We start from the raw sequence: 139,165 nt of genomic DNA, 5'->3' as shown, positions 1-139,165 counted from the left end.
GATCTAGGTTGAGAATGTCCCCAAGAGGAGCTTATAAAGATTATCATGTTAAACCCTGCAGGTGGACTTAGTCCGACATGATGATAAGGTTGAGTGGTACTACTCTTGGACTAAGATATTAATTAAATGAGTTGTCAGTAACTCACTTAATTAGTGGGCATTCGACATCTTAAACACAGAGAGACTAACACACTCATAATAAGAAGGAGCCCAAAATGTAATTTGGGATTGGTGCGGTAGTTCAATAATAGTTCTTTAGTGGAATGAATTATTATTGATGAAATTAAGTTATGTGTTCGGGGCGAACACGGGAAGCTTAATTTCATCGGGAGACCAAAACCAATTCCTCCTCTCGGTCCCTATCGTAGCCTCTTGTATATAGAGATTTATACCCACCACATACCCACCTTCTTACCCATCCAATGGGGCCGACCAAGCTAGCTTGGAACCCAAGCTAGGGCCGGCCAAGACCAAGTGGATGAGCCAAGTTGGTGGCCGGCCAAAGCTTGGGTCCCAAGCTTAGGTGGCCGGCCACTAGAATATTAAAAAGGATTTTTATTAAAATTATTTCTTATGTGGATATCATGGTCTTAAAAAAGAGTTTAAAATTTAAAACTTTCCTTTTATAGCTTTCTACAAAAGATTAAGAGAAGAGATTAATCTCTTTCCTTATTTGTAGATTAAAAGGATGGTTTTAATTTTTGGTAAAAACTTTCCTTATTTGTAAATCATCCACATGTTTAAAAGAGAGTTTAAAAATTGAAATCTTTCCTTATTTGTTGATTAAAAGGTGGATTTTAAATTTTAAGAAAACTTTCCTTTTTAACCATGTTCATGATTTAAAAGAGAGTTTAAAAATTAAATATTCTCTTTTATAAGTTTCTACAAAATATTAAGAAAAGATTTGATATCTTTCCTTATTTGTATATTAAAAGAGATTTTAATTTTTAGAGATAATTTTATTTTTATCCACATGTTTAAAAGAAAGATTTTAATTTATAAAATTTCTTTTTTACTAACCATGAAGGGATTAAAATTATTGGAGAAATTTTTATAAATTTCTAGAGACAAATTAGGAAGTTTTAATTAATTAAAACTCTCCTTGTTTATAGCTTGTGGTGGCCAACCATATGAATTGAGAAAATAAAATTGATTTTTAATTAATTAAATTTTCCTTTTCATGGAAAAAGAATTAAGGAAGTTTTTATTAAAATTTTTTTATTTGCCAAGACCAAGGATTATAAAAGAGGGGGTAGAGGTGCCTTCATGGGTGAACGACTCTATTCTATTTTCTCCCTCTTTTCTTCCTTGGTGTGACCGACCCTTCTCATTTTCTCTCTTCCTCTTGTGTGGCTGAAATCCTTTATCTCTTGGAGCTTGGAGGAGGTGGCCGGATCTAGCTTGAGGAAAAAGGAGAGAAAGCTTACATCCCTTGGAGCTTGGTTGGTGAAAAAGGTTCTTCATCCTTTAGAAGATATGCTTGGCCGAAACTTGAAGGAAGGTAGAAGAAGGTGCCTTGGTGGTTCTCATCTCGGAAGATCATTGCCCACACAATGTCTGAGGTTAGAAGAGGAATACGGTAGAAGACCTAGAGGTTTTTGTTTGTAAATTAAAGAAAAGGTACACTAGTATTTAATTTTCGCATCATACTAGTTTTATTTCTTTGTAAAAATACCAAATACAAGAGGCATGCGATTCTAGTATTTCGAATTAGTTTTCGATGTTGTGTTCTTTTGTTTTCTTTTCGAACTTGTGCTTCGATTGTTCTTTTTGGTTAACCTAGAGTTATTTAAGGAAATTAAATATTAGCTTTCCTTAAAAGGATTTGTCTAGGCGGTGGTGGTTGCTCCCATATCCAAGAAAGCCATGTGTCTCGCCATGCAGTCCTGGAAGCCAATTTTGGAAATTAATATTTAATGGAATTAATAACCTATGTGATTTGGATCAAACGTGTTAAGTTCCGCAGGAGATCCAAGTCTAAACCTAAAAGAACAAATAAGTTAAACTTAGGATCAAACGTGTAAAGTTCCGTAGGTGATCCAAGTTTAATTTAAAAGAACACATGGTAGCTAGGAAAAGGTTCAGACCTTTGTACAAAATTTTTATACAGTGGAACCGTTAAGCTTTCCGAGTAGCAACCAACACCCCCCTCACTTGGAAGGTGGTTGAATGGTCGATGCAGCGGTAGAGCTCGGCTGAGCGGAGGTCGCAAGATCAGGCAAAAGTTTCTGCAACTCAGCGGATGTTGTGGACTCCAAAGGAACTAATATGGGCACCAATGAAGGGCGCCTGGGAGGTAGCTCTTTAGTGTTAGCGGCAGTGTCACTCCCTGCTACCCGATGTTGGATTGAAAGTACTAGAGGGGAGGGGGGGGTGAATAGCGCTCGTGGCTAATTCGTTACGATTTAAAACTTTATCAAAGAAACGCAGCGGAATAAACTAAAAGATAGACACAGAAAGACATAGACTATTTATTTGGTTCGGAGCATGTGGCGACTCCTACTCCAAGGCTCACGCTCATTGAGCGTTTACGTTGGGCAACAACTATAAATTCGTTAAGTGTTTACAAAATGAAGTATAATAATCAAAAGAACAACTAAATATACCAACGACAATAGAAAATTGCAGATTCAGAGCTCCGGGTCGTCGGCGTCAAGTTACGGCTTCGTCGAAACATCTCGTTAGCAGCTCGTTGCTCAGGGATTGCTTAGAAGGTGATATTTTTGATGCTGCCTTGAGACTACCTTTTATTGGGCATTGAGGGCGTCTCCAATGCCCCATGGAGGCGCCTCGGACCCAAAAAATTATCCCGAGTTGACCGTTGTGATAAGATCTCGTCGCTGCCTCTTATCCGCCTGAGGGCGCCTCCAATGCCCCATGGAGGCGCCTCCAAGAAACAGTCCAAGGCGCCTCTAATGCCTATGGAGGCACCTCCAGCTTCTCTTCACAGCTAGCTTCTGTCTTGTACTCGAGGCGCCTCCAAGCTCCATGGAGGGCACTTCGGGTACTGTTCTTCTAAAGTAAATTTTGTGTTTTAGTCCTTGCAAGATGTGTTAGTCCCAAAATATCCTGCAGCACAAAGTTAGTACATAGTAAATATAATAAATGAAATGTTTGATAGCCTTCGGGTTGTTTGGTTCTAACTTCGGATTTCCTACCGGAAATCCTAGGTCAAACCGATGCTTACTGTTCCCTCTTCCGGAGAACGTGTCCTCACCTACTCCACTCAGGAGAGTTTTACCTTTTGCCAGTTCGGTCTTCCAGATCGACCAGACTTTTGCTCGGCGCTCGAGTCTTCCGGTCTTCATGCTGGACGTCCGGTCCACGACCCGTTCAGTCTTCTACTCGGTTCGCGACACCAGGATTTCAACCCAGGGTTACCGCCCCCTAGGATTTTTGCCCGAAGACCTCGACCCGTCAAGGTTTTCCGCATAGGGTTACCACCCCCTATGACCTAGGGTTACCGCCCCCTAGGATTTTCCACTTGCCTAACCGCAGCTAGGACTTTTGCCTAAGTACACTTAGGACTTTTTTTGCAATGCTCATTCAACATATTAGTAAACAAAATACCTTAACTTTGAACCCTTTGACATAATCAAAATATAGGTTCGATCGTCGGATGCTTCTCACACCAACACCCGACTCGTTTCTTCATCGCCGGTTGGCCCTTCAGAGGTTCCGACTGGCAAGAGCCCATGACTTTCTAGTTCAATAGCTCCCTTGGCTTCGACCTCCTCATAAGCTAACTTTGTGGATTCGCTAAGCAGAGCCTTCAACATTACTTTAGCTGCAAAAAAGAAGAAAAAAGTCAGTTAGATCCAAAAACAATAGAAAGAAAAGTTGCTTACCAAAAGGGCTGGGCAGCCGTGCACGAATGGGACTTAGCCTGGACATGTACAAAACATCCTCTATCAGCAGCCTATGGATGTGATATTTCAGGTTGGTCAATTGCACAACGGCTTGAAGGTAGGTCGACTTCCACCTATATTTGCCGAGCTCGGGAGGGTTAGACAACTCTATTTGCCAGTTGGTCGAGAAGGAGGCTCGATCGGGAGGTCGAAGGTAGAAGTAATGGGACTTCCCGCCTTTGTTGGAGGAGGACATTTTATCGTAGTACACAGCACCCACTCGGGCTTGGAAAAGAAAGACACCTGGCTCAGATAGCTTTGGGTAATAAAAGTAACAAAAAACGTGGGTTAAGAGGGATTTTGTACAATTGGAAAAGTACTACAACTCCGTACAGTAACCTAAAAGAATTTGGTACTAGTTGTTGCAGAGAAATATGAAAATATCTACAAACCTCAGAGAAAAATGGATGTATCAGAAAGTGAAGGCCAACCTAAAGGTGGTCCTAAAAAAAGTAAGAAAACCATTAGGAGGCGAGTGGCAACGAGTGTATGCAGAGGGGATGGTGAGCTGATGATCAAAGGGAATGTGGTATGTAAGTCTCATTTGATCCACTTCGTCACCATTGAAATCAGACGAAGTGGAAGTATACCACAAACCGAGGACAATAGGAGGAGGAGTAGGTGAAGGAGTCATGAGGAGGAGAAGATGAAGATCAAAAATAGAGAGAAGAAGGATGAAACTTACTAGAATGCGAATCGCCGGTGGCAGTGAACAGAGAACGAAAAAGAAGAAGAAAGTGTAAAGGAGGAAGACGAAGGCTGAAACAAAGACAAAACAGTGTAAAGAAAAACAAAGGCTCTAAAAACCTTATCGTCGGCTATTCAGAGTCGTCCGATCAAAGATTTAGAAAAACAAGACTTGATATTGTTGGTGCAACCTTAGGTCAAGGTTGACCTGGTTGACCAGACTCGAGTTGACTTGACTCGAGTTGTGTTTTGATGTTTGACGAGTTATGTTTGACAATGTTTGACGTGAACAGAAAAGTTGTATCTTGATGTTTTACAAGGATACAAGCTTGGGAGATTGTGGGTGCAACCCGTGGTCAAGGTTGACCTGGTTGACCCGAGGTGAGTTGACCTGACTCGGAAAAGTCCAAGCAGGGAGCTTGGCATGGGAAAAGTCCAAGCAGGGAGCTTGGCATGGGAAAAGTCTAAGCAGGGAGTTTGGCATGGTGAAAAGTCCAAGCAGGGAGCTTGGCACGGGAAAAGTCCAAGTATGGAGACTTGGCACGGAGAAGTCCAAGTATGGGAACTTGGCAAGTGGAAGTCGGAGAGGGCTCGGTAGCTCGTTCTCCGGACTAGGTCAGAGAGGGCTCGGTAGCTCGTTCTCTGGACCGGATGTGGAAAGTCCTGGTGAGTGAAGCCAGGCAGTGGGAAAGTCCTGGTGAGTGAAGCCAGGCAGTTGTGAAAACCCTAGTGAGTGAAGCTAGGTGAAAGTCCTGGTGAGTGAAGCCAGGCAGTGGGAAAGTCCTGGTGAGTGAAGCCAGGCAGTGGGAAAGTCCTGGTGAGTGAAGCCAGACAGTTGGAAATCCTGGTGAGTGAAGCCAGGTGAAAACCCTAGTGAGTGAAGCTAGGTGAAAGTCATGGTGAGTGAAGCCGGGCAAGGGAAAATCCAGATGGATCAAGGGTGATCAGACATCTGGTGTTGTGAAGGTCAAGTAGGTCAAGGGAGTGACCGGATACTTGGCACGAAGAGAAAAGTCCAAGTGGGTCAAAGGGATTGACCGGACACTTGGTGGGGAGTCTTAGCAGGTCAAGGGAGTGACCGGATGCTAAGCATGATGTACCAATAGGTCAAGGTTGACCGGATATTGGTTTGGACTTGGTTTGGGCAAAAACCAAGACCTGGATCGATCCGGAGACCGATCAGAAAGCGATCGGTGTGCCTCAGTGAGCTTCTGATCGGTCTGGGGACCGATCAGAGAAGCCTGATCGGTCCCCGCGACCGATCAGGGTACAGAAGAGTTGGGCACTTCTGATCGGTCTGGGGACCGATCAGCATAGAGCCTGATCGGTCCCCACGACCGATCAGATCAGCCCCAGACCGATCAGGGTGATGCCTGATCGGTCTGGCCCTAGCCGTTGAGAGACAACGGCTAGATTCTTCTGCTGTCTTTGGCCTCTGTTCTTCTCGCAGGTGGATGCAGGCTATAAAAGGGCTGAGGGCTTCTACAGTGGACGCTCTCTTATTCTTCTTCTTCTCCGAAGCTTCTGCTTCTTCTTGTTCCTGCCTCTTCTTCTTGCTGCTGCAAGTTCTTCTGCGAGCTTTGCTGAGCTCTCGTCTAAGCTTCGCGTGAGCTTCCTTTCGGCTGGGTTCCTGCTGTTGTAGGCGTCGCTTGAAGCTGCTGCTTCATCCAGTCGAAGAGAAGGCAAGTAAGCGAAGGTTTTACAGTTGTATTGTATTTTGCTTCTTGCTGTACTTGTACTCCTTCTTGCTGTTGTAAGTTTTTGTGGCGAGGTTTCTCCACCCATAAGGAGTTTATATTAGCCGGTTTTCCGGGGACTCATCCACCGACGGATTGATAGGCTTCGTCCACCTTACGGACATGCCAAGGAGTATGAGTATCATCTCCGAACCTCGTTACATCTTCGTGTTGAGGTTTGCTTCTCCTTTTTCATTTCTATTATTTTTATTTCCGCTGCGCTAACCTTGATTTGTAGAAAGAAACGCGAATTTGGGGGCGGCTATTCACACCCCCCCTCTCTAGCCGCGACCATCGATCCTAACAAGTGGTATCAGAGCGAGGTCGCTCTTCGTTGGATCAACACCCGGGGGAGCACGAGCTAGAGAATGGAGTTATTTGGAGAAGACGTCACAATTCCACCTTTCTACGATCGCGATGACTTCACGTTTTGGAAGGTAAGAATGAAGTACTTTCTTATGACTAACCTAGTTCATTGGAGTTGTGTGCAGGTAGGGTTTACTCATCCGGTGGATAAAGACGGAGAAACCCTAGAGAAGAAAAAGTGGACGAAGGAGCAAATCCACCAATCCAAAATCAACGATGAGGTAACGAAAATTCTTGAATTTTCATTACCTAATGACATTTTGTGTAAGGTAGGTGGATATAACAATGCCAAGGAGTTGTGGAACAACTTGGCCAAGTTCCATGAGGGAAGCCTCACTTCAAGTCATGAAGAGGAGTCAAGTGAGCTAAGTAGCTCACTTCATGGAGGCATGGAATTAGAAGTTGAGGGTCACTCAACATCTAAGGAAGAAAAGGAGGAAAGTTCTTCTTCAAGATCGGAGCAAGAAAAAGAAGCTTCTACCTCCGGAAGGGATGAAGGAGAGAGCTCATCCTCAACCCTAGGTAACTCAAGCCATTTAATTTCAAATAAATTACACATAATGTGCTTTGAGTGTAAGGAATTTGGGCATTACAAGAGTAAGTGTCCAAAGAGGGTTAGGAAGACTCCACCGGCGCCAAAGGTCAAGGAAGCCGGAGTCCCGACACGCAAAGGCAAGGAGCACGTGGTGTGCTTCCAATGCAAGCGAAAGGGACACTATAGGAGTCAATGTCCGAGGGGGAGACAACCTCACAAGGACAAGAGACCGAGCACGTCAATAGGGGGAGCTAAGGCAAACCCTAAGGTAACATTTAAGTCTCATTCTTGCAATAAGACACATGCTAGTAATTTTATTGCAATTGTCAATAATGATAAGCATGATAATCTTAGAAACCGATACATGTGCTTAGGTGCAAAACATGTTAGCCTAGACAAGGACAATTCTAGAAATGCTAACCCTAGAATTACCTCATCTAAGGCTAAGGAGAACCTAGGTAGAAATCCCAAAACAACTAGACATATGCCTAAGAATACCTCAAAGAAAAATGACAAATTAAAACTTGAGGTATTAGAAAAGGAAAATCAAGTCTTGAGGTCAAGACTTGACACCTTAGAAAAGACCCTCAAGAATTTGGAGAAGTCAACTCTAGGGTCTAAGGGTCAAAAGCAAAAGCCCAAGGACATGAGAGGTTTGAGTCACAAACCTAAGTCTCAAGTGGTCAAGCCCACTTACCATAATGTTCCATTCGATTATGGAACAAGACCTAGGGCTAGGAAGACCATCACCAAGGTCACAAGGGGAGTCACCCCTAGAGTTGATCTTGATGAGTCCCAAATGACCAAGGCTTTAAAGCCTAGAAGGGTCATTAGGAGGGTTGCTAGGGAAGTCATCCCTAGTGAATATTTAGTGAACCCAATGAGCTCCAATAGGTATTGGGTTCCTAGGAGCGTGATTTCATCACGCTAGATTAGTTAGGGTGTGCCAACCTTACTTGAATAGGTAGTTAACCTAATCATGGCAAAAGGTGGCACTTTAGGATTTTTCAAGGTATAATCAAGCCTTGAAAATGAAATTAAGAATTATTCCTAAGGTGATTAGAATGTGCCAATCAAATTTGAGGAGTTGTCTAGAGTCAATCTAATTGTCACATAGTGATCTAAAAATCTTTGGTATAAGATGCTAGGTCTATTACACTTAGGAATATAGAATTTATGGCAAAATGATCGAAATTATCAAAAATGGCAACTAAGGCTAGAATTAGGTATTTTCTATACCTTTACATGTTATTTTGTCATATATTGTTTGCCATATGCCATGTCATGACATCATATTTATTTTATGATCATTTAAAATGTCATGATAATGCTTAGGTTAGTTTAAATGTCATGCTTTATTTAAGTTTCACACTTTATGCCATGACATTGACACATGTTTCATTTATGATATCATTATATGTCATGTCATCATCTCTTCTCTTGCATTTAGGATCAATTAAATTGACTTAAGGATAAACCACACAATTTGATATGGAGATCAAGTTGTTGTTTTAGAAAATGCATGAGAAGTTAGCCTAAGATGACCTAAACCCATATCTCACATCAAAATTGACTTGAATGTGTTTGATACACCTTAGATGTGTGTGAGATATTAGGATGATGAGTTAGGATCAAGGTGCATGGTTCTTGTACCTAGATGAACCTAATTCTAAATGGGGATCATAGGGAAAGCTTATGTACAAGTCATGTACATTTAGCCCAGAGATTGTGGTCTTAAATTAAATGGTTTAAAATCATTTCAAAATTGATTTGAAAAACCTTGATGAAGCTTTTCTAGTGATAGCATTCATCATTGAGCAAAGTGATACAAAGATGAGTTAACTTTGAGCTATTTCAAAGACTTTTGAACTTTGTATCAAGATTTGAAAATGGAACTTATTCTCATAGAAAACTATTTTTCCATGATAGTATATATTATGAGGAGTGTATCCTCAAAATTTTACAATTTTTAGAATTTTCTGTGATTTTCTAGAGGTTTCTGAATTTCGGGAGAAGAAATCAGAAATCAGAGTTGTGGACCGATCAGAGGGGATTCTGATCGATCCAGGGGTGCCTGGATCGGTCACCGTGACCGATCCAGGGAATCCCTGATCGGTCTGGTGACCGATCAGGGCGTGCCAAGTTGTTGAATTTCAACTGTTGACTGAAATTTCAGCTACGGAAGTTGGTGGTTTAGAGTTATAAAGGTTTGAAACTCACCAAGACATTGTTGGTGCAATGGTCAAGGGGGAGTTGACCTTTAGGGGGAGTTTTTACTCCTAAAGACTTGAGTGATATGGGATTATCACTAAGTTAATTGTTGGACCTTAGTATCAAGGGGGAAATTAAGAGTTTCAATGAAAGGTATGAGACTTTCATTAGGAAGAAACTCTTGACTTTGATTCACTCTTTTTGATGTGTGTCAAAAAGGGGGAGAGTAGAAAGGAGAATGGAGAATGTCTAGAGAATGTTCAGGGAAGAACATTGGAAAACCTAAGTTAGGTTATCGGGTTAACCTAACTTGATTATGGGTTTGATTATGGGTTTTGCCAAACATCAAAAAGGGGGAGATTGTTGGTGCAACCTTAGGTCAAGGTTGACCTGGTTGACCAGACTCGAGTTGACTTGACTCGAGTTGTGTTTTGATGTTTGACGAGTTATGTTTGACAATGTTTGACGTGAACAGAAAAGTTGTATCTTGATGTTTTACAAGGATACAAGCTTGGGAGATTGTGGGTGCAACCCGTGGTCAAGGTTGACCTGGTTGACCTGAGGTGAGTTGACCTGACTCGGAAAAGTCCAAGCAGGGAGCTTGGCACGGGAAAAGTCCAAGCAGGGAGCTTGGCATGGGAAAAGTCTAAGCAGGGAGTTTGGCATGGTGAAAAGTCCAAGCAGGGAGCTTGGCACGGGAAAAGTCCAAGTATGGAGACTTAGCACGGAGAAGTCCAAGTATGGGAACTTGGCAAGTGGAAGTCGGAGAGGGCTCGGTAGCTCGTTCTCCGGACTAGGTCAGAGAGGGCTCGGTAGCTCGTTCTCTGGACCGGATGTGGAAAGTCCTGGTGAGTGAAGCCAGGCAGACGGATAAGTCCTGGTGAGTGAAGCCAGGCAGTGGGAAAGTCCTGGTGAGTGAAGCCAGGCAGTTGTGAAAACCCTAGTGAGTGAAGCTAGGTGAAAGTCCTGGTGAGTGAAGCCAGGCAGTGGGAAAGTCCTGGTGAGTGAAGCCAGGCAGTTGGAAAGTCCTGGTGAGTGAAGCCGGGCAGATTGGAAATCCTGGTGAGTGAAGCCAGGTGAAAACCCTAGTGAGTGAAGCTAGGTGAAAGTCCTGGTGAGTGAAGCCGGGCAAGGGAAAATCCAGATGGATCAAGGGTGATCGGACATCTGGTGTTGAGAAGGTCAAGTAGGTCAAGGGAGTGACCGGATACTTGACACGAAGAGAAAAGTCCAAGTGGGTCAAAGGGATTGACCGGACACTTGGTGGGGAGTCTTAGCAGGTCAAGGGAGTGACCGGATGCTAAGCATGATGTACCAAGAGGTCAAGGTTGACCGGATATTAATTTGGACTTGGTTTGGGCAAAAACCAAGACATGGATCGGTCTGGAAACCGATCGAGTAATACTGTGGCTTCTTGATCGGTTTGGGGACCGATCGAAAGTCCTGATCGGTCCCGCGACCGATCAGTGTCTGATACTTCAGACTTCTGATATCTGAAACTCGATCAAGAGTCCTAATTGTTCCCACGACGTCCAGGATCCTAGAAGCCCATCGATGATGGATCGGTCTGGCCCTAGCCGTTGAGAGACAACGGCTAGATTCTTCTGCTGTCTTTGGCCTCTGTTCTTCTCGCAGGTGGATGCAGGCTATAAAAGGGCTGAGGGCTTCTACAGTGGACTCTCTCTCTTATTCTTCTTCTTCTCCGAAGCTTCTGCTTCTTCTTGTTCCTGCCTCTTCTTCTTGCTGCTACAAGTTCTTCTGCGAGCTTTGCTGAGCTCTCGTCTAAGCTTCGCGTGAGCTTCCTTTCGGCTGGGTTCCTGCTGTTGTAGGCGTCGCTTGAAGCTGCTGCTTCATCCAGTCGAAGAGAAAGGCAAGTAAGCGAAGATTTTACAGTTGTATTGTATTTTGCTTCTTGCTGTACTTGTACTCCTTCTTGCTGTTGTAAGTTTTTGTGGCGAGGTTTCTCCACCCATAAGGAGTTTATATTAGCCGGTTTTCCGGGGACTCATCCACCGACGGATTGATAGGCTTCGTCCACCTTACGGACACGCCGAGGAGTAGGAGTATCATCTCCGAACCTCGTTACATCTTCGTGTTGAGGTTTTCTTCTCCTTTTTCGTTTCTATTATTTTTATTTCCGCTGCGCTAACCTTGATTTGTAGAAAGAAACGCGAATTTGGGGGCGGCTATTCACACCCCCCCCTCTCTAGCCGCGACCATCGATCCTAACAGATATGACCGTTAAATTTGAAAAGGTAGTTGTCACATCAAATCCTAACAGTCGTCTGTCACGCTTGTCACATCGAACATTTGGCGGCGTGAGAGTATGACATGTGGCGGTCAATCACTGGATGCATTTATGAGGAATGGAGGTGATTAGCAGGCGCATGATGAAAAAGCATGCTTGACATGCTTTGCATTAATGGCAAAGAATTTGATCAATTTTCGAGAAATTAAGACAGCCATGATAAGAAAAGTACTATGCAAAATCGGAGGTCGCTCGGGAAAAATAAGCATAGGGCGATAGCAGCTAAGTACCGTGGGCTTGCGATCCGAACGACTGCTTACTACGAAGCCCTCAGTTAGAGATGAAAGTTGCAAATAATACTAAGGGTCCAGCCAGTCGGACTTGCAGTCTCCTTTGACTAGACTTGGAGGGGAGACTTGTGATACAACGATATAGGTGACCCCCTAAAATCGGGTCAAAATGGGGAAGACTGACTGACGTAGCGGTCAAAGTCAAGAAGAGGTCAAAGATACCAACAATAGTAGGGGCATGTCCAAACGGGCCACATGACCGGTCGGACATGAGTGTCCAGCCGGGCCTCACGCTTGGTTGGACTTTGTGTCTCAACCCGATTCAGGCAGGCTAACCTCGTTACGGAGCATTGAGTAACCCGACCGACGACTTCAGACGATCGGACACTCTATTCCTTTACGGCCAAGGAAGGGACCGAGTGAAGATCGGGTCATCAGCGACGACCCATAGGGCCGAGTCGGCGATTTCTCTAAGTGATGGCCGATCGGCCTAACACAGTCTCATGTTCCCCTCATATCTTACTCTTTTGAAAGTTTGTGCTATAAGAGACAGATATACTTCAGATAAATCGTACTTTAGAAGCTTCTAACCGGACAAATCACAAAAATTTGTATGCTTATTTAAGGAAAGATGTCAGAAATAGTTTATGACATGTCATTTCTTAGGAATGCTTTGGGAAGCGTGTAAATATTTTAAGATACATGCATAAATACAGCAGTGACACTATAAAAGGGGGACTCCATTCACTAGTGAAGGTAGACGATACTCTATAATTTTATATGCTCATTTATTGTTGTTTGCTTTTACTATTTCCTCTCTAAAAATTGGTCATTGACTTAAATATCGGAGGATCAATATATAGCACTAACGCTCTATGTAGAACAGCGCGAAATTTTCATTGGTCAATAGTAGAACCATGTCTCTAATTCACCATCTTTTTATTTATATAGCAGGTCTGAATCTGCATTTTTAGCATGCTAATTTTGCCTTATTAATGCCTTCTAAATGTTGTGAAATATAATGTCCCTAATTCACCATCTTTTTATTTATTTATAGCATGTCTGAATCTGCATTTTTAGCATGCTTTTGCCTTATTAATGCCTTCTAAATGTTGTAAAATATAAGTGTCAGCTATTCTGAGTTCTTGAACCGGCTATTATTAGCAACTTGAGACCTTCTCAACTATTGGAAGCAATGTCTTTATACTGTTGGATTCTCATTTTGATGATTTCACAGATCATCCGAGTTGGTATGTGGTGGGATGCTTACCACATGAGGTCGTGGGATCGAAATTCAAGATAGTCGGAGCGTAAATTCTTGGTCCTTGTATAATTCACCTCACCTGTCACATACTCACTCAGGATATTATGATTTATCTCCCTCATAATGATCTTGAGTCGGATATCATGAAAACGCTGGAGACGAGCGATTGCCACATGGATTCTCATTTTGATGCGTCCCTAAAGCATTTTATACATATATGCAAACCTCAAACCAGCGCACAACCTGCCACGTTTCTTTAGAAAACCAAGCATTTGACTAATCTGGCCGACACTGACATCAAGGCCAGCCGCCCACCTCGATCTTGTTGATTTGAACTCTACACCCTTTTGGACTGCGTCCGCGTCGGAAGCTAAAAAGGTACATTCGACGCTAACACGGACTGCACCACACGGTTAAAGTTCACCCCGGTTGGCAAAAAGCAGCGCATTTGTTTAGCATTTATTAAAGAAAATTCCAACTCTAGGTCGGTGTTGGTATGGTCCGTGCAGTAAAGCAGAAAAATCCGGAGGGATTCAAATGGGCGGTTGCTGGGGCCTACACAAATCGTTCTCCAAACATGCTCGGAGCCCACTCCCACTGCCATACATATTTGAATGCAAGCTCGAAATCGTGACTAGGTTAAAATACCACGCAGTAATTTGAAGGAGGGAGCGAATATTCGCAGTGACGTAGCTTGCCGTATTTCCACCCCATCCGAATACGTATTTCTGAATAATGAATTGCCGTCTCTACAAATGAAATGGAAGGTGCGGATTTGATCGACAGGGCTACTGCTTTTTAAGAGGGTAGGCGAAGGTCGGCGACGACGCAGCTGGATCGGTCCGCACGACTGCTTTCCCATCTCGTCCTTTCGTCTTTGCAGTCGATCCTCGACTCTGCCTCGATCTCCTCCGATCTCCGCCGGTACGCCTGCAAACTTTCTCCAAGTTAACTTCTCCGATCGGATCGGGACCCCTTTTTTATTTTTGTTTATTTATCAATTTATTTTTAGAATGAAACGATTCAGAGTTGAGAAAGCCGGGACTCCTTTTATTACCCGATCTTATCAGATGCAGTCCATTAGAATTGCTTTTTAGTTTTATTTTTTAAACTAATCATGGCCAGTTTAAGTTATATCTTGTTTTTTTTTCCGTTTAAGGGTTCTGGTTTGAACATCTTTGGTTTTGAGCTTTCCAGGGATTGACTCCTATTTGTCTTTTTTTTTACTATGTTGATGTATTGGCTATTACATCTTTAATTCAAGTTCGATTCGCCATTCGGGTAATGCTTTCTTTGTTGGATAACAGAAGTTCAGAAGTCGTTTATCTTAGAGGAGGGGAATAGAAGTTGTTCTTTTACCTTGTTTTTACTCTAATTATCTGGATGAAGTAGTAGCTTCTGGCTTTAACTGATTGAGCTGAGTATGTTGTCACTCTGACGGAGGGTTTTCACACAACAGACTTGCAAAGCAGGAGATTGTTATGACATATACATTATTTTCTAATCAAACACACTTCTTGGAAATATTGCTCATTTTGATTGCCTTGATCCATGCACCTTAACAAGATCTATGACCTCGAGATCACAAAGCTCGGGAAGGCTGAAATAGATAGTGAATACCTGATGAAGTGTGTTTCTTATACATTTTGGTATGCTCATCATGATCCATGGGTAATTTTCATCAGGTTGCATCTTGCAGCTGAAGAACTGGTGCCTAATTTTCACTAGGTTACAATTTTCTTGAATTCATTCTTGACTTACTAAAGAATGAAAATAGGATTAGAAAATGAACTCCACTTCAAGCAATTTTAGTGTAAGATCCAACTTGATCTCTCATTTCCTCAGAATTATATATATATAACTTAGATATTATTCATCATAGAGTCATCATCTGGTGATTTTGTCAAATTATTCTTGTCATTACACTGTCTCGATGCTATAATATTTACCCTTCCCATTGGAGCTAACCTTTTCCAAATTGATAGGGATGGATCAAGATGGTTATTCTGTTCAACTTATTGATGGAGATGGTGCTTTCAATTTTACCGGCATTGAACATTTCACAAAGATAACAAAAATGGGTGATTGTGGATTGTCCTATGCAGTGGTCTCTATAATGGGTCCACAGAGTAGCGGTATGCATAGAGTTACTTCAAATTGATTTTAAGATTCTTTATTTTTTATGTTTTTCTTATATTACTTAGTATTTGCCTTTCGGAAATATCAGAGCTATAGCATTTTTTTTTAAAAAAAAATCATGGTGATTTATAATCATTTTATTTCTTTTGTTAGTCAATTTGTCTATGAAATTTATATGTAACAACGTGGACTAGCTAACATCGAAAGTTTCCAATGCATTTTTTGGGGAAAAAATTATAATACTTTGATAAAAGCATTCATATTTGATCGAGCTTGGAACTTTTTCCCTTTGTGTACATTGGCTTTCGTTTGAAAGTTGTGCTGAGCATTTACTTTCTTCTTAATGTGGCACCAACTTTATAGGAAAGAGTACTCTTTTAAACCATTTATTTGGTACCGACTTTAGAGAGATGGATGCTTTCAAAGGAAGGCAAGTTATAAATAGTGAATTTTATATATTCATCTCTATTTCTATAACCATATTTAATTTAATTCTGTTTACCTATGTGGACATTCATTTTCTTCAGGTCACAGACTACCAAAGGTATTTGGTTGGCAAAGTGTGCCAAGATTGAACCATTTACTGTTGTTATGGATTTGGAAGGTACCGACGGGAGAGAGAGAGGAGAGGTATGCATTTGACTAATTGACTTTACTGATTTGAGTTTTGTTGTTATGACTTTCAGAGGCACATCTTTATAACCATGGTTTGGTTGGATTTGAATTTTACACTTGAGAAAATTCTGAAAATAGTGGTTTAGGTCAATTCTGTTTAGCAATAACAGTGACAATATAAATTAGCACAAAGTAATAGCTAGAGGAACTCGGAACAATTCTTGGTGAATTTTATTCTCTTGATTCTGGTTCTAAAACATCTTTCAATTAGCTTGTTTTGCTGGCCAAGCATTATTATTATATTATTTTAAATTGTAAACACCTACTTTTACTTCTCTAATTAGTTGTACTTTTTTGGTTTAAATCAAAGATTTCTATCTTTGATGAGTGAATGAACACCTTGTACACATATTTGTATTTATGGTGATTGGTGAGAATACTAAATGGCAACATGTTCTCTGTTCAACTTCTATTTATTTATTTATTTATTTTTTTTGGTGGTGTAATTTCATCTGCTACATTCACGAATAAAACAGTCAAGGTAAACTCAACAGTTGTTTGTGACTTTCACCCAGTTCTTTTAGTTTTGTCTATTCTAATTCCATATTTGTTGTTTCTTTATTTCCTTGGATTATTTTGAGACTTTCAGCCTTGTTTAAGCACTTTTCTTTTGCAGGATGATACTACTTTCGAGAAGCAGAGTGCCCTTTTTGCTTTAGCAGTTTCGGATATAGTGCTTATAAACATGTGAGTCTGATGCTGAACATGTAGAATACTTGATACTATTCATTTTAATTCTCAGTGTATTTAAAATGAATGACTGATCACCCTTCTATTGAATCCTCCTATAACATAGGTGGTGTCATGATATTGGTAGAGAACAAGCTGCAAACAAGCCTCTCTTAAAGACAGTGTTTCAGGTATCGTTGTATTCTTCAGTTATTTGAATCGTCAATATAACTTTGCAGAATACCATTGATGTGTACTTAATTTTAGCAAGTTACTATTTTTACTTTCTCTTTTGTGTATGTCAGGTCATGATGCGATTATTTAGTCCACGAAAAACAACATTGTTATTCGTCATACGAGACAAAACTAAGGTGGTTAATTGCTTCAATCTTCCATTGCTTTAATCATTCATGAATTTTGGCTGACATCAATTGTTTTTTATGAGCAGACACCCCTTGAAAATTTGGAGCCTGTTCTGAGAGAGGATATTCAAAAAGTACACATTACTTATCACTTTGTCAGTCTGTCTATGTTGTAATATTCTGCATCTATTGCATTAATATGTGATTTGCAGATATGGGACAATGTACCCAAACCAGAAGCTCATAAAGACACTCCACTAAGTGAATTTTTCAATGTAAGAGGTAGATTTATTTTACTATGATAAAATTGCATTTGTAACTAAATTTGACATCTTTACAGGTAGAAGTTGTGGCTCTTTCAAGCTACGAAGAGAAGGAAGAGCTATTCAAGGAGCAGGTTTGTCATAACATAATTGAATTGTCCACATCAACATGTATTTTACCTAAATGTGTATTTATGCACGATTATAATTGAAATAGTTTATTGCTATGAAATCTATCAAGTGTTTGAAAAAAAAAAGTCATCTTAATTCATACAGCTCTTCAGTTTTAAGTCAATTTTGAAGAGACAGCAGTGTCATGATATGAGGATAACATGAAAGATATTGTGATGTCATTTTTTAGAGACCTTTAAAAATTGATGGACGAAATTGTATTGCATATTCGAGCCAAGTCAAGACAGTTATGCAAGGGTGTGACTTTTTCATATCATGAAACATGCCATTTTCTCTATTGTTGCAAACCAATATTGTGATTGGCTACCCATTTTTTGTTTATCTCGCCTTATTTTGTATGAGCATCTGTATACATGTCCATTCTTTCTGTAGTCTGATATTAGGTCAAATGACATTTACATGCTATAGTTGGCCTTGTGATGTTAAGGGTTTTCTCGTATTTTTGTGTTAAAATTTGTTGAAATGTACAAGGTTGCAACTTTAAGGCAACGGTTCTATCATTCTATTGCACCTGGTGGGCTTGCTGGGGATCGACGAGGTGTTGTTCCAGCTTCAGGATTTTCATTTAGTGCTCAACAGATATGGAAGGTTATCAAGGACAATAAAGACCTTGACCTTCCAGCACACAAGGTAATTATTTGGTTTCTATAGCTTTTTACTTGTTTGATGGTCTATCTGTTTTATTTTTGATGAATTGTAGGTTATGGTGGCTACTGTACGCTGTGAAGAAATTGCTAATGAAAAATTTGCTTGCTTTAGCACTGATGAGGTGATCTTTGGCTGATGTTCCATTTGTCTATTTTTTTAGAGACATTTGTGAGAACTAATTGGTTCATGATTTCTGGATTCTAGGATTGGCTTCAACTTGAGGAGGTTGTGCAACATAGCATAGTCCCAGGGTTTGGGAAGAAGGTTTCTGCCATTCTTGACAAGTGCTTAACTGGGTAAGTGTTTTTTTATTGCCCTGCCATTCATCTACAAGGATGGAACACCAATGAATTTATAATATGATGCTTCAACATGATTTTATTTTTTTGTTGTTGAGTGAATTATACATATCCTAATCTATTGTGTCTGTAAGTTTTTTTGTTTTGGCATAAACTTGTAAACTTGATAAGTTGTATTCTACAATTTAGTCTCAACTACTTATAATCTGATACTCTCACTTACCTTATATATATATTTTTTTTCAAAGGACACACTATTTCAAGTGATTTTTTAATTGTAATGAAGTAATACATTGCATACAAAAAATCTTAAGAAATTTCATGTGCAAATTTGATGTGAGTGGAGGTGAAGTATTTTCAAAGGACACATTATTTCAAATAATTTTTTTTTATTCTACTAAAGTAATACATTGCCTACAAAAATCTTAGGAAATTTCATGTGCAAATTTGATGGGATTGGAAATGAACTATTGGTAATTTACTTACTGCTTATTTTGGATGTTAGTGGGAGATGAAGTGTTAGTGGGAGAGATTATCACTGCCATTACTTAACTTGAATGTAACAAATCGTAAGATAAAATTGTTACAAATTATTAAATGCCACCACAAATGGTTGAGATAAAGTTGGTAGGATATATTAATTAATCCTTTCATTTCAATGATTATGTCATTTCCTCCATAAGGACATTAGTTTATCTTGGTTGAGTCAGACACCTCCTGTGAGCATCTAGTGTCCTTAGATTGTTAGCTTTAAATGATCATAGTAGTGTGCATCTTCACTACCTTATTCGTCACTACAAGCTAGCTTGCAATTGTTTTATAGTATCTACTTTGTAATTTGTACTACCAGGAGTGTGTACTAAATAACACAACATATCATTTGTCTCAATCATCTCCATAATTATATTCTTTCTTTCCACTGGCTTAGTCCTGTAGCGTTTACTGGCTATTGGTAAAGCTCAGTAGTGATTGGTTCTAGCCAGAGCTAGAGGAGAGGAGGAATAGAAATGGTTAAAGAAGAAAAGATATATATACCTGTGTGCTACAACCGTGGAGTTGTAGTTTCTACTTCCCTCTCTTTTTACAAATATTTGACCAGTTTTCTGTCTCTCAGTACCTATGGTTCCCTTTTTTTTTTATCGCTTCTCCTTTCTCTTTATTTTTCAGGTCTCTTTTACTGATCATACCTTCAGCTCTCCACTCTCTTCCACACTTTCTGATATCTCACCTTCTATACCCTCAAGATTTCAAGCAGTACTTACACTGAATTGAAAAATAACAATGAGAGGACTAGCAAGGTTGGTGATTCTGATTCAATTTCGTTTACTTAAATTATCTATTCTTTTTCCTCTCTGCTTCCTCTGATCTATTATCACCCCCGTCAGTCATTTTGCAACACTATCATTTTTATTTGATAGCTTAAGAAGACTGGGCTGTTAAGGACTGCAAACCTGCCATGGCAAAACCATTTTTCAGGAAATACTAGATGATGCAGACTTTAATTTAGAAAATTTGATGTGTATTTGTTCATACACTTTCATGGAATTATGCATGAACTCACGATGTTTGTGTCTGTACATATAACATCTTCAATAAAATGAAAGTTATTTCACGATCTTTGCTTGAGGTTTTTATACTGTGTTGGTATGCAAGGATTGAGGTTGAAGACTATATTAATTTTAAGTCATTGCACCGAAATTTACATTTGAATCTAAAAGAATGCAATTAGTTGTACAATCTAGCTATTTATTATTTGTGATGATTACCAATACTACCATTTTAAGGATGCTTGTGTTGGTTGAAAAAAGTGCATTTTATACTATGTTTCATATGCCATTTCAAAGTTTTTCACTCTATTTTTATTTCTCTTTAGTGATGTTTTTCCTTGCTATTGAATTTGATTAATTTCTCTCACAGGTACGACACAGAAGTTTTTTTCTTTGACGAAGCGGTTAGGACTTCAAAGAGACAACAGCTGGAATCAAAGCTTTTACATGTATTTTTTCTTTTCCCTTTTTCCCTTTTTCAATACAAATCCATTATCTTGTTCGTTGATGAACCTCAATTATAAAGGTCTTCTTGTCTGGGTTAGTTTAAATTTCAATTTCTTGACACCTTGCCATCTTGCTGACAACATTTTCCTACCTATGTTCATCCGGGGTTCCCTTCAAATTACTTATGCACCATTAGAACACCTTTCATCTTGATCTTACTACTAATTCTGTTAATTTTCCTCATTATATGGTTATTATTGTTGAATTACATAAACCCTTATTTGACACTACTTGACTAAAAGCACTCTCTTGGCTGATAATTTGATGGCTGATTGTTTAAATACATCTTTTGTGTTACTTGTGTAGATGATATTTGTCAGCTTAATTGATGGAAAATACAGGATTTTTCTAGTGGAATTTTCTGTGTGCTTTTTAAGAATTGCGTCTGTGGGCATAGTATGCTTAGTCATTACTTCTTATGAAAGTAAGAACTACTGTGCTTCCAGACAATATAAATTAACTATCTATGCTAATTAAGCTTGAGGAGAATAAAGAACTGAAATTTCACTGAAACATATGCAATCATAATATGTATTATTTTGTATTTCTCGTTGATGCATTTTACTTTTCAGTTGGTAAATCCTTCTTATCAAACCATGTTGGGCCATATACGTTCAAAAAATTTAGAAGATTTCAAAGGCTCATTGGATAAGGCCCTTGAAAGTGGAGAAGGATTTGCCAGTGCTGCACTTGATTGCACTAAATCTTTTATGAAAAAGTTTGACAAAGATTGTGAAGGTATAGTTTTCGGATTCAGATTTATATAATTATATATAACTACAGAAGTATCCTATCGTAAGTATGTTTTCAGATGAGTTGATGATCTGTCATTTGTTTGGGGTTTTGTAGATGCAACTATTGAGCAAGTTGATTGGGATACTTCCAAGATCCGGGATAAGCTTCGACGTGATATTGATGCTCATCTAGCTTCAGTTCGGTCTGCAAAAATTTCCCAGCTTAATGCACTGTATGAGGTATGTTAAGGTTTTGTGTTTCTTTACTTTGTGTAGAGGGTTCTGGTGCTATTGTAAATTCTACTTATTTTAAACCAAAACAGATTCAAAGTTGGATGGCTATAGGTTGATGATTTCATTTTATATGATCACAGGGCCAACTTAATAAAGCCCTTGCAGAACCTGTAGAAGCTCTTCTTGATGCAGCTGCTGATGATACCTGGTCCTCAATAAAAAATCTTCTTCAGCGAGAGACTGAATCAGCAACCTCTGGATTTGCTTCTGCCCTTGCAACATTTGATCTTGACCAGGCAACTATGGATAAAATGATTGAGAGACTTAAACAATATGGAAGGTCAGTGGTTGAATCTAAGGCAAGAGAAGAGGCCGGAAGAGTTCTGATTCGTATGAAGGATAGGTAGTGCATTTTGAAAGTTTAACTTCTGTCAGATTCTGTCACGGATTTTGAAAGACGTCAGATAATTGAGTATATTCTTAATTTTGTATTCAGATTCTCTACATTGTTCAGTCGTGATGAAGACTCTATGCCAAGAATTTGGACAGGAAAAGAAGACATAAAAGCAATCACAAAAGCTGCTCGCTCTGCAGTATGATGGACCATTTTGTCTTATTTTCTTTAACATTTTTATTTACTGATCTAATACTCCTTTTCCCCTCCAATTCCATTTTAATGTTTTTTAATTAACTGAAATTTCTTGTGTATTTTTTCAGTCTCTAAAATTGCTGTCTGTAATGGCTGCTACTCGCCTGGATGATGAATCTGATAAAATCGCAGAAACTCTTTCACTTGCTTTGATGGATACTTCAAACAGTGCTGTGAAAAATAGAAGCATTCAAACCACAGATCTGTTAGCTTCAAGTTCGTGGCAAGAGGTTATTAATGCTCTTCTCACTTGTACTTGGTTTGAGCACTGACATACAGAGTTAGCCAATCTAGCATTTTGTAGCTGTCATTTTTAGAATCTAATGTCTTATAGAAGATTGATTCATGTATCTGCCCAAGTCATTGCTTAGCTCATTGAAAGCTTGATCATTGTTTTAAGTCATAAGTCATAGTCATCGAAAACATTCACTTAAGCATGCTACTCTCTAAATGCCTATGACTGGTTTGTACATTCCACTACCCAAGTTGTAGCTGTAACTTGCTCCTAGCATTATGTTTAAAGTGCAATATTTAACCCGCCTTCGATTCTTATTGCGGTGTGGTTTGTTTATAGATGCACAGAGCTATAATAACAATGGTGTTTGTAAGGACTATTATTGGCATCATTTTTCTTGCAACAATGTTCTTCATTTGACCTTGATAGCCATATTTAAGTTTGCTGAGGTTTATGCATCACTATGTCTGGTGTCTGTATTGCATTCAAATTTTAGCACACATATTATTAATAAGGCATTGTTCATATATTATTTAACTTATTCTTTGATCAGGTTCCAGCTGCAACAACTTTGATTACTCCCGTCCAGTGCCAAAATTTGTGGAGGCAATTCAAGGCAGAAACAGAATACACTGTCACTCAGGCCATTTCTGCTCAGGCAAGACTAACTGGTTATCTTGTACAAATTTTATGTTTGTTTTCTCCAGCACTGAAATTATTGATAACTTATGGTTTTATATATATATATATGCTGCCTAAGCAGGAGATAGGAGATTTTTGAATTTCTGGGTAGCTTAGATGACTATGATATTATTAAAAGTTCAACGACTTCCAAGCATGAATTGTACTTAATTCTTGTTCAAAATATATGTTTAACATCTTGATACTAAAATTCACAGCAATAGCCTTCGTTTACAACATAATGAATGCAATTTACTAGTTCTTTTATGCACAGAGTTGGGTTGTGGCACAATAAAACCAGCAATGTCCAAGAACTCATGACACGTTTTTTTTTTGTGCTGATTTCAGGAAGCCAATAAGCGTAACAACAGTGTTTTACCTCCTCCATGGGCAATTGCTGCTATGTTAGTCTTGGGATTTAATGAATTTATGACTCTTCTTAGGTGATTAATTTACTTGGATGAATTTTAGTATTACATTCCCCAACTCCTTATAAACTCTTGCACACTACATTGCAGAAATCCTTTGTACCTTGGTGTCATTTTTGTTGTCTTTTTAGTTGGCAAAGCCATTTGGGTTCAGCTCGATATACCCGGTGAATTTCGCAATGGCGCTGTGAGTGTGAAGTCTTTCAGAGTTCAAGTTATGTTCATTTTTGGTGAAGCCGATGTGTATATTGAGTCTTGACAATGTTTTTTATCTGGCAGCTTCCGGGGCTTCTCTCCTTATCCACAAAGTTTCTCCCAACAGTGATGAACATCCTTAAGAAATTAGCAGACGAGGGTCAAAGAGCTGCAGCTCCACCAGGTCAGAGGAAACAGGAAGATGATGAGTCTAAAGCATATAGGAATGGAGTACCCAGCAATGGAACCTCAGATACATCCTCTAGTGTAACCTCATCATCCGATCGAGGGCTTGAATACACAAGTCCGCTAACACAATGATGAGAAAGTAGTAGTGATGATAATACGTCTTTGATTGTTTGTTTGTCTTCGTAGCTGAAGGTTCAAGACCCTCTTATTTAGTGAAGATGCTCCATTGTTGATTGTGGTCTGAACCTATGAATTCAGTTAATATGAAGCAGATGTTGGTGCGTGTAACACAGCTTCATAAGAGAATGGAAGCGAGATTGATGCCCATTTGGTTTTTGTTATTGGCTTTGTGGCATTTGAGATGTATACATAGATACTTTTACTCTTGTTATTGGCTATTGATTACGTGTGTTACAGTTTAAGGTTATTGTTTGTTTTTTTCTCAATAAGTTTCAATAACTAAGAAGACTTACCGTAGGAGAAGATTTCTTGATCAAGGAAATTGTGAATTTGAAAAAAAAACTACTAAATATAGGCGAGCTATGATCGACAGAGTCAATTGGGAGCAGGAATAATAATTTTCTAGAAATGGAAAGATTCTTAGAAAGCAGAAGATATGAAGAAATATTTTTTATCCGATTAAATAATTAGATATGTATATTCAGGTATGGCGGTAGGTTTAGTATAATTTTATTTATATCTGAATATCTTATTATGTATATATAATTTTAGTTTGTACACTCTTATCTACTCTTATCTTGGCGCTCCTGATATATCCGGGGGCTGGATGCCCATCTGAGTCGGGAGAGGAGATCTTGGATCCTTTTTTTTAATGATCCAGAGGATATTTCTTTCTTATGTATTCGTGAAAATATATGATCTTCATTTGTAAAATAGGTGATGATCATGTATCCCTATCAATACATGCAAAAGGAGCATTCTCTGAACAGTAAAAACGGTAAATTTGATCTGTTAAATTGGGGGTACTCAAATAAATATCTTGATGCCGGGACATGTGAAAGATGTCTGCCCTGAGTCGGAGCACCCGGATAGATATCTTGATACCTGGACATATGAGATGTGTCTATAAGTATAAAGGATAAGGGTGTACAGAATATTAATATATCTAAGAAATTTTTTTCCAAAAACCAGATGTTTAATCTGTTTTATTAAATATAATATTCGATGCCAAGCCAAATCGGACTAATTGTGCGAATCTTTCCTAACTTTATTGCGAAGAGAATTGGGCTTGTTGAGACCGGTGAGCCCAACCCGTAGCAGCCCACGTTCATGAATATATCAAAATCGATGACCAATTGGGAACCAAGGTTAGCAAATCGATCCGGAAGGAGACGAGAGGAGCCGCGGCGCCGCGAAGGGAGGCGTGTGGGTGGTGATCGCGCAAATGGATCATCAGTTCGGCGGTGGGAGCTGGATGATGATCCCGACTCAGAATCCGCTAAGTCATGATTTCCACGCACTCCAGCCCCAATTTTCGTCGCAGCAACAACCGCCGCCGCCACCGCTCCAGCAGCAGCAGCACCCGTCGTTGGCCTCTCACTTCCATCTTCTACCTGTAAGCCTCTCACTTCCTCGTTAGAACTTGGGCCGAACCGGAGACGTTCCAGAGCTTGTGGTCCGAGCTAGGAGTTCAGTAAATATAAAGTAGTTGTTAGTGTGTCATGCTGCAGCTTGACAATTGGGAACGAGATCAAATGTTCATTTGGTTTTAGTTATAGAATTTGGCTGCGTAGATGTACTGACAGAGAATTTGCTTGTTCTTTTGTACGTTGAGTCTTTTTTGCTTATTTATTCACTTAGCTGTCGATCATACGAGTGCTATAGCTCAAGGTTTTTTTTTTCCCCTCCCTAATGAGGTTTCAATGGCCGAAAAAACTTTTATCATTGAGAAAATTTCTGGATCATGGAAATACGTGAATTTGCCCCGTTTGGCCATGTATAATTTGTTATGGCAAGTCATTTCTAAGTTTTTTGTAAAAAATTCTTTTGCAGTTAGTAGAACGGTTATCAGAAGCAATTGATATTGGAAACCGTGATCAACACTACGAGTCATTGGTTAGTTTTCTCTCTTTGACCTAGCAATTTCAGTAAGATGTTTTTTCATCTCGTCTATTCTCTAAAGATGAGTTAACGAGGATGTTTACCAGTCTTCTGCAGCTATCACAGCCACTTCATATTTCCTTTATTTCCAGGTTACTGAACTGAATACACAATTTAAAAAGTGTCAGCAACTCTTAGACTCTATTTCAGAAAACATCAGTTCAAAATCTATGGTGAGCAAATACAATCTTCTACAAAATTTTTGGTACATATTCTAGGCTAAATCAAAGTGATTTTATTGGTAGAACAATTGCTGTTGGAGTGTCTTGATTATAGTCTAAAGTTGTTGATAATATTTGAACAATATGGGCATTGTTATTGGCTTCCTAGAAGTAAGGGGACTTTAGCTAATGTTAAATTGTTGCATTATCTTTACATGACCACACGGATCATGAGTTATTGATTTATGTAGCATTGGTGATAAAAATATCATAATAATTTTATACAAAATCATTGATGGATATAGGGGTGCTGAGTTGGCTAGAGGGTGGCAGATTTATTGCAATGGGATAGGGATTAATTCCTGACGGGCGCATGCCCTTGGGAAAAAATTCCTCCCACCTAGGGATAGGCAATGGGGCGGGGCAGGAGCGGGTTTGCCCTCCCCATCCCTGCCCTCGAAATATATCCCTGCCCCTGAACCCGTCCCATCTAATCGGGGAATCCCCATCTCCGTCCTCGCGGAGATTAAATCCCTATCCCTGCTTCAAATGCCCATTGACCTCGACGGGTCGGGGATGGGGATTCCCCGATTAAAAATCATAAGCTTTTCCTATATTGGGGTAGGTTCGGTGATAGGGATAGCATTCCCATACCCACCCCCGAACCCGAACCCATATCCAAAATGTCTCCCTAAACCTGCCCCCATCTTGGGTTTTTCCCATGGGGCCCCAAACCCGTGGGAAAAATTGTCATCCTTACTCCCACCCTCTAGCCACTTGGCGGTCGCTATAAGCTGACCCTGTGATTTACCTCCCTTTACATAGCCTTGGAACGGATTGTGAGGGATGCCTGGGGTGAACGTAATCACCATTGATGGATATACTGTAATCATCCTGTAATAATCTGTGGCATAACTTGTTTAATCTCCCTACCCAATTGTAGTTGTGAAACCTATGTAGTTTGATTGTTGAGATACCTTTTTTCCAATGAAAGGCAAATCTTGTAACTATACATTAATATTGGATATAATGGAGAAGCATATGAGCATATATTTTCATCTAAGCTAAAGGTGCAAATATGGATTTTTCTGTGGATAATTTCATTTAATCTGCTCCGAAATTGATAAGAATCTTGGGAATTTCCCATCTGTTTAGCATTTTGCTGAACACATTGGCCAGGCACATAAGAGGCGACTAAAAAGACTATTTCAGGAGTAGTGGCCCTTTTCACTCTAGCATTACCATACACATTATATGCTGCCAAGTGTCAACTTATTTCATCTTCCTTTCTTGCTAATTATGATTTGTGCTACCTCTAATTGCAATGTGTGTCCACTTGAATGGATTTGTTGACAATTCCTATAATGTTCATGATTACATGACCTTGGCCCCTCGGATGGGTCTAGTGGCTAGCGCAGGAGGTGTTGTCACAATGAGGTCTGGGGTTCGAATCTCGGCAAAGCTGAGGTAAATACCTCCTTTATGTGCTACTATTCCAAAGGCTAGTAGCCGACCGTGATTTACCTCCTCCGTGTTGGCCTTGGGACGGGTTGGCGGGGGCGCTGGGGGCGAGCGTATTCGCCTTTTGCCACAATGATTAACATGACCTTAGGTTCTTGGCTCCTAATTGCCAAATCATTGATGTCAGAATTCCTAGACAATTAGTCAGTGAATTCCCTGTACTCAGGAGTAACCGAAGAAAAACTAAGAATCAATAATAGATAGAATTTGATCTAATTGCCTATCTTGTGTTCCAACTTTCAAGTGGTAAAGAGAAACATCTTATACACTGTAAAAACAAATACATGCTTGAAATAGAATTTGTTATTATTTGGAACTTTCAAGTTCTTATATTCACCAATCTTGTAAAGCAGCTGTATCAATATATTCTGGGGGATCACATTTATTGCTCGCTAGTAATCTTTACTATTGCCCTATTGGTTGTAAGGCATAATTCTGGTCGAAGACCTAACCTTACCTAGCTAAGGCTAAGCAGGCTCAGCAAGATGCAGGCAGGGTGTTCATGTTAAATTGCTTCAAAGGCATGTCAAATGATGTGTCCTTTCATAGGGACCTCTATATCCTTGACAGGTCCTATTAGTCCATGTTTTTTTTTCTCTATAATCAAACTCTTCCTATTAAATTGCTTCAAATGATGTTTTTGTGCAAACATGAATTTTTACATCATTGATCATAGAATAAAAAAAAGAAAGTTCCTTTATTCTTTCCATGTCTGTACTTCTATAAGCTAACATGATTCCTTGTTTTGACTGATCTAATTGTGCATATGGAACTGCTCGTTTTGCTTTGATCTATACTTTTGGTTCGTTACTTTTAATCTCTTTTTTTTGTTTTTTTTTGCATCCAAGACTGTTGAAGGACAAAACCAAAAGTTGGAAGAAACTAATCGACAACTTAGTCAAAGGAGGTCTGAAGTTTCTTTCAAGTCATCAAATATTTCTAATCTCATTTAACTTACAAATCCTGGCTGTTGCTTGCTTTTTATCAGGGATCTGATTATGAAGTATAGAAGTCATGTGGAAGATCTGGTTAAGCCCGAGAATAGTAGATGACAGCACTTCCATCTTTTGATGGCTGACCTAGACATGCCAATTTGTGTAAGCTAACATATTTTGAAAAAGCTGCCTAATGCCATTCTTGGCAATGTGGTTACTAAGATTTTGTAGACCATTACAATCTCTTCATCATTTGAGACCAAAAGGCTTACATTACAGAACAGAGATGTGCTATCATATTCTTAGTGTTTGCTTACAGAACAGAGATGTGCTATGATATTCAGTGATTAATTCTAAGACTGAAGTCTCTGATCAGTAATTTGCACAATTTCAATTTGTTTCTGTCCTATATTTGTATTTCTTGTTGTACATGTCTGATTAACATGAAGCAATATGCCGTAAATTAAATATTTAAAAAGTATTTTGTATTAAATTTTCTTCCTAAACAACCCTCTTATCAGAGTAACAGATTGCTCAAATAAGATAAAAAGAGATAATTTAGATATAAAATTTAGAATAAAACAGTTTTAATTTATAATAACAAAAACCTTTTAATTTTTAGTATTTCTGCTGACTTCTATGATAGTACTGGAGTGGACTCGGACAGAAGTCCACTACAGTGCTTTTAAATGGGCTGTAAGGCCCACGATAGATGGTCGTTGGACATGCTCTACTTAATATAAAACCCAAACCCTCGAACTGAACGCGAGGCTGCCGTGCTCTGCTGTTCCGTTGCTTCTCACTTCGCTTACGCCATGTATCGGGCAGCCGCCGCCGTCGCTTCCTCTGCGCTCAGGTCCGCTCTCGTACTTCGCCTTCTTCCTGCTCCTGCTTTCGCAACCTTTCCTGATTTTTTTTCACTTTTGGGCGTCGACTAGGCGATCCTCGTCGTGGAAACAGGTACGTTTCGACCGGTTGCATTTATGACCCGACGTATTCTTCCTTCCATCGTTGTTGAATTCCTTTTGGTGGCTGTAATACTGGGATGAAATGGAATGCTTAAAAAGATTGGGAATGGTGGTGGAATTGTTTTCGCACGGAGCTACGCTGCAAAAGACATAAACTTTGGAGTAGGAGCTCGGGCTGCAATGCTACAAGGAGTCAGCGAACTCGCTGAGGCTGTTAAGGTTACCATGGGCCCCAAGGTACCATTTCGTTGTGTACGGTTGCACTTCTCCGATATAAGTTTTTATTTATTACGACTTGGCAATTACTAATAATTGGAAATTGGTTTGGTCCATGGACATAAATACACGAATGTTAATTTGAGCATATATGAATGTTAAGTCTTATAAGACTAATAAGTAATAAGGGGTCAATTGGCTAAAAAGGTAGGGATCATTAATCCTCAATTTGTGGATTATGAATGAAGACCGGAATGAGGGTTGTACTTAGTTAGTAATCAAATTTTGAGCTCAGTTAGATCGATTATCATATTTTGCAACCGAACTACCAGGGAGGATAATATCCATGGATGTGTTGCAGCACCAAACAGATGAGGAACGTGTTATGCGGGCACTGAACAGGTGACATAGAGGGATACACCTCATGCACACTGAAGGGGCAGCGCTGAGAGCATGTGCCTAACACGCACCAAACAGGCAACATTAGGTGAGTGTACCTTGGTCACTGGAACTTGAGTAGATGCCTCGCTGCTTGAACTTGGTACATTTGGTGGATGTCGTAAGCATTTGAGTATGACAATGTTGACTTAAATAGAAATGGTTCAGCTCTTGCCTCAACTGTATCATTTAGTTGAGAGGGTGTGTCAGTATCATGAATGACTTAAAGAGCGATGACATTAAGTCAGGGACAAGTATGCCTGAAAGAGTGTGTTGACAAACCTGAATGGGTGCATTGACTAATCCAAAAGGGTGCATTGACCAATTAGTCGTGACCTATGCCGTCATACTGATGACTCCATCAAACTGATCCACCGGCTAGTCGACAATTTCGTTGTCAATCTAGGGATTACAGGATAAAGGGAAAGTTTGTTGAGGTTGATATAGTTCTTGTTCTTTTCATAGAATTCATAATTTTCAGTTTCATAACAAGAGTATAGCAATTCCTTCTTAAGTATGTTCTGATTGCTTGCATGTCTCCTTCACTGTGTTTAAATTTATGGTTTGTGAGGTGGATTGGGTATTAGTTATGTCGAAGACATATAGCCTATGAATTATTAAATAGTAAATCAAATTGGGATGGATGCTTGTTTGCTACATCTTTCTAGTTTCGAATATAGCATAACTTCACCTAACAATCATTCCACTAGCCTGTAAAGCTAATGCAAGTAGCAATGTATTATGTGGTATTCAGATCAGCTTGTCTTGTGCAGGGTCGGACTGTGATTATTGAGAAAAATCGAGGAGATGTGAAAGTTACAAAAGATGGGGTAACCGTTGCCAAAAGTATTGAATTTAAGGAGAGATTTAAAAATGTTGGTGCAGATCTTGTGAAGCAAGTTGCTAAGGCCACTAACTCTGCTGCAGGAGATGGTAATGTTGGATATATATATTTCTAAGATTCTGCATTTTAATCTTATTCTCTTTTTGTTGTTAATCCTCTATTTGTCTTCATTATTGCCCAATTAACCATGGGCAATCATTTGAAGTTGATTCTAAGTGATGAGAAATATTATCTTTTGAAGTGGATACACAAATGTTGGCATCTCTTTTCATGGAATATATTCTCAAAATTATGCTTAAAATGAAGAATATAACTAGGATCTGACTCAACCATTTGGGAAACTTTCAAGAAAAACAACCTTTAAAGTTTATTCTAGCTGTGTAACTTTGACAAACTTCAATGATTTCATTGACATTTCTCTTCATATTAGACTACTTTGTTCATTTGCAGGAGCTTTTAATGTGGTGAACATGATGTTATCACTTGTTGTCATATCTGATACATTGTTTTTCAATATATGCATTAGCTTGTGGACTAAACCCGTCCAAGTTTTGAGGCTATTTCTTTGTATTCAGCTATGAAGTGATTTGTACTTTATAATGAATAATGTTCATGGTTTAGCTTCTAAAGCATGCACTGAGATGGGAATATAACAAACAGCATTAAATTCCAAGTTTGACTGCCAACAGGTACAACTTGTGCGACTGTTCTAACTCAAGCAATACTAGTTGAAGGTTGCAAATCAGTGGCAGCAGGGGTTAATGTCATGGACTTGCGTCGTGGCATTAATATAGCAGTTGATGCTGTTATTTCTCATTTGAGAAAACAAGCCTGGATGATTAGTAGTTCAGAAGAAATTACTCAGGTGAATAGCTTTCTCATGATAGATTCTTTGCTGTCATATTGATTATTTTACATTCTCATAAATGATAGTTCATATTTTTTTTAATGAATTATCTTGTTTTAGGCTGCCTAATGAATTTTGTTTGCCTACTGTTTAACTATAATATTACTACCAAGATAAATATCCATGAAGTACATTCTTAAAAGTTTTCTCTAGTATCATCAGTTTCACTTCTTAGATTGCATACTGCTATTTGATGCTTCATGTTTTTCAATTATCTTTTGACATCCACATGCCTATTGTTTTTGCTAGTCTAATTTAACGCACGTAATAGGTTGCTACCATTTCTGCAAATAGTGAACGAGAAATTGGTGAATTGATTGCTAGAGCGATGGACAAAGTTGGAAAAGATGGAGTCATCACTGTCTCTGTGAGTACCTGTTAAATTGAAACATAAACATACTTCACAGTTTAAACTTAATCAAAATGCTCAGAACTTCTGGTGTTTCTTGCTGCAAGGTTGGAAATACATTAGAAAATGAGATGGAGGTGGTGGAAGGAATGAAACTTGGAAGGGGTTACATATCACCATATTTCATTACGGATGTAATGACCCAAAAATGTGTGAGTGCTTTGAGATCCTTCATTTCTGCTAAGATATATTTCTATTGTGGTAAAACATGACCAGTACAACTCCATTCAAGAATTTGCATAAATGAAGTGCTTGCCTTGAATCTTCAAGTAAGATACTCTTAATGGAGAAAGAATTTTGGCAAACTTAACAATATGATTACATTTCTCAGATTGACTAGTCTACCTATGTGATTCAGAAATCTGATGTTGTCAGTCTTAAATATACTTTTTTTTAGACACATGTTTGGTATCATTTCACAGAGCAAATGTACTCCACTGCCAATATTACTGTCAACTTTTGATTTCTGTAATATCATTTTGGAAGTGAATTGGTTGTGAGTTAGTAAATTAGAAGTTGCATTACTTGTTCTTTACTAATTTTCGCATGAAGATAATGTTTCCAGGAGCTAGAAAATTCACTGATTCTTATTCACGATAAGAAGATTTCAGACATGAATTCTCTTTTACCAGTATTGGAGATTGCTTTGAAGGTAATATTACTATGATTCCCCTTATTAATTTGTCAAATGATTGCATAAGAAAAATCCTAGCTAAGCAAACTAAGATGCTTGCTTTTATGTGTATTTTAGACAAAAAGATCACTTCTAATTGTTAGTGAGGATGTTGTAGATGATGCTCTAGCTATGCTGTTGCTGAATAAGCGCCGAGCTGGTCTTAAGGTAATAATAATTCAAATCAACCAAAATAAACATGCACACCACACTTTACTCTCTTGTCCAACAGTTCTTACATCCTTTTTTTTTGTTGGCAATACATTCTGTGTTACACTACTTGACCTTGTGTTGCAAGTTGGAATTATTTTATTATTATTCGAAGCTTCTCTATTATAAACTATTTGTCTCCTAAATTTTAGGTTTGTGCTATTAAGGCCCCTGGTTTTGGTGAAAATAGACGTGCCAATTTGGAGGATCTTGCCATACTTACAGGAGGGGAGGTTACATGTTTCTCTTGGTTTCCAAATTACATGATCACTATAATAGATTCCTAGTTTTTCAAAAAAAAAAAAATTCTGTACACTGGTGCTGAGCGCATTGCCTTATTTTAGTATCTAAACTTGCAGGTAATTACAGAGGATCGTGGTCTGAACCTTAGCAAAGTCAAACTAGAAAAACTTGGTACAGCTAAAAAGGTTTGTAATGATTTGTGTGAAATACTGTCTACAGATAAAACTAATTTTTTAACTCTTTTAGGTAACTATCTCTCTTGATGATACTATTATTCTACATGGTGGAGGTGACAAAAAACTGATTGAAGAAAGATGTGCAACGGTAATGATTTTTTTTCTTCTAATATTGTAAAACTGATAAAGATTATCTGGCCATCATTTTGGATTCCTTATCCAGTCACATCTCAAGTAGGCTGGTGTAGGTTACATTTTCTTATTGCATTAGTTTCACTAGAATAATTGCTTGATTTCTTTATGCCCACTAACTAAACTTTTTCATGTAACCAAAATATTCTCTTGTAACCTACAAGTGTAGCTTAGGATTAGTTGTGACTGAATATTTAAGACTGTTCTTGTACATTTCTACAGCTTAGAACAGCAATCGAGAAAAGTGAAGCTTTGTTTGATAAGGAAAAAGCACAAGAACGTTTGTCGAAGCTCTCTGGAGGAGTAGCCATTCTTAAGGTCTGTTTGATGAAATTTATAGTAGTTTTGTTCCATTTTTGAACACCGCTTCATGCTCATCAATTTGTAGATTGGTGGAGCAAGCGAGGCTGAAGTTGGTGAGAAAAAGGACAGGGTTAAAGATGCTCTAAACGCTGCAAGGGCAGCTGTGGAAGAGGGAGTTTTACCAGGTAACATTGCCCTTGTGGGAAAACATGCCCTTGTTATGATGGTCTTACCTGATTTGTGTCCATAGGTGGTGGGGTTGCTCTCTTGTATGCTGCAAAGGAGCTTGATAAGATTCAAACATCCAATGATGACGAGAAAATTGGAGTTCAGATCATTAAAAATGCTCTAAAGGTCCTTAACCGTATGATTTGTGTGCCTCACTGTAGTGTAACCCATGACATATTTCACTATCTGGGCTTGGTTGTTTGTAGGCACCTACTTTGACTATTGCTGAAAATGCTGGTGTTGATGGTGCATTAATTGTTGGCAAATTGCTTGAACAACAGAATCTGAATTTAGGATATAATGCTGCTACAGGTTTGTGTTATAGTACCTTTTAGCTCTGTTATTAGGTAAATACTTAATACTACCTAGAATCATTGGCGATAATATGAGACATTTTTTTAATCAAAATTTGCTTTTAAAAGTATCTATTTATTTTCTTCTATAACTTAGAAATGTGATAAAGAAACCTTGTACATCTATTACTCTATCCATCTTTTGCTATTTTCAAATTCTTTAGGTTTCGATCTTCAAATTGGTATATTGTCTGGTTAAATGCTGCACTGAGGTAGACACCAAATTTTCATGGTATCTCGTATCAATAGACTGATTGGTCTACGCTCCAATTGATTTCTCTATTTTTCAGACACCAAAATTGTTGCATATATGGTGTTGCTTTCATCCTTGTCTGTATTACTGGTTGGAAGGATGTTTTTATACCTTCGGCCCTGGATTGCCTGTTTAGTTCTAATCCTAGATATCAAAATGGAATTTGTAAATATTCATTTCATTATCCTGTCATTCTGAGATTCATTTGTTGATGGTTTTGAGGTTACAAACGTACCTGTAAAGCTTCTTGCATTAATTACTAATTACCATCAAGAAAGTATACCCCTATAGCCTATAGAAGTTTGGAAAAGGTTGTAAAACTGAATGCGTCCATCCCAAGTGACCTTTATTATCAGCTAATGTTCCTTATCTGTGTGTTCTGTTCTTAAAAATTATAGTAAGATGTTTGTCTTGCTTGCTGCTGCAGGTGAATACGTTGACATGGTAGAGGCTGGAATCGTTGATCCCCTAAAGGTCATTAGAACTGCATTAGTTGACGCTGCCAGGTAAAAAGAATCCATTTGTATACCGATGTGCTGATCATCAAGCAGTGTCTTGAAACGTACCTGACTGGCAACTTTGATGGCAGTGTCTCCGTCTTGTTGACAACAACTGAAGCAGCAGTTGTTGAGCTTCCTGATGGGAGAAGTGGTCGACCAGTCAGCCGAATTCCAAGGATGGATGACATGGATTTGTGAAAGAAAGGAGTTTCATCCAAACACAGGTACATGGCCTAAAAGAACAAGGGGGGAAAACAATGGGCCACTTGTGAACTAATGGAAGAGTTCGATACGTTAGAGTAGACAGTTGCTTGTATGTTGTATGGGGTTCTGTAACCATTCGTGTTGTATTGCGCTAGTGGTTGCTTGCGCCTTTGTTTTTTTCCTCTCTTTTCGGCTGAGCATTTTGTGATATTCAAGGATGAACCTTTGAGCCGGTGACAATAAAATCCAAGAAAATAAAGACATTGGGGGTGCTCTAATGGATCGTTTTAGTAATCAATGTCATAGTGTTGGCATCATTTGGTTTTCTCAATCTCTATACAATAGATTGAGAGATTGAGGTGATGAATCGGAATGAGAATGAGAATGAGTATGAACATGGATATCATTTTTAAAAATAATATTTGATTAGAAATGAATTTAAAAAAAATTATCCTTAAAGGAAAATAACAGAAATTAGATGTGAAAAAAAGTTAGATGTGAGAGAAAAATGAGAGGGAAAAAGATAGAGAATGGGTGATGAAAAAGAATGAGGAGAGAGAAATTGTGATGGGAGAAATTAAAGAGAAAGAAAGTGTGATGGAAGAAATTAAGGAGAGAGAGTGTGATGGGAGAGATTAAGGAGAGAGAGTGATGAGAAAGAATGAAGACAGGGAAAATATGTGGCAAAAGGCGAATACGCTCGCTCTCAGCACCTCCGTCAGTTGGCTCAGGATCAACACGGAAGAGGTACATAACGGTGACCAAGTGGTAGGTGGGGTGAGTTTACACAAATTGCAAGGATTATGCTCTACCAGTCGCAAGATTCGACTCTAAGACCTCATTTGATAATTAACCTATCACTTACCAACTTAGTTATGCCTGTGGGGGCAAAGATAGAGAAAATATGATGAAAGAAAATGAGGAAAGAGAGTGTGAGGGGAGAGATTGAAAAAAGAGAAAGTACGATGAGAGAGTAAGTGTAATAAAAGAAAGTGAGGAGTGTGATTGGTGAGATTGAGAAGAGAGAAAGAATAATAAGAGAGTAAGTGTGATAAGAAAAAGTGAGTGTGATGGGAGAGATTGAGGAGAAAGCAAGTATAATGAGAGAGGATGAGGAGAGAGAAAGTGTGATGAAAGAGAATGAAGAAAAAGAGTGTGATAAAAGAAAATGAGGAGAGAGTACGTATGATATGAGAGAATACATGATGAGAGAGAAAAGGATAGAGAAAGTATGATGATAGAATGACGAGAGAGTGTGATAAAAGAGAATACGTGATGAGAGAGAAAAGGATAGAAAAAGTGTGATGAGAAAGAATGAGAAGAGATAAAATATAATGAGAGAATAAGGAGAGTTAAAATATGATGAGAGAAAAAGTGTGATAATAGAATGAGTTAAATGAAAGTATAATGAAAAAAAATAAAAACAGAGAAAGTGATATAAAAAAATTAAATAAATATATTAAAGATATTTTTATCTAAAATAATTTAGATGATATTTAAAATTTTAGTTGTGTTCAAGATATATTTAAATTTTTAGATGTGTTCAAGATATATTTAGATGATATTTAAATTTTTTGATGTGTTCAAGATAGATGGTGGACTTCATCAATATCCAAGTTCATTCCAAATTATTAATTCTCCTTTCTATCAATCAAACATATTTGAGAATGAACCAATTTCCCATTCCTATATCAGCGTACCAGACGCCACTAGAGTAATTAATAAGGTATCACCTGAATTTGTATAACTATCAATATCTTTACACACTGTACACTTTTATAAAACATAGAAACATTGATAAAAGACATAAGGGATGGAAATTTTTTCCTTGCTCTTATGTACATAAATGAATATGCCCATGCGTGGTCAATTTAGTCAGTGCATTTTTTTCCTTTTACTTCTCAATGGTTCATAAGGTCTGTGACAAATCAGATTCACCACAGAATGCATCTGGTTCAAATGACCTCGCTGATTCATCATTGTATGCCCCAGGTATAGCCCGTGCTTGTCCCCCAGAATCTCCAGGTGCAGACGCTGGGTGGTACTCGAGGTTAACAAAAATCAGGGCGCACACAAATAAAGAGACTGCCAGACCAACCAAAGTAAGCTTGACTCTGCTTAATACAGGTTTCACCTGCAGATGAGCGAAAATCAGAATACCACATGGAACTGAGGAAATTGAGACATTGAATACAAGAAGCAATCACTAGATTCTGCTCGAAATAAAAAGAATAGATCATCGCAAATATATGGACTCTATTTGTAAGTTTTTTCTTACAGAAAATGAACCCAGAAGACGATCGCGAGCTAGAACTTCAGGCGTCTTCACCCATATCTAGCAATCATGTACAAACATATTGCATGAGTTAAGAGCCTTAAATGAAGAAATAATAGGAGTATCCATCTAAAAATAAAAATAAACCACAAAGAAAAACACCTTTGTCAAAGTGGTAGAAATTTGACAAAAGTCATCCGTATCAAAAATTCAGGGAGCGCAGGCCAACATAATAGACTGTTAGCAAGTCAGTGATTCTTGAGGAACAGACAATGTAAATGGACCAGCAAGTGTCGCTGCATTTAATATTTTGAACAGCTAAATAGGCATTATTCTCACATTCAATATTTTGTATAGTAAGCCTACTTGCAGTAACACTGCAAAGTAAGAGTCAAGGAATGATCATCTTAGATTAAGCTCTTCTTGAGACGATAGTTCCCAAAAATTCACATTATTTAGCTACTTAATTGGACTGAAATATAAATCCTCATGAGTCAATAATGCTGGTGATTATGTTACTATCCTTTGCAGACATTTTTCTACTCAAACTTCCAATTTTAATTAATTGTAAATAATATTTTAGTTGCATGGATTTGACACCCAACTGAGTCTAAATAAAACCATATTTAGCTAAAGTGAGATATGAGTAGAATATTCCATACATCAATCCTTTTCTGCATTACATTTAGGATTGAATTCACACATAGGCTGTTGCACAAGTGAATAACTTAAGTGTGCAGTCAGTATACCTAAATCTTTGAACGCTTCCACTTGTTTTGTCTGTCATTTTATTCACTTGAAAATTATCATGAATTCCAGAGAATCGTGTTGTATTTGAATCTTATACAGTACCTTCTTTGAAGAACATTTGCATGACATAAAACAGATAGATCTCATTCACCCCTACATTTTGATCCTAGTCTGTCATAGCCAATACCACCACAAATGATTATGAACTAATTTGTCTAAACTTAATCAGAAATTATTAGCTCGAAGATGGTAGAGTAATAACAATTGAAGGATCAAAGTGCAACTGAAGAAAAGTTTGAGATTTAGCAAGAATGGACCTCGTCAACAACTAAAATTCATACGCAAGTGGAATCGAATAGCTTAATCTATAGTTTAGCAATAATAGAAGGCTCATAGTTTCTAAACGGTGTCAAGTTTTTCCTATATGATTCACCCATACAATAAAAAAAAAAAATCAAATTCAAGAGAGAATACCACGAACAACGAGAAAGAATGCAAGCAGAGAATATTATACCTGCCCATCGTACCATCCTGTCTCCTCATCTGTGACGCCCACAGAAAAAGTCCAATCAAATCGAGCAAATAAGCAAAGGGAAACTTAAAGGTACGAGTTTTCTCACACTCGACGGTTGCGCTGAGCAAGCGGTTACCAACGTACGCCCATCCGAGGTACATCCGGAGGACGGCGAGCGTGACGGCGAGAAGCCCAGCTGAGGCGGCCCCGAGGGCGCATCGAGGATCGGACAGGCTGCGGGTACCGAAGGCGGAGACGGGTAGGCCGACGAGGAGAGCGAATAGGCCTCCGGTGACGGCGAGGCGGGAGGAGTAGAGGCGGAGATCGGCGGCGGCCCAGGAGAAGGGGAAGGATGTGGAGAGGGCCTGGTACTCGTTCACCGGCAGCTGATCGAACGGAACGGGGCAGTCCGTCTCCGGTGGGGTTCCATTGCGGAACGAGGAGGAGGAGGAGGCGGAGATCGGCGGCGGCCGCCTCCTTCCCATCGGCTGCTGCTTGTTGTAGTTCGTGGCAGTCCTTGTGAGGCTAGGGATTCGGAAGGAAAGAAGCTTGTTCCGGCGCGCATCGAGGGGAAAGACGAAGAAGGAGGACGCTGCCATGGCCATGACTGGAGCAAGGAGGATTGATTGCCTTGGCTCGGAACTCGGAGACTCGCTACGGGCCTTCGAATCTTCGATCGAGTGTCCGTCTTGCCTTCCACTATCCGCCAGCCGTTTCGTTTCCAAGTTGCATTAGATAATCATAATTCAAAAAATAATAATAAGAAAAGTAAAGAGGTCTTTGTCCACAAGCCATCGGCTTCAAAAAGTCCATTTTGCCCTTCAGAATTTATCGGATCGGAACAAAACAGTTCGCGGGAACACAAACTTATTTCGTAATCACGCACGCAACTCAAAGAGTCGGAATGCACATAATAATAAACAACTTTTCAAGAACAATTATAGTATACACAATGCTTGTAGGTGTGTGCCATAAAAGAACTTACGCCTACTTGAAAAGGTTAATGTTTTTCTTCATGGAGGCAGCGAATTTAAAGGAGTACAAGCTAAAAAGGTTCCTGCAAGCCAACAGATGCACTAAAAGGTTTGTAAAATCGAGAGTTCTAACTAATATAATTAGATGAAATCATAATGCTAATAATAAGATAATAGATCCAAGGGACATCTAGTGGTATCCTGCCCTGTAATCAAAGGAAGTACTTCGAGCATGTTAAAAGATATAACTAGTAGAAGAATCCACATAAGGTCAGTAGCACTTGTCACACTCTTATCGAACACTCAGAAGGTGATTGCAGTAATATAATTGATACTATATGAACTTGATAAGATAAAGGTGTAAATGTTGAACTCTTGGTGGAAGTCGACAATCAAGAGGAACTTTCTTCTCTAGGATCCAATTTAATACCTGAACAGATGCAGCCCTCCCTGTTGTTTCAGTATAACAATGGTTGGCACCTTCCATGATATATGACTTGTGGCTGGAAATTAGCGTTGCAATTTTATAGGCTTCTTCCACATGAATAATTTCACTGGCGAACCAAGAACTGTGAAGAACCTGAAATAAGCAACATAGACTCTAAAATCTGCCTGATAAAAAAATTCCAGCGTACTATAGAAATCTTATTTTTTAATTAAGGTGAAAACCATTTAAGGTAATTGGACTGTCCAGGGATAAAACTTGATGCCTTTTACTTTCAGGCTTTTATGGGAATTTAAAACAGCTATAATTATCTGATACAATGTTCTAGCGTAGATAGCATATCTGAGTTTGTCATATCCAGCACTATTGATTGATATCCATGATTACCCGAAGTAGTATATAAAAGGGAAAAGGGCAGCTCCTCTTGAAAAAAAAAAAGGGTATGAGTGAAGATTTGCCAGTCTGTGTTAATCTTAGCAGCCAAATATTGTTTATATATGAGAGATAATTGTCATCAGACTTTGTCCATGGCATTTATATGAGAGGACATTCTGATTACATTACCAATTGAACCTAAATTGATTAAAGGCTTATGCAGAGCAAGGAAGTTGTATGCTCCATTGGGCACTTGAACCTAAACCTCTAGGTGAGATGCCTAAGCAAAACCCTCATCCAGAGGGCATTTAGGTGCCTGCCTTAGCCACCTCTTAATAGTACCAGTAGCGAACATAGGGTGCCCTAAATCCAAGTGCTCTGAGATAAACTAATGGCATAGAAGGGTATTTTCTAGGTGCTGACTGTTCTAAGTTCCCATATAAGTAGGATTAGCCTAGCCCATGACGTTGCAAATTAATGTATGATAGATTAAAAACATGGTTAATTTCATAATAAGTGATAATTACCACCACAATTAACCAGTGGTAGTACACTAATTATTCCATCTAAAATGTCATATAATCTCCTAAAAGATGATATCATAATAGACCATTTATGGAGCCAATAAAAATAAAAAGGATTACTTGTAAAAACTCGTTTAATTACGAAATGCAAAGCAAAAAAGTAGCAACCTCCACTCATTAGTAGAGAGGCATCTGCATGCATATCTATATGTTTTAGTCTGTACGTTAGACTTTGATTAAAAGTAACATGTTCATATAGGGATAGGATCATAGGAGGATCATGTGTTCTTTTAACAAATGGGATTGATTTTCTGTTTAATTTTAGTTTCATTTCCTTTTAACTTACATCTAAGAATCACCTTCAGGTTGCTTCCTTGAATTAGTAAGACAAACATGAACTTTCCATGTGCATAAATTAACAGAAACAGAAGCCCTACAAGAACATAAAAATTGATACAAAAACCAATTTCAGATTATTCAGTAAAAAATATTGAACAAGTCAAATATCATCATGGACAACTAGGAGGCAGGAAGATGAAGTTGTCTCAAACTATACAAGAATGATTATAATAAAGTTTGAAGTAGACTTAATGATGGCATGCCAAAGAGCATCAACCTTTACCATCCCACATTAGCACTTCTTTCATGATCTTTAGCATGTAAATCTTTAGTTCCTTTCAAGTGGATTTTGTACTCGAAGGTTCACCTTCACATTGGCTGGAAATATCAAGGACACCATCATATGTGACTCACAGAATATATAGAAGTGGTTAAACACATGAGAATCAGGGTAAGACAGAAAAATAAAATTTTCATGGATTAAGATGAAACCTGAAACCTTACAGAAAGGCGGACACAAGCCCATAGAAATCAGCTGTAGCAGCCCAGTAACCACGCGACGAGTTGGTTTATTGCTTTTTTTTAAGTCTGTTAATTGATCTTCTCTCTCCTCCGGCCATTGACGGAAGCCGGGAAGGGAAGAGGCAGTGGACGCCGAGTGTAAAGAGATGGTGGTGAGCGCATTGATTGATTGATTCCCGGTGCAGCGAGGTCAGAGCCCTCGCAACACTTGGCTGTCCTTCCTCACAAGAGTCCACCACTCACGAACCTGTTCCCCAACCCCCACCTCCGCTTTCTTTCTTTTCCCCTTCTCTCCCTCCTCCTCTTTCTCCTCCCCGCCGCCGCATTAACTTCCTCCTCACCCACCTCGCTCCCCCTCTCGTTTTCTCTGCCCCTCTGCCGCTTCTCCCTTCCCAATTTCCCCCACAAGATTCGCCACAGATTGCTCAATTACTTGGCACGCCTTCTACCTTCCATGGATGGGGCGAGCAAGCTACGACTGGCGCCCGTTTCCGCCAGCGGATCCTCCTCCTGCGGTCTCTCCAACGACGTCGACGGCGGCACCGACGCCGCTGCAGAGCACCGCGCCACCCGGAGAAGGAAGATGGTAGCCAAGCAACGCGGCCGGAGATCCCGCCGTCGCCCCGCGTCCGAAACCAACCCTGCCTCCGTAAGCACTCCCATCCCCCCGACTCCGCCCTGCTTTCTCTCCCATCGAATTCCAACCTCAGTCCAAATCTATACACGAGGTTTGATGGGCTTCAAGACTTGTTGGGCCGGGCCTTTATAGACCACCACATCCACCACCATTGCCACCACGATCAACTCCATTCTTCCTCGCCTGATCGTTCTGTACTTCGGTGGCATTTTACAATATTTTTGCGATTTTTTTTTTCTCAACTACTTAAGCATTAGCAATATTTTTAACTATAACAGGGATCTGTGCTGGATTTGAATGTGCCAGCCCTTGATCCTGACGTACGTCACATCTCTCTCTCTCTGTCTCCTCCTCCATATATACAACCCGCAAATGTTTGAGAAATTTTCTTCATCTTAATCCTCCTCAGCAAGCCGTGGCTGGTTTGAGGTTTCTTCTGCAAAAGGAGCTCAGGAACAGTGACGTCAGCCAACTAGGAAGAATTGTTCTTCCCAAGGTCATCATATCTAATTTGAATCTCTTTTCCCTAATTTTTCATCTCTGTTTTGGCAAAACATTCTCATTTGCGCATATGAAATTCGCAGAAAGAAGCAGAGGCCTACCTTCCAAATCTGACCTGCAGGGAAGGCATCGCTATAAACATGGACGACTTGGAGAACCTTCACGTTTGGACATTCAAATACAGGTTTCATTAACACAACTTCCAAGACAACTCGCAAATTTTTAATCTCTGCGTGTTGCTTTAGCTTGCCATTCATATCATTATCAGGTTTTGGCCTAATAACAGGAGCAGAATGTACATACTGGAGAACACAGGTGATGACGTCGAGTTTCTGTATGCCTACAGTCCTATATCATAATCTAACTCTTTTTTCTTGTTTGTTTGTTTGGATTTTGAATGTTTTAAGGCGATTATGTTAAGGAACATCGACTCCAGCTTGGAGATTTCGTCATGATATACAAAGACGATAGCAAGGACCGTTATGTATGAACAGCGGTGCATTTATGATACATTTGTTCTTTGCTTCTCGTATGGATTACGTACTTAGATTGATTCTAACACATATCGGGCATTGATTAATTAATTATAAGGTGATTCGGGCGAAGAAGCAGGCTGAGAGAGAGGCTCGTGTTGGCCCGGTGGACGAGGGGATTTTTGACTCCATATTGCCCGATATTGTGGTGGGCAGAGCAAGATACTCGGATCTCTTCTTGCCGTTGGCGGAAGGGATGAACGGCATGGCGTATGGATGCGGCCTGAGCTACGCCTTCGAGGAGGACTTCCCCACCGCGTTGCTCGATGATGGAACCGGAAGCAGCAGCGCGAGTGGGTCGGCCTTCGACTGGGAATCCGTCATTTGATCGATCACCACGCCTGTCGATCGCCTGATGATCTCCTCTATCTTCTGTGCTTGCACTGCTGGTTGCTGTTAATTACGTACTACGTTCAGCTAGAATAATGAAACAGCTAGCTAGCTAGCAACGAACAAAGCGCTTGCATGCAGGAAGTTCCGGAGTAATATTACTAGCTAGCTGGGTTAGTCACTACCATCATTCTGTGATGAATAAGTCTCCACGCATACGTTGTGGAATGTTGTCATTTCAATCAAGGATTATATCATTGTTTTCTTTTGTTATAATTAATTAACCTGTTTATTTTTTTTAGTGGGATATCTAAGTTTTTTGGCTTGACTAATCGTGTAGTGGAAGTTTAGTTTTACGTAAGTTTCCACCGACTATCATAAGTAAGTTAGAAAAATACACATAGAGATCCTGCCCGGGGCAATTAATAACCCGTTGAAGATTGATTAATGTTTGTTTTGGGGTGCTTTAATCAAGATTCCTGCACCTACTTAGTAACGACCTTGGAATTATATTTGATCCTGTCCAAATCAGGAGTCAAGGGACGCTGGGCACGTGGCGCTTCCTGCGGAATCCTCGAATGCTCCGGTGAACCTGCAACAAAACCGAGCCGGGAGGGGTGTCCCGGCGACGGTCCTCCGACGCTCAAGTCAGGCAAGGGATAACAAAAAGGTGGTTCTCCAATTAAGATTTTTTCATACCTCCGGTGAAGAAATGGAGGCCTTATATATAGACCTCTGGAGGAGACCTGAATGCTCCGGTCAAATCAACCACATGCCTTTGACCATGCTCAAGTATGGGTTTATCAGAAGGACCATGCCCGAATATGGATCTGTCAGGGAAACGTCCTGAGACCATACTGCTACTGCGCCCACCTTCCCATGATGTGACGGTAAGATCCTCCATCTCGCGATTTTGTGTACGGCCTAATCATCAGACATGCTCCTGCTAATATCCCAGATCCTGGGCCGAGCGCATGAGCCGCTCGGCCACCTTTTACCCTCGCCCATGTTTCTGCCGAGCGGACTTCCGCTCGGCCCGAGCGTACTCCCGCTCGGCCCTTCGATCTCCCTGCCTTGGCGTCGGAAACCCAAGCCCCTGAATGGGTTAACTCTAGCTCCGCTCGGACATACCCAGATGCTCGGCTCGCTTAATCAGCCTACCCTTGGTCTACTGCCGGATCAATATTCAATTTAATTTAATATATGATCCTCTAGAATATGAGTCAGATAGATCGTTGGGTGAGATGAATAGAATGTTGATCGATTCGCAACGTCCCAGAGGGGGGGTATGCTGAGATGACTTATGTGTTGACCAAGTCTTCAAAAATCCTCTGGTCAACGCTACCTGCAGTCAGCGACCGGGTTGACCCGGCCCCCGGTACCCCGATACTCGCGGCAGATCCAATGAATATATGAGTACAAGACTAAGTCATAAAATAATGAAATATGCATAGAATATGAACGGAGAATGTACCCTGGCCCAGGGGGTGCCCTCGGATGGGACGCTGCTCGAGTGGTCGGGACCTGGAAGAGTAGTCGAACGGGAGTCGGATGTGGAGCCGGGTCTGGAGGCACGGAACCGAACGCGGTCTGGATCCGGAAGACAAGCTGTAAGTTGGGAAATAATAGCAACGCGCAGGCCGAGAAGCAAGATCGGCACGTAGGCCGGGAAGCACGATCGGCACGCAGGCCGGGAAGCACGATCGGCACGTAGGCCGGAAGCAAGATCGGCACACAGGCCAGGAAGCAAGATCGGCACACAGGCCAGGAAGCAAGATCGGCACACAGGCCGGGACACGAGATTGGCACGCAGGCCGCAATAATATACCGGCGCACAAGTTGGGACATGACACACAAATCAGATCAATACCAAGGTCGGTACATAACACACACACACAAATTGACGTGAAGGCCAGAGCACAACGAAAAAGGGAACGCCAACAGATCAGCCACCATAGGGCCTACGCCTATGGTGGACAAACCTGTGCTTGGGAACAGCGGCAAGAGGGGAGGTTCCGGCGAAGCCGATAGCGAGAGTGTGGGTTCCGGCTGTCTATGCAAGGGGAGGTGGTGCCTCCTTGGCTGGCTCCGGCGATAGTAGGAGGAGGAAGAGAAGAGACTGTGGCAATTCTCCGGCGAGAGGAGGAGTGGAACGGCCTGCTGGAAGGAGAAAGGGAAGGAGCAGCTGGCGACCGGCATCCTCGTCGGCAAGAGCTGTGGAAAGGCAGAAGACAGCCTTCTCCTTGGCGGCGGCAGCCCAAAACCCACAAAACCAGCCCCCCTTTGAGCTTGACATGGTCTACCCGCGGAAGAAAAAATAGAGAGAGAGAGAGGAGAGGAGGCGTTGGCCGGAAGAGGAAGAAGAAGAAGAAGAGGATGGTCGGAGGCCGGCGTCGCGCCGACGAGTAGCGTCGGAGGAAGAAGATGCCCTCCCCCCTTTTTTCCTTGGCGGCGGACCGAAAGCACGGAGAAGGACCCCCGTGAACAGTACCCTCCCCCTCCTTTAATTCCCTACACAGTGAAAAGACCCTCTTGCCCCTCTCCTTTACTCAAACTCCCTCTATGCCCCTCATCCATATCCGTATCACAAGCCTCCCCCTCAAGTCTAGTCGAAGGAGGCGCAAGTCCGACTGACTAGATCTATCCAAATAAAACACAGAATCACTACTGAATACAGAGTCGTATCGCGGGTCTGTCACATAACGTCGAACGAGTAGCTGTGGACGACGGGTACCTGGCAGAGCGACGAAAAGAATAAGCGCCGACCGAGCGACAAAAGACATATCGAGCGAGTGTCAAAAGAGCGATCTAGCGAATGTCGAGCGATATCGAGCACACGGTCAAGAAATGCTGAGTAAAACGATTGAGCGACAATAAATCAAATACCGGGCAACCAAAAAAGTGTCAACCAAGTGATAATAAATCACGCCTGAGCAATAGAGAAAATGATAGACGAGCAGAGCCATGAGCGTGACCAAAAACAATACTGACCTAGCGACAATAAATCGCGACCCGGACGAGTAAATTCCTAAGCGCGACCGGGAGAGCGTCGACTGAGCGGCAGTAAATCGTGACCGACCAATAGAGAGAATGATGGGTAAGCAGAACTATGAGCGCAACCAAGGAAATATTGACCGAGTGTCAATAGATCACGACCGGGCAATAGAGAGAGTGTCGGGCGAGCAGAGCCGTGAGCACAATCGAGGAAATATCGGCCGAGTGTCAATAGATCGCGATCGAGAAATAAAGAGAATGATGGGCGCTCAAAGCTGCGAGCACGACCTAGAAAGAAATTCCGGCCGAGCGACCATAAATTGTGACCGGGCAATAGAGAGACGAATCAATGAGTGAAGCCGTGAGCACGACCGGGAAAGTGTCGACCGAGCTATAGTAAATCGCGACCGGGCAATCAAAAAATAGGCAACCGAGATAATGTCAAGCCAGTAGACGAACGGATAAGTAGAACCGAATGCGCGCTTGAGAAAGTGCCGACCGAGTGACAGTAAATCGCGACCTGGCAATAAAGAGTGTGGCCGCGCGAGTGTCGATCGAGTGACAGTAAATCACGACCTGGCAACAAAGAGAATGATGAACGAGCGAAGCCATGATTGTGACCAAACGAGTGCCAACCGAGCGACAGTAAATCGAGACCTGGCAATAAAGAGTGTGATGGACGAGCAAAGCCCTAATCGTGATCGAGCGAGGGTCGACCGAGCGACAGTAAATCATGATCGACCAATAGAGAGAAGGATGGACGAGCGAAGCTGTGAGCGCGATTGAGAAAAATGTCGACCGAGCGATCATAAAATCGCTACCGGGCAATTAAAAAATGTCGACCAGATAAAAGGACAATCGTCGAGCTGAACCAAGAGGTCGATGACGAATGGTCGCAAAACTCATGAGCAACGCGAAAGCGGATGCCGTGAACGACGCGAGCATGGAGCCAACGAGATCGAAGGTAAACGGGAACAAAGCCCTTGAACTGAGCAGGCGCAAGGCTCATGAATCGAGTAGCGAGTGAGATGAGTGCCGACCGAGCAACAGCGGTGAGTGAAAACGCGAACTAAGAGTGTCGGGCAGAGCGGCAAGTGAAGCAAGTGTGATGAGTGCCGGGCAGAGCGGCAAGTGAAGTGAGTGTGATGAGTGTCGGGCAGAGCGGCAAGTGAGTCAGTGCCGACCAAACAACAGTGGTGAGCGAAAACGCAAACTAAGAGTGCCGAGCAAAGCGACAAATAAAGCAAGTGTGATGAGTGTCGGTCAGAGCGACGAGTGAGGAGTGAGTGGGTTGAGTGCCAGGTAGAGCTGCGGGTAAGTGATGAGCACCGACCTGGAAGGTCGTTGGGCGTGAGAGCATACTCACTTATAACTCGCACTGGGGCGAGAGTCTAGGACCCGACATGCCGGTCGTTGGGCGTGAGAGCATGCTCACTTATAACTCGCACTAAAGCGAGAGTCTGGAGGCGTGTGAGCATGCTCACTTATAACTCGCACTGGGGCGAGAGTCTGGGACCCGACCGGGAAGGTTGTTGGGCGTGAGAGCAGTGCTTACTTATAACTCGCACTGGGGCGAGAGTCTGGGACCCGACCAGGAAGGTCGTTGGGCGTGAGAGCATGCTCACTTATAACTCGCACTGGGGCGAGAGTCTGGAATCCCGACCGGGAGGTGATCCGAAGGCCTGACCAGTACTTGATCTAGAGACCTGACCAAGAATTGATCTGGATGTCTGACCAGGAATTGATCTGGAGACCTGATCAGGAATTGCTCTGGAAGTCTGACCAAGAATTGATCTGGAGACTTGACCAGAAAACAATCTAAAGACCTGACAAAAGAAGCAATCTGGAAGTCTGACCAGGCATTGAGCTGGAGGTCTGACCAGGCATTGATCTGGAGGTCTGACCAGGAATTGATCTAGAAGCTCGACTGAGAGATCGTTAGCGAGACTCCGATCTGAAACCGGTGGTGACACTCTGGTCTGAGACCAGTGGCGATAGCTCGACCCCAAATGGAGGAGGATAAGCCTTGAAGTCCATAAAAGCGGAACTCGTAGTAATATGAGGGAATAAAGCATTTATCATACCTGATTGCGAAGTGGTGTCAACCGACTGAGGATCTGTCTCGGTCCCTCAACTCCCAAATACCCATGGAGCAAGGGGAGAAGATAAAGAACGTGAAGCCGATATAAGGGAGCAGAGCCCATAGCCATAGAAGGAAGCAGAGCACCGTGGTTGAAGGGAGCAACACCTGTAGATGTAAGAGGCTGCACAACAAGTGAAGGATGCAAAGCATATAATAATAATAGAGTGAAGCGCCTATAGCAACAAGAGAATGCTGAGCCCCATGGTGAAGGGTACAAAGCCTGTAGCAATAAGAGGATGCAGAGCCTCATAGTGAAGGGTGCAGAGCTTGTAGCAGTAAGAGGATGCAGAGCCTCATGGTGAAGGGTGCAGAGCTTATAACACACCTGATCGGGGAGTTGGAACCCTGGTCCTTGATCGGAGAGTAAGACCCCTAGCCTGTAATCAAAGAGCGAGACCCCTAGATCCTGATCGGGAAGTGGTACTGCGAGTCAATGATCGAGGAGCTGTGTCCCTAGTGTATAAGTGGGGAGCTGTGTCCCAAGTGTATGTGCGGGGAGTTGAGCCCCTAGTGTCCGATCAAAAATCGCAGGCCCTAGTCTTTGATCAAGGAACTAGGATTTTACTCTCTTATCAGGGAGCTATATCAGTTCCTATAATCGTAAAAAGGGAGCAGAGCTTGTAGCGTACCTGATCGGGAAGTCATGCCAACCGCCTAAGGGTTTGTCTCGGTCCCTTAACTCCCGAATACCCGTGGAGTCAGGGAAAAAACTAACCTATCAGCCAGTTGAAGCTTCACTCGATCCCTCGACTCCCAAATACCGGTGGAGTGAGGATAGAAAATAATATGTGAGTCGAGATCCTCCGGGATTGTGATAATAGCAGAGAACCTCCCGACGTCGTCCATCTTCATGTTCCAGAATAGGTGAAGGATGTTCCCACAGATGGCGCCAAATTGATCATGTCCGGAATCTGAGTCAGATAAACCGCCGGGTGAGGTGGATGGAATGTTGACCGAGTTGCCGCGTCCCATAGGGGGGTATGCTGAGATGACTTCTGTGTTGACCAAGTCTTCAAAAATCCTCTGGTCAACGCTACCTGCAGCCAGCGACCGGGTTGACCCGGCCCCGATACCCCGATACTCGCTGCAGATCCAACGAATATATGAGTATAATACTAAGCCATAAAATAATGAAATATGCATAGAATATGAACGGAGAATGTACCCTGGCCCAGGGGGGCGCCCTCGGATGGGATGCTGCTCGAGTGGTCGGGACCTGGAAGAGTAGCCGAACGGGAGTCGGATGTGGAGCCGGGTCTGAAGGCACGGAACCAAACGCGATTTGGATCCGGAAGACAGCTGTAAGTCGAGAAATAATAGCAACGCGCAGGCCGGGACACGAGATCGGCACGCAGGCCGGGAAGCACGATCGGCACGCAGACCGAGAAGCACGATCGACACGCAGACCGAGAAGCACGATCGGCACGTAGGCCGAGAAGCACGATCGGCACGCAGGACGGGAAGCATGATCGGCACGCAGGCCGGGACACGAGATCATCACGCAGGCCGGGACACGAGATCATCACGCAGGCCGCAATAATATACCGGCGCACAAGTTGGGACACGACACACAAATCAGATCAATGTCAAGGTCGGTACATAACACACACACACAAATTGACGTGAAGGCCAGAGCACAACAAAAAAGGGAACGCCAACAGATCAGCCACCATAGGGCCTACGCCTATGGTGGACGAACCTGTGCTTGGGATCAGCGGCAGGAGGGGAGGTTCCGGCGAAGCCGGTAGCAAGAGTGTGGGTTCCGGCTGTCTATGCAAGGGGAGGTGGTGCCTCCTTGGCTGGCTCCTGCGATAGTAGGAGGAGGAAGAGAAGAGACTGTGGCAAGCAGCTCCGGCGAGAGGAGGAGGAGTGGAATGGCCTGCTGGAAGTAGAAAGGGAAGGAGCAGCCGGCGACCGGCATCCTCGTTGGTGAGAGCTGTGGAAAGGCAGAAGACAACCTTCTCCTTGGCGGCGGCAGCCCAAAACCCACAAACTAGCCCCCTTTTGAGCTTAGGCCAACGGAAGAAAAAATAGAGAGAGAGAGGAGAGGAGACGTTGGCCGGAAGAGGAAGAAGAAGAGGATGGCCAAAGGTCGGCGTCGCGCCGGCGAGTACCGTCGGAGGAAGAAGATGCCCTCCCCCCTTTTTTCCTTGGCCGCGGACCGAAAGCACAGAGAAGGACCCCCGTGAACAGTACCCTCCCCCTCCTTTAATGCCCTACACAGTGAAAAGACCCTATTGCCCCTCTCCTTTCCTCAAACTCCCTCTATGCCCCTCATCCATATCCGTATCAGTATATTTAAAAGAAAAAACTATATAGATTAATAAAAATGTGCATATAATATACCATGCCCTTTTTAATTGTGACACAAATTGGATGGAGGTCCTTTCCACAGGAGCTTACTGAGGATTAGGGAGGATAGTTACCTTGTTAGTATAAATTGTAAAGCCTTCTATTATGTTGCATTTGAAAATTATGAATGTATTGGATCACAAACACATAATATACTTTGATTATATTTTTTATTCCACAGATAGATTTTATGTTATCATAAACTACAATTCTATGAACTATAAAATTTATCATATTATAATTTTATATATAATTTTTATAATCCACAAGGACCATGATAGGGTGATGAAAAGGGGGCTCTATCGAAAATAGGTCAAAGTAAGAAAGAATGATTAATATGAAAGTCAAAATAAAAAAGATATGGTCCATAAATCAGGCGAAGACGATCGAGCGGAGTAGCAAAGCTAGATGAACGACATGCCTTGTCCGAGCGGGCAGTTAAGGCAGGATGGCATGGCTAGTCTCTAAAAACCCACGTCGAAACAATAGAGACAACAGTAAATTCCCCAGACCATCAGCTCGACCGACCAGACGGCACGTCCGATCGGATGAAAACCAACCCTCCAGCAATAAGAACAGTCAAGTGAAAGGAGATTGATTTGTTCAACATGGTCAATCGGGAATAGTCATTCCAAGCGGGGGTTGATAGGTCAATAGTGGGTCCTACCTACATATCCCCTCATACTCTTTTAGATGTTTGTATCACTGATAACAGAACATGTCCAACAGGTGAATCGTACTTTAGAAGTTTTCAGCTTATCACATCAGAGATTTACATGTTCGCTTAAGGAGGAGTATCAGAGATATTTTTTGACTTGTCTTTTTTATAGCACTTTGGAAAACGTGCATACGCTTTGTGATATGTACGCAGACACTACAGTGATACTATAAAAGGGAGTTATCATCTACAGGTGGAGGTATGCATAACTTCGTTATTTCACATGCTCTTTGCTACAGTATTCTTATTATTCTTCATCTGAAACTGACTTCAGCGTCGGATGATCAACTCGAGGAACCCTTTCCCGGCCTGGCACTAACGCCTTTTGTGGAACCGCCACATCTGCGACCCCCCTAGAGTCGGTCCTACGGATATGGAGGGAAGTAAATGCAGGTACACAGTTGAAAGTGCATGGCAGAGATATTAACCCCAGACCGTGACTCCCCGAGGATCGAACCCTGGACCTCTCAACCACAAGACCATCCACCCCCAATTTTGCTACGCCCTGGGGACTGACACTAACGTCTTTTGTGTTGAAGAGTCACGTGGAGTCTTCGTCCCATCAACCTTCTAGCCACATCCTCAGCTTATCATCTTCTCCGCTTGCCGATAAGAATAAATCACATATAAAATATAAAATTATATTAATTGATGTATGAAACATTAATACTGAGAAGATTAGCATAACCATTTTTTTTAACAAAGTCGTTTGTATTATAGTGGTGAGTATTCACCTACCAGATGAGGTCATAAGTTCAAATCAAAGAAAGTTATTTTGTCTCTTGGGACGTATATGATAAAATTGAAATGATACAGAAACCCCTTGTGCAAAGATGATGCCCATAACTTTGAGAAATGGTCCATTTTTTTTTATTTTGGTTGGCGCAGATTGTATCTATATGAATGTTTAGCTTAAGTAAATTTTGAATGCAAAATATTTAATTGGATATTCCACTTTCTTCGTATAAAAGATCACTATGCTAACTAAGACAAAATGTCTCTTGATTTTTCTACTTTGTTGGTGTTGGTTCAAGGCTGATGACAATGAAGAATAAATGTTGATGATAATGGAGATTGAATACTGAAGATAATGGAGATTAAATGAGTTTTAATGGTCTAGAGTTAATGGTATCCTTTCATTTGTCTTGTTGTCTTTTCATTTCTTTTTGTTTTGTCTATTTAAGGTTCGTGATGTAATGGTTTCTAAAAATCTATCTATCGAAAATTCAGAAAAAAAAAAACATTTGCTCAAAGATTGTTCGAGTGTTCTTAAGTTTTGGTTCGTTTCGTCCTGCAGAAGGTTGCGCTACAGAAGCTAGCGTCTGCAGAAGGTTATGTTGTTCTCTGTCTTGCTTCAGATATTGATGCAGGTTTAATTGTTTCCACAAAGTGAAATCTACAAGTGGTATCAGAGCACTTAGTGATCTTTCGGGAGCTGTGGAAGTCTTGTGAAGTTTTTGGAAGGTTGTTTCTATCCTACAGAAGGAGATGGAAGCAAGCGGAAGCGATTTTTCTTCTACGACACCTCTTGTGTTTGATGGGGAGAACTATCAAGTGTGGGCGGTGAAGATGAGCACTTTCATGGAGGGTAGTGACTTGTGGGAAGCAGTGAAGGATGATTATGAAGTGACCCCACTCCCCGACAATCCTACAATCAATCAAATACGGTTTCACAAGGAAAGTATCACAAGGAAGGCGAAGGCGAAGTCGTGCCTTTATGCTGCAGTGTCACCTTTTATATTCAACAGGATCATGAAATTTCCAACCGCGAAGGATATTTGGAATTTTCTAAAGATTGAGTACGAAGGTGATGAGAAGATAAGAGGTATGAAGGCTTTGAATTTGATGCGGGAGTTCGAGAGACAACAAATGAAGGAGAATGAGGTTGTGAAGGATTTTTCAGATAGATTGATCAATCTGGCTAACTGAATCAGAGTTCTGGGCAGAGATATGAAGGATGATTGGATCATACAGAAGATTTTAGTGTCATTGCCTGATCCGGCAGTAAGAATGGGAGTCCTCATTTAGCAGAGTCAACGTCACGTGGAGGTCAAAAGGTAAAAGGCCAACCAGAAGCTTGGCCGAGCGGATAATGATGGTGACGACCAGCTGAAGCTTCCGAGCGGAAGCAATACACCCCGGCGAGAAGTCGGAGTTCCGACGCTCAGGATGAACAGTATAGTAGTGCCGAGCGGATGGCCCGCTCGGCCGAAGGAATAAAGTATCAACACTGCGAACAATCCAGAGCACATGACCAGGAATACCCCGAACGGACGTATACTTTAGTCCGGTCGGACGTGATGGGACTGCCGAGCGGCATGCCGCTCGGTGCGGAAACAGAAGGGCTAGAATGACAAGACAGAAGATTATGCTATCTCATCAGAAGATTATGCTATCTCATCAGAAGATTATGCTGTCCCATCAGACACGTGCGCGGACTGTAGCAGTAAGGGGTCAGACAAGCTCCTCTGACAAGTCCATACTGGGTATGGGCTGAGGACACGTGTGTGCCTCGGTGTATGTGCATCAGCCTCCTCAGAGCTCTATATAAGAGCCCGCAGACTTCGCCGGAGGTATGGAAAAACTCTGATCTTCGGAGCTATTTCATCGTCTTCTTCTTGCCTGACTTGAGCGTCGGAGGGTCGTCACCGGGGACCCCTCCCCGGCCCGACTTCTGTGCAGGTTTGCCGGAGGTCTGTACAGCTGGTCGGAGATAGAGGAGAGCGCCACGTGCCCAGTGTTCGTCGATTCAGCGACTCGGACAGGATCAGATTGGCGCCGTCTGTGGGAACGCGCTTGTATCCGAGCGGAATAGATGGACGAGGCTGGATGACCTCACACCGTGATGCTCTCCCAGGAGAGGCCCGACGCTCTAATTGAGGCAAGAGCAGCTAAGCTCGTGGAGCAACAGAAACAGAAGGCTCAAGCTGAGCGGACCGACCGGAGCAACAGGCGAAATGGGGGCAAAATGGGGGCCCGACCGGAATTCAAGTGGGAGCAACGCCTGCCCCGATATCGGTCCGACGAGGAAGCCTTGATGAGTTTCGACAAGTATATATATTCTTCTCACTCCACGGGTATTTGGGAGTCAAGAAATTGGGTCAGATCCCTTGCTGGTCGGCAGGTCAATTCTTCAATTATTTCTGTTGCTCATAAATTTGTAGTTTCTTGAGTAAAAACTCCCGTGCCGCTCGGCCTGGAGTGTATTAGCCGAGCCAAAGGCTCGATGGGATAAATCCCGTGTCGCTCGGCCGGGAGTAAATAAACCGAGCCCAAGGCTTGATGGGAAGCCCGTGCCGCTCGGCCGGGAGTATGTTAGCCGAGCCCCGAGCTCGATAGGAAAACCCCGTGCCGCTCGGCCGGGAGTGTATTAGCCGAGCCCAAGGCTCGATGGGAAGCCCGTGCCGCTCGGCCGGGAGTGTATTAGCCGAGCCAAAGACTCGATGGGAAAACCCCGTGCCGCTCGGCCGGGAGTGTATTAGCCGAGCCAAAGGCTCGATGGGAAGCCCGTGCCGCTCGGCCGGGAGTAAATAAACCGAGCCAAAGGCTCGATGGGAAAACCCCGTCTCGCTCGGCCGGGAGTAAATAAACCGAGCCAAAGGCTCGATGGGAAGCCCGTGCCGCTCGGCCGGGAGTGTATTAGCCGAGCCAAAGGCTCGATGGGAAGCCCGTGCCGCTCGGCCGGGAGTGTATTAGCCGAGCCAAAGGCTCGATGGGAACCCCGTGCCGCTCGGCCGGGAGTAAATAAACCGAGCCAAAGGCTCGATGGGAACCCCGTGCCGCTCGACCGGGAGTAAATAAACTGAGCCAAAGGCTCGATGGGAAGCCTGTGCCGCTCGGCCAGGATCATATTAACCGAGCCCCGAGCTCGATGGGAAGACCCCGTGCCGCTCGGCCGGAGGTAAATTATCTGAGCCAAGCGCTCGACGATTAAGGCCCCGAGCTGCTCAGCCGGAGGTATAGTATCTGAAGGCCCCGTGCCGCTCGGCCGGAGGTAAATTATCTGAGCCAAGCGCTCGACGACGAAGGCCCCGAGCTGCTCAGCCGGAGGTATAGTATCTGAAGGCCCCGTGCCGCTCGGCCGGAGGTAAATTATCTGAGCCAAGCGCTCGACGATGAAGGCCCCGAGCTGCTCAGCCGGAGGTATAGTATCTGAAGGCCCCGTGCCGCTCGGCCGGAGGTAAAATTATCTGAGCCAAGCGCTCGACGACGAAGGCCCCGAGCTGCTCAGCCGGAGGTATAGTATCTGAAGGCCCCGTGCCGCTCGGCCGGAGGTAAATTATCTGACGACGAAGGCCCCGAGCTGCTCAGTCGGAGGTATAGTATCCGAAGGCCCCGTGCCGCTTGTCCGGAGGTAAATTATCTGAGCCAAGCGCCCGAGCTGCTCAGCCGGAGGTATAGTATCCGAAGGCCCCGTGCCGCTCGGCCGGAGGTAAATTATCTGAGCCAAGCGCTCGACGACGAAGGCCCCGAGCTGCTCAGCCGGAGGTATATTGTACGAGCCAAAGGCTCAATTCCGAAGACCCTGTGCCGTTCGGCCAGGTAAACGTTGTCCAAATTAGGCTTAAAAGCCCGACGAGCTCCGTTGTTAAAGATCGTGAGCCGCGCCGACCGGCTATAAATATCCGCGCCGACGAGCTCCGTCGTTAAAAATCGAGAGACGGTCCGGCGTCTATAAACCCTCCGGCCGGGAAACCGGGAGACGGTCCGGCGTCTATAAACCCTCCTACGGAAACCGGAGACGAGCCGCCTATAAATCCCGAGGTAAGACCGACGAGCTCCGTTAAAGATCGAGAGTCACGCCGACCGGCTATAAATATCTGCGCCGACGAGCCCCGTCGTTAAAGATTGAGAGCGCTACCGACCGGCTATAAATATCCGCTACCGACGAGCTCCGCGTTAAAATCGAGACGGTCCGGCCTATAAACCCTCCGGAAACCGGAGACGGTCCGCCTATAAATTAAACCCTCCGGAAACCGGAGACGGTCCGGCTTATAAATTAAACCCTCCTACGGAATCGGAGACGGTCCGGCCTATAAACCTCCTACGGAAACCGGAGACGAGGCCTATAAATCCTCGAGGAAGACCGACGAGCCTCGTCGTTAAAGATCGAGAGCCGCTCCGACCGGCTATAAATATCCGCGCCGACGAGTTCCGTCGTTAAAGATCGAGAGTCGCGTCGACCGGCTATAAATATCCGCGCCGACGAGCTCCGTCGTTAAAGATCGAGAGCCGCGCCGACCGGCTATAAATATCCGCGCCGTCGAGCTCCGACGTTAAATATCGAGAGACGAGCCGACGTCTATAAATCCCCGAGCAGAAGACCGGCTATAAATACCCGCGCTGACGAGCTCCGTCGTTAAAAATCGAGAGACGGTCCGGCATCTATAAGCCCTCCGGCCGGGAAACCGGGAGACGAGCCGGCGTCTATAAATCCCCGAGCAGAAGACCGATAAGCTCCGTCGTTAAAGATCGAGGGCCGCGCCGACCGGCTATAAATGTCCGCGCCGACGAGCTCCGTCGTTAAAAAACGAGAGCCGCGCCGACCGGCTATAAATATCTACGCCAACGAGTTCCGTCGTTAAAGATCGAGAGCCGCGCCGACCGGCTATAAATATCCGCGCCGTCGAGCTCCGACGTTAAATATCGAGAGACGAGCCGGCGTCTATAAACGTCCGAGCGGAAGGATAAGACAACGTACGGCCGTTCGACTCGCTTATCAAAAATACTTCGACAGAAGTCCCCTTTCGAGCACAAGAAAGGAGGGACGATGGCGTTGACGGAGGCCGTAATTACCGCCTCATCGGCCGAGCGGATAATGATTTCCTGGAAGAGCCGTTCGGCGAAACAATAGTCCAATCAGTCGGACTAATCGCCTCCTTCGACTAGACTTGAAGGGGAGGCAAGTGATCCGGCAGTAAGAATGGGAGTCCCCATTTAGCAGAGTCAACGCCACGTGGAGGTCAAAAGGTAAAAGGCCAACCAGAAGCTTGGCCGAGCGGATAATGATGGTGACGACCAGCTGAAGCTTCCGAGCGGAAGCAATACACCCCGGCGGGAAGTCGGGGTTCCGACGCTCAGGATGAACAGTATAGTAGTGCCGAGCGGATGGGCCGCTCGGCCGAAGGAATAAAGTATCAACACTGCGAACAATCCAGAGCACATGACCAGGAATACCCCGAACGGACGTATACTTTAGTCCGGTCGGACGTGATGGGACTGCCGAGCGGCATGCCGCTCGGTGCGGAAACAGAAGGGCTAGAATGGCAAGACAGAAGATTATGCTATCTCATCAGAAGATTATGCTGTCCCATCAGAGACGTGCGCGGACTGTAGCAGTAAGGGGTCAGACAAGCTCCTCTGACAAGCCCATACTGGGTATGGGCTGAGGACACGTGTGTGCCTCGGTGTATGTGCATCAGCCTCCTCAGAGCTCTATATAAGAGCCCGCAGACTTTGCCGGAGGTATGGAAAAACTCTGATCTTCGGAGCTATTTCATCGTCTTCTTCTTGCCTGACTTGAGCGTCGGAGGGTCGTCGCCGGGGACCCCTCCCCGGCCCGACTTCTGTGCAAGTTTGCCGGAGGTCTGTGCAGCTGGTCGGAGATAGAGGAGAGCGCCACGTGCCCAGCGTCCGTCGATTCAGCGACTCGGACAGGATCATTGCCAGAAAGGTTTGAAGCTACGATTGCCTCTCTAGAGAACACCAAGGATCTATCCGATATAAGGTTGGCGAAGTTGTTGAGTGCATTAGAAGCTCAAGAACAAAGAAGGTTGATGAGAAGGGAAGTTCCCGTAGAAGCCATGGAAGGAGCCTTACCAGCAAGGTCTAAGATGAGAGCTTCTGGAAGAGAAAAGAAGTCTTGGAACCAACAGAAAGGGAATGCAGAAGGTTCAAGCAGTAACAAAGGTCATGCTGAACAGAGGCATCCTTCTGAGAGTGGTTCTGCTTATCAGAGAGAAAGGTTTGATTCTTGCAAACATTGTGGAGGCACAAGTCATCCACATTACAAGTGTTGGAGGAGGCCAGACGTGAAGTGCAATAATTGTCATAAGTTTGGGCATATTGCAAGGTTTTGTCAGGAGAAAGATTCTCGGCAAGATGCTACAGAAGGTGCTGTAAATAACGAGGTAGAGTTGATGTTTACAACATCTTGTTTTGCTACAGGTGTGACTCATAGAAGTTGGTTGGTGGATAGCGGATGTACCCATCACATGTCGTATGATGAGAAGTCATTTGTAAATTTAGATCGAAGTTTCTATGCTAAAGTGAAGATTGGAAATGGTGATTACATCGATGTTGAAGGAAGAGGAGATGTAGTCGTTGATGGTCTAAAAGGTAGAAAGTTGATAAGTGATGTATTGTATGTACCTAAGATTGATCAAAATCTTTTAAGTGTTGGTCAACTCGTGCAGAAGGGGTACAAGGTGATGCTCGAAGAAGGATTATGTTTGATAGCAGATTCTTCTGGGAAGGATACTCAAGATTCAGATGAAAAACAAGAGCTTCTCCTTTGATCCCATGTCACGGGGTCAGCAAGCTATGGTGGCCCAAGATAACGAAGCAGAACTTCGGCACAAAAGCCTGGGGCATTTCCACAGCAAGGGCATAGAGTTTCTACAGAAGAATGATATGGCAGTTGGATTTCCAATTCTACAGTAGAAGGATACATCTGACTATAGAACGTGTGTGCTTGGAAAGCAGACGAGGCTTCCTTTTGAGAGTTCGAGCTGGAGAGCCAGTGGGAAGCTACAGCTTATTCACACAGATGTTTGTGGACCTATGTCGGAGGTTTCTTTAAATGGTTGTAAGTATTGTATCATTTTTATAGATGATTTCTCTAGAAGCTGTTGGATTTACTTATTGAAGACTAAGTCTGAGGTTGCAGAGACATTTGAGAAGTTTAAGAAGCAAGTTGAAAATGAGTGTGGTAGATCCATACAGATTGTGAGATCTGGCAATGGGACAGAGTATACTTCTGCTACTTTGAGGTCCATTTGTGAAGAATCTGGAGTGCAGCATCAGTTTACTGTACCCTATTCCCCACAACAAAATGGTGTGAGTGAGAGAAAGAACAGAAGCATCATGGAGATGGCAAGATGCATGATGCAAGAGAAGGATATGCCAAAAAAGTTTTGGGCAGAAGCTGCGAATACTGCAATGTTTCTGCAGAATAGACTTCCTACAAAGTCAGTAAGTATGAAGACACCTCATGAGGCTTGGTATGGGGTCAAACCGATCATGAAGAATCTAAAGGTGTTTGGATGTGTGTGTTATACACATATTCCTTAAGTGAAAAGAGATAAGTTGGACCAGAAGGCAGAAGTTGGGATCTTCATTGGTTATAGTATGCAATCAAAGGCTTATAGAATTTATCAACCACATAATGGAAAGGTAATTATGAGCAGAGATGTTAAGTTCTTTGAAGAAGAAAAGTGGATATGGTCGGGCAGAGAATCAGTCTCTGAGCATACGCCAGAGATGCCTGTTTTGGTGGAACGAAATTCTGAGGAGCAGAATGCTGAGGGACCAGAGATGTCTGTTTTGGTGGAACGGAATTCTGAGGAGCGGAATGCTGAGGGATAGAACATCGAGCAGCAACTCAGTTCTGAACAAAATGTTGATGATACACCAATAAGAGGTACGAGATCATTAACTGATGTTTATGAAAGATGTAATGTTACAGTAATGGAACTTGCTAGTTTTGAGGATGCAAAGAAAGACAGAAGGTGGCTAGCTGCAATGCAGGAGGAGCTAGCTATGTTTGAAAAGAATGAAACTTGAGAACTTATGGATATACCACATGACAGAAAGGTCATTGGAGTAAAATGGGTTTACAGAATGAAGTTAAACCCAGATGGTTCTGTGAACAAGCATAAAGCTAGGCTTGTTGTGAAGGGCTACTCTCAAGTTTGGGGAGTAGATTATTCAAAGACCTTTGCTTCTGTGGCGAGACTAGATACAATCAGGATGATACTATCAATTGCAGCTGAAAAGGAATGGAAGGTATTCCAACTTGATGTAAAATCTGCATTTCTTAATGGTATTTTGCAGGAGGAGATTTATGTTGAGCAGTCATAAGGGTTTTGTGTAGCAGAGCCTGAACAAAAGGTGTACAAGTTGAAGAAGGCTCTGTATGGCTTAAAGCAAGCTCCTAGAGCTTGGTATAGTAAGATTGATGATTATTTTACTGAGTTGGGGTTTGAAAGAAGTCAAAGTGAGCATACTCTGTATGTTAGGAAGGTTGATCTGAGTGTAATTATTATTTCCTTGTATGTAGATGATCTTTTGGTTACAGGAAATGATCAGAAGCTCATACAGAAGATGAAGCAGAGTCTAATGCAGATGTTTAAGATGACAGATTTGGGAGAGATGACATTTTTTCTTGGCATGGAGGTGAATCAAATTCCAGGAGAGATCTTTATTTATCAGAAGAAGTATGTGAGAGAGATTCTAAAGAGATTCCGGATGGAGGAGTGCAAGAGTGTAGCAACTCCTATGACACAGAAGGATAAACTGAGCAAAAGTGATGGTTCTGCACCTGCAGACAATGCATTCTACATAAGTTTGGTCGGATGTCTGATGTACTTGACAACAACTCGGCCGGATATCCTTTTCCAGTAAGTATACTTTCAAGATTTATGCATTATGCTAGTGAAGCGCACATGATAGCAGCGAAGAGGGTACTTAGATATCTTAAGGGGACGAGTTCCTATGGAATAAGGTACAGAAGGTCCAACAAGTTTGAGCTCTATGGATTTTCTGATAGTGATTGGGCAGGTTCTGTAGATGATATGAAGAGTACTTCAGTGTTTTTCACTAGGATCAGCTTGTTTCTCATGGTGTTCGAAGAAACAAGAAATTGTAGCTCAATCGACTGCAGAAGCTGAGTTTGTTGCGGCAACAAGTGTTGTGAATCAAGCTATTTGGTTGAGGAAGCTTCTGAATGATATGAGTTACATAATGGAGAAGGAAACGAAAGTCTCTGTTGATAACCAAGCTGCATTGGCGATCTCAAAGAATCCAGTTTTTCATGGTAAAACAAAACACTTTAATGTGAAGTATTATTATCTTAGAGAAGTACAACAGATAGGAGAAGTAGAATTGATCTACTGTACTACAGAAGATCAATTAGCCGATATCTTCACCAAGTCTTTTCACCAGAGCAGATTTGTGTGGCTTCGAGAGAAGATTGGAGTGTCTATCAGCGTTTGATCCAAGGAGGAGTTTGTTGGTGTTGGTTCAAGGCTGATGACAATGGAGAATAAATATTGATGATAATGGAGATTGAATACTGAAGATAATGGAGATTAAATGAGTTTTAATGGTCTAGAGTTAATGGTGTCCTTTCATTTGTCTTGTTGTCTTTTCATTTCTTTTTGTTTTATCTATTTAAGGTTCGTGATGTAATGGTTTCTAAAAATCTATCTATCGAAAATCCAGAAAAAAAACATTTGCTCAAAGATTGTTCAAGTGTAAATAAGTTCTGGTTCATTTCGTCCTGCAGAAGGTTGCGCTACAGAAGCTAGCGTCTGCAGAAAGTTCTGTTGTTCTCTGTCTTGCTTCTGTTGTAGTTTCTGATATTGATACAGGTTTATTTCCGTCTAATGAAAACCTACCTACTTTATCTTACAATGGGACGATAATATTAAGTCACTTGGAATAAATTATATCACCTTTTATTTTATATATATATATAAAAGTAAAAGTTAAAAGAATATCTTTTATTTTTTTTTATTGAAATCATCCAAATTTGTTATCAAAATAGTATTTCATTCCATCTCAATTTACTTTTATAAGTATCTCTATTTTTAGTTTTATTATAGTAATTACAGAATTACACCAATTAGATAATAATAATAGCTACGAACCATAAATATTATACAATTATAACAACTACAATCTTATATCTCATAACTACTATAACTATATACCATAGTTATTTCAATATAATATTGATCAAAATAAATTGTTTATATTATAGTAACTATGATTCATAGCTACTATAATATAATGTTGATTAGTGTTAATATGAAATGTTTAGGTTGTAACGTTATAAACTATAACTATTATCAGTCTTAATCATAATTAAAATACTCCTATTATAATAGCTATGAATCATAATTAATAGTTCTCGGGACTATGATGTCATGGTATGATATTCAGATTGTCATCGATCTCCAACTATGATATATTTGTAGGTGTCTTTTAATAATTTCAATAAATCTTTTAAGTTTTACTTAATAAAATCATGATATATAAAATATGCAATTTTGTTATTTAAACTAATATTTAAATGAAATAATTGTGAAATAGGACTTCATAAAATAGTTTGCCTAAAAATTGGGTTTCTAAGTTGATTTAGATTGGCATAGGACTTCATAAAATATAAAATGTCAATTTTCTTTTTTTTAAAAAAATGGGGAAAAAAGAAAAACATGAAATCGGAAAAGGGCATGTTTTTCAATTTTCGCTTATGTTTTTTTTTATTTGAGAAAAAAAAAAAGTTCTTGCAACTTATAATTCACTTTTGCACGCAGGACCTTGAAGGAAACAGGAAGCAGATCTGCAAGCAGAGATCTGATACGACTTCCGTTTTCCAACGTGCTGATTCGCCATGGAAGTCCAGATGAGGAGCCCATCCGGAAGAGCAGATGGAGAAGAGGAGGAGGCGACGACAGTGTCGGCGCTTCGACTCCTCCCCTTTGCTGGGACCGCGCAGCAGCACTACGTCTCCGAGCTCCTCTCGTTTACCCTTGATCGCCTGCACAAGGTAATTCCTCCTCCTCGGTCTTTCAATTGTGGTGTCAGATCTGGTAAAGACGTGGTGACTTTGCAGGAGCCGGAGCTTCTTCGCATCGATGCGGAGCGCATTCGGAGGCAGATGCAGGAGGTGGCCGTCGGTAACTACCGTGCCTTCATTGCCGCGGCAGATGCCGTCTCCTTCATCAAGGAGCAGCTTTCTGGATTCGATAAACACCTTGATTCTTTGGTACCCTTTTAACACCTCCTGTAAACCCTATTTTTGTCGCTGTGCATTCGAGGCCCTGCTCAATCTCTTGTAACCCTTGGTACTTTAGGTGCTAGCATTCTTGAATAAGTAGGAGCGGGCTTGAACAACACCATGTGCATAACATATACGATGTGAAACAACGTCTGTCTAATTCTAGGTTTGCATTATTTTACTCTCGTCTGCCATTTGGGACTTTGAGTAGCAATTGCATACCTTTGTGGTATTGAAAAACTGCAACCTTCGAGAACATATAGATACATTTGGTTTTGAATCATCTTCGTACTGATACAATCTTGTTCACTGGTGTGAATTCACATATTTCTTCTCTGGATAACTATTCACCTATGAATTCACAGATAACTTAGTGTCTACCTTGCTTTAAATTATATAGTGATAGAAAGTATGCTCGATGCTATATTGATTTGGTTACATATGGGTCACAACAATATTAATTGTGACTCCAAAATGATACACGGTTATTTTAGGTGGCATCCCAACCTGTACACATAGGTTGATCTGAGCCACTCCTTTCACACTGGAGTTGGTACCAAAATCTCTCCCTTTAAACTGAACTGTCTCAAGACCATGAGGGCAAGGGGTAACTGGAAGAGGGTAGACTTAAGTCTAGCAAAGCATGCACGTATACCGGAGGGGTGCAAAGGAAATACTGAAGTATATAAGGAGAGTCAATTTTCCTTTCAATTAAAGTCTGCCTACTCCTTGTTAAAATCAGCAGAATATCATGCTTGCTTGAGAAGCCAAAACTGATTTGTTTTTTCTTCTTCTCACTTTAGTAAATTGCAGAAATACTTGTCAATTATGTAATTAAGTTCTGCACAAATATGGTTTTAGGGGATAGGAAGTAGAGTAGGGTTTCATTCTTGTTATATACTTGTTGCAGATAACAGAGATCCCAAATCTTACAGCTGGTTGCACAGAGTTTATTGAATCAGCACAGCAAATTTTGGAGGAAAGGAAGTTCAACCAGACGCTACTTGCGCATCACAGCACTTTGCTTGATTTGCTTGAAATCCCCCAGCTAATGGACACGTATGCACACATTCTCTAAATTAAACTTTAGTTTATGTGCCTAGTATGATTCCTAGTATCTATCTTGTTGGTTCTTTGGCTGTACCCATGCAAATCTTGATCATTTAAAATCATGGCCACAACATTTTTGATATGATGTGCATACCTCAACTTTAGATCTGTTATTATTCATTTCTTAAGGCACTACATTTGACATATGGAAATGCCCATTCTTCAATCATGCTTTTTTTCCCCAAATTACACCTTTTGTTTAGGGCCTATTAACTTGGGCAGATATGCTGGTAGATGGTTAGTAGATAGGATGGGTTATTTATATTTGTGCAGATGATAAGCCCTTCTCATCCTTTGTTTTTTGTCCATCCAAATTTGGAGTACCGAGTACATATAGATGATCACGCAGCATACCAATCACCCATACTCTAATCATATGCTTATTTGGTGAATCTATGTTAATTGCTGTAAAATGTAATCATGCATTCATGTGTTCCAGATGTATAAGGAATGGCAACTATGAGGAAGCCCTTGATCTTGAAGCTTTTGTCAGCAAGTTGTCAAAAATGCATGTCGAGTAAGTCTCTCTCTGATTCAAAACTTGCACCATTGTTATTGAGTAATGAAATAGTCTGCTGGTTTCATTCATGATAATACCTATGCATTGATATTTGGAATGAAGGTTGCCTGTCATTCAGGCATTGGAAGCAGAAGTTAGAAAGACGATGCAATCTATGCTATCCCAGCTTCTTCAGAAACTTCGTTCAAACATTCAGGTTTTGTCTAAACATTTTAAGATCTCTCTAGTGTTTTATAGTGCATCATGTTGGTTCATTCCATTTTACTTGTCTCATATCTTCTGAAAGACAATTCCTTTCATTGGAATCACATAACTAAGTTCTTGAAAACTAAAATGTCATACAGTTGCCTGAATGTCTGCGGATTGTTGCGCATCTTCGTCGAATAGGAGCATTCACTGAATCTGAGTTACGTTTGCAGGTATGGTTTCTCTTTTCCTATTCCATTTTCTGTTGTTGTGTTGTTAGCTTATGCAGTAAAAATGGCTTCTGATTGCTGAAGTAGACAAATATTAGTCTGAACTATATATTTTTAATCTATTGACATACATCATATGAAAACTTATGGAGTTTGTATATTAGAGATGTTGCTGAAGAAGATAGTTCTCTTCCATTGTGAGCGAATACAGGATTTTGTGCCTCCAACATCCCAGAATGTTTTGATTTGTTTGTGATAGAATACTTAGGAACAAATAAATATTTGGGGTTTACAAGTTTCAATTACCTTTGAAAGACTATGGTGTAATAACTGGTAATCAATGACTTTCATGAACCTTTCTTCTAAATTTTGAATTTTTGAATGGTTGATAAAGATAAAGAGTATGTTTGTTTGAGTGCTAATTTTGGCTTATTTGATGTGGCTCTGGAGATGTACAAATTATGCAGATCAATTAAGTGTTTGCTTTTTAACTGAACTATGCATTTTTATCCCATTTGTTGCTTGAACAGTTTTTGAGGTGCAGAGAGACGTGGCTTTCTGGAATTCTGGATGACTTAGACCAGAGAAATGTTTATGAGTACTTGAAAGGGATGGTCAGTTGCCACAGGACGCATCTATTTGATGTTGTTAACCAATATAGGGCTATCTTCAACAATGATAAATCTGGGAGTGAGGAGAACTATGATGGTGGACTTCTTTTCAGTTGGGCCATGCATCAAATAAGAAATCACCTAAGCACTCTAGAAGCTATGCTTCCCAAAATCACTGAAGGTGGATCCTTGTCAAATATTCTTGATCAGTGTATGGTGAGTCCATTTCTGCAATTGATAGTTCTTTTTTTTTCCAATTTTATAACACCAAGCGCTTAAGGAAGTTCTTTGTTAGACATTTAGAGCTTCTTTGGCATTCCAATTTTCATTTACAACCTTTTACCTCTTTTGGCTGTTGCTTGTTTACAAACTTTGAATTTCAAGTTTCAACTGCTTCCATGTGTTCTTCTGTATGTGAGTTTAACATATTGCTAGCTTTTGCTGCATTCAGTACTGTGCAATGGGCCTGGGCTTAGTTGGACTTGATTTTAGAGGCTTGCTTCCTCCACTTTTTGAAGGGTAAATGAGCAACTCTTTATCACTCAATTTAGTAATGAATTATAAATGTATTATTTTGTATCATTGACATTCTCATCAATCACAGTGCAGTCATCAACTTATTCTCAAAGAATATGAGTACTGCAGTCAAGAATTTTCAGGTACCTGGGCAACCTTTGCATGAGCTTATGACTTGGCATATATACCTTCTCAAGTTCTGATTGCTGAACTTAATTTGTAAATTCCTTTCCTTTTGGTTTTAGTTGAAATTAATTCCCTTGTCAATAATGCTTTGTTAAATTCTGGCTACCTGCATAGAAATTTGGTCTGTTTTTGCTACTTAGACTTCATCAACAGTATTATTTTTTTCAGAAACCTTCAAATGCTATATTTAGTGATTAAATTAAAACTGTTGGCATTGGGTTGATTATCCTTCCTGATTATCCTGCATAGCATTATGGCCTATAAATGTGTGTGTGCCCTATTTCAGAAAGCTTTACGGAAAGTACCATCCCTAAATAATTTACTATCACTGAAAAGAAAGTTTCTAGTGAAAGGACTTAAGCAACTTTTCTGGTATTTGTAGATTGTCTTAGATTCGCACCGTTGGGTCCCTTTGCCATCCGTTGGCTTTGCAAGTAATGGATCAATGGATGAAAGCAATGATGATGTAGCACCACCCTCTGCACTGATGGAGCATCCACCTATAGCCATTTTTGTCAATGGTAAGCATAAGCACTTGTTGATAACATTCATTGTTGATCTTGTTTCTTTGCACTGGAAGTTTACTAAATACCTTGTGGCAGTACAATCATATGCAGATGATTCATTTTACTATGCAGAAGAAGTTGCAGCTTAGGGCTCTGCTTCTGCAGTTCTGTTGCAGCTGATATGTTATCTTGACACTGTACAGGTGTTTCTGCTGCTATGAACGAACTTCGACCATGTGCTCCAGTAAGCTTGAAGTACATTCTGGCTCAAGAGGTTGTCCAAGGCCTACAGGCAGTTTCTGACTCCTTGGTGAGGTACAATGCCATGCGGGTGCTCCGAGGAAACGAGTCTACTCTTTTTTTGTCTCTTTGTCGCGCTTTCGTGGAGGTTTGTTGAGTTCTTAATCGATATTAGCTTTTGTTCCGTGTTCTTCAATTGCATGACTGGCATTTGTGTTTCCCAGGTAGCTTTTCCATATTGTGCCACTTGTTTCAATCGCTGCTATCCAAATGGAGCATCCTTGATTATGGAGCACAGAAGTATGTTAGACTGTCTAAGTCTGCTGTTTGCGACCCCTCCTGTCAGAGGATTGAAAGATTCCTTGGTGAGCAAGGAAGCTAAGCAACCAGTGGAGGCCGTAGCCGTTGCCATAATGACCGACCATGAAGCTCCAGCCAATGGTGAAAAATCAGAGACAGACAATCACGCTGAAGAAATTGGCGCAGAAGTAGAGCCAACAAAGATACAAAGTGATCACTAGGTTATGATCTATATTTATCAATCAGATTGATCAATCCGGCTTTCAATCGTTTGGCAATGGTCTCAATCACATATATTTGAGATTGGAACTTGATATTTTTAGCGCTATAAATTTCTCTAGTTCGAGGTTATTGTTCAAAAAAAAAAATGTGGAGCAACTATCATCAATAGTTTAAATGTTTTTACCTCATACAATGTTCGTGCTGTGTGTTATTGGTTTTCTAGATTTCTAGTGTACGGTTCCAATGCTAGCCGAGGGGAAAGAGAGGAGAGGGGAGAGAATGAATCAAAGAGAGAATTCATAAATATTCTTGTAATTTTTTCCATACCGTTTCTCTTTCTTCGTCTTCCTATTCTCCATCAAAGCTAACCAAGCTATTTTAAAAGCCAATTTGTATCATTCTGCAATTTTTGTGTCAACTTCCAAGCTTTCAAAAAAACATAGAGTTGAATCCATACTTCAATGAAAGAAAAATACACCCCCTTTTTTCTACTTGACTCACATCTAGTATGTTGCAACGAATCTAGTTTGAAGATTTATCAGACTTTCCAGCTAAATGAACAACAAAATTTGTCTCAGAACATTAAATGGTTGAATTCCACAAATTTTCAACCGATGACTAATTAACATCCAAAACACCAACTGGTAATACTTGCTTTGAGTGGAAACTACCTAAAAGAATTAGGAAAAGAGAAACAGAGAGAGACGCACTGGATGTTGCTACTTCATCACATGTTTGTGCTCGCTATTTTTCTGAACTCACTAAAGATCTATATCTGCATAACTCAGCTTAAGATGCACCAACATACAGAAACTAAATTTTTTTGGCCATTGAATGATCTTTGGAATTTCATAGCCCAACATGAAAGTTAAATTTAGAACGACAAGTTAAGATTTTCAGAAGGCCATCTGCCAATCATCTATGGAAACGCATAGAGTAGCAGCAAAGCTTGCAAGACATTGTCAATTAATCCCAAAGAATAACAATCAATCTTTAGTTTTTGAAAAGTATCTAAACAACAAAACCCTCTTTTGCGCTGTAAATTGTTTCCCACTGTCTGTCTTTCTGTCTAAACAGCCCTAATCTAAGACCAAAACCTGGTAGTCATTCCACACAACCAATTTTGCTTTACATTCCTACCAACAAAATAGCCCAAAGGATAACCAACGAATGAATTTCCATTTCATAAAACTAAAAGAAAGCTGTGCCCGCGAGGCCATGATGCAATAGATTATGGGCAATGTTCTCCCTGGCCTGCGATGCAGTCACCGATCGAATGCTGTTATCTGGCACCATCTCATCGTCCACCAGTTCGTATCTGAGATCCGGCTCCATCTCCTCTTTCCTTAGCTCGCAGATATTGTGTAGCACGCAGCAAGCACCAATAACGACTGGCAAATCCTGTAGCTTCACTTCAGTTCGCTTCTGCAAGCATGTCCACCGTCCCTTCAACCTCGCGAAGGCTTCTCGAGCAATACGCTGCACCTCCCCAATCTTCTCGTTGAAGGCGTGCTGCGTCCAGGTCAGGTTTTGGTGGGTGTATGGCACCAGGACCCAGTCCGTCAGAGGATAACCTGAGCTCCCTACAATCCATGTGTTCTTGAGCATCCCTGCGGCGGCCCTCTGGTGCAGAGCCGATTTCTCGAGCACTTGGTCATCGGGCATCGAACCTGGCCAGCCGATGCAGACGTCCGTGAAAACCCCATCTGGATTTACGACCCCTTGGACGGTGATCGAGTAGGAGGTCTTTTGATTTCGCTCCGTGTGCCGGCGATTGAAGTAGGCAGCCACGCTAATTTTGGGGGCGATGATCGGGATGTGGGTGGTGTACATGGATCCAATCACATTGGGGATGCCGGAGATGCTCTCGAAGCGGGATTTTACATCAGGGGCAGCAGGCTCGTCGGGCCACTGGAGGAAGCGCGGCATGAGCAGGGTCTTGATTGCGGTGCACACCTCGAGTACGAGCTTGTGGCAGGTGGAGATGCCAAGCCCGAACCGTTTCGAGACGAGGCGAAGCGGTTCGCCGGTGGCCAACCGCCAGATGCAAACCGCCACCCGCTGCCGGACAGGGATCGCGGCTCGGAGCATCGTGTCCTCCTTCGCCACCGCAGAGCCAAGCTCGTCGCAGATCATGTCGAACGTGGCACGCCCCATCCGAAAAGCCTTCCGGAACTCGGTCTCGGGGAAGTTAGGGTGATTGCACTGATCCCACCATGCTCGCGACCGATCCTTCACCCAAAGACGCCTCTGATGGTGGCCGCCCGCTCCTCCAGCAGCGGGAGCGCTGGAGCCGGCGTCTCCCTCCGCGGAAGCAGTAGCCGCAGCGGCGACGGCGACGGCGGACGAAACCAGGCGGGCGTGCTTCGATCGAAGGGTATCCGCTTCGTCCTCGACAGCGGAGAAATTGTCCTGGATGCGGGAGTAGGAATCGAGCATCGCCTCGCTCTTCCGCTGGTGATTCTCCTCGAGGAGGGATAATTCCCGGCTGGAGGCCACATCCGATTCGCGCCGCTCGGTCTCCTCCTGCGCGTCTATAGCGGCGATGGAGGTCAGCAGAGTCGCGATTGACTTCCGCTTCTTCCTCCGCCTCTCGTCGGAGGCGTCGCTACCGCCCGCCTCCCGCTTCCGCCCGCCCTTGGGCATATCGGAACCCGCCTTGGGCGTAGCAGCGGAGCCGGAGGTCGAATCCTGAAAGAAGGAGATGTAGAAGGAGAAGTCGTCTTCGACAGCGGCGGCGGCGGCGGCCGGTTGGCTATTCATACAATGGAAAAATAAACCAAAGTCTCAGTTCGACGGACCGATCGACGGAGGCGCTCGAAAAAAGATTAAGAAGAGGAATTTAGACGGACGGAGAAGTCAAGACCATCCACCCACCCACCCACCAAATGTGAACACGGATGGTATATATGTCTGCGCCGCGGGCTGACTGGAAGCCGTGTGGACGCGGTTTGTTTGGGGAGGCGTTTCAAGGAAGGCTACCTCGTGCCTCGCCGAGAAGACGGTTCTAGTATGGCAGGCAGGCTGGCTGGCAGGCAGGAGAGACCAACGCGGATGGCCGAGCACGATAGTGGGCGCAACGCGACAAAGTGGCTGCGCCAAAGGATGACTCATGCATGACGACACGCGGCGTGGGGATAGATTAGTCAAACGGAACGCGCGGAGCATGCGACGGATGCAGGGTTGCGTGTTGGTGTTGTCGTGTTGGCGCGCCGCGCCTCCTCCTCCTCATCATCCTCATCCTCCCTCCACGCGGAGAAGGCGACGCGGCGTGGGCTGGCGCTGGCATTTCGACCAGAGCACATGGACAAGGCGGTCGCCGGTCGTCGCGCAGGGTAGAAAGAGGGAAAGAAACACGTGGTGCGGTCAGCGGTGGGCGTACAAACTGATGACTGAGGTGGTTGCGGCGCTTTCTATTCGATTTGATTTGATTTGATTTTCTATCGGAACGGAATGAAATAGATGAGACGCGATCGGTTTGACTAGCAACCTTTCGGCATTTGTGAAACAGTATTAATTATAAGGCCAGCTGTAGTTGAGATTGTTTCCTTTTCTACCTCATTTGCTTCCCTAATTATGTAACAGCAATCATCATTAAAAAAAATTATCAAAAAGTCCACTGCGCTTTTTTTTTTAAATCGAAAACGCGACATAAAATATTAAATATCCGGTAAGAAATTGAGCAAAAAAATAGACGGATATTTGTCTACAAACAGGTGTAGAAGGAGTCCAGATCCTCTGTGCCCGCCTCCAGTGCGCCCTCTGCGCCCGTCGCTACGTGACAAAAAACCCACGCGCTAAGCACGTGCATTTCTCCGCTCCAATAATAAAACCTAACTCCAACGCACACATATCGCTTCTTGCTGATCGATCTATTGACCGATCAGAAAAAATACTGATCGGTCAGCAGACCGATCAGCTGGAATGCTGATCGGTCTTGCTGACCGATCAGCATTCCAGCTTTATTAATTTTTTTTAATAAATGAGCAGCACCTTTTTCCCATTTTGTGCCTTTGTCAAATCTCACTTTTTTTTTCTTTATCTCACGTTCTTACACCCTTTATGCATGTAACTTTTTTTTCTCTATTCTCTACTCTCTCTTTGTATGTGCTTAATTTACATTGACACTGCTGACTATGCTAGTTTGCATTACTACGGGTCTTGTTTGATTCAAATCAAGTCCAACATGAGTCTTATTTCTTAGAGACAAAGATCATTTTCTAATTAATTCTTTCAATAATATTTTATCATCTTCAAATAGACTAAAATAAATAATAGACTACATCGTTGACTCTTACACATAAATATTTTTTTTTTATTTTTAGTAATTTTTATTTTTATAGTATTTTAGATATTCTTAATATATCAGGTATGTATGAGTTAAAATTTATATATATATAATTTTGTTTATATAATTTAATCCTTTTACTGCTCTTTAAATTTGAGTGTTTCCCATACAATGGGCACCGATAATTTATATGACGAGCATGTGAAACGTCACAACGTGGGTGAATTTGAAGGATTTCAAAATTAAATTCATTAATTGAGGGCGGTGCAGGTAATGCTGATCGGTCAGCAAGACCGATCAGCATTCCTACTGATCGGTCTGCTGACCGATCAGCATTCTTGCTGATCGGAGCAGACCGATCAGAAGTGATATGTGTGCGTTGGAGTTGGGTTTTATTACTGGAGCGGAGAAACGCACGTGCTTAGCGCGTGGGTTTTTTGTCGCGTAGCGACGGGCGCAGAGGGCGCACGGGAGGCGGGCGCAGAGGATCTGGACTCGTGTAGAAGATGGCTTGGCCAATCAAATTTTCTGTGACTATACATACGATCAATACGGAGTCAACAAATGGCAGATGAGTCATCTAATAATGCCACCGTGGCCCACTTGAATAATGCGACGCATGGCCATGAAAATTAACGTTGCAGCCCGGAAAAGAGGAGAGATGATTCTGTCTATCAAATCAGGACATGCTCCCTAATATAATTTATTATTAGATCATAATTATAATTAATTATATTTTCTAAAAATTTATTTTTTCATTTAGATTATAATTTGAATCAGGATGAACACTCAGAAGATGTCGTCGATGGTAGACGGATGATCGGGCTTTTGGATATCTAAGGGTGATGGTTTAAAATAATTCACTCTGATCCAAATTATAAATTGATTGAGTAGATAATTTAAAAAAATATCGCAATCAATTGTAACGATTGTAACCAAATTACAGTCATGATCATACTGTAATTACATTATAAATCCTCTTTTAATCTATAAAAAATTGATCAGAGGATCTGAGAGACGGATGAATAATACCGTAGTGTATTATTTTTTTTCAAAAATTAATACTAATTAATAGGTTTAAGATTTCGACCAAATTGATGAATGGGATTCTAGTCTTCTTCGATAAGAACCATGTCCGAGACTCATTTGATTTCCCAAATACGTCTGTTGGACTTGCGTTGTTAAGCGCAGGCAGTCGAGAACCATCAATTTTACGAGCCTAATCAGAACCTTCTGCAGCTCCAGTTTGACCTGAAGACCTTGAGTTTAAGGTTTAAATTAGAGTAAGTAATCATCACCATAAATGAATAGCCATATTAATATTCAAATATACATAAAATTAATTGAATAGATAAATCTAAATAATTTATTAAACGAAATTAATAAATGTTAATGCATACATATTTAACTTGTTAATATTTGTAAATATACTACATTAAGAAAAATATCTATAAATTTTAAAATATAAAAAATTCTAAATGTTGTTTAGAATATCTTGTACATTCAAAATTAGATCATGACATAAATTAAAAAAGAAATTTAATTAGAAATAGAATATTTTTAAAAAAATTATATAAATAATAATATAAAAAATACACATCTTATTACTTATTATTTTGTTAAGAATGTGGAAATCTAAAATTAAATTACATTAATTATTAATATATTTTTTTCACACTGAAAATAATTTTGAATTAATATTTTTTTAATTAATTTATATAAAAAATAAATAATTTTTCTAATTTTTTTATATAAAAAATATACACTTTCTTTTTACTCTCATGGATCGACAATATTAAAAATATATTTTATTTAATTTTTTTTGCTAATATTAAATATAATATCAAAATAATTTTTTTACTAAGACCGAAATAAATAAAAGAAAAAGGGCCCCTCGGCCTGAGTTAGGCCGGCCCAACGGACTTTTAAGTGGACAGGAAGTATGAGACCGCAGTGGCGTCCTTTGTAAATTTCTCCAAAGAACAAAACGCTCACACCTCTCTTATCCTCACGATGTTCCAAGTCTCCGACCACTCCAATCCGTAGACCCAAGCGCCAACTATGTCACTCTCCTCCATCCCCAAGATGACCGGCGCCGGCTGCGTGTTCGCTGCCCTTGCTCCTCACTACCATTCCCTCCCCGTTTGTTACCTCTCTCTTCCGCTTCGCGCCTCGCGATCTGCCACGCACGTCGCCCGTGCGAGGAAGGGCTTGTCGCGTTCTCGCCGTCTCGACAACCGGAACAAGAAGGACGATGGCGGAGGCGTCGCCACGGAGAAAGAGGATAAGATTTCTGGAGATGGGGCTCCTTATCTGGAGCGTCCCGGCGCCGGTACTGAAGGGATCGAGGGATTCGAGCTTTCGACCACGCCGATGCCGGTGCTGCCGGGGGAGGAGCACGACTTCTGGGAGGGACCGCAGTGGAACGCCTTCGGATTTTTCATCCAATACCTATGGGCCTTCGGCGTCGGCTTCGCTGTATTATTCCCTTAACCCTTTGCTAAGAATCTTCAGCTGGTCTTTTCCCTTTTTTTTCTTCTTTTCTTTTCTTCATCCAAAAGCCCTTTTCTTTTGTCTTTGTGTAAGTAATAGCGATCAGTTTTCTGCTGCTGAATTCAGTTTATAGAAAGTGCAAGCAGTAGTCTACTCCCTATGTCCCTCTAGGAATCATATCAAGAAGATGGAGATAAAAGAAGTGTGTCTACGTTGTCCAGGCAATATTGGTAGAACCTTTATCAAGCAACCATTCAAGGCCACGTTCAAATTGTGAAACATAACCACAAAATCAACAATTTTTTGTCTTCAGCCTTAAACAGTTTGGGCTCTACACAATCATCCACTTAATGAACTATTAATTGTAGATTTTCCAAAGTAGTAATGTGAGCAATATTTGCTAGCATTCTGATTTCTGCTGGTAATTTTTCCATTGTGTCTTGGCTTGGGCTATTTACGATTACATTAATTGTTCATGATTTTTATATCATGTTGTTTGTTATGCATTTGTTAACTTTGAGCTATATAAGTTTCGGCTAAATTATCAAGCTGTTTAGGCAATATATTTCTCAGCTACTTACTTTACTATCAAACAAATTATTCTCTTGCGTATCAAAAATGCACCTTGGAATTGCATCTGTCGACCTAACAGGGTTAAATACTTGCACAGCTGATTGCTTGTGGTATTGCTGTTACCACATACAATGAAGGCGCAACTGATTTTCGGCAAACAACTGTCTACAAGGAGTCAGTTCAGACTAAGGAGCTATTAGAAGAATCGGAGGCATCAAATGCTGATGTGTTTGAAGCTAATCCAACTGAGGTAGCACCAAGCTTGGAGTAGCCCAGTGGTGAAACATTCTAGCACTTGAATGCAGGCTACAAATGCTTTTAGGAATTGCAAGGAACTATCAAGTGTTTTACCACAATTAAGAGAATTTTTCTCACTTGTATCTTGCACTTTCATGTCTGTTCTTGCAAATGTATGTTAGTGTATCTACAAAACCAGACATTGGAATTAATTAAACAGGAAATATTCCTCAAATAAAGAATATTTTTTCTTGTTCTATCTTTACTTTATTTCATCCACTCATGGGGCAATTAATCTACAAGAATAACTATTATATCCAATTCCTAGAGAACAAGGATTCATGCGCATAGTAAAAAACTAAACTTACAATACCAATTCTTGTACAATATTTCTTACTCCGAATAGTCTATTGCATTCTTCAAAAAAGAAAAAACAGGAGCAAGAGAAACATAGCAACACCTTCAGCTGATTGGCGCTGTAGGATATAGCTGAACCCAGATGAATTCTTCTTTATATCTTGCACTTGCTTCACAGGAGGCTAGACATGTATATATAACAATGGTTCCCCAATCAAGCGAGTCGGAATCATTTTTCACACCAAGGTAATAAAGTATCTGAGGCATGATCTGAATATAGAAACAAAAACTATATAAGAGTTACCATTATAAATAGGCATTATGCAAGAATGAGTAATCTCTAACTTTTGCTATAAAAAAATAAAAAGGGAAAAGAGCTCAGTTGTGACAATAGATGCCCTCTTACATTCCAATTCTATCAATAACAAGTTAACAATGCCATCTTGCTTTTCATTCATTTATTACAATCTCAATGGTGAAATATCTAGCAGAACATGTGGATTCTACATATCATTTATTAGTTAAACTTCCATTTTGATTTCCCTTCCAACTTCCATAACAATCAAGTATTTGATATTGGAGCAGTATCTAGCATAGTCACATAGACAATTTGCTTGTGATAGGAAAATTTAGATTAGTTTGAAACCTGGAATTCATAGCATAGGGAGCCATTGCAGTACTTGCACTTGGGTATATTTGTCATGCTGGGGCGGCCAATTGACAAAGGCCACAGTGGATTCGCCATCAAATCTCGAGAATATCTATTGAAAATTACATCATCCACAATCAATATGGACTCTTTACTAACAAAAATTGCACCAAAAAAAAACACAGATACAAAATTACATCTGAAGCATGTTAGCATGATGTGATTGATCAGAATAGCGGAGATAGAAAATCTAAACTGAACTACTCACTCATGCATCAGTCAGCACAAATAATCTGGAAATTCTTGAACAACAAATTTAACCCTCACCTCAAGACTTGGCTAGGACATTTCGAAATTCTTTCTTGAAATGATGCCCAGCTCCTTTTATTGTCGTCAGCCTTATTACATGAAGGCCAAACAAATCATCCAAATAGAGATGGCAAAATCAAAATAGAAGTTAGACCATACCTCAAATTTGTCCAACAAGAACTGATATGTGTCATCTGGTACATGTTGAGTCACCAATGATGATGCTTCATAACTAGCATCTTCAGAAGCTTCCGCATCATAAGCACATTCATCCTCTATGGCAATCTCATATTCAGGCCATAGTGAACTACATGCAACTAAATCACCAAAATATGACAGTTAAAATAGGCGCCTGATTGCGTGTTAATGTAAAATATGCATCCCACCTTTATCGCGACTTAGTTTTTCTCCTGGGAGACTGGAACTAATAGATTCCAAGTTATGTATAATATGATGGCACCGATTTTTATGCCCCGATTTCCAATGCATAGCCTTATAGTCAAGAACAAAATAAGTTATCATTGAGAAAAGTCACAATCAGCATATCTTTTTGAAGCTACCTGATGTTTCTCACAGCAGTAACGTGCTTGCTTACAACCACTACAAACTTTCTCCCCTTTCCATGTGCCACACCAAGAGCAAAGTGCAGCTACAAAATCCACCATAAAAGCAAAAGTGAAAAAACTTTTCAACATAAACCCATGGTGAATATTTAATCATAAATGAAGTCCAAAACTAATAAGATCATCATTGCGATAGAGTTCTAGGCTCATATACCTCTTTTTTAACATGAAACTGTTGTATCAAACAATTCAATCAACTAAAGGGATATCTAAACAAATTGACAAACCAAGACAAACTAAAAATAAGGGAAATAAAGTTAATTACCTCCAACACTCAATGGTTTGTCATTGCCATCCTTCCTTGGTGGCTCACTTGAGTAAAAAACATTCAACCGTGGTAATTGGCACCGGAAGACTTTTATACTTCAAATCATTTCAAAAACAAATAATCTCAAAACCAAGAGAACATGAATGCTGGAAGCAAGACAACAAAATTTGAATAATGTTAATATATAAGCAATTTCTTTACAAAGAACATTGTTCACACCTCCGTCTAGGATCTTCTTCTCTGCGCTTCCATTGTTCATGCTGGTCCTGAAGAATACATGACATGGATGGGCAAATGAACACATATAACATCCTATGGAAAGTAGATTCCTTCTCAGGAATTGGAGCATAAATCTGCAAAAATAATAATAATAAATTTAATAAATAGAACCTTAAATAGTATGGCATCACCATAACTAAGTAGGATATACACTAACAGAAACAGAAATATATTTGCCTGAAGAAGAAACTGAAGAGGCTCTTCACAAAAATCACATCGGGAAAACTTCCCCGTGGGCAACTCCACTGGGTCCAACCATGCCTATAATGATGCAGCTAGATGAGTAACTGAAATTACTTAAGAAAGGTAATGATATCAGAGAATAACACGTACAGGAGTGCCTCCAGTTTTACTTGGGAATAGATGGCGAAGGAGGAACTTAGGGTGCTTGGGCTTCTCAATAGTACCCAATGTTACATATTCCTCTAACTCATCCTCTTCATCTTCCTCGTATGATTCTTCCAACTCTACTTCTGTAATTGCTTCATCAAGAGACAGTTCTTGGAGTGGTAATACGTCATTCGTGTCAGAATCCATCCAATCTCAACAATCTAATGAAGCCACAAAATAAAATTCTTCAAATTGGCCTGTATTAGGATATTATGAGGTTCACATGCTATGAGGAATTTTCTATAGTTCTTTTATTTGTTTCTCCATGGTGTATATGTCTAGGTTACTGATTTGGGACTTGTATAGAAATGTTCCACAAAAAGTAAACACTGCAAAGTCAAAATTGTGTAAAACAGCCGCAACACAAAGTACATATGCCTTTGAATTTCGGCATCCACAACAGTAACATGTGAGCTCTTACTGGCAATCAAAGCTCATGATAATTATGGTGAAATTTTGTCCCTAAAATAAGTTAACGGGCTCTCACTGTCAATTGGCAAGAGTCATCAACACTGATAGAACCAAAATTTTCTCCTGGGCAAGACGCCAACATACATAATACAAATAATTTTAACAAGACAACCATGTCATCCACTATAAAACACTTTTTACAAAGACTTAATGAATGTATAAGTTTTTTCCCAATTTGGAGAGTTCCTCAATAGAAACATCAAACATAGATCTTTACCTATTTACCTATTTGGAAGTATCTCTGTACCATGATATTTACATGAATGCAATAGGAGGGAGTCAAAATAACCAAGAATATCTTCATTTCAAATATGCAAGTTGACTTCAGAATAGGCTCTATAAACAAGCAATATACAAGACAGAGTTAGCATATAGTTTATTTTCTAATGTTGTGAATTTTGTAATATTCCATATCTCTGACACACTAATCTAACTGAATTGGATATACAAAGTTCATCGCCATCAAATCCATAATTTTATTAGAAGTTAATACAGCGTGTTAACATCTCAAATAAACGAAGCTACTTTCCTTGTTCCAATTTTCCATATGCCAAATATTCTAGTAGTCAAGAAATTTATAACATTTGCATTCAGATAAACTCTTGATCCCGAAAGATAGATCATCAACTTGTAGTAATGGAGCAATTTTTGGCTTGAAAAAAAAAAACACTCTGACAAATACAGGGGCTAACCATGAATGACCAAAGGTAGTAAATAGAACAAAGAATACGAGACAGTACGCACAGACTGGGCGGAGGTCACGTCTGCGGATGGAAGAAAGCTGCTGACTTGTCTTACGAGATCACGACCGGACGGGGTGGTTGGCGGCTGGCGCGGCTGGGGCTGAAAGCTTTGAGAGAAGATAGGGAGAGGCGTGAGCGAGGGCGCGGCGGTCACGCAAAACCTAATTTCCCTTTTTTCATAAAACTTTAAAATTTTATTATAATTTTTTTTTAGATCATCATATTTTACAAAAATAATCAAATTTAAGTGAAATTACGGTTTCACCCCTAACTACGTGAACAGTTAGAATTATAAATTTATCAGAGAACGAATAAAAACAAATTATTACACCAATCAAGTTATACTGATATGTAAATTTAGAACATTTGGATTCCTTTCTTTTTTTTCTTGTCATACGAATTGAAATTAATTTAAATTTAAAAATAATAAAGTAATTTAAAGATTTTATTTGTGAAATTTTAATAATTTGGATTCATATTGTGATTTTGATCCAAATTGCTACTTAGCCTATTGGGATTTAAACAAGAAAATTAATAAAAGCTTGATTCATATAATAAATTTATCAAAATTAATATATGAATTGAGTGGCTTTTAGAATCAACTTTATAGTTCTATCGAGATAAAAATTGCACTCAAATTAAATTGTATAAAGTAGTACCATACAAAGAATTAGTCCTTCTATTCACAAGTTAAATTCTAAGTACAAGTGACATAATTATGTTTTTAGTCATCTATAACTCGTGTAAAATACACTATCAAAAAATTAGATTTTAGAGATGTAAAAAATTCCGAAAGTTAATTTTATGTTTCTAAAAAAAGTTTACGATGAATTATTCCATCTCTAAAATCAATTAGTGGAAACCTTATAACTAATTTTAAAATAAAAATATTCATTTCTAATTTAGAAACATATTTTAAAAAATTATAAATTTATTTTTAATTTAATCAAAAGTAATTTTAAATATAAATTGTATCCCTAATTTTATTTTAAATCCCCATGGCACCAATAAAAAATATTTATAAATTTATTTTTTATTTAAGCAAAAATAATTTTAAATATAAATTTCATCCGTAATTTTATTTTAAATTTCTATGATACCAATAAGATATCAATATAATTTTAATTTATTTATAAATCTGCCTATAATTTCTTTTTAAAATCTATCACTAATTTTTATTACATTTTATATTTATATTATATATATAAATATTAATTTGAAATAATTACAAATTTTAAATAAATCAAAAATATTTTAAATAACTAATTTCTATTTCGAAAACAATGGACATCTAGCACTTTACGAATTCTCTTACTTAACGATCGAATTAAATTCTATCGCTGAACTTTATTAAAATCACTAAATACTAACAAAATGAATGAAATTAAATTTCGTTGTTAATTAACGACCGAATTTTATTTCGCTAAATAATGATCAAACTTTATTTCGATCCCTAAATAGAGATCAAAATTTATTTCAGTCGCTAGATAGGGATAAAATTTGATTCCGTAGCTAAAACTTTTAAAATTAATTTATCCTACATCTTTTCCTTCGCATACGCCCGATTGAAGTCCTAAATCCCAATTTCTCTCCAACAACGGCGCCCCACTATTGATCTCCGGTTGCCGACTGAGAGAAGGGCATGATCATCTATAGCTTACTATTGCAAAATATAGATAGCAAGAGGAAGAGGACGATAGACAGAAGGCCGTTGATTGTGACTTACGAAATCATGACGGGGTGGGAGAAGGCTGGGGCTGCAACTGATGACTGAAAGCTTTTGATTACGAAAAAGTTCAAGATACGATATGAAGAGAACGATGAGGGAGGGCGGAGCAGCCACATCTTAAGCAAAAATCCTATATAATTTCTTTTTTTTCATACAACTACAAATTTTTATTATAAATTTTGTTAGAGCACCATCTTTTACACACAAAAAAAATAATTAAGTGAAATTGTGATTCCGCCCACCAGCTAAAATACTAAATTAATTAGAAAACAAATTTAATTACATTGCGTCAGTCCAAAATTCAAAATTACAATTTTATCATCCAACATAACACCAATTCAAGTTATAGTGTTATGTAAATTTAGAACATTTCCGTTTCTTAAATTTAAAAATATTAAACTAATTTAAATATCCTATTTGTTAAATTTTAATAATTTGGATTCATGTAGTGATTTTGGTCCAAATATCTACTTAACATATTGGGATTTGAATAAGAAAACTAATAGAAGTTTGAATTCATATAATAAAATTGATCGAAATTAATGTATGAATTGAGTTGCTTTTAGAATATGAGACAGTAAGCTGTTGACTGTGGCTTACGAGATCACAACGGGGAGGGAGAAGGCTACGGTTGTCGGCGGTTATCGACTGATGTGACTGGCTGAGGCTGAAAGCTTTCGAGAGACAATAGGGAGAGGCATGAGCGAGGGCGGCCACGCAAAACCTATGTGATTTTCTTTTTCATACAACTTTAATTTTTTATTATAATTTTTTTTAGATCACCATATTTTACAAAAATAATCAAATTTAAGTGAAATTATGGTTTCACCCCTAACTACAGAACAGCTAAAATTATAAATTAATTAGAAAACGAATAAAAACAAATTCACTTACATCGTATCAATAATCCAAAATTAAAAGTTATAATTTAATCTTACAACGTTACACCAATCCAAGTTATAGTGTGATGTAAATTTAGAACATTTCAGTTCCTTTCTTTTTTGCTTGTCATATGAATAGAAATTAATTTAAATTTAAAAATAGTAAAGTAATTTAAAGATTCTATTTGTGAAATTTTAATAATTTGGATTCATATTGTGATTTTGGTCCAAATTGCTACTTAGCCGATTGGGACTTAAACAAGAAAATTAATAGAAGCTTGAATTCGTATAATAAATTTGATCAAAATTAATATATGAATTGAGTGACTTCTAGAATCAACTTTATAGTCTTATGGGGATAAAAATTGCACTCAAATTGAATTATATAAAGTAGTACCATACAAATAATTAGTCTTTCTGTTCATAAGTTAAATTAATTTCTTAAATACTCCTTTTTTCACGTATCTCCTCCTTAGCTAAAGTATAAGTGGCATAATTATGTTTTAGTCATATGTAACTTGAGTAAAATAAACCATCAAAAAATTAGATTTTAGAGATGTAAAAAATTCATCTCCGAAAGTTAATTTTATGTTTCTAAAAAAAAAAAATAGATTTTATTCCATCTCTAAAATCAATTAGTGAAAACCTTATAACTAATTTTAAAATTAAAATATACATATCTAATTTAGAAACATATTAAAATAATATTTACAAATTTATTTTTAATTTAACCAAAAATGATTTTAAATATAAATTTCGTCTTTAATTTTATTTTAAATCTACACTAAGAACATATCAATATAATTTTAATTTATTTATAAATTTGCCTATAATTTCATTTTAAATTCTATCACTAATTTTTATTATATTCTATATTTACATTTTTATCTAGATATTAGTTTGAAATAATTACAAATTTTAAATAAATCAAAAATATTTTAAATAACTAATTTATATTTCAAAAACAATGAAATCTAGTACTTAATTCTCTTAATTAGCGACCGAATTAAATTTTATCGTTGAACTTTATTAGAATCGCTAAATAATAACAAAATTAATGAAATTAAATTTTGTTGTTAATTAACTGACCGAATTTTATTTCGGTCGTTAAATAATGATTAAACTTTATTTCGATCGCTAATAGAGATCAAAATTTATTTCAACCACTAGATAGGGATAAAATTTGATTCCGTAGTTAAAATTTTTAAAATTTGTCCTACATATTTTCCTTCGCATACGCCCAATTGAAACCCTAAATCCAAATTTCTCTCCAACAACGGCGCAATACCATTGATCTCCGGTTGTTGACTGAGAGAAGGTCGAGAGGACATAACCATCTATGGCTTAATTACTATTGCAAAATAGATAGCAAGAGGAAGAGGATGATAGACAGAGGGTTGTTGACTGTGGCTTATGAGACCACGACTGGGTGGGAGAAAGCTAGGACTATGACTGACGACTGAAAGCTTCCGATTGTGAAAAAATTTGAGAAATGATAGGAGAGGGCGATGAGTGAGGGCGCATACAGCGGTCACATCTTAAGCAAAACCATATATAATTTCCTTTTTCATACAACTACAATTTTTTATTATAAATTTTGTTAGTGCACCAATAATAATAATAATAATAATAATAATAATAATAATAATCAAACTTAAGTGAAATTATGATTCCACCCCAACTACAGATTAGCTAAAATCCTAAATTAATTAGAAAACGAATAAAACAAATTTAATTACATTGTGTTAGTTCAAAATTTAAAATTACAATTTTATCATCCAACATAACACCAATTCAAGTTATAGTGTTATGTAAATTTAGAACATTTCCATTCCTTAAATTTAAAAATATTAAACTAATTTAAAGATTCTGAAATTTTAATAATTTGGATTCATGTAGTGATTTTGGTTCAAATTTCTACTTAGCATATTTGGATTTAAACAAGATAACTAATAGAAGTTTGAATTCATATAATAAAATTGATCAAAATTAATATATGAATTGAGTTGCTTTTAGAATCAACTTTATAGTCCTATTATTAGGGCAAAAATTGCACTCAAATTGAATTGAATAAAGTAGTACTATAGTTAAATCAATTTCTTAAATACTCCTTTTGTTCAGGTATCTCCTGATTAGCTGAGTATGAGTGACATAATTATGTTTTACTCCTCCGTGAGTTGAGTAAAGACACTACCAGAAAATAAGGTTATAGAGATGAAAAAAATTTATATGTGAAAGTTATTTTTATGTCTCTATAGAAAATTTAAGATGAATATAAAATTCATTGGGTAGTTAATTGTGAAACGAAAATATTCATCTTTAATTTTAAAAAAAATTTAAAAGTCATTTAAAAATGTATTTTAAATTTAACCAAAAATAATTTTAATTATAAATTTTGCCCCTAATTTTATTTTAAATGTACTATTAATATGACATCAATAACATATCAAATCAAATATAATTTTAATATTTTTAAATCTGTATATAATTTCATTTTAAAATTTATCATTAATTTTTATTATATTCTATATTTATGTTTCTTATCTAAATATTAGTGTGAAAGAATCATAAATTTAAAAAATAAAAAATATTTAAAATTTAAAAATATTTATGAGATGACGACGGGTAGGAGAAGGTTGCGGCTGGGGCTGAAAGTTTCAAGTTTGCGAGACGATCGGAGAGGCATGAGCTAGTGTGCGACCACATCCAAGAAACCCTATATAATTTTCATTTTTTCATATATCTACAAATTTTTATTATAATTTTTTTTAAGGCACCATATTTTCAAAAATAATCAAATTTAAGTGAAATTATGACTCCACCCCTAACTAACAGACCATCTAAAATTATAAATCAATTAGAAAACGTATAAAAACAAATTCAATTACATTGTGTCAATCCAAAATTCAAAGTTAAAATTTTATCTTCCAACCTTACAAGTTACAGTGTTATGTAAATTTAGAATATTTCGTTTCTTTCTTTTTTTTTGCTTGTCGTATGAATTGAAATTAATTTAAATTTAAAAATATTAAATTAATTTAAGGATTCTATTTGTGAAATTTTAATAATTTGGATTCATATCCAAATTGCTACTTAGCCTATTGGGATTTAAACAGGAAAATTAATAGAAGCTTAAATTCATATAATAAATTTGATCAAAATTAATATATGAATTGAGTGGTTTTAGAATCAACTTTGTAGTTCAGACAAAAATTGCACTCAAATTAAATTGTACAAAGTAGTACCATACAAATTTAAAGATTCTATTTGTGAAATTTTGATAATTTGGATTCATGTAGTGATTTTGGTCCAAAATTCTACTTACCCTGTTGGGATTTAAACAAGGAAACTAATAGAAGTTACAGAAGTTTGAATTTATATAATAAAATTAATCAAAATTAATATATGAATTGAATTGCTTTTACAATCAACTTTATAGTCCTATTGGGACAAAAATTGCACTCAAATTTAATTGTATAAAGTAGTACCATACAAAGAATTAGATCCTTCTATTCATAAGTTAAATCAATTTCTTAAATACTCCTCTTGTTCACTATCTTTTGATTAGCTGAGTATGAGTGGCATAATTATGTTTTACTCATCCATGAGTTGAGTAAAATGCATTATCAGAACAAGAAAGTTATAGAGACGAAAAAAAATTATATCCGAAAGTTATTTTTACATCTTTAAAATGAAAGTTTGAAATGAAATATAAAATCGGTTAGCGAAAGCCTAGTAATTAATTTCGAAACAAAAATGTAAATCTTTAATTTTGAAATGAATTATAAAATCATTTATAAATTTATTTTAAATTTAACCGAAATTAATTTTGATTACAAAATTTGTCCCAAATTTTATTTTAAATCCATGACATCAGTAACATATAAAATCAAATATAATTTTAATCTATTTATAAATTCACATATAATTCCCTTTTAAATTGTATCATTATTTTTTATTATATTATATATTTATATTTTTATCTAAATAGTAGTGTGAAAGAATCATAAATTAAAAATATTTAAAATAATTAATTTCAATTTAAAAATAATTGACATTTAAAACCATAAGAATTCTTTTAACCGTCATTATTTAGTGATGAAATTTTATTACGGTTGTTGAGTAATAACAAAATTAAAATTTGTCATTAATTAGTGATCAAATTTTATTTCAATCGCTAAATAATGATAAAAATTTATTTCGATCACTAAATAGAAATCAAAATTTATTTCGATAGCTAAATAACAATAGAATTTAATTTTATTAAAAAAACTTTTAAAATTGACCTTTTCATTTTTCTTTCGCATAAGCTGTATTGAAGCTCTAAATTCCGATTTCTCTCCAACGGTGACCCCCGCGGCTGATCTCCGTTGTTGACTCAATGAAGGTCAAAGGGCATGGTCGACACTAGCTTACTATTGCAAAATAAGTAGCCGAAGGAAGAGGACAATAGACAAACGTCGCGGGTGTGAACGTGGACGTGGACGCGACAACTGTGTATCAGGCAAAACCTTATTTAACTTCTTTTTTTATATAAATAATCAAAGAAATTATGCTTCCACCCCTAACCACAGACGGGCTAAAATCTTAAATTACATAGAAAACTGATAAAAACAAATTCAATTGCATTGTGTCAATCCAAAATTCAAAGTTACAATTTTAATTTAAAAATATCAAAATAATTTAAAAGTCCTATTTATGAAATTTGGATATTTTGGTCCAAATTTCTATTTAGCGGATAAGAAATTCATATAATAATTTTGATATTAATATACGAATTGAGTTGCTTTTGGAATCAACTTTATTTTATTATTGGGAGAAAAATTGCACTATAATTAAATTGCATGAAGTAGTACCATACAAAAAATTAGGTCATTTTTTTCATAAATTAAATCAACTTGTTAAAATAAAAATATAAATACTCCTTTTGTTCACATGTAGCTAAGCCCATAGCTAATTTTAAAATAAAAATATTTCATCTTCAATTTTAAAATGGATTAAAAAATTATTTATGAATTTATTTTTAATTTAATCAAATAAAATTAATTTTAAATATAAATTTCATCTCTAATTTTAATTTAAAATAGGTTATTATTTTATTTTAAATTTTATCACTAATTTGTATTATATTCTATTTTTATATTTCTGTTCTAAATATTATTTTGAAACAATTAACTTTTAAATAAATTAAAAATATTTAAAATAACTAATTTATAATATTACATGTTAGACAAATTTAACCATTATAAAATTATAAGTAACTGTACAAATTTATGTCTCTTGATTTTGTTATGATTGTAATTCAAATATCATCTTTGGAACTGTACAAATTTATGTCTCTTGATTTTGTTAGGATTGTACTTTAAGTATCATCTTCATCCCTCATATGTAAACCTTGAGACATCTAGTACTATAAGAACTCCTTTAATTAGTGATGAAATTAATGAGATTAGTGATAGAATTAAATTTTATCGTTATTTAATAACATGATTAAATTTCGTTACTATTTAATGACTGAATATTATTTCGGTCATTAATTTTAGTGACCTAAATAAATTTCGGTCACTAAATTAACAACTGAAATTTATTTAGGTCACTAAATATCAACAAAATTTAATTTCATCGTTAAAAATTTTTAAAATTTGCCCTTTCATTTTTTTCTTTTGCACGTGCCCGATTGAAGCCCTAAATCCTGATTTCTCTAAGAACGATGCCCCACGATTGATCTTCAATAGCCCGAGAGAAAGTTGAGAGGGTATGGTTAGCTGTAGCTTCCGATTGCAAAAGAAAATCACAGGACAACAAACAGAGGACATGAGGGTAGCAGCCACATCTTAGGCAAAAACCTATTTAACATTCTGTTTTTTTTCATATAACTAGGATTTTTTTATCAACTTCGTTAAAGTACCACCATGTTTTATTAAATAATCAAACTTATGTGAAATTATACTTACACCCTAACCGACTTAATTCGTGTCAATCCAAAATTCAAAGTTACAATTATATCTTCGAACATTATACCAATTAACGTAAATTTAGAACATTTCGGTAATTCAGTTCTTTTCTCCTTTAGTTGTCCAATGAATTGAAATTGATTTAAATATAGAACTATCAAAATAATTTAAAGGTTCTATTTGGAAAATTTTAATAATTTGAATTTATAGTAGTGATTTTGGTCCAAATTTATTTTCTACTTAGCATATCGGGATTTAAACAAGAAAATTAATAAAAATTTGAATTACTATAATAATTTTGACCTTAATTATTATACGAATTGAGTTGCTTTTAGAATATACCTATCTATTGGGAGAAAAATTGTAGTAAAATTGAATTGCAGAAAATAGTACCGAAAAATTAGGTCATTGTTCATAAATTAAATCAATTTATTAAATAATCCTTTTGGTATATCTTTAGCTGAGTGACATAATTATGTTTTAGTTATTGATAGTTATTAAAATATACTCCAAGAAAATAGTGTTTTAAAGATGAAAACTGAAAGCTATTTTTCTATAATAAAGAAAGTCTGATATAAAATATTCTCTCTCTAAAATCTATTAGTAAAAGCCCAAAATATTCTATCTCTACTTTAAAAATGAATTAAGAAGACATTTATAAATTTATTTTTAATTTAATCAAATGAAATTAATTTCAACTACAAAATTCATCCCTAATTTTATTTTAAATCTATAGTTAACATGTCTCAAATAACATTAAAATATAATTTTAATTTATTTATAAAACCACCTATAATTTTGTTTTAAAATTTATCACTAATTTTTGTTATATTATGTTTTTATATTTCTTATCGAAATATTAATTTGAAACAATCATACATTTCAAATAAATTAAAAATATTTAAAATAACTAATTTCTATTTCACACATATCATACAATTAATGTTTCTTGATTTTGTCAGACTTGTGCATCAATTATCGTCTTCAACTCCTTTAAATCTAGAAATCATCATCTCTCTTGCAACTGTAAACTCTTGCAAGACATCTAGCACTGAATTCCTTTAGCGACTGAAATAAAATTCTATCCTAAAATTTACCTATTTAACATTTCTTTCGCACACGCTCAATCAGAGCCCTGATCTTCGACTGTTGACTAAGAAAAGGTTGAGAAGGCATGGCCGATTGCATCTTCCTATTGCAAAAAAGGTCGCTGAGAGGGAGAGGACTACAGGCAGAGGGCGTGGGCACAATCGCGTCTCATGCAAAACCCTGTTTAACTTCCTTTTTTTTCATTATGAACTTCATTAGAACATCACTTCGCTTGTCAATCCAAAATTCAAAGTTACAACTTTATCTTCCAACCTTATACCAATCTAAGTTATAGAGTTATCTAAATTTAGAACATTTCGGTTCCTTTCTCCTTCGCTTGTCTCATGAATCGAAATTAATTTAAATTTAAAAATATGAAAATAATTTAAAGATTCTTTTTGTGAAATTTTAATAATTTGGATTCATGTGGTGATCTTGATCCAAATTTTTATTTAGAGGATTTAAACAAGAAATCTAACAGAAGTTTGAATTCACATAATAATTTTGATTTAAACAAGAAATCTAACAGAAGTTTGAATTCACATAATAATTTTGACCATAATTAATATACGAGTTGCCGTTAGAATCAACTTTATTGCACTGAAATTGAATTGATTCACATATAATAATTGAAGTAGTGTCATACAAAGAATTAGGTCCTGTTGTTCATTAGCTAAATCAATTTCTTAAATACTCCTTTTGTTCAGTATTTTTGATTAGCTAAGTATGAGTGACATAATTATGTTTAATAAAATAATTACATATTTACATATCTCCTGAGAGCGAGTGAGAACTGGAGAGAATGAATGGCGGCAGTTGCTAGATTAGTTGACTTTTTTTAGATTATGCTACTCCTATTTCTTCTGTTCGTGTAACAGGCAGCTGCATTTATGAACTACTCGCTTGGATTCTCTTTTTACATTTATGAACTGCGTTTTTTTGTGAGAGATAACGAAAATCTTTAATTTCCTATGGTCTTAAGGTAACACTCAGCTTCAGAATCTACTCTGTTTCAACAGCTGCAACTAAATCTACAATATGTCGTACATTTCCTTCTTAAGTATTTAGGGGTAGAGATTGACGGATAAGGCGTCAGTGAAGCTGGCAATGAGTTCCTCGTTGTAGCAGCTGTCGGCTTCGTCCTCTGTCGCCAGCGCCGCCTGCAACTGGCTCCTCCAGTCCACCTCCACGTTGCGACTGTTCCTCTGTTTCCTCTCGCCGGTATCATGGCTATATAAGTTTACGACGATTGCCGTCGCGGTCTCCGCCTTCTCAATCTCCATCTCTTCCTTCCTCGTGAACCGACCCTTCACTCGCGGCCGGCTGTCTGCCAATGTTTTCCTGCATGCGTACTGACAAGGACGAAGATTTGATCGAGCAATTACCATGATACTTCAAAATTGAAACGGGAGAGAGAATCGGTGCGCGTACAGCGATCTTCTTGTGGAAATTCCTACGGTTGCGCTTGCTCCGATACCTCTCTATCCTTTCCTTCCTCTCCTCGGCGCTGTATCGCGCCATTCGATGGCTCGCGTCCGGACAATTCATTCCCTGCTACACGAACCCAACAAAGATACGGCTTTGAACGTGAAAAACGAGTCAGGATGGGATTTTAGGAAATACGGGAGGACAAAGTTGGCGACTTGGTCGACCTGGAGGTCTCCGGTGCCTAGGACGCGCCTCGCTGGTTCGCCGTTGAAGTCGAGGTAGTCGCAGGAGGAGGAGGACGTCGGCGACGACGAGTAGGTTGGGTAGATGAGCTCGGCGACGTGGTGGTGGAGGAGGAGCGAGTGGGAGCTGCTGCTCCCGTCGAAGTAAGACTGCGGGAGCTGGAAAGAGGAGCCACTGCCGTCGGGGAGAAGGCCGTGAGGAGCCGTCCCGGCCCCCGCCGCCTCATGAAAGAAGACCGAGTGGTTAGGGGAGAAACTGAACATGGCGAGCAGAGTGAACGACGTTTGCGTCGCCCGCCTTCTTATTAATTGAGGTGCGATTGCGTTGACTATGGTGGATCTGGGACAAGATAGATTCGATCCGTATCGGAATACAAATTGCTTATTAATAAAAAATAAAAAATAAAAAATCACGGTGTTGTTTGTCGGTAGAAGCATTTTCCTCTATATCTATTCTAATTTTGATTTGTTATTACAATTCTAAAACACTAATATAATTGATTCAATGGTAAGAGAGGACTCGCACGGTAGGAAGTAAAAGTGGTTAACATCTAGAGTACATGTATGATCGAACGAGCTGTCTTCCCGATCAGCAGGAAGAGTAGCCGGTTCGACACCTCGACAGCTCGGCCTGACACCGAGCTTCCGGCGCTTATAAGACAAAACGGGAAGATACGAAGGCCGAGCGACCATCTTGCTCGGCTAACAAAGGGCACGATATCAACTCGGCAGTTAACTATCCCTCACTCGACAGGATGGAGTCGGACATCAAATCACCGGCCGAGCGGACAGCCAAATCGGTTCGACCTTGATGTCGCCTGGAGGGCGTTAGCCGACCGGCTCCTCCGCTCGGCCGAGGGAATGTGCTAGCCTAGCGGTTCCTCCGCTCGGCATGATAAAGGACAAAGAGAGCAGTTGATGATATCTTCCTAGGAACCAGTACCACCGACAAGATGTCTGGTCAGCGGCATGGTTAGACAGAGAATCGTACGGTGGAAACTTCCACTGTTACGTCCGAGATATGCTCGTGCTATTAAGGTATGACGTCAGACACGTTTTTCTGACACATTCATTACAGATATGTTTTGAGGAGCGTGCACGCCTCGGAGGGCGTGCACGCGTCTCTGATGAGCCTTATATAAGGACTTTCAGATTTCGACGGAGGTATACTCACTTTTTTTACTGTAGCTACAGTTCTTGCTTCCCTTTTGTTCTACTTTTTTATACCGGAGATCTTACTTGAGCGTTGGAGGACCATCGCTGGAGAACCCCTCCCGACTCGGCATTGTGCTTGTAGGTCCACGTCGGCGGAAGATCTACGCTTACAGAGTCTTCAACCAGTCAACGGGAGCATCACATCCTAACATCCATCGACTCAATTTTCGGATAGGAACAATAATATTTTATTTTATTCCTATCGCAAAATTATATGCATTATATATTTTTATATATTTTATGTAATTATATCATAAATCATAGTGTGAATTAAAACATATCTTATCTCCAAATCATGCGCAAGCTCTTCAAAAGGCACGAGACTCTGCTCCATTCACAATCTACTAACTATAAAACAACTCAGAACAAGTGGATCACTGACTGTCAAGCAATGCAATGTTCTGGTCCACATTGATCTAGCGAATTGCTTCCTGACAGAGTGGCAGTTGAAAAAGAATTCAACTTGCACTAGTTTTTTGTTTGAAGCTGAAGTGTTCAACTCGCATTTGGCTAGAGGATTGCGGTGCTACCACTTTTGCCATGGAGAAAGGGATTTCCACATGAAGTCCTCAGTGGCAGCTTTGGCTTCCCCATTAGCGAGTCTGATTGATGCTTTCTTTCCACCAACCACTACTCACTACAATCTAGGAAGTAAAACTGACCTGACTACTGAGTGACCACCGAAAACATGTCAACGAGTTTACAAATCACCCTCTAAGCCTTACTGTTCAAGCAACGTGATGGTGGGACTGTCCTTTCTGATTGAATTACAGATAAACTTCAGTAATTATAGTAAAAAAAAAGTAATTCCGTCCTTAAATTATAGAAAAATAGATAAACCTTTCAAAAATTGAAAAGATAAACTTCAGTGAGCAACATGCATAAGAGTTTTTTTTTTTTTTTCAATAGGAGTTGTTTCTCAGTAACCGATGTTGGTCTTGGATTTGTGCTGAGCTCAATGCTTTCGATGGTAAAGATTTAAAGACCCATGGGCTAAAGAAACAAAGCCTGAATTCTTGTCAGTTCTGAATAGTAAATTTAGATGATCCATTGTCAAGATTCATGACAAAAATTGGTCGAGGACTACGTGAAAATATCTAGTGGTAGAGATTCCATCGAATGGCCAAATAACATACCTCCATCTTTACCAGACCGGCACTGTATACTAAATTTTTGCATATAATATCCTATAGAAAATTTTAATATAAAAGAAATTTTACTCAAACTGTACTAAAAATTTGATATAAATTTTATATTATTTATATAAAAAATTTTGATATATCAAAATTTTAGTATAGTATCATTTCACAATATTATTTATATCAAAAATCACTTTGACGCTAGAGAAATCTACTAAAAGAATTAAACAATTTACATATCTCTATAATGGTATAATATTATCTTCACTTTGAGACTATCTTTTCCTTATAAAAGCTCATGATATTTCTCATGTATTTTTAAAGTATGACTTTATTTGTAGCCTTACAACCCTAACAATCTCCCCTTAAATGAAGGACAACAGGGCCCTCCTCAAGCGAACATCTGATCCTCGACCCACAAGGTCTTTTTGTCCCTCGGTTCAACCGACCTACTAGGTCTTTCTGCTCCTTGGTCCACCCGACCCACTAGGTTTTTCTGCCCCTCGGTCCACCCGACCCAATAGAACTTCCTTGCCCTCAGTCCAACCGACTTACTAGATCTTCCTTACCTAGCCGCAATTATAACTTTTCTGTCTGGTTGTCTACCAGGACTTCTTGCTTGGTGTTTGACCCTCTTGATTCAAACACGGGAGCTTTCCTTTGTTAGAGGTTAATATTGTATTCACATGACTCAATTAGACTATAACTTTTATGCACAGTTGGTGATTGGGCAGTCCAGACTCTTATACCAATTGTAGGATGGGTGTGCGTCGAGAGAGGGGGGATGAATATCGACCAACTTTCTTTTCAATTTCTTCATTCGTTTGCTCGTCTTTCTATCAGAGTTAGTACGCAACGAAATAATAATCAACAAAACCAGAAAGAAAGACTTGCGGATTTACTTGGTTCCCAACCCTCAAGGTCAGTACGTCTAAGGTCTAATCACGGGAAGCAACCATCCACTAGTGGTCTCTTTTTCATAAGTTTTTTGGAGGCAGAGAAAACAATCTAACAGTTTAAGCACAAGCACAGGAGATATAAAACAAAACACAAATTGTAATGAAAAATACACACAAAGTGTCATCGATCGGTCTGAAAGTCCTGAGTATCTCACACTCTTCCTAGCGCTTCATCGGTCACATGAGTAGAGCCTTGTCGTATTTTGAGTAGGGCTATAAATGAGCCGAGCCGAGCCGAGTCGAGCTTTCGGGTGTTCAAACTTATTTGATAAGATAACCGAGCTGAGCCAAGCCGAACCAAACCTTTGAAATGATTGTCAAGCTTTGTTTGGTTTATTTTTTATAAGCTTGAGTTTGTTTAAACTTGGCTTGAGCTTGGTTCATTTAGATGTTATCGAGCTCTCAATTCAAGCTTGGCTTGAGCTTGGTTCGTTTAGATGTTATCGAACTCTCAATTCAAGCTTGGCTTGAGCTTGGTTCGTTTAGATGTTATCGAACTCTCAATTCAAGCTTGTTTGATTGTTTGAAACTTCTAGTTTTTTGATTGGTTATTGAGCTTGATAATTTAAATATATTTATTTATTTTATTATTTATTTAGTATATCGATAAGAGTTTTATTAATAAATATGGTTTCTGAACATTATTCATGAACGTTAACAAGCTGAACACATACGTGTTCAAGCTTGTTTGTTTAGTTTAACGAGTTATTTAAGCTTGTTTATTTAATTGATCTTGCGTATATTGAATGAATATAAACAAGCTTTTATCAAGCCGGACACCAAGATTGTTCACGAACACTTCGTTCATTACATCCCTAATTTTGATTACAGAGTCGAAGACCATAGAGTAGAGAATTAATATTTATAAACATAGAGTTTTCGTCTCCTTTTATATAGTTGGATCAAATCTTATCTGGATCAACTTTCATCTAGATGAAACCATATCTGGATGAAGTCTCATCTTTATCCACATCATCTAACTTCTCCTTATTCTCGTCCAAATCATCAAGTTAAACCTGATTTTTTTCCACATCAGCTTCTATATCAACATTTCTAACAACTCTGCAATTTAAAATCGAACTTAGTCGGTCTATCAAACTGCTGGTTTGGTTTATTGAATCAGTTTAGGTTTGGTTCAACCCTAGTCAAGTCTGGTTCACCCATTTGTGTTTGTCTATTTTTTATTTTGCTTCTAGCTCTAAGTTCTTGCAAAACAATCATACAGAACATAAAAAGCAACCTTGCCTATATCTGTAAGTCTACTTGATTTACTAGGCTTACCTTTTGCTCGGATGTCCTTGTTTCAAGTCTACCGCCTAAATGTCAATCTCTAAGGATCAAACAACACTCCTGTAAATTTACCTGACATTCTATTAGGCTTACCTTTTGCTTGAAGGTTCTCCACCTCCAAGTTTACCACCTAAGGGTCAATCCCTTAGTTTCAAGCTGCACTCTTGTAAGTCTACCCGACCTACTAGGCTTCATGCTTGGACTACATCTAAAACTTTACCACTTAAAGCTTACTCCTTAGGATCTCACCACCCAAGGTTCATTCCTTCAGGATTTCCTTTTGCCAAGCCTTTAGTCACCTTTGACCTAGTTGGACTTACTCTTAACAGACATCCGGTTCTACAAAACTTTCTGGATTTTACCTTGTCTTAACTCCAGTTAGGATTTATCCTTGCTAGACATCTAGTTCTATAAATCTGCCTGAACTTTGCCTTGCCTAACCTCCAGTTAAGACTTACTCTTGCCAGACATCCGATCCTACAAACCTACCTGGAGTTTGTCTTTCCTAACCTGTAGTTAGGAGGTGCCCTTGCTAGTCATCCAAACTAGACTTCTCTCTTCAAACATGAAATCCTACACCACGTTTGCGAACATTATTAGGATTTATCCTTGCTAGACATCTAGTTCTACAAATCTGCCTGAACTTTGCCTTGCCTAACCTCTAGTTAAGACTTACTCTTGCCAGACATCCGATCCTACAAACCTACCTGGAGTTTGTCTTTCCTAACTTGCAGTTAGAAGGTGCCCTTACTAGTCATCCAAACTAGACTTCTCTCTTCAAACATGAAATCCTATTTGAATCAACCCTTAGTCAAAACTAATCAAACTTAGGTACATTGTCAAACATCGAAATCTTAGAGGCTAATTGCACTAACGCAATCAATTCAAAACCGAACTGAACAAATTAAAAAAATTTCAAACTAGTCGAACTAACCGAACTTTCCAATAAAAATCAAACAAATTGAACTAATAAAATATCTATTAATTCAGTTTTCAACATAATTAATTTGTAAAATCTAGCACCAATGTTAACGCAAGACATGATAGCGATATTCTGAGGACTGACAATAAGGGGATTTAAGGAGAAGGTAAGGAGAGATAATCGCCGTCCTTTAAATTTTTTCAAAAAAAATATATTCGAGGATCTTCCCTCAAATAGCTAAAAAGTCGTCTATATAAATTTAAAATCTCAAAACTTAAATAAAAGAAAGAAATTCTAATATATAGACTATACTTTCTAATTTGTAAAGAAAGAAAAAATTATAACACTCACAATCCTAAAATTTTTAAACGAATTCAAAATCTAAACAAATATAAAATACAGAAATTATCAAAAATATCAAAAATTATTAATTCTCTACAAATAATAATAAAGATACCGAGTGGAAAGGAATCCGTTTTGAATTTAGAGGAGTGTCGGTGATAACAGATCACGGGACATTAAATCGAAAAAAAAAACTTCTATTTGACTTTAAGAATTTTCTATGGTCTAGATGCAACTTTATTTCTAAACTGAAATTCAATTTGGCAGACATCAATTACCTCCATGACTTAGTCTGATAATGTTGGGACTATGCTGGTAGACAGGATGTTGAATTTTATGAGCTTGTTAACCTGTATATATCACCCACCTACGTATGTTCGCTTGCAGTTATGTATTAGCTATACAATATCCTTTAACAATTCTCTTTTATGTCCAACGCTCTGCGTCTGAATGTGTGGATTTCAGCCCAGCTAGCAATATCATGCAAGTAATTTGTGAAGTTCATGCAAGCCTCCGTATATGAGACATCAATGTTCGTGCATCATATTGATATCGCAAAGTTTAATAGATATAATAGGAAAAGGTCTACTGCTCACTCAAGAATTCTAATCTCTTAAAAGACAAACAATTAAAAAGAAAATCGTTGGCCACCAGGCCGTTAAACCCTCTGTAATTAGAAACTCTCTTGGGTTATTATAAGAGAGCGCGTAACATCCGAATTATGGGATACTGAACGCCATGCGGTTACTCTTCAACGGCGACAGTTCTCAAATCTATATTTACATCATTTCCTCTACAGTGTAATTAAACTACTCTTATTGGATGATTTTGGTGTACGAATTGCACTCCCGCCGGGCCTTCTTCCTTTCAATTCATCTACGCCATGGACGTCCTGATCTGCCAACCACGCATTGCTCAGGAAACATTAACCCTGCCGTACGCCGAGGCTGATGACAGCCTCCGCGCCCTTGCCGGTCGAGCCGAGGGCTTTGGTCGGTTTGCTATAGGAGGACTAAATGGAGACCTTTATCTTGTCACCAGCTTAGAAGGTATGTCTTGCACATCCCACCTTTTGGTTTTCTACTCTTTTATGATCAATTTTCACAGTAATTTTCATTGATCATTTCGAATAAGTAACACTTAATTCCTCATCTTCTGCCGGCTAATTCCATGCAGATGATGGTTGTGGTTCACTTCGAGAAGGATGCCGTTCCCATAAGCCTCTGTGGATCGTTTTTGAGGTATCGGGAACTATTCACCTGTCTTCCTTCTTGAGAGTATCATCCTACAAAACCATTGACGGAAGGGGTCAGAAGGTTAAGGTGACAGGGAAGGGGCTGCAGTTGAAAGCCTGTGAGCATGTCATCGTTTGCAATTTGGAATTCGAAGGTGGAAGGGGGCACGATGTCGATGCCATTCAGATCAAGCCCGAGTCAAGGCACATCTGGATCGACCGTTGCAGTTTTCGCGATTACACTGATGGACTCATCGACATTACTTGCGAAAGCACAGACATAACCATCTCAAGGTACTTCCCCTCGGCAATTTACCGGCACCTTCAAGTTGATAGCTCTTATTTCTCAATGGCAGATGCCACTTCTCAGAGCACAACAAAACGATTCTAATTGGGGGAAACAGCTGCAACATCGCCGACAGGTGCATCGGCGTGACGATCCATCACTGCTTCTTTGACGGAACGCGGCAGCGGCATCCTCGTGTTCGATTCGGCAAGGTTCACCTATACAACAATTACACAAGAAATTGGGGCATATACGCTGTCTGTGCCAGTGTAGAGTCACAGGTCTGATAAATCTTACAAGGCAAATGTGTGTCCTTTGCTGAACTTGATGGCCACCTCTTGTTCTCTTCACTTCAGATTCTATCTCAGTGCAATATATACGAAGCAGGGGAAAAGAAGACGGTCTTCAAATATCTGACAGAGAAGGTACCAGTGATCCAAACACATTTGATATTACTGTCAAAAAACTAAACAGGCAGGCTCCACATTGAATTAAATTTTTAATTTTGTGGTGTTTGAGCAGGCAGGAGATAAGGAAGAAGGGGCTAGTGGGCGTGTAAGGTCCGTGTGCGATCTGTTTCTTAATGGCGCAAAACCTTGTTTGATAGTAGTAGATGACGGTGCTGATAACGTGTTCGAGGCACATGAATGCTATGAAGCATGGACAATGGAAGCTGCATCAGATTGCCTCAAAGAAGTTGTCCAGATTTGTGCAGGTTGGCAGCCCCTGCCAAGGCCACAAGATAGCTTAATCAGTGCAAAAACTTGTAAGTAGATTTCAAAGAGAAACTCCTTAATTTGTATTAATTAAAGGTAATATTTGCTTTTAGTGGATGATCAACTCTTTGGTAGATCACGATGAGATTTCGATTGGGCTTTGACGGTCGATTCCACCAAGATTCTTAATCCAGTGTGACCACGAATATTTGTAGAAGAAATTTGGAAAAAAAAAAAAACTAGATAAAAATTGAAGTGTATATATAAACCACCTTTTCAGTCACTAGTTGTCATCTTCTTCAATGTTGTGACGAAGTGACGAACCACGCAGCTTGCTGTTGGCAAAAGGACACGGCCAGCTCGCTGAGTTGATGACTCATCCCACTCGTAAGCTCTCGTTTCCAGATTAAGGTCACATGGCGGACACTTTCAGCACAAATTTGTCTGTTGTTCCCTGGAGACAGATCAAGTGCTGGCTCTCCCCCACATCATGGATGAGGTTGATGATACAACCAAAGAAACGACCTAACTAGGACCTTAAATTATATTTTCGACTTTGTTATTTTGCAATGATTGTGATGATCTAACGGTGACAAGTCACGTTACACGGCTCTCATGCTCCACTTTTTCCCGCTGGAATTCGAATCCTCTAATGCATTTTAAAATAAAATTGGCACGGAATGCAGTCGCTAGCTTCCTTTCTTTCAAATTGTTCCTGTTTCTCTTTGTCGTCAGAGGCAGAGCAGTAAGATTCTTGCAACTCTTTTACATTAAAAATAGGAAAAAGCATCTTTTTAATAATAAATTAAGATTAAATTAAAAGAAAACATCCTTTTATTTGTTACCCATGAAAATTTAAAATCTCACTTTCTAACTGTACACAAAACAAACAGGTTATTTCACCTAATCCGAGTGGACCCGCGGGAAACTCGAGGCGCCACCTGCAGGCTGCAGTCTGTGCTATAAAAATTTAAATGGTATTTTAAAAATTACCCTCAGTTTTATGTCACATGACCAAGATGTGCAAGAACAAAATATCAAAGGGTTTTAGTATTATTATGCAAACTATAGAAACAAAATAGAGCTGGAAAATGAAATACTCTTTGCGTTCAGCAAATGCTGCCACTTTTCAACTCCTAGCTAGCTTTCTTGGAGGAACCCTGTCAAACCTTGGGGACGATTGAGCAATGGCAGTTGCTTCCAGAGGGAGAGCTGAGCTTACGTCGAAGACGAGCCCAGAGAGGACAATGGTGTGGACTGAGCCGAAGCGGAGAGCAAAAGCTCAAGTGGTTTACTACCTCTCGAGGAATGGCAACCTCGAGCAGCCTCATTTCGTGGAGGTTCCTTTCTCTACTGTAGAAGGGCTCTACCTCAGAGGTAACGCTTTATGTAGACATCGAGCGAAACAAGCGTAACTGGTTCATCTAAATTCCTTGCGAGCATTTCATCGAGCGACTTGTTTGCAGACGTCATCAGCCGTCTCCATGTTCTCAGAGGCCGGGCCATGGCGGACATGTACTCCTGGTCTTGCAAGAGGTGAGATCGCTGAAGGAGTGTGAGTTGATCTCGATGATCTGTATCTTCTCAATCCTTTTCTGTTGCACGTCAGGAGCTACACAAATGGCTATGTGTGGCATGATCTGTTGGAAGATGATTTCATCCACCCTGTTCATCGGAATGAGTACGTGCTCAAAGGAACACGGATTCTGGACTTCTACTTCTCTTCTACTCCCTCGGCCTCCGTGGAAAGCTCCGCCTCTTCCTCCATCAGTTCCGGGAAGTCTGTGGAAGCCTCGAAACGCGCGCAAGATGACACCTTTCTCTCTTCCGCCGTCAAGTCGAGTGACGCGTCCACGCAGACGGACGAGCACAGGCGGCATCGCCGGCGAGCTACTCCGACCGACGAGAAGCCAAAGACATTGACAACGGTAGAGAACCCCGCCACCGAACTCAGCCAAGACGAGATCTCGCCGCCGCCACTGTCGTCGTCGAGCCCGGAGACGCTAGAAGCGCTTATCAAGGCGGACAGCTACCGTATCGTGGCGGCAGAGCCGGAGCAGAAGGAGAGGGCGGAGGGCGGCTGCTTAAGCGGAAGAGTGAAGGCCACGGAGGTGCTGATGCATCTGATCTCGTGCGGTTCGGCCTCGGTGAGGACCAGCGGGCTGTCGTTGATGCCGCAGTACAGCGGAGGGCTGGACCGAGCGGAGTCCATGGGACACTTCCCGAGCTTTCGGGCCATGAGAGTGGAGGAGGTGTGCTTCAGTGGGAGCTTGGTGGAGACCAACAAGCCGGCGGCGGGCGGGAACGGCGACGAGATGCCAAGCTTGAAGAGGTCCTCATCTTACAACGCTGATAGGTAAGCTTCTGCTCTGCTCCAATTCTGTCTGCTTGGCTAAACATTCCATTACTACACACTTTGATTACTAGAACGAGATCAAAACAGGGGCTTGGAGATGGATGATCCTGCGAAGGAGAACGAAGAGGTACGTGGTCGATGCGTGCCAAGGAAGCCCAAGTCGAGAAATGAAGGGCGAACTCACAAGTAGCTAGATCAAGCCCGTGCTCTAATTTTGAAGTCGATGAGAGCAATTAGCATGCATCAGTCTAAAATGAAGTCCTATCTCGTTTAATTTTCCAGCTGCTATATATCATTCTCAAGTCTGATTAATATGAGAATAAGCTCGATGAATGTTAGTTCTCAAATCCAGGGGCGTCCTCGTTTGTGTTCTTCGACATCAACGAGAACCCTCCTTGTTACTTATGACAAGAAGCCAAGTGCATTGCACCAGCAGCATGTTAAATTCCTCATGGTGTTTTAATGTGTATAAATATTCAGGAATTTAGAAAAATATACATGTATCTGATGACCAAGGAGTATATAATGACTAAGGAGCATATAAATTCTAATAGAAAGATGATACTGAAAATGAAGTATGAGAAATTGTGAAAAAGAACTCCAACGGAGTTAGAAAGATGTACAGGACATTTAAAAGACGATATATCAAGAGGAGGACTTCCGACCGAGAGAACTCCAAGTGATTGGATTTCAGCGATCGAAGAGCGTTCAGTCGACTGGAAGAGACTAAGTTATCCGGAATGATTGAATTGTTATTGAACGGATAAAGTTTGAGGGAATATTAGCATCTTCTAGGAGGGATTTGGTCAACTGGAGATGTCACATTAATATCGCGGTTAGATGGAGATGAAGATTATAAATTACTGAAATTCGAAAAGTAGCTAGCCAGGCGAAGTGCAGGTTGTCAGACGAAGTTTGCTACTATCCTTTAACCACTCAAAGATTCATAAATTGATGACAGATAACTCACACATTTGATCAACCTCCCATTCATTAAATACCACTCTAGGAGACTGGCTAAAGAAGGGCCGATGGCCCAGTTGTCCCAAGTTATCTTACAGCACCTATGTTAACTTTCACACTGGTCTTCTGAAATGTCCTCGTTTATTTCGAGCACAGATCTTCTTGTCTGTAAAATACATATTAGAGAATGGATCATTTTCCATTATTGATAGAAAATAATGACCCTCACTTATTTTACACATAAAGTCATCATTCTCCACTAATGGTGGAGAATGACCCATCCTTTGGTCCACGTTTTACGGACCAGAGGATCTGAACTGCTTTAACGTGGACCAAAGGATGAGTCACTCTCTATCATTGATGGAAAATGATGACCCCCACTTATTTTATACGCGACACCATCACTCTCTCCACCATTGGTGGAGAGTGGCCCATCCTCTGGTCAACATTTTACGGACTAGAAAATCTGAGCTGCTTTAGAGGCGCGAATCCTCTGATCCGCAAAACACGGACCAGAGGATGAGTCACTCTCCACCATTGATGGAAAGTGATGACCCCCATTTATTTTACACGTGAGGCCATTACTCTCTACGAATGGTGGAGAGTGGCCCATCCTTTGGTCCGCGTTTTACAGACTAGAGGATCTGAGCTGCTTTAGAGCATGGATCCTTTGGTCCACAAAACGTGGACCATAGGATGAGCCACTCTCCACCATTGATGGAAAGTGATGACTTCCACTTATTTTACACGTGAGGCTATCACTCTCCACTAATGGTGGAGAGTGGCCTATCCTCTGGTTCGCATTTTACGGACCAGAGGATCTAAGCTGCTTTAGAGCGCAGATCCTCTAGTCCACAAAAGGCGAACCAAAGGATGGGCCACACTACACTATTGATGGAAAGTGATGACCCCTACTTATTTTACACATGAGGTCATCACTCTCCACTAATGGTGGAGAGTGACACATCCTCTGATTCGCGTTTTTCAGACCAGAGGATTTGAATTGCTTTAGAGCGCGAATCTTCTAGTCTGCAAAATACAGACCAGAAGATGGATCACTCTCCACCATTGATGGAAAGTGGTGGCCCTATTTATTTTACACGTGAGACCATCACTCTCCATCAATTGTGGAAAGTGATCCATCCTTTGGTTCGCGTTTTACAGACCAGAGGATCTTAGCTGCTTTAAAGCGCAGATCCTCTGGTCCGTAAAATACGGATCAGAAGATATGCCACTTCCCACCATTGATAAAAAAATGATGACCTTATTTATTTTATACGTGAGATCATCAACCCGTCCTCTAATCCATATTTTACGAAAAAGATCTGAATTACTTTATTTGGGTCAGGTAAAGTACTCAGGAAACTCACTCTTTGGTGGTAGATTTGAAAACAAAGTACATTTTTTTTAATATTTTTTTTACTTTTTCTCTATTAGTATTTAAAATAAAATGCATGATAGATGAAAATGGATTGTTGACATAGACATACGGATGTTAATGTAATTAAAAATAGAAAAATATTTTAATTTCTTTTTTTTTCTCAAGGAAATAAGTACGATATCAATGCGCGTATGTGTTTAATGAAAGTAGGTGGTTCATCCAACTGCCGCTTTTAATTTGGATGTTCCTTGTTCAATTCTCGGATAAATTTGGTTAGTTCGATCTCCCACTCCCAACCATAAACTTGCCTCCCTATCCGTACGGCGACCTGCGACGCGAGCGATGAACTGCGGATGCAGAGGGAGATCTCCCATCCAACGGTCCTAATAGATCTCAGGGCGTGGAATTCGAAGTAGCAGGAAAAAGATTGTTTTTTTTTGCCCTTTTATCTTCCATGATCCGATCAACGCCGTTGGATGATCCAAGTCGGAATACCTCGGAATAAATGCTACGGATCGGTCGTCATGCCCTGCTTGTGATCTGCTCCTGGCCTCCTGCCTTGCCAACTTCTTTTCTTCCTCGTCTCACGTCTGTGGGCACGGTCGGAGGCAGAGAAGGATGAAGGTAACCCTTGTGTCTCGCAGTGGGAGGGAGGTCATCAAGGGTGGGATTGAACTCGCCGATGAGGTTTTTTTTCCCTCTCTTCTCTCTGTCTGATAAGCAAAATTCATGTTTCTTATGATTTGTCGGAGGGATTTATCATCCTCTGCAACCGGTCAAAGAGTCATTCTTAAGGTCTTTCTTTGTGGTTGTCTCAGTGTTTTGTATTTCCAGTTTGTTGCTCTTTATCTTGTTTAATTGTTCGATGTGCTCACTAGAAGTGTTCAGATCCGTTTTTTCCCCCTTATTTAATTGTTTTGTTTGTAGATTTGAGTTTAAAAATTTGTTTCTTGGCGTGCGTTTTCAGGCTACTGTGAACGATCTACAGGAAGCTATACATGCTCGAAGTAAGTCTCTTCATGGCTTAATTTCTTCACTATTATATTCATGTTCCCAGATCAATCCCGTTGAAATAACAAAAAGAGTAGAGTAATTAGTATAAATCATCACATAGATTGCTTCTAGTCTTAAAAAAAAAAAAAGCATTAGCACCCATTATGTACCAAATGAGAAAAGTGAGATGGTTATATTTGAACTTGCTAACTATTTTGCAATGATGATGAGTAGAATGGCTAAAACACAACACCTAAAAATTTTGCTTATGAACTTGGTAATTTGACATGCCCATCCAGCTGTCTCATTCTCATATAATTTTTATTTAGGTAGTAATTTGACATTGTGCCTATGTAATAAATAATAATAAATGGGCTTGGTTTATCTCCAAGTGTTTTAATGAATTATGTGCCTTAAAATTACGTAAATAAGGTAATTCATAATACCTCAAATCTGATAGTTCTAAGATTGTAACTGTTACTTTATTCCAAATGTTCCTGTTATATATGTAAAATTATGTTTGACTATTTATGCCTTAACTATTTAAGTGGTCACATTTTAAATTTTGCTCTAGTTTATATTCTGAGCACTGCCTGCACTTATATTTTGCTCATCTAGTGAATGTAAAACTCCTATAGGAAATAAAAGATGGATCTAGAAAACTGTTTATATTTGTTTAATGTTTGTATTGATATTTATTAGCATAGCAACTTTAAATAAGTTCGAAGAGGTGACTTTAATATTTGTTAAATTGTTCAAGTGATCATTTACTGCAAAAGATATTGGGAAATATCCCAACTTATCCTTTTGTATTTCATTACCTTTCCCTCACATGATTGAGCTCCTTTCCTTTAGCATAGTCCCATCACATGGAATTACTTAGTTGGGGCATGCTCTCCTTAGTTACATATGTATTGGCAAGATTTTGAATATTATGTACCAAATCAATAAAATGTTAAATTTGATTAAGTGATCACTTATCCCGAAACATGAAGTCATAGGTAAGATTCCAATCTTTTTTTTTTGTATCGCGCCTCCCCCAAACTCCATAAAAGAAGGTAATAGATTATAGCTTCACAAAGAGTGTAAAGAAATTATTGTAAATAATTCGCTTGAAATCATATGTTAAACAAAAGAACACACCATGCAATCTTGTTAAGAACAGCAAGACACGAGTGCTACAATCAAGGAAAGATAGTGCTAGAAGAGCACACTAATCTTCTTGGAAGAGGGCTAAAGCAAAAGAGGGAATAGATGGTAATTTTTATTTGTGATTATACTGGTTGATTTTCATTGTTGTATGTGAACATTACATATGCTAGGTAATGTTGCTGCCGTGTGACCTGGAAATGACCGGTTCGAGTCACGAAAACAGACTCTTGCAGTGTAGGATAAGATTGCGTACAATAGACCTAACCTCGGGACCCGGCCTTGGTGGGAGTTTCGTGCACCCGACTGCTCTTTATGTGAACATTACATATATGACTAACTCCTCTAGAGTTGCTCTATAAGAGCAATGTAATAAGAACCTACCCATTATAAAAGTAAATGGTTTCTAATGCCTTTGTCCATTGTGGATCGTTGCATACTAGAACTAAATGCAATTGTTATGAACTACAACTTATAATTAAGATTAAATATAAGTGGTTGTCAACGTAGAGCTTGAATTGATCACTATTGTGGCAGGAGCACAAAACAAAACTTGTCCTAGCTATCACTTTGCTAAAATGTTACAGTTTTACTTGTTCAGAAAAGCTAAGCTATAAGCTCAGCAAGCAACACATACAAATAATTTATGTAGTAGAAATGAGAATAATGAGAGCGACAAGTGAGATTACTAGGAAGCAGATTCTAAAGTATGTTATTGACTAGTAGTAGGTGCATCTCTAATAGATTATAAAATTGAAAAGAGGAATTAGGTTAATATGGAAAAATCAGGTTTGATGATTGGTAGATTCTGAATTTGATTAATTATAGTTAAGGTGCAAGTGATAGATTGATATCAAATGGAAGTCAGCATACTAGAAGATATTAATGTCAGTGACATAATATTTTATAACATGACTTTGTATCATGCTTGGTGATCAGAAAATTCAATCTTAAATAGACATGATTCTTTTTTGTTCTTTATGAAATTATGATTTACTTTATCCTCATGTATATAATAATGCATATTGAAGTTACCTTAAGTTAGCATATCGTAGAAGCACTTCTGTCATTTTTTTTTTTCAAAACGCATCTGAGAACTGACTAGAATATGAAGATCCTATTTTCTTGCCTCTGTAAGCAGCATAACCAACTTAGCACATTTAAATAGCAACTAAGAGACTGAACTTAAGCGCTTTTACCATTGTTATTAATATATAATGTTACAAAATATGATCTATTAATTTGCTGGTTCTATTCGATTTCTTACCTTGAGATATGTATGTTTTCTTAAAATTTTGAACTATGTCTTTAACAATAATCATCCATATGATTCCTCTCCATTTGCAGTTAAAAAATACTATCCTTCGAGACAGCGCCTTACCCTTCCATTTCTTGCTGGAAGTAAAGGAAAACCAACTGTGCTTATTCCAAAGAATAAATTGGCAGACTATTGCGATGGGAATACCAACAACCTAACTGTTGTTTTCAAGGATTTAGGCGTACAAGTTTCTTATAGCACTCTTTTCTTCTGGGAGTATTTGGGCCCCCTAATTATCTACCCCATCTGCTACTACTTTCCAGTGTACAAGTACTTTGGTTATGAGGGTGAGCGAGTTGTTTACCCAGTCCAGACATATGCTTTGTACTATTGGTGCTTCCATTATTTCAAGCGTATCATGGAGACTTTCTTCATTCATAGATTCAGCCATGCAACTTCACCTCTCTCCAATGTATTCAGAAACTGTGCCTATTACTGGACTTTTGGAACATACATTGCCTACCATGTGAATCATCCACTGTATACACCTGTCAGTGATCTGCAAATGAAGATTGGCTTCACATTTGGGTTGATTTGCCAAATTTCAAACTTGTACTGCCATCTCATTTTGAGGAACCTCAGAAGCCCTAGTGGTAATGGTGGTTACCAGATTCCTGGTGGGTTTTTGTTCAACATAGTAACTTGCGCAAACTACACCACAGAGATCTACCAGTGGCTTGGTTTCAATATTGCCACTCAAACAATAGCAGGTTATGTGTTCCTCATAGTGGCTACACTCATTATGACTAACTGGGCCTTTGCAAAGCACTGGCGGCTCAAGAAGGTATCGCTATGTTTGATTCAATACATGTATCTTTTGCTTATTTTTCCTATGGTTTCATAGCTTCCCAAATTGTATCCTACTAAAGCATATTTAACATGCAAGCAAGCCTTTAATTGTTTATGCCTATGTCTGATTTACTTTTATTGCAGTTATTTGATGGAAAAGAGGGGCGGCCTAGGTATCCAAGACGTTGGATAATACTTCCTCCGTTCATCTAAGCTGCAGAAATTTGGGGGTTCGGTTCTTCTCAAATTTCAATATTTCAAGCAGATCATTTCATGGAAGTATCAAAGTTCTTTTAGAATGTAAGCAGTCGTAGTCAACTGGAATATGTGCTTGCTATGTACACCTGGAATTTCTTCTTTCATCACACATTCAACTTCAGTTTTTTATCGCTGATTTTTATGTTTAGATCGAACTTCTATCTACTCCTTGTAGGTTTTTAGGCAGTGAAAATTGTACGGTCTGCATTGCAAATTCTGCATAGGTGTGAACAAATTACATATCAAATGTAAACTTCTATTTTGTAGAATTTGATGACTGTATATGCTGATGCTGTGAAGGGGAGCCTTGGTGCAACGGTAAAGTTGTTGTCATGTGATCAAAAAGTTACGAGTTCGAATCCTGAAAATAATCTCTTGCAAAAAATAGAGTAAGATTGCGTACAATGGATATTTCTTTGGGATCCCGCATGACTGAAACATTGTGCACCGGACTGTCCTTTATATGCTGATGCTGTGCAGTTTCACAACCCAAAAATGAGCAATGATCCAAATTATGCTTTTGATGGCGTTATCTCATTTAACTTGCAAGCTTTGGAATTTAACTTGTTTGCAACTTAAAACTAATAACTAAGATATATCTCGGTAAAATGAAAAAATATAGGGTAAACCCAGGTGAAAAGAAATTCTCTCGTATTTGGCATCCAAAGACTATTTTGGAGGACTTCGACTCCCACGTTATAGCCAGGGTTTCGTATTAATTTACCATGACGTTTATCTTGGTTTATTTGAAACGATACCTTAACAATGATCAAAGAAGTTTTAATCAAGTTGCTAGAATTCTTAATGGTGAATTGAAAGCGTTGATTAACTCTTAAATCACATAGATTGACCTAATTATCCTGTCATAAAGAAAAGCTAATTTAATAAGTTCTTACATGATTAATAACATTACAAGTAACTAGGCGGATCATTATCAAATATAGTCTAAACATTTGCATTAGCATGATTTAGTTATTTCATTAGCTTAATATAAATTGATTAACTTTAGTCTTTAAGCACAAATTGGTTCTTGTTCTCAACCTTAATCTACACAGTTTTAAACAATTGAATATTCAATATCATGATCTCCATGACAGCAAGCGCAATGAGTGATTGATAGGAATAAAGGCATCATCTATATAAAGGGTACGAGTGGAACAAATTAAGTAGATGTTCAAAACAATTAAGTTGAGTGCATTGATGAAATGTATTGAATAACGGTACATCGTTTGGACTATCAATGAAGCTTACAACTTAAAAAACAAAAAAGATATTGATCAACGTGCTTCTTCTCGTCTAGAAAAGTCTTCCCAACACAAAATCAGCTTATATAGCTTATCTGATTATATAAAACTCTTCTGACACTAACACAGAGCTTAGCGTAATAATCATCCCTCCATGACTATACTGAACAGCAGTGAGAGAGAATAATCAAGTCTAAGGCACTAATGCTTAGAGCAAATGTAATGAAATGATCTCGAGTGAGCTTCTCAGTTAGAAATGACCTTATTTGGCTCAAACACATACTTGATAAGGGATTCTTTAATGGACAACAGCTCCGGGAACTCATTCTTCAACTTTGTAGCATCCAGTTCGTTATTGCTTCGAGCTGCAACTATGACTCTGGCCTGTTCTTCCAATGTGAAATTGACCCACTTGAAGCTGGGGTCAATGTAGCTCTTGTACATCTCTAAGATTTCATTGTGGCTCACCACACCAGGATTTGTAAAGTTCCATATGCCCTTGCAGTTTCTTTTTGCCATCTCTATTGAAATAGGCAAAAGTTCATCTAAGATCGTCATGCTATTGGGAATGTTCACAACCTTGTTATAACGACTGATTTTTGTGATGAAGTTCCGAGGGTTGCTCAGATCAGACGATATGGGCATCCTGACTCGAAGTGTGCATACATTTTCATATTCTTTCAAAAGCTCTTCAACCTTCATTAGACCAAAGAGAATTCCCTTGTTAGCTTAAGGTATATGCAGCATAATTGATGGGGTGTAAACAGATTGAATGAGTAATGGAAACTTACCATTGCTTTAGTCTTTGAATAGAAGGAACCAAAAAAATTGGGTTTGTCTTCTTCCTTGAATCCGATGCCAGATCCTTCAGGGTGTTCAACATCATACTCAAATATACAACCAGTAGCATAATTCATCAATAGCAACTCATGCTCCCTACAGACATCTGCAAGAGTCAAAGTTCCCACAACATTAGTGCGAATTGTTTCCTGCTTATGTGATTCACACCAGTCGACATTAGGCCTGCCAGTCACACCAGCAGCATTGAAAACATGAGTTGGCTTCACATTTTGAATATCCAATATGAGCTGGGAACGGTCTTCTAGCCGCCCCCGTCCATACTCATATTGTATGCCTTGTTTCTCACATAGCTTCCCCAGAATGCCCCCAAGCCATCCTGTTCTACCATATATCAGGAATTTCAATTGTGGTTTCTTAGGAGAGGACACATTGCTCCTTGGAGTGGGAACCAACATTTTGTTCTGTGTATTAGTGTTCATAGACTGAGAAACCAAGAACTTTGTTTCTTCAGAACCCTCAAACATACCAGGCATCATTAGCATTCGTGGATGAGGCAATAATGCTCCCGAAACATCTCCCCACCAATCTGGATTGTTCATGTACCACTCCATCGTCTTCTTGAGTCCCTCCTCCCAGACAGTCCTCTCTGACCATCCTAGGTTCTTCAGCTTCTGGTCATCCAAAAAGTATCTCTGATCATTGAAGGGTCTATTCTCCACAAACTTAATGACCTTATCGGAATCTAATGAGCAGAGTTTGCAAATATCCTTTGCCACATCAATCACTCTCCTTTCTCTCTTCGTTCCAATGTTATATACATGGCCGACCTCACCTTTGTGAAGAACAACCTCAAAGGCCTCAGCAACATCCTCACAGTATAGATAGCTTCTGACATTAGAGCCATCTCCATGAATAGGCAATGGTTGCCCCCTCATGGCCAAAAGGATAAACTTTGGAATCAGTTTCTCTGGAAATTGATTTGGCCCGTACACATTGTTTCCTCGGGTAGTAATCACCGGTAGGCCATATGATCTTCCATAAGCCATAACGAGCATCTCAGCACCAGCTTTTGTTGCTGAGTATGGGTTCGTCGGCAGCAACTGAGATGCCTCATGATTTCCAACCACAGCATCCTCATCAGTCTCTCCATAGACCTCATCGGTGCTAACATGGATAAACCTCCTGATCTGACCAGTCACCTTGCAGGCCTCGAGGAGGACGTGAGTGCCATAGATGTTGTTCTTAGTGAACTCAAAGGAGTTACCGAAAGAATTGTCAACATGGGTCTGGGCTGCAAAATGCATGATGGTATCAATGGACTCCGTGATCAGGAGGTAATTGACGAGGTCCACACTCCCAATGTCACCCTTCACAAACTTGAAGTTAGCCGATGATCGCGACGGGTTCAAGTTCTTCAAGTTGGAGCAATAATCAAGCTTGTCAAGGACCACAATCTTGTAGTCAGGATAGTTTCGGACTAGGCGGTTTGCGACATGGGATGCAATGAAGCCTGCGGCCCCAGTAATGAGGATGTTCTTAGGTTTGTATTCCGTCATTTGAAACCCAAATTCTGCACAAAATCCAAGCAAGTCATATCGTTAATTTCAATGCACAATTTACAGCCATAAGCGAGGACTAGCAACACACGAATAATAAAAATCCAGACAAGATCGCCTGCAGATCAGCCAACAGCGTTGCAAAATATTTTAGTGAAAGGATATTGGCTTTCTCTCAATCATTTAATAACAAAGGCGGAAGTATGCACCAATTTATAGATCCGAAGCAAAAGGTCAATTAACACACATCTAGGAACCAGGAACGATCATCTAAATATGAAATTGTGGGGGAAAACCCTATAGAGTTGATCAGTACAAATGTAACTAGAACCACAAGTATTATAACCAAAAGGGCTACCCGGGCCACAAATTAGATCACTGCATTACACATGACAGTCGAGCAATTCGTCGAATATGGACCATCGACGACAAATCTGAAGATCGCGACTCGATCTACATCGTTTGCCCTTCAAGAAAAACGGGAGAAAAAAAAAAACTGGAAACCGAATCCAGATCCGAGGAAGAGCGATGCTTGTTGGATCATAAACCACAAAAAAACACACCTTTCCAGTGAAATAGGGCGACACGTACAGCTAACACCACCCGGAAAACCTCAAAAAAGGGTAGATCCAACAACTTACAAAATATGAGGCGTAACGGAATTGTGAAGGAGACTCTTCGGCGAGGAGCACGAAGGCAGAGGAAGAGGAAGCGAGCAAGGAATTGGATGGCCGATCTCGGCGAGGACCGCAGAGACGAGGAAATTGGGGAAGCTTCGAACGCGGAGAAGTTGTCGCGTTGATGAAGAAAACGAGCGGTTTGGTTGGTTTTATAAAGTGATGTAAACGCTAATTAACGTGGGATTAAAGAGACTCCAAGGTCCACGGACGTTAGGAGGGTGAAATTAAAATAATAATAATAGTAATTTTATATTTTTATAATAATATGATATATTTATTTTAATCTAACTCCCCGTGATTTACTCTGATATGCTATCTAAAAGATAGCATGCTAATAAAGATATCATATATCCTTTTAAATTTATAATCTTTTTTAAATCTTTTTAATGTTAGACTTTAATTGAATTCCAACAATCCTCCCCTCAAATGAATCATCATCACTATTCTCATGGTCCGAACTTTCTCACGAGTATCCGATCACTTTTGACCTGCTTAGAACCTTCCTTGCAAGCATCCGCGTCCGTTCACTCTTGATCCGCTCCAAGCTTTCCTGTAAGCATCCGATGATACAACATCCTTTGGATAATCTCATGTCATTGTAAAGATATGTGAATATCTTTTGGACACAATAAATGGTATCAGAGTCATGGTCCAGATCAGATGTCATGTGGGGCGACCTTGAACGAAGTTGCGAGGAGGTCCAAAGCAGGTCAAGGTGACCGGATGCTCTCGGGGAGACCTTGAGCATGTCAAGGTGATCGAATGCTCACGGAGAGGCCCGAAGTAGGTCAGGGTGATCGGATGCTCGTGAGGAGGTCCGAAGCAGGTCATTTGTTATGCCCAAAGGATATTCACATACCTCCATAATGATAAGATATTAATCCACTTTGGGCCTAAGCTCTTGTGGCTTTGCTCTTGAGCTTTACCCAAAAGGCTTTATGTCAATGGAGATATCTTACATTCTTTCCCGCGAACATCCGGTCACTCTTGACTTGCTTCGGGCCTTCCCCACAAGCATTCACGGTCGATCACTCTTAACATGCTCCAAGCCTCCCCGCAAGCATTTTGTGATGCAACATCCTTTGGATAATATCATGTCATTATGAAAATATGTGAATATCCTGTGGATACAACAAATAGTATCAGAGTCATAATCCAAATCAAATGTCATGTGGGGTGACCTTGAACGAAGTTACAGGGAGGCCCGAAGTAGGTTAAGGTAACAGGATCGCGGCGAGGCCCGAAGCAGGTCAGGGTGACTGGATGCTCGCGGAAAGGCTCGGAGAAGGTCAAGGTGACTGGATGCTCGTGAGGAGACCCGGAGTAGGTCAGCTTGACCGGATGCTCGCGGAGAGGCTCAGAGCAGGTCATTTGTTGTTTCTAAATAATATTCACATATTTCCATAATAATATGATAATGTCTACTTTGGACCTAAGCTCTCATGACTTTCCTTATGAGCTTTACTCAAAAGGCCTCATGCCGACCTGACATACTATTTGCAGTTAGTATGCATGTTAGATATCAAACCTATACTAAGGAATCCATCTAAAAATTGTTAAAAATATTTTCAAATATATAAAAGGTACACAAAATATAAGAATGTAGTACCCTAGAACAACTAACTTTGACCTTTTAAGATATTCTTACTCAGATTATGCTTGCTGTAAATTAGATAGGAAAAGTACAAGTTGTGGATGCCAATTACTTGGACTATCACTTATCAGCTAGTTTAGTAGAAAAAAGTATTGTGTTGTTTTATCTACAACTGAGACAGAATGGGTGAGTATGTAGCATAATTATTATGGATACCAATTGTTTGTTGATACTCGGAATATCGTACCGGTTCCCCTGTACAAAAATTTTGTACAAGTCCTGAACCATTCCTAACAATCTATTGTGTTCTTTAGAAATTAAATTAGGAATCACAAGCAGAACTTAACATTATTGATTCCAAAGTTAACTTATCTGTTGATCCTGTCCGAAAGCTGAATCAACGGACGCTGGGCACGTGGCGCTCTCCGAGTCGCTGATGTGGATCTCCGACTGGTCGTATGATCCTCCGGCGAACCTGCACAGAAGTCGGGCCGGGAAGGGGTTCCTGGCGGCGACCCTCCGACGCTCAAGTCTGGCAAAGCTCGACAACAAGAAAGTGGCTCCAAGTCTCTCAGAACGCGTACCTCCGGCGAAGTATAAGGCTCCTTATATAGAGCGGTGAAGGAGCTCACGCACACCTACCGAGGCAAATACGTGTCCTCAGCCCATGCCTCGGTATGTGTTTGTCAGAAAGCTTACCTGACACCATACTACTACAGTCCAGGTATGTCTTCGATGGGACAGCAGAACACCTTGTCGCCAGATTTGGAGTATGACCTAGTCATAGAGCATGACAGCTGTCAGAAGATGTTCCTTGTCCTTCTCTCCCTACTCCATGCCGGGGCGTCCGGCCGGACAGCCTCCACCTTACGTCCGACCGGACATATATAGTGGTTTACTTGGGAGATTCTCGGTCACGTGCTTTGTAGATACTATTAGCAGTATGCTACCTTATGTCTTCGACTGAGCGTGACTTCCGCTCGGCCCTTCGTTCCTGTTCAATCGAGCGCCGGAACCCCGACTCCCATCGGGGCGCCTTTTGGCCGTCAGTTAAACACCGGTCGGCCATCCTGTCGGTCAGCCACCCTTCTCCGGTAGGCCGATCGGCCCGACCTTCTCTCGAGCGTCCGGTCGGTCCCTCCTTTTCCGATGGACCACCTGGCCCTTTAACTTCCACGTGGCGTTGACTCCTCAAAATGGGGTCCCCTGTTCTTACCGCCGGATCACTTGCCTCCCCCTCAAGTCTAGTCGAAGGAGGTGAAATCCGACTGACTGGACTGCAGATCTAACTGAGTAACGGCCGCTACACTAGTCCGCTCGGCAGGGCTTGGGGATGCTCATTCGCTCGGTTCACCCTCTTCGTTGCACCCGTTCGGCTGTGTCTTGCCCGTGCCTTGTATTCCCTTGGAATCCATACCGAATCTTCCCCGTTACTGCCCAGCACGTGCACTGCGCGCAGTAAGGGGCGTTCATTAAATATGACCTGTATCCTGCTGACACGTGGCGATCTCGCTTTTGTCAGCGTATGGCGGTGGCGTTACCTCCGATGGGACAACCGCCGTTTGAAATGAACGGTTTGATGATAGCTTCATTTTTTGCAACCTGAATCCGACGGCTAGGGCTATCAGAGGCCAACGCTATAAAGTTTCCGATTTCTTCTCTCCGCCGCATTCCTGCTTCATCTCACCTCGACACCTTGCTGCTTCTTTCTGCTCCGGCGACTCCGTTTCTCAGCTCTCTGACGACCTCGCAACCCATTTAGATCACCCTTTTACTCGTAAGCCCTTCTTTTCTTCACTTCCTCATTCCTTTACGCTTTCGATTAGCTACCCTTGTCGTTCTGCCATCTTTCTTCCTTGCTTGATTTCCCTTTCTTTTTGTCCCGCATTTCTTTTTTACTTTCGACCATGACTAGCACTTCCCAGCCGACCGCCGGCGCTCTTGGTCTTTGGTACACGACCATGGAGAGCCGGTTTGATGAGGAGGACGCACTGCGCCTCGCTTGGACCTATGAGATCCCTGCCGACCACCACATAGTATTAGCCACTCCCGCCGACCGGCCTCATGAACCGCCGCCCGACACTGTCCTCTTTTTTCGAGACCAATTTTTAGCCGGGCTATGCTTTCCTCCACATAAGTTTTTCTTACAAGTGTGCAACTACTTTCGCATCCCGCTCGGTCAGATAGTTCCGAACTCCATTAGGCTGCTGAGCGGGGTGGTAATTCTCTTTAGACTGAACGGTATCCCCCTTGGATCCCAAAGTTTTCCACTACTTCTACTATCCTAAGCAAGCCGAGTGGGGTACTTTCGTTTTCCAATCTAGGATAGGTTTTGTCCTTTTTGATAATATGTCGAGCTCCAACAAACACTGGAAGGAGCACTTTTTCTATATGCGTTTCCCCGAGCCACCGGCTTTCCGTATCAAATGGCAGACGGCGATGCCGGCACAACCGGAGCTCGGCAAGTTTAGGGGCGATCAGGCTTATCTTCATGCAGCCGACCGGCTGGTCGGCCAGCGCTACCACATCGACAAGCTGCTCCTTCCGGGAGTGCTGTATATATTCGGCCTGTCCCCCGTCCCAGCCGACTTGCCTTGCAGCATGAGTAAGTGCCCTTATCGTCCTCTTTCTTTTGTTCTAACTGATTTATTCTTTGCTTTTGCAGCCGAAGTCATGTGGCGCACCAAGGCCACCGAGCGGCTGAAATTGAGAGCCGCTGAGATTGAGGCGGCAAAGAATAGGGAGATTGCCGAACGGGGCTTGGTCTTAGCTGGCCCAGCCACCGGAGAGGGTGAAGGGACTCAGAATGTCCCTGAGGCCTTAGCCGCTTCTGCTTCTCCCACCGAGGTTGCGGGCGATATACCGTCTGCTCAAGTCGAAGTGGAGGGCCGTTCTGCCGATGAAGCTCCCCTAGCCACTCAGAAGCGCAAACGGCCAGAGCAAGTCTCTCAGCCGACCCCATCTGATGAACAGCGTTCCAAGCGGGGTGATGAAGCTCCAGTGATCTCCGGGACGGTCTCCATAGAGAGTACCCCCACGCCGCTCGGCTCTCCCATGGCTACCTCTGAGATGCCGCCCTCCAGTCCTCCCCAGCCTATGCGTCGTCTTAGACGATTGGGCGACCTTCCTTCCTCAAGCGGCGAGCCATCTGGTAAAGCAGTTGCGCCTCAAGTTGACCTGAGCGGCGCGCGACCGATAAAAACTGTCTTGCGACTTCCTTCTGAGGAATATTTAGCGGCTGCTGATCGGCCAACTGTTCCCGAGCAGCAGATCACTCTTACGGGTCCCCTCGCCAAAGCTTGGGAGGACGCTCGGCTCCGTATCGCGCTTATGACTCCCGGTCAACTAGGCGACAACAATTTGCAGCAGGCGACCGGGGTATATTCTTTACCTTGCTGGTTACTTTGATTTAACCTCTAACCTGATCACGTACATTTGCAGAATTGGGTGGAGCAGATTGCTATCAGCAACCGCCTAGCTGAACTGGAGGACGAGCTAAAAAAGCTCAAAACTTCGGGAGAAAGCAGACAATCAACGGCCACTCTGGAGAAGGCCAAAAAGCTGCTGGAAGCCGAACGGGGTAAGTCCTCCGGCTTGTCGAGCGAAGTGACTCGACTTGAGGCTTTGGTCAAGCAGCGGGACAAGGAGATAAAGACCGCGACCACCCGTAAGCGCAAAGCCATCGACGACATGGATATGATGAAGGTGGAGAACCGGGGGCTAGAACAGCGGGTGAAGGATTTGGACGCCTCGCTGTCTGCCGAACGGGAGGGTCGTTCAGCCGACCAGGCTAAAGCGGAAGGGGCTCTGAAAGATCTTCAAGATGCCCTCGACGCTTCTAAAGCTACTTTTAAAGAATATCAAGACGGGGAGCCCGGTCGGTCGGGGGAGGTGCGCAAAGCATTCGTCCGCTCGGATGAATTTGGCGAAAAGTTCAGCGACAAGCTGTCCTTGACTTTTGAGGAGGCGATCAAAGTGGCAGTCGAATATCTGAAGACCAAGGGCCACATACCGACCGAGCTGTCGATCCCCCCCGAAGATCTGACGGTCATGATGGGCTCCATCCCTGATTCTTTCTTTAATTTTGATGATAGTGAATGAAGGATTTATGAACTTTCTTTAAGTGTTTGTTGTCTTTTGTAAACTGGCCGTTCGGGGCGAATGCTATTATAAATTTTGTCTTTCCTCTGTTCGGCGCAAATGAATTCTCTTCTTTTGTTATTTGTTTGTTCGCCCAGCATCCAATCTTTAACTTTTGCCTCGGTCCTAATTTTCTTGTGCCAAGTATATTTTATAAGGGAGCCGCTCGGCCACACGTTGCCTTTATTCTCGCCTTATCGGCAGGCCCGATCATGGGTCGGCCCTTACAGCCGAGGATCACGCAGCACGTTACCCGTGCGGCGGCGTTATAGACTCTGGTTGCCCGCCTCTTAACGTAGATTTTTACCGTCTGAGCTTGACGGTCTTATGCTCGGATGGTTTATAGACGCCGGCCCGTCTCTCGATTTTTAACGTCGGAGCTCGACGGTCTTCCGCTCGGCGGGTTTATAGACGCCGGCTCGTCTCTCGATTTTTAACGTCGGAGCTCGACGGTCTTCCGCTCGGAGGATTTATAGACGCCGGCTCGTCTCTCGATTTTTAACGTCGGAGCTCGACGGTCTTCCGCTCGGAGGATTTATAGACGTCGGTTCGTCTCTCGATTTTTAACGTCGGAGTTCGACGGTCTTCCGCTCGGACGATTTATAGACGCCGGCTCGTCTCTCGATTTTTAACGTCGGAGATCGACGGTCTTCCGCTCGGAGGATTTATAGACGCCGGCTCGTCTCTCGATTTTTAACGTCGGAGCTCGACAGCCTTTAAAGGCTAATTTTGACACTGCCGTTCGGCGAAGCTATTTGCCATTCTTTAATTATTTCTGCTTCCTGCATTACAAGGACATAGGCGACCAAAACATATATAAAGTTACATCAGCGCACCTCTCACCCAGCTCGATACGGTTGGAGATGATTCGCGCTCCATGGTCGATCTAGCCGCCAACCGTCTTCATCCTCCAAATAATAAGCGCCCGAGCGGAGCTTTTCGATGATTTTGAAGGGGCCCGCCCAAGGAGCTTCCAGCTTGCCGAAGTAGCCGACCGACTTTACTTTCTTCCAGACAAGGTCACCCACCTGGAACGATCGGGGAATTACGCACCGGTTGTAATTTTGCTTCATCCGTTGTCGGTACGCCATCAGCCGGACGGACGCCTTGGCTCGCTCTTCTTCGACCAGATCCAGCTCCATGTTCCTTCGCTCGGCGTTATCATCATCATAATTCTGGATCCAGACGGACTCGACGCCGACTTCGACAGGGATGACCGCTTTGCCGCCATACACCAGATGGAACGGTGTGACGCCCGTTCCTTCCTTCGAGGTCGTTCGGATGGCCCATAGGACGCCTGACACTTCATCCACCCAGCTTCCCCCCAAATGGTCGAGCCGAGCGCGCAAAATGCGAAGAATTTCTCGATTGGCTACTTCGGCTTGACCGTTGCTTTGGGGATATGCCAGGGACATGAAGTGTTGCTCGATGCCATAGCTTTTGCACCAGTCTTCGATCAACTTTCCCGTGAATTGCCGTCCATTGTCGGAGACGAGTCGGCGGGGGATGCCGAACCGGTAGATGATATCTTGCCAGATAAATTTCTTGACCATCTGCTCAGTGATCTTGGCTAGCGGCTCGGCCTCCACCCACTTGGAAAAATAATCGACCGCCACCAATAAAAATTTCCGCTGTCCGGTCGCCATAGGAAACGGACCCACAATATCCATTCCCCATTGGTCGAACGGACAAGACACAGTAATAGCCTTCATTTCTTCCGCCGGTCGATGAGAGAAATTATGATACCTTTGGCAAGAAAGGCACGTCGCGACGGTCCGAGAGGCATCTGCTTGTAAAGTTGGCCAGAAGTATCCGGCTAGCAAGATTTTCTTAGCCAGCGATCGTCCGGCCGGATGCCCTCCGCAGGATCCCTGATGCACTTCTTGGAGGATGTACGCCGCGTCTTCCGAGCTCACGCATTTCAACAGTGGGCGAGAGAAAGCCTTCTTGTATAGTTGGTCTCCAATGAGCGTGAACCGACCGGCTCTCCTCCTTAGTAGCTGGGCCTCATCCCGATCGGACGGTGTAGCACCCGAGCGGAGAAACTCCATGATGGTGTCCGCCAGTCGCTCGGGAACGAGACGCCCTCCATCCGGTCGACGTGCGCCACCAAAGATACTTGTTCAACTGGCTGTTGGATGGCGACCGGCATTATTGAGCTTGCGAGTTTGACTAACTCATCGGCCGCTTGGTTCTCCGCTCGGGGTATCTTCTGGATAATAACCTCTCTGAAGTCGGCCTTGAGTTTCTCGAAGGCTTGGTCGGCAGTCTTGGAGATGAATCTGGACAGAGCAGTTATCCGACCGGTCAAGCGCTGCACTTCCCTCAGATTTCTTGGGGGCGACATATCTTGTAGGGCTTTCACTTTGCTGGGATTTGCCTCGATGTCCCGCTCGGTCACTATGTAGCCCAAGAAACGCCCGCCCTTGGCTCCGAACAGACATTTCTGGGGGTTGAGCTTAACTCCATACCTCCTCAGCGTTCTGAAAATTTCTTCCATGTCTTCAAAGAGATCGGCCGCTCGGATGGACTTGATGAGAATGTCGTCCACGTATACTTCCAGATTTCGCCCGATCTACTCTTTGAACACTTTGTTCATCAATCGCTGATAAGTGGCTCCCGCATTCTTTAGTCCGAACGGCATCACATTATAGCAATAGGTGCCGTCGGCTGTAACGAAGCTGACTTTTTCTTGGTCTTCTCGAGCGAGCGGCACTTGATGATAACCTTGATATGCGTCGAGCATGCATATCAACTCGCAGTCGGCCGTAGAATCCACCAGCTAATCGATTCGGGGCAGAGGATAAAAATCTTTTGGGCACGCCTTGTTAGGGTCCCGGAAATCGATGCACACTCTCCATTTATTGCCTAGCTTGGAGACTAGTACCACTTTAGCCAACCAGCTCGGGAACTGGACCTCGCGTATGTGGCCGGCCTCCAGGAGTTTCTCCACTTCCGCTCGGATGATGGCATTCTGTTCGGCGCTGAAATCCCTCTTTCTCTGCTTCACTGACCTAGCATCCGGTTGGACATGGAGCTCATGCTGCGCTATACTTGGTGAAATTCCGGGCAGCTCATGCGTCGCCCAGACGAAGACATCACGGTTTCTCTGGAGGCATTTGATCACTTCCTCTTTCTGGTTGGCCTCCAGATCGGCCGCAATGAACGTTGTGGCCTCCGATCGGGTCGGATGAATCTGCACTTCCTCTTTTTCTTCATAAACAAAAGAGGGAGGTTTTTCAATTATAGCGTTCACCTCGATTCGTGGCACCTTCCGAGCGGCATTGGCTTCAGCTCGGACCATCTCGACGTAGCATCGCCGAGCTGCCAGTTAATCTTCTCGTACTTCTCCCACCTTGTCTTCTACTGGGAACTCGATTTTTTGGTGGAAGGTGGAGACTGTCGTTCGGAATTCACTTAGAGCCGGTCGTCCTAATATGACATTGTACGCCGACGGAGAATCCACGATGACGAAGTTTGCAGTCCGCGTCCTTCTGAGCGGCTCCTCTCCCAGCGATATGGCCAGCTGGATCTGTCCGACCGGCTGAACTTCATTGCCCGTAAACCCGTAAAGGGGGGTTGTCATGGGCAGCAGCTCGGCTCGATCAATTTGCAGTTGATTGAATGTCTTTTTGAATATGATATTGACCGAGCTTCCTGTGTCAATAAAAATGCGGTGAATAGTGTAATTGACTATTACCGCTTTGATGAGAAGAGCGTCGTCGTGGGGGACTTCAACACCTTCCAAGTCCCTGGGCCCGAAACTGATTTCGGGTCTGCTCGCCCGTTCCTGGCTGCAGCCGACCGTGTGGATCTGAAGCTGCCGAACGCTCGCCTTCCTTGCTCGGTTAGAGTCGCCTCCGGTCGGCCCGCCAGCAATAATGTTGATCTCGCCTCGGGAAGTATTACTTCTATTTTCTTCTTCCCGAGCGGACGGTCGGGGCCGCTCCCTAGACATCCGGAGAGTCTCCCGCCTTGGAGATCGATGCCGCTCGGGAGTCTGTTGTTGTCGCCTGTCAGCTACCGTCCGATCGACTTCACGAGGCCTCTGTCGCCTGTCGACTGATGGCGATCGACGACCGCCACTCCTGGGAACGGGGTGGGCGATTAGAGGAAGACTCCGGCAATCCCTGGTGTTATGTGTGTCCGTCCGGTGGAAGGATCAGAACATTGGGGTATATTTCTTCTTTGGCTTGGGCCGCGCGGCAGCTACCTCTTGCACGTGGGACCTAGCATGGGGGGAGCGGATTGCTTCGGCCCTCGGTCCTCTGGGTGGTTGATGAGCAGCGTGCGGCTTTCGCTCGGCAGGAGGAGCCCGCTCGGTTGGAGTTTCTTTTTTCCGGGCCGCTTGGGCTTCCTCCATGTTGATGTATTCGTTGGCCCGGTGTAGCATGTGGTCGTAGTCTCGGGGCGGCTTCCGAATGAGTGATCGGAAGAAATCCCCATCCACAAGGCCCTGTGTGAAGGCATTCATCATGGTCTTCGAGGTGGCCGTTGGAATATCCATTGCCACTCTGTTGAACCGCTGGATGTAGGCTCGAAGCGATTCGCGGGCTTCTTGTTTGATGGCAAACAGACTAACACTAGTTTTTTGATAGCGGCGACTGCTTGCGAAGTGGTGGAGGAAGGCCGTTCGGAAGTCTTTGAAGCTTGAGATAGATCCGTCCGGCAATCTCCGAAACCACCGTTGGGCCGATCCCGAGAGGGTAGTAAGAAAAACTCGACACTTCACTCCATCTGTGTACTGATGAAGAGTAGCCGTGTTGTCGAACTTACCCAAATGATCATCCGGATCGGTGGTTTCGTTGTATTCACCGATCGCTGGAGGCACATAATGCTTGGGCAGGGGGTCTCGTAGAATGACCTCTGAAAATTGGCGGTTGATCCGCTCGGGCGATGCGTCCGCTCGGGGGGCTTTCCCTTTTCTGTTATCTCGTCTTGGCATTTCATCCGAAGAAGATCCCCGATCTCGATTAGTTACTGCGGCTTCAGGAGTGCGGAACAGGGCCCGATGAAATGCAACGGTGGCCTGAGGTGCTTTCGCTCGGCCGCCTGATGCTGATGTTGCTTGTTGCTCCACCCGCTCGGCTTGTGACTTTTGTCTTTGTTCCATAAGCTTGGTGGCTCTTGTCTCGAGCAAAGCATCGAGCTCCTCTGTGGAGAGCATCACTGAGTGCTGTCGTCCAACTTCGTCCATTGCTTCCGATCGGATGCAGGAGCGTTCCCACAGACGGCGCCAAATTGATCCTATCCGAAAGATGAATCAACGGACGCTGGGCACGTGGCGCTCTCTGAGTCGCTGATGTGGATCTCCGACTGGTCGTATGATCCTCCGGCGAACCTGCACAGAAGTCGGGCCGGGAAGGAGTTCCCGGCGGCGACCCTCCGACGCTCAAATCAGGCAAAGCTCGACAACAAGAAAGTGGCTCCAAGTCTCTCAGAACGCGTACCTCCGGCGAAGTATAAGGCTCCTTATATAGAGCGGTGAAGGAGCTCACGCACACCTACCGAGGCAAATGAGTATCCTCAGCCCATACCTCGGTATGTGTTTGTCAGAAAGCTTACCTGACACCATACTGCTACAGTCCAGGTATGTCTTCGATGGGACAGCAGAACACATTGTCGCCAGATTTAGAGTATGGCCTAGTCATAGAGCATGACAGCTGTCAGAAGATGTTCCTTGTCCTTCTCTCCCTACTCCATGCCGGGGCGTCCGGCCGGACAGCCTCCACCTTACATCCGGCCGGACATATATAGTGGTTTACTTGGGAGATTCTCGGTCATGTGCTTTGTGGATACTATTAGCAGTATGCTACCTTATGTCTTCGGCCGAGCGTGACTTCCGCTCGGCCCTTCGTTCCTATTCAATCGAGCGCCGGAACCCCGACTCCCATCGGGGCGCATTTTGGCCGTCAGTTAAACACCGGTCGGTCATCCGGTCGGTCAGCCACCCTTCTCCGGTAGGCCGATCGGCCCGACCTTCTCTCGAGCGTCCGGTCGGTCCCTCCTTTTCCGATGGATCACCTGACCCTTTAACTTCCACATGGCGTTGACTCCATAAATGGGGTCCCCTGTTCTTACCGTCGGATCATCTGTTTTTAGAGGTTTAGACTTAGATCGCAAACGATACTTAACATTATTGATCCAAATCCACCCATGTTACAAATTCAATTAAATATTAATTTCAGAGATTGGCTTTCAGGTTAAACATGGCGAGACACTAGGTCTTCTTGGATATGGGAGCATTCACCACTTCCTAGACAAAACCTTTCAACGAAATTTAATATTTAATTTCCTTATAGTAACCCTAGGTTTAACCAAAAGGAACAATCGAAACACAAGATCGAAAAAAAACAAAAGAACACAAACTCGAATCACAAATTTGAAACCTAGAATCATATGCCTCTTGTGTTTAGTATTTCAAAAACTATACAAAGAAAACTAGTATGATGTGGAATAAAATTACTAGTTATACCTTTCTTTATAAGCAACAACCTCTTGATCTTCTATCGTATTCCTCTTTTTATCTCGGACGTCATGTGGGCGATGATCTACCGAGACGAGAACCACCCAAGCTTCCTTCTTCTCCAACAAGTTTCGGCCACCACAAGTGTTAGAGTGTATACTAAAAGCTTAGCCTTTTGTAAACATTTTATTTTGAAATAAAGAATCACATTGGTCAAATGTCTACATTTGTATGCTAAGTGTAGTTGTTCAATTAATTTATATTGTAGATAACATGGTGTGTGGTGTCACACACAGAAGATCATGTTATCAATTCCTTATAAATTATAAACAGTAGCTCACGACTAAGATGGAAAAGAATAAACCATTGGAATAGTCGTACTGTAATTTGATATTAGTTTATCTTAACTATAAAATTACACTAGTACACTCTGTGTGTATTGAGCTAGACCATTTAAGGTAAGTTCTTTTTATACTGACTGAATAAAAAAATAAGACCTTTGTTATTATGGAAGTGTGTGTTCTTAATCCTGATATAATAACAAACATATATATCTAGTATTTATTTATTTGACTTATCAATGGGTGAGATTTAGTTCGATAAATCAAGAGGCCCGATAAGGTAGGAAATGATATTATTTATAGTGTGTGTTGTTGATTATAGAAGAAAACTGTTGTAGGACTGTTGCGGCCAGCTAGAAGGGGGTTGTTGGATAGTCCTGTAAAATCAAAAGCAAAACAACCCTTCCTCGAATTCTTTAAGCTAACACGTGTATATATAAAGTAAGCCGATAAATTAAAAGCATAAAGAAAAAGCGAGGCACAAGGATTTACTTGGTTACAATCGATGTGGTTGTTAATCGAAGGAAGATTATGCTCACTAAAAACTCCTTCAGGCGGAGAAGCCTCATACAACGTTGAAGTGTAGAAAACAGAAGCTCAACTCTAGACTAAAGCTTACAAGCGTTGGAATTACAATTCAGAATTCGTTAAAAAGCTTATGGACCAAGGCTATATTTATAGCCTTGGTCGAGGCGCCCCGAAAGGGTTCCGGGCGCACTGGGGAGATAAAACTTTATCCCCAATGTTTAGATCATGTTTGATGCGATCTGGTCAAGTATCCTGGTCCGAGCGCCCGGAGCCATTCCGGGCGCCCCGGGCTGCTCCGGGCGGCCCGGAGCCCAAAGTCAATAGATGTTGACTTTTTCGTCCGGGACCTCTTCTCTGGTTCAGTCCCGCCTCGGTCAGGTTCTTCTCTTCCGGATCCACTCGTTTGGGTGATCTCTGCCATCCGAAAAAGGGCTCACCCGAACCCAAGTTCCGGTCTTCTCGAGCAGCCTTCCGCTCCGGCTTCTCGTCCCTCGGAATCGCCGCGTGTTTCCTTCTCGTACACTAGCGTACTCATCCGCAGTCTTCGTCCCTCGGTCGCACCCCGTGCCGACCTTCTCGCTAGCTGCGTCTCTTGCTCCCCGAGCAATCTTCCACTCCGGCTTTCGTCCCTCGGAACCACCGCACGCTTCCTTCCCGTCCATCGGGGTACTCTTCCGCAGTACCTCGTCCCTCGGACGTACCGCGTGCCGTCCTTCTCGCTAGCTGCGTCTTCCGCTCGAGTACCTGTGCTCCTAAGCTCCTGCACACTTAGACACAAGGTTAAAACAACACAGGACCTAACTTAACTTGTTGATCACACCAAAACAACCTTGGAGTTCCAACAATCTCCCCCTTTTTGATGTAATCAACAAAAGTTAATTTAGGGACAAAAATAGATATGAATATTAAACAATTTTCAAATTTCAATATTTCAATAACGTGCAACAAGATAGAAAAATTAAACTTCAAAGAATTCTAAATTTCAATTTCTACCTCCCCCTACACTTATACTTTTTCTTCTCCCCCTTTGATCACATAAAAAATTGGGGTTGCAAGAAAAATCTAAGGGTTGGCACTTAGAAATTTTATAAAAGTCTATTTCAATTATTTTCAGGAAAAATATTTCCAAGTCAAGGAAAAATTTCTAAGTCAAAAATAACTTATGAAAAAAAATTTCTTAGTTTTTTGCTATCAAGAAAAATCTTTCTAAGCACAAAACTTTAAGAAAATTGACAACATTTTTAAAAAAAAATTCTGTGCATTTATTTATTTTATTCTAATGTTTTTATCAGAAAATTTTAAAATTTTATTTTAATTTATCATTATTTCTTAACTTTGAAGCAAAAAAATTTGAACATGTAGAAATTTGTATAAATTGTAACATGTCATTTTCTATTGTATTTTGAATTCCTAATTTGCAAAGATATTTTGATAGTATAAATTCTAATTTAATAGAATTTTTCGACAATATAATTTGTAAAAATTCTTTCAGCAATGTCTTTACTTTGCAAAATTCTTTCAAAAGAATATTTTGTAATTCGCAGAAGTATTTTGTCATAAATTCTAATTTGCAAAAATCTGTCGACAAAATATTTTATAATTCACAAAAGACTTTCGGCAAAATTTCTAACTTGCAAAATTCTTTTGTCAAAATATTTTCTAACTTGCAAAATTCTTTTATCAAAATATTTTGTAATTCATAAAAATCTTTCAAGATAATTGGTAAACCGAAACACTCTTTCGATAATTCAATTTTTAAATCACAAAAATCTTCAGGCAACTTTTTTATTGAATTAACCAGTTGTTTTAAGGGTAGAGGCCATACCTTTCTTACCTCATCGACCGTTGGTTCTCTCCCTGTTGAATTATCTTCTTCTGAAGACTCTCCCCCTTTCTCGATGTTCATCTCGGTTGAGATTTCTTCATCTTAAGGTGGGTCTTCTGCTATGATTGTTGTTTCGGCAATTTCTTTAGTCTCGGATTTGGCTTCTTCTGATTCTTCATGAAACTTCATGAACTTTTCCCAAAGTTCTTTTGCGCTTTTATACTCGCCAACTCTATTGAGATCTTCATTTGGTATTACGGTTAGAATGTGAAATTCTGCCCGACCGTTTGCCATTGACTCGTCACGTTGCTTCTTGTTCCAGAGTCGTTGATCGAGTTCTTCTCCATTCGTTGTCTTTGGTGCTTCATAGCCAAATTTTAATATTAAAGAAATACCAAAATCAGAAATACCAAATTTTAATATTAAAGATATACCTCCATTTTTTGTTTACAAATGGCAAACTCGCCCTCGAATGTTGGTGGGTAGTCGCGAGCTCCGACCATCGTTTTGTTGCTTCAGACGGCGGTTAGTCCTTCTTGAAGCGTCTCGGCTCTGATACCACTTGTAGGACCGTTGCGGCCGGCTAGAAGGGGGTTGTTGGATAGTCCTGTAAAATCAAAAGCAAAACAATCCTTCCTCGAACTCTTTAAGCTAACACTTGTAAATATAAAGTAAGCCGATAAATTAAAAGCATAAAGAAAAAGTGAGGCACAAGGATTTACTTGGTTACAACCGATGTGGTTGTTAATTTAAGGAAGATTAAGCTCACTAAAAATTCCTTCAGGCGGAGAAGCCTCGTACAACATTGAAACGCATAAAACAGAAGCTCAACTCTAGACTAAAGCTCACAAGCGTTGGAATTACAATTCAGAGTTCGTTAAAAAGCTTCTGGACCAATGCTATATTTATAGTCTTGGTCGGGGCGCCCTAGGGGGGGGGGGGGTAAAACTTTATCCCCAATGTTCAGATCGCGTTTGACGCGATCTGGTCAAGTATCCTGGTCCGCGCGCCCGGAGCCATTCCGGGCGCCCCGGGCTGCTTCGGGCGCCCCGGGTTGCTCCGGGCGCCCCGGAGCCCAAAGTCAACAGATGTTGACTTTTTCGTCCGGGACCTCTTCTCTGGTTCAGTCCCGCCTCGGTCCGGTTCTTCTCCTCCAGATCCGCTCGCTTGGGTGATCTCTGCCATCCGAAAAAGGGCTCACCCGAACCCAAGTTCCGGTCTTCTCGAGCAGCCTTCCGCTCCGACTTCTCGTCCCTCGGACTCGCCGCGTGTTTCCTTCTCGTCCACCAGCGTACTCATCCGCAGTCTTCGTCTATCGGTCGCACCCCGTGCCGACCTTCTCGCTAGCTGCGTCTCTTGCTCCCCGAGCAATCTTCCGCTCCGGCTTTCGTCCCTCGGAACCACCGCACGCTTCCTTCTCGTCCACCGGGGTACTCTTCCGCAGCACCTCGTCCCTCAGACGCACCGCGTGCCGTCCTTCTCGCTAGCTACGTCTTCCGCTCGAGTACCTGTGTTCCTAAGCTCCTGCACACTTAGACATAAGGTTAAAACAACACAGGACCTAATTTAACTTGTTGATCACACCAAAATAATCTTGGGGTTCCAACAACTGTGTCATAGTAATCTGAGTTGATAATGTCCTCAAGAGGAGTTAATAAGGATTGTCATGTAAACCCTGCAGGTGGACTTAGTCCGACATGACGATAAGGTTGAGTGGTACTACTCTTGGAGCTAGATATTAATTAAGTGAGTTATCAGTAACTCATTTAATTAGTGGACATTCGATATCTTAAACACAGGGAGACTAACACACTCATGATAAGAAGGAGCTCAAAATGTAATTTGGGATTGGTGCGGTAGTTCAATAATAATTCTTTAGTGGTATGAATTATTATTGATGAAATTAAGTTGGGTGTTCGGGGTGAACACGGGAAGCTTAATTTCATCGGGAGACCAAAATCAATTCATCCTTTCAGTCTCTATCGTAGCATCTTATATAGAGAGAATTATATCCACCTTCTTACCCAACCTTAGGTGGTCGACCAAGCCAAGCTTGGAGTCTAAGCTTGGACCGGCCAAAGCCAAAGGGTTGAGCCATTGTGGTGACCGGCCAATGCTTGAAGCTCAAGCTAGGTGGGCCGACCACAAGAAAATAAAAGGATTTTATTTTTTAAAAATCTTTTCTTACATGGATATCATGGTTTTAAAAGAGAGTTTAAAATTTAAATCTTTCCTGGTCGACCCAAGATTCTGGAAAGTTTTTGGTTTTTATTCATGTCAGCCATGCACCCAGAAGGCATATACATAAATATATTTATATTTGCTTACGCACCTCACCCAGGCCTATAGGATTGGAGATGATTCGCGTTCCACGACCGCTTGAGTCGTCTCCCATTTTCGTCTTCCAAGTAATAGACTCCCGAGTGGAGTTTCTGTACAATTTTATATGGTCCCACCCATAGTGCCTCGAGTTTGGTGACGTCACCGACCGGTTTGATTGTCTTCTACACCAGATCACTGACATGGAAGGACCTCGGGATCACCCTCCTGTTGTAGTTCTGCCTCATCTGCTGTCGGTAAGTCATTAGCCGAACAACCGCTTTATCCCTCGTTTCATCCACCAAGTCGAGCTCCATTAACCTTCGCTCGTTATTTTTCTCATCGTAGAGTCGCACCCGATCAGATTCTACTCCAACTTCTACAAGAACCACCGCTTCTCCTCCGTACACTAGCTGGAATGGTGTTATGCTGGTCGCTTCCTTTTGAGTCGTGTGAAGTGCCCACAAGACGCTTGAGAGCTCATCGACCCAGCTACCTCTTACGTGGTCGAGCCGAGTTCATAAGCCTCGGAGGATCTCCCGGTTAGTGACCTCCGCCTGGCCGTTGCTCTGGGGTAGGCGACTGAGGTGAAGGACTGCTGGATGTCATAGCCTTCGCACCACTTCCTCAGCTTCTGACTCGCGAACTGCCTTCCGTTATTCGAGACGAGCCGGCGGGGGATGCTAAATCGACAGAGGATGTTCTGCCAGATGAACTTGATGACCATATGCTCACTTATCTTTGCTAGGGGCTCAGTCTCCACCCATTTTGAAAAGTAGTTCATAGCAACAAGCAGGAACTTTCGCTGGCCTGTCACCATAAGAAATAATCTCACGATGTCCATGCCCCATTGGTCGAACGGGCAAACTACCGTGGATGACTTCATTTCTTCGGTCGGTCGGTGCGAAATATTATGATACTTTTGGCAGGACGGGCATGTGGCTATCGTCCGAGCGACATCCTCTTGGAGATTTGGCTGACACCGTGCCGCTTGACCCATGATAGATGGACTCTCCCTTATCACCGCATCACTATCTAAAAGATCTTATGCCAATGAAGATATCATATATCCTTTTAAATCTATAATCTTTTCTAATTTTTTTTAAAATAATAATAATAATAACAAAATTAACTCATTCCTAAATTTAATTTATCCATTTGAATTGAACAGCTCATCAAAAGGAAACAAAATTGACATTTACCTAATGAGCCTTGCCCTTTGTGGAGAAGGTAAGTGAAGGGAAGAAAAGGATAAACAAGGTAAAATAGAATGTTTATTTTTATTTGGGGGGAATGGGTTATGGAGGGAAAGAAGAGAAGGATAAAGATTATTTGTGCTTATTCTAATTTTATACTTGTTTTTTTATTTGATATATAGATCCATATTTTAAAAAAGAGAATATTTTTATAATTTTATATATTTAATTTTTATTTTCCTCACTTTCCTCTAAATGAACATTCCTTACTTCACCTCCCTTCATTAATAAACATTCCTTATCCCATTCAAATTCGGGGAGAGTCCAGTCTTTCCTCCTGGATTTTGACTTCCCTGTTCACTTGGTAGCTGCTACTGACAATTCCTTGTCCACTGAATTATTGCAGACGATATATTTAATAACTGATATTGAGAAGATTTACAGAAAACGAAGCTTCACAGCTTCTCCAATCATTCACAAGACACGCAATATTCTCCTCCTATTCTTCTACAGGCACCGGAAGAATATTGTGGAAGATGAACAAGTGTCCGCATTTATTCCAGCCGCCGCTTCCAACATTTAGAAAGCGAAATCTCTTTTTTTTTTTTTTTTTTTGCTTTTCTAAATCTCGTTTCTTTTATATCTTCACTCAATTAGATAAAATTTATCGCTAGATTACACTCTAATAGTCAATCGAAAGTCGTGAAGCAAAACTGAAGCAGAGTAGAAAGCCGCAGCAAGTTTCCCAAACACCCACACGTTCCTCCTCTCGACTCACACCACCTCCACCACCATGCGGTGGAGGTCGAATGTCAGCATGGACGCCCGGAGCTTGGGCGGCTGCCGCTGATCGGAGACGGTCGCCGCGGGGAAATCCATAGCCGGCCCGACGATCCTCTCCGACGTCCCGAGCCATTTCGACTGCATATACTTGTGCTTTCTCCACGGCGCCATGTGCATCTTGTTATCCTTCATGCACTTCTTCGCAGCCGCACAGACGATCTTCACGACGCCGCGGAGTTTCTCCGCCTTGCCGACGAAGATCTCCGGCAGGGACATCACCAGGCGGTTGTATTCCTGGCTGCTTCTCGCCATCTCGAATTCCGCCCGAAAATTTTGCTCGATCACGAGCCTCACGGGCCCTTTTTTGCCGCTCTTAGTTTCCATCTTCACGTCGATGTACGTGTGCTCCCCTGTTAGACATCAAAACAGAGCGATATCAGCTATTGCTAATTGGTCTTTCCCTACCGTTCCAAATAAAATCAGTAACGCAGAAGCGACAAAGAACAACAATATTTAGATTGCGATGCTTTTTGCTGGTAGTCGAGAGATTTAGCAATAAAAAGTTGGACTACCTGAAGGAATGTCCGGCGATCTCTTCCATTTGGACTTGCACAGACCGCTGTCATATCCTATCTCACGGAGCTCCTTGGCGATGTATGCCAATGCGCAATTCCGGCATTCTTTGGCCATTCTATTGGAGCATGAGCACACGATACCCTTCGCTTGCATCTTCTCTACTGCATCCTTTGTTCGCTGCAGTAATTTAACCTCTGCAGAGCTAATCCGTGATAACGCTTCCTGTAACATATTATTTTTTCAGAATTGATTAGGATCATCTAACTACAAAAACATGTATAAAAAAATCTGCAATTTTTTAATAAAAAAGTGATTTTTTTCCCCATTGGAAAAGAAGGGGAGAGAGCGAAAGAGATCCACAGATTGTTCTGTCTGGGAATTAATCGACGAAAAAACTTACGTGAAGAAGCTGTTGCTGTGACTCCCAAAACGCCTTGTTCTCCACGGCGCTGCTCTCGCGACCCCCCTCCTCGTCGCCGCTTTCGAAGGCGTCGTCGCCGCCCCGGTCGCCGTGAGAGCTCCCGTCGGAGCTCCCGCCCTCCTCCAAGAAGCTGAAAACCGTCTCCGACAGGCTCATCCAGCCATCCCCCGCCTCCACGCCCATGTCGACCTTCTCCACGCCCTTTTGGATTTGGGTGGCCGCTCCGCCTCTCTCCGCTGGCATTGACGGCCCTGCTCGTCGCTTCTTAAATACCGGGCGACGGAGAAAGCCCGACAACGACACAGCGGACGAACGGGCCGCCGCGAACATGTCTGGACAGCTCGATTGTCCACGTGGCGAGGTTTGGTTGGCCTGGTTTGGCCTGTGGTCCCTGGCCGGATGAACAAGGTATAAATCACAGCGCGGATCCACGTCAGCGTCTCCGCCTCAAGAATTGTTGCCTCCCTTATCCGCTCTGCCTTCTCTCTATTTCTCACACACTTTCCACGTCCGTCTCTATCTCTTAACAGACACCAGCTCGGGGAATGTAGACCTGGTCAAACAAAGCAGAATTGGGACCCGGGTCGCTGGCAAATGACAAGTCTGTTTTTCCTGTTTGGTAAAATGATTAGTACAGACGAGATTAGGATTGATAGAATATGCTTCCGGTATCGAGCGGGTAGCGTCACCGCATCGCACCTAAAGGGAATATCTTCTACGTTATGCTTTTCTGGCTGTGTCGTCGGTTATCTCACCGCCTAATTTTTCCTATGGCAAGATTTATCAAAACGCACCTCTGGTTTTCCCTCTTTGTGAAAACATGTGTTTTTTTTTAAAAAAAAATAACAAGACACCCCTAATTATTTATATGGTTAAAATATACCCTTTTTTTATAAATTATTAAATTAGTATTCTACCCATAATTTAATATCTCAAATAGCACAACTTTGATTAGAGTAATATTTTAATATAATTTTGATCAAGTTATGTCAACTTTGATCAATTTTAATCAAAATTGTACTATTTTAGAATAGTTTTGATTAAAATTATAATATTTTAGAGTAATTTTGATTAAAATTGATCAAATTAATCCAAAGCGGTACAACTTTAACTGAAATTATTTCATCTTTAGATATATTATTTTAAGGATGGAGCAATTTTTTGTTAAAAGTATATCAGTTTTGTTTAAAATTGCACTACTTTTAAACAATTGTATCTAATATGATGCAGCTTTAGTGAAGATTATTCTAAAATTAAGGGAAAGCTCAGAGTTATTCCATGTAGGATGTTGTTTTAATAATTTTTTAAATATGAATATAATTAAAAACACTAAAGTAATATATCTTAAATGTATGATAATACTGATGCCATACAAAAAATAAAAAAAATAAAAATAATAAAATCCAATAAATTGTTATTGCAAATAATCTCCCAAATTTTCGTCATTTTCAGGGCACTCCAAAAATTAGTCCATCCACAAAATCTGAAGATCTTTTGTGCATAAGGAATACAAGTGATTCAATTGGTGCACATTGAGATAGCTATTGCATTGTGAGGCATTCAGACTTAATGAGTATATTAAGCTATCTCTTTCAATGGACAATTAATTATTTGGATTGAGATCTTATCCATTGGCGCTAGTTCTATCAATAAGAATAAACAATAATGTATTTATAAAAAATAATCATGATTTACTATTTTTTTTTAAGTTGGCGAGTTTACCTTATGCCTATTAATTTTAAAAGTAAAATAATTATCCATTGATTAATTAAAATTAAAATTTAATCTTTAAATACTTTAAAAAATCCGAGCAGACGCCTTGTTACTATGGTTCTGGAGTCAACATGCATGCATGTTGAATCCAACTCATAATTTCCATGCACAATGTTTCACGGGCAAAATATAATATAATATGAGACGATACCTTTTATAATATTTAAGGGGCTTCTTATTTTAGAAAATAAAGGGGTCATTTTCTTGTCCTATATTCTTACATTGCTACTCACGAATTTATATACATATTATATTAGTATTTTTACAAAATTCTAATTTTAATTAAAATAATAAGACCATCAACGAAGGACATTCATTCTGATTCCCGACAAATAACATGAACAAATCGCACCAAAATCTTATCCGAGTAGACAATTCATCCATTCACGGTGATGGACAGCGTGCAAAGGTTATGCTGATTATCTTATCCTCTATATGTGTTATTGTTATGATAAGATTAAATTCTCTACTTATTTACCTATATTTTATTAAAATCAGTGATACTGAGCATTATCACTTTTCCATATATAACAATTATGTGTCACCTCTCATGAATTGACATAGTTGATATTTACTGATGGTATAACGTGACGATTCATAGGAAGTTCCACGTGGTATCTAAAAGTCAATATAATAACTGAGTGACAATTAAAGTCAAGGTCGAAGAGGGGAGATAAATCGCTCAGGTAATGATCAAGCTGATCAAGAGTAAATAATTCATTTCATCAAAAAAGTCCTTATCATTTCTAAACCTTACCGAGCGGGTTTAGAGTAGAGTTATTGCTCGACGCTCAGATACCCTTTTTAGGTTTTGAGAAAATCATGTTATAACTTGGATATCCTATTGCTCGAGAGGTAAATTATCAAGTCATTGATCGATAGAATTACTGCATTAACTCGATACATTATTGTGACCTACATTAAATGTCCAATGCCGCTTATATTTAGTGTTTATTATGCGCTCATAGATACGTGAGAAAGGAGAATAGGCAGAAAAAGCAAATTAATAGTAATGTGTATTTATTATGTCATCATCAATTATAGTCTCGTTAAAAGTTTGGAAGGAGATGAAAGATCTCTTATAATTAATGAACCAATAATTGATTCATTACTCTGTTGCAATAAATATAACCTCATTAATGAGAAATGTGAAAGGTTTGAGAGAAAAATGTATTAAAAGATAGTAATAACAACATTTCTCTTCACTAATTTGATTAATTTAGACATTGCTCAATCACGTTAACTCTCTTGCCAACACACTCATGAGTCCTCCTGGAAAACAATTGTTATCATCTTTTGCTAGGGTAATAACAATTGTTGGAGCAAAGGTGACATTGTCACCTTAATTAACTTTCAGAGCTCCCTTAGACTTTTAGAAAGGGGAAAAACATAACGATCCTTTCTATGAAAAAAATTAAATATCTAATCAGATATTTTATATCTATTAAAAATTAAGTTCGACATCTATTGAAATAATTATCTATATCAGTACCAACTCCATGAATCCGTAGGACGCTATAACGATAATTGTGCATCATGAGGCAGAATTATAGAGTTATAAAATATACCTCAATGACACATCATATTTAAGATACATTCATCAGCTTTTATTTATTATTCATTCTCGGCGGATGGTTCTTATCCACAATGTCACACAGAGAAAGGGACTGCTAACGGAGCTAATTAATTACGTTCGAGAAAAACGGCACCAGGGCTTGGTATGTTTATGTAAAGGGGAGGATACATATTGGATTTTAGCTTTCGCCCAGGGGTTGGGAAAGGAAGCTACGAGATAACATAGACAGACATTAGGATTGGGGTTAAGTACGAGGGCGCATGTTCTGAGGGTGCTATTGGATTTTGTATTCATTATTTATGATCCGGAATTAAAAATGACTCGTGGGGCCTTGTGTATTGTGGGTCATTCCTCTCACAATTATTGTAGGTCCCGGCGCAGGAAGATGGATAAATTATTGCGGGTGGACGATGCGGTTGGACACGCGCCGTGGCGCGCGATACCTCGTTCGCGGCGCGTGTAAGCGTGGGTGGCGTGGCTGCATGCAGTGGCGTCTTCGGCTGGGGACGGATGCCACCGCACCGATTTTTTTTTAAATTAACATTATATATATAATATATTTTAAAAAATTTAGTCATAATTAAAATAATAAAAAATCTGATTCATATCCATTTATTTCTTTTCCAAAATAGTCTTAAATCCTTGCTGCCACTTTGATAAACTGATTCATTATCATTCATAGAAATTAAAATTAACTATATATTTAAAAACTTTCAATCTAAATTATCTATTGGTATGATTATTTTGAGAAAATATCAGACTTTGAATGAGCCCGTTGGTCATCATCTCTTGTCAGAGCTGTACGACTTATTTCTTACCGTTGTTGTGGGTTCTTGGTGTTAGAAATAGTGGTTTGACCAAGTTTAGGCTCGGTTTCATGTTGAAACATGCTATTTCAGAAAGATATTGAAATATGTTATTCGGAAAAAATTATCTACTTATTATTTTTCTTATTTATCGTATGGTAATATATATATGATTCACATAGAAAAATATTTTTTCAGATTTCTATTATTTACTCGTTATTCTATATTTGTTTTCATATGGTACCCAAGCAATTTATTTCTGGGAAGTTTATTTGTCTAATACGTTGGATTCGACATCTTATTAAACAAAGTCGAAAGAAACATTGTTGATATTTCTATTCATTGCTTCTTCAAGGCTTAGATCATCTCGGAATCGTTTTAATTACTAAACATTTGAATGCAATTATGATATTTGAAATCGTTCAATGAGTATAACTCTCAATGTTAACAAATAAATCATTCAATTATGACATTTTTTACTAGCACTAGAAAATAATGTACCTAGAATATTTCAAATCGTGAGAGACATCGCCTTGTTGTGATTCCATGTCTATTATAGTCTATTTCACTAAATTAAAAGACGTGTGGGATTAACTTTTTTTTTATATGATGATTTTCCAATTGACACTTGCGAAGATAGCAGAGGAAATCATATCAAAGAGGAAAGGTAATACAATTTTTTATTTTTTATGGGACTGAATGAATCTTATCTTGCTATTCATCGTCAAATACTTTTTATGCAACAACTTCTTATTATTGGGAGAGTTTATTCCATGATTTTAAATGAAGAGAAACAAAGAGAATTGGATTGCCTCCAATGAGGTCATGCTGGTAGACGCATGTAAAACTCATTATCGAATTCATACATAAAATAAAAGTAAAACCAAGTGATATGGTAGCACATGGAATAATACCATTGATAGA

At 40.6% G+C, this 139,165-nt stretch overlaps 15 protein-coding genes and 1 pseudogene across 32 annotated transcripts; 10 read left to right on the top strand and 6 right to left on the bottom strand.

The window, feature by feature from the left end:
* The first annotated feature begins 14,011 nt into the window (after positions 1–14,011).
* Positions 14,012–24,318, top strand: LOC122033485 (protein ROOT HAIR DEFECTIVE 3-like). Of its 2 annotated transcripts, none has more exons than XM_042592518.1 (23): positions 14,012–14,169; positions 15,231–15,380; positions 15,748–15,814; positions 15,912–16,014; positions 16,676–16,746; positions 16,856–16,919; positions 17,034–17,099; positions 17,177–17,224; positions 17,303–17,365; positions 17,431–17,487; positions 18,017–18,175; positions 18,246–18,314; positions 18,398–18,489; positions 20,410–20,488; positions 21,119–21,284; positions 21,396–21,520; positions 21,655–21,917; positions 22,011–22,107; positions 22,232–22,393; positions 22,952–23,056; positions 23,428–23,522; positions 23,598–23,694; positions 23,787–24,318. In XM_042592518.1, exons 2-23 carry the CDS (start codon positions 15,233–15,235, stop codon positions 24,021–24,023), a joined length of 2,433 nt encoding a protein of 810 aa, XP_042448452.1. In that variant the 5' UTR covers positions 14,012–14,169; positions 15,231–15,232; the 3' UTR covers positions 24,024–24,318. The 2 variants fall into 2 exon arrangements, with proteins under 2 accessions (XP_042448452.1, XP_042448451.1); XM_042592517.1 differs by having other exon boundaries at positions 23,598–23,721.
* An 896-nt stretch (positions 24,319–25,214) lies between these two features.
* Positions 25,215–29,004, top strand: LOC122034192 (mediator of RNA polymerase II transcription subunit 9-like). Its single transcript, XM_042593326.1, has 5 exons — positions 25,215–25,467; positions 25,905–25,967; positions 26,105–26,185; positions 28,543–28,601; positions 28,683–29,004. Exons 1-5 carry the CDS (start codon positions 25,297–25,299, stop codon positions 28,744–28,746), a joined length of 438 nt encoding a protein of 145 aa, XP_042449260.1. The 5' UTR covers positions 25,215–25,296; the 3' UTR covers positions 28,747–29,004.
* Positions 29,005–29,347: 343 nt separating this feature from the next.
* LOC122034191 (chaperonin CPN60-like 2, mitochondrial) lies at positions 29,348–36,024 on the top strand. The gene is made up of 18 exons (XM_042593325.1): positions 29,348–29,485; positions 29,568–29,589; positions 29,697–29,834; positions 31,025–31,184; positions 31,785–31,960; positions 32,274–32,369; positions 32,459–32,563; positions 32,977–33,063; positions 33,163–33,252; positions 33,447–33,527; positions 33,654–33,722; positions 33,784–33,861; positions 34,128–34,223; positions 34,294–34,393; positions 34,459–34,562; positions 34,643–34,748; positions 35,470–35,548; positions 35,632–36,024. Exons 1-18 carry the CDS (start codon positions 29,445–29,447, stop codon positions 35,738–35,740), a joined length of 1,737 nt encoding a protein of 578 aa, XP_042449259.1. The 5' UTR covers positions 29,348–29,444; the 3' UTR covers positions 35,741–36,024.
* Positions 36,025–37,461: 1,437 nt separating this feature from the next.
* On the bottom strand, positions 37,462–42,741 carry LOC122033704 (uncharacterized protein ycf36-like). 16 transcript variants are annotated; one of them, XM_042592834.1, is made up of 7 exons: positions 42,435–42,741; positions 42,220–42,320; positions 41,950–42,036; positions 39,392–40,839; positions 39,286–39,314; positions 38,025–38,081; positions 37,462–37,880 (listed from the first exon to the last, which is right to left on the bottom strand). In XM_042592834.1, exons 4-7 carry the CDS (start codon positions 39,888–39,890, stop codon positions 37,656–37,658), a joined length of 810 nt encoding a protein of 269 aa, XP_042448768.1. In that variant the 5' UTR covers positions 39,891–40,839; positions 41,950–42,036; positions 42,220–42,320; positions 42,435–42,741; the 3' UTR covers positions 37,462–37,655. The 16 variants fall into 16 exon arrangements, 14 of the variants coding, with proteins under 14 accessions (XP_042448768.1, XP_042448772.1, XP_042448774.1 ...); XM_042592838.1 differs by having other exon boundaries at positions 42,226–42,320; XM_042592840.1 differs by having other exon boundaries at positions 42,442–42,741.
* Positions 42,742–42,808: 67 nt separating this feature from the next.
* Positions 42,809–44,463, top strand: LOC122034164 (B3 domain-containing protein LFL1-like). The gene is made up of 7 exons (XM_042593287.1): positions 42,809–43,113; positions 43,380–43,421; positions 43,511–43,597; positions 43,686–43,786; positions 43,871–43,917; positions 44,010–44,086; positions 44,194–44,463. Exons 1-7 carry the CDS (start codon positions 42,919–42,921, stop codon positions 44,461–44,463), a joined length of 819 nt encoding a protein of 272 aa, XP_042449221.1. The 5' UTR covers positions 42,809–42,918.
* An 8,984-nt stretch (positions 44,464–53,447) lies between these two features.
* Positions 53,448–53,542, top strand: LOC122035477 (annotated as a pseudogene).
* A 10,659-nt stretch (positions 53,543–64,201) lies between these two features.
* On the top strand, positions 64,202–69,491 carry LOC122034496 (conserved oligomeric Golgi complex subunit 8-like). Its single transcript, XM_042593775.1, has 12 exons — positions 64,202–64,445; positions 64,512–64,664; positions 65,587–65,735; positions 66,226–66,303; positions 66,409–66,502; positions 66,651–66,725; positions 67,253–67,549; positions 67,785–67,852; positions 67,938–67,992; positions 68,418–68,556; positions 68,745–68,929; positions 69,006–69,491. The coding sequence occupies exons 1-12, from the start codon at positions 64,290–64,292 to the stop codon at positions 69,300–69,302; spliced, it is 1,746 nt and encodes a 581-aa protein (XP_042449709.1). The 5' UTR covers positions 64,202–64,289; the 3' UTR covers positions 69,303–69,491.
* Positions 69,492–70,269: 778 nt separating this feature from the next.
* On the bottom strand, positions 70,270–72,213 carry LOC122034278 (protein ALP1-like). The gene has a single exon (XM_042593455.1). The coding sequence runs from the start codon at positions 72,064–72,066 to the stop codon at positions 70,495–70,497; it is 1,572 nt and encodes a 523-aa protein (XP_042449389.1). The 5' UTR covers positions 72,067–72,213; the 3' UTR covers positions 70,270–70,494.
* Positions 72,214–75,560: 3,347 nt separating this feature from the next.
* Positions 75,561–77,151, top strand: LOC122034423. Its single transcript, XM_042593673.1, has 2 exons — positions 75,561–76,069; positions 76,755–77,151. The coding sequence occupies exons 1-2, from the start codon at positions 75,653–75,655 to the stop codon at positions 76,926–76,928; spliced, it is 591 nt and encodes a 196-aa protein (XP_042449607.1). The 5' UTR covers positions 75,561–75,652; the 3' UTR covers positions 76,929–77,151.
* Positions 77,108–81,148, bottom strand: LOC122034422 (programmed cell death protein 2-like). Its single transcript, XM_042593672.1, has 11 exons — positions 80,985–81,148; positions 79,713–79,930; positions 79,557–79,640; positions 79,320–79,453; positions 79,098–79,195; positions 78,770–78,858; positions 78,596–78,701; positions 78,369–78,526; positions 78,228–78,298; positions 77,898–78,012; positions 77,108–77,521 (listed from the first exon to the last, which is right to left on the bottom strand). The coding sequence occupies exons 2-11, from the start codon at positions 79,914–79,916 to the stop codon at positions 77,357–77,359; spliced, it is 1,224 nt and encodes a 407-aa protein (XP_042449606.1). The 5' UTR covers positions 79,917–79,930; positions 80,985–81,148; the 3' UTR covers positions 77,108–77,356.
* Positions 81,149–91,575: 10,427 nt separating this feature from the next.
* On the bottom strand, positions 91,576–92,580 carry LOC122034980 (zinc finger protein CONSTANS-LIKE 9-like). The gene is made up of 3 exons (XM_042594334.1): positions 92,289–92,580; positions 92,068–92,187; positions 91,576–91,988 (listed from the first exon to the last, which is right to left on the bottom strand). The coding sequence occupies exons 1-3, from the start codon at positions 92,568–92,570 to the stop codon at positions 91,701–91,703; spliced, it is 690 nt and encodes a 229-aa protein (XP_042450268.1). The 5' UTR covers positions 92,571–92,580; the 3' UTR covers positions 91,576–91,700.
* A 6,337-nt stretch (positions 92,581–98,917) lies between these two features.
* LOC122034734 (probable pectate lyase 4) lies at positions 98,918–100,843 on the top strand. Its single transcript, XM_042594074.1, has 6 exons — positions 98,918–99,222; positions 99,350–99,701; positions 99,764–99,974; positions 100,050–100,118; positions 100,216–100,459; positions 100,741–100,843. The coding sequence occupies exons 1-6, from the start codon at positions 99,057–99,059 to the stop codon at positions 100,779–100,781; spliced, it is 1,083 nt and encodes a 360-aa protein (XP_042450008.1). The 5' UTR covers positions 98,918–99,056; the 3' UTR covers positions 100,782–100,843.
* A 613-nt stretch (positions 100,844–101,456) lies between these two features.
* Positions 101,457–103,280, top strand: LOC122033473 (protein SOSEKI 5-like). The gene is made up of 4 exons (XM_042592501.1): positions 101,457–101,786; positions 101,876–101,945; positions 102,019–102,765; positions 102,853–103,280. Exons 1-4 carry the CDS (start codon positions 101,597–101,599, stop codon positions 102,953–102,955), a joined length of 1,110 nt encoding a protein of 369 aa, XP_042448435.1. The 5' UTR covers positions 101,457–101,596; the 3' UTR covers positions 102,956–103,280.
* A 2,348-nt stretch (positions 103,281–105,628) lies between these two features.
* On the top strand, positions 105,629–110,137 carry LOC122034729 (very-long-chain enoyl-CoA reductase-like). The gene is made up of 4 exons (XM_042594066.1): positions 105,629–105,796; positions 106,077–106,116; positions 108,599–109,353; positions 109,503–110,137. The coding sequence occupies exons 1-4, from the start codon at positions 105,728–105,730 to the stop codon at positions 109,569–109,571; spliced, it is 933 nt and encodes a 310-aa protein (XP_042450000.1). The 5' UTR covers positions 105,629–105,727; the 3' UTR covers positions 109,572–110,137.
* A 646-nt stretch (positions 110,138–110,783) lies between these two features.
* On the bottom strand, positions 110,784–114,036 carry LOC122034224 (trifunctional UDP-glucose 4,6-dehydratase/UDP-4-keto-6-deoxy-D-glucose 3,5-epimerase/UDP-4-keto-L-rhamnose-reductase RHM1-like). 2 transcript variants are annotated; one of them, XM_042593374.1, is made up of 3 exons: positions 113,781–114,036; positions 111,652–113,231; positions 110,784–111,556 (listed from the first exon to the last, which is right to left on the bottom strand). In XM_042593374.1, exons 2-3 carry the CDS (start codon positions 113,215–113,217, stop codon positions 111,107–111,109), a joined length of 2,016 nt encoding a protein of 671 aa, XP_042449308.1. In that variant the 5' UTR covers positions 113,218–113,231; positions 113,781–114,036; the 3' UTR covers positions 110,784–111,106. The 2 variants fall into 2 exon arrangements, with proteins under 2 accessions (XP_042449308.1, XP_042449307.1); XM_042593373.1 differs by having other exon boundaries at positions 113,859–114,036.
* Positions 114,037–132,691: 18,655 nt separating this feature from the next.
* Positions 132,692–134,333, bottom strand: LOC122034393. Its single transcript, XM_042593628.1, has 3 exons — positions 134,066–134,333; positions 133,662–133,887; positions 132,692–133,499 (listed from the first exon to the last, which is right to left on the bottom strand). The coding sequence occupies exons 1-3, from the start codon at positions 134,327–134,329 to the stop codon at positions 133,081–133,083; spliced, it is 909 nt and encodes a 302-aa protein (XP_042449562.1). The 5' UTR covers positions 134,330–134,333; the 3' UTR covers positions 132,692–133,080.
* Positions 134,334–139,165: the final 4,832 nt, after the last annotated feature.

This window comes from Zingiber officinale, chromosome 11B (genome assembly GCF_018446385.1).
Source record: "Zingiber officinale cultivar Zhangliang chromosome 11B, Zo_v1.1, whole genome shotgun sequence".
In the NCBI taxonomy this organism is placed as follows: Eukaryota; Viridiplantae; Streptophyta; class Magnoliopsida; order Zingiberales; family Zingiberaceae; genus Zingiber; species Zingiber officinale.
This window is presented reverse-complemented; position numbering and strand designations above follow the sequence as displayed.

Coding starts and splice junctions, on each gene's coding strand:
- LOC122033485 (XM_042592517.1), top strand. CDS start 15,233: ATGGATCAAGATGGTTATTCTGTTCAACTTATTGATGGAGATGGTGCT. Junction 21,285..21,395: donor GTTTGACAAAGATTGTGAAG/GTATAGTTTTCG, acceptor GGGGTTTTGTAG/ATGCAACTATTGAGCAAGTT. Junction 23,057..23,427: donor CTCAGGCCATTTCTGCTCAG/GCAAGACTAACT, acceptor TGCTGATTTCAG/GAAGCCAATAAGCGTAACAA.
- LOC122034192 (XM_042593326.1), top strand. CDS start 25,297: ATGGATCATCAGTTCGGCGGTGGGAGCTGGATGATGATCCCGACTCAG. Junction 25,468..25,904: donor CTCACTTCCATCTTCTACCT/GTAAGCCTCTCA, acceptor ATTCTTTTGCAG/TTAGTAGAACGGTTATCAGA. Junction 26,186..28,542: donor ACATCAGTTCAAAATCTATG/GTGAGCAAATAC, acceptor TTTGCATCCAAG/ACTGTTGAAGGACAAAACCA.
- LOC122034191 (XM_042593325.1), top strand. CDS start 29,445: ATGTATCGGGCAGCCGCCGCCGTCGCTTCCTCTGCGCTCAG. Junction 29,590..29,696: donor GATCCTCGTCGTGGAAACAG/GTACGTTTCGAC, acceptor ATGCTTAAAAAG/ATTGGGAATGGTGGTGGAAT. Junction 33,528..33,653: donor CCATACTTACAGGAGGGGAG/GTTACATGTTTC, acceptor CTAAACTTGCAG/GTAATTACAGAGGATCGTGG.
- LOC122033704 (XM_042592839.1), bottom strand. CDS start 39,890: ATGGCCATGGCAGCGTCCTCCTTCTTCGTCTTTCCCCTCGATGCGCGC. Junction 38,082..39,285: donor CAGGATGGTACGATGGGCAG/GTATAATATTCT, acceptor CATGATTGCTAG/ATATGGGTGAAGACGCCTGA. Junction 37,881..38,024: donor GTCTTCTGGGTTCATTTTCT/GTAAGAAAAAAC, acceptor GCTCATCTGCAG/GTGAAACCTGTATTAAGCAG.
- LOC122034164 (XM_042593287.1), top strand. CDS start 42,919: ATGGATGGGGCGAGCAAGCTACGACTGGCGCCCGTTTCCGCCAGCGGA. Junction 43,918..44,009: donor GTACATACTGGAGAACACAG/GTGATGACGTCG, acceptor GAATGTTTTAAG/GCGATTATGTTAAGGAACAT. Junction 44,087..44,193: donor ACGATAGCAAGGACCGTTAT/GTATGAACAGCG, acceptor ATTAATTATAAG/GTGATTCGGGCGAAGAAGCA.
- LOC122034496 (XM_042593775.1), top strand. CDS start 64,290: ATGGAAGTCCAGATGAGGAGCCCATCCGGAAGAGCAGATGGAGAAGAG. Junction 67,853..67,937: donor CTTCCTCCACTTTTTGAAGG/GTAAATGAGCAA, acceptor CATCAATCACAG/TGCAGTCATCAACTTATTCT. Junction 68,557..68,744: donor TATAGCCATTTTTGTCAATG/GTAAGCATAAGC, acceptor GACACTGTACAG/GTGTTTCTGCTGCTATGAAC.
- LOC122034278 (XM_042593455.1), bottom strand. CDS start 72,066: ATGAATAGCCAACCGGCCGCCGCCGCCGCCGCTGTCGAAGACGACTTC.
- LOC122034423 (XM_042593673.1), top strand. CDS start 75,653: ATGTCACTCTCCTCCATCCCCAAGATGACCGGCGCCGGCTGCGTGTTC. Junction 76,070..76,754: donor CCTTCGGCGTCGGCTTCGCT/GTATTATTCCCT, acceptor ATACTTGCACAG/CTGATTGCTTGTGGTATTGC.
- LOC122034422 (XM_042593672.1), bottom strand. CDS start 79,916: ATGGATTCTGACACGAATGACGTATTACCACTCCAAGAACTGTCTCTT. Junction 79,454..79,556: donor CTCTTCAGTTTCTTCTTCAG/GCAAATATATTT, acceptor TTATTTTTGCAG/ATTTATGCTCCAATTCCTGA. Junction 78,859..79,097: donor CAAACCATTGAGTGTTGGAG/GTAATTAACTTT, acceptor TGGATTTTGTAG/CTGCACTTTGCTCTTGGTGT.
- LOC122034980 (XM_042594334.1), bottom strand. CDS start 92,570: ATGTTCAGTTTCTCCCCTAACCACTCGGTCTTCTTTCATGAGGCGGCG. Junction 92,188..92,288: donor TAGGCACCGGAGACCTCCAG/GTCGACCAAGTC, acceptor TTCGTGTAGCAG/GGAATGAATTGTCCGGACGC. Junction 91,989..92,067: donor ATTTCCACAAGAAGATCGCT/GTACGCGCACCG, acceptor CGTCCTTGTCAG/TACGCATGCAGGAAAACATT.
- LOC122034734 (XM_042594074.1), top strand. CDS start 99,057: ATGGACGTCCTGATCTGCCAACCACGCATTGCTCAGGAAACATTAACC. Junction 99,702..99,763: donor ACAGACATAACCATCTCAAG/GTACTTCCCCTC, acceptor TCTCAATGGCAG/ATGCCACTTCTCAGAGCACA. Junction 100,119..100,215: donor TCAAATATCTGACAGAGAAG/GTACCAGTGATC, acceptor GTGTTTGAGCAG/GCAGGAGATAAGGAAGAAGG.
- LOC122033473 (XM_042592501.1), top strand. CDS start 101,597: ATGGCAGTTGCTTCCAGAGGGAGAGCTGAGCTTACGTCGAAGACGAGC. Junction 101,946..102,018: donor TACTCCTGGTCTTGCAAGAG/GTGAGATCGCTG, acceptor GTTGCACGTCAG/GAGCTACACAAATGGCTATG. Junction 102,766..102,852: donor TCATCTTACAACGCTGATAG/GTAAGCTTCTGC, acceptor AGATCAAAACAG/GGGCTTGGAGATGGATGATC.
- LOC122034729 (XM_042594066.1), top strand. CDS start 105,728: ATGAAGGTAACCCTTGTGTCTCGCAGTGGGAGGGAGGTCATCAAGGGT. Junction 105,797..106,076: donor GGATTGAACTCGCCGATGAG/GTTTTTTTTCCC, acceptor GTGCGTTTTCAG/GCTACTGTGAACGATCTACA. Junction 109,354..109,502: donor AGCACTGGCGGCTCAAGAAG/GTATCGCTATGT, acceptor CTTTTATTGCAG/TTATTTGATGGAAAAGAGGG.
- LOC122034224 (XM_042593374.1), bottom strand. CDS start 113,217: ATGACGGAATACAAACCTAAGAACATCCTCATTACTGGGGCCGCAGGC. Junction 111,557..111,651: donor ATTCAAAGACTAAAGCAATG/GTAAGTTTCCAT, acceptor GGTCTAATGAAG/GTTGAAGAGCTTTTGAAAGA.
- LOC122034393 (XM_042593628.1), bottom strand. CDS start 134,329: ATGCCAGCGGAGAGAGGCGGAGCGGCCACCCAAATCCAAAAGGGCGTG. Junction 133,888..134,065: donor CACAGCAACAGCTTCTTCAC/GTAAGTTTTTTC, acceptor AATATGTTACAG/GAAGCGTTATCACGGATTAG. Junction 133,500..133,661: donor ATCGCCGGACATTCCTTCAG/GTAGTCCAACTT, acceptor GATGTCTAACAG/GGGAGCACACGTACATCGAC.